Consider the following 126,642-nt stretch of genomic DNA (forward strand, 5'->3'; position numbering starts at 1 on the left):
ATGCAATTTGTCTGGGCTTCTCAGTTGGTCCAGCTCTTTGCCTTATGCTGTTTCACCTTAGTAAGCTCATTCCACTCTTACTTTTAGTCCATGGCAAGGTTTAAAAAAATTTCCAACACTTTATTATGGGAATTTTTAAACATACAGAACAGATAAAAGAAATCTACAGGGAACACGTGTATCTATCATCGGATTGTACAGTTAACATTTTACTATACTTGCTTTATTACAAATCTACTTATTTCTCTATGCATCCATTGATCCACTTCATTTTGGGGGATGCATTTCAAAGTAATTTGCTGACATCAATCAGTACATTTTCCCCTAAATGCTTCAGTATACATATGAACAACTATAGTTTAATATTTATTTATAGTTCATTTTCCTTCCCTGTGAGGTAAAATTTACACACACGAAACACACAAATCTTAGGTGAACCATTTGATGAGTTTTAACTAATGTGTGCATCTGCATAACTCAAACTTCTGTCCAGAGAGAACTTTACTGTACCTGCGTGTTCCCTCATGCCTCCGCCCTGGGGTACTTCCTTGCCTCCGCACCACTCCCCCACCAGACAATCACTGCTCTGATTTTTTTCCATCATAGATATCCATTTTAGAACTTCATGTAGATAGAATAATACAATATGTCTTCTGTGTAACAATGCTTTCACTCAGCATAACGTTTTTGTGATTCATCCATGTTATTGTACGTCCCCATTGTTTGTTAAGCATTTCCTTATTTTCTGGCATAAGATGATGTTTCAGGTTCAACTTGTACTTTCCCTGTTCTAGGCCTGGAATCAGCCATTTTCCCAAGGATCTCTGGTTTCCTTTAAAAAAGGGTATATTCAGAGACCAAGATTTGGGCACTCAATGTTTTAATTGCTACTGGAGTGTCATTGCTTTTGGGCTCATTCACTCTGTGGACAGACAGGAAATACACACACACACACACACACATACGTACACACACACATATATATGAGATATATATGTGCGTTAATATATGTATATATACATATGTAACTATTTCTGTATTTATCTGTGTGTATGTGTATATTTACACACACCAACACACATAATAAAAGCTAAGTTCATACTGATACTCTGGTTTCAATCCAAACCCTCATGGTTTTCTAGACTTCCTGTTTCAATGTTTGTAAATACCTTCTCTGGCAATGAGAATTTTGGCTCCTATTATCCTAGTATATTTACTTACTGGCTCAATCTCCCAACCACGCCCGCTGTCTCTTCTGCCCACCACCTCCACATCCCAGCTCTTTACCCTGTGTCTCACCCCCTCCTGCCCTGCATCCATGCCTCCGCATGGCTTCCTCAACCCTCTCACCATCCTGTGATTTCAGTCGCTGTGCTGAGTTCTCCATGCTGGGAAGGGAAGTAGAGGGAGCAGGCAACACATTTTGAAGGGATAAAACCCAAGTGAACAAAACCATTTGCTCCATTTGCAGTAGTTCTATTTCTTAATTCCTGTTCCTAAATTTTTTTTTTTTTTTGGCTGCGTTGGGTCTTCGTTGCTGTGCATGGGCTTTCTCTAGTTGTGGTGAGCAGGGGCTACTCTTCATTGCAGTGTGAGGGCTTCTCATTGCGGTGGCTTCTCTTGTTGTGGAGCACGGGCTCTATCATGTATCTATCAATGGTCAGACGGATAGTCTGCTCTAGGAACGTGGGCTTCAGTAGTTGCAACACGCGGGCTCAGTAGTTGTGGCTCGTGGGCCCTGGAGTGCGTGGGCTTCAGTAGTTGCAGCGCCCGGGCTTAGTTGCTCTGTAGCATGTGGGATCTTCCCGAACCAGGGATTGAACCTGTGTCCCTGCATTGGCAGGTGGATTCTTCACCACTGCGTCACCAGGGAAGTCCTGTTCCTAAATTTTTACAAAGAAAAGCACCGAGTCTTTAAAAAAAGAGAAAGGGAACGATGGAGTGGAGCAAGTTACAATTTTATTTAAAGTCCCAAGCAGAAGACTTTTTAAAAAGGATTTAATTAATTAATTAATTATAACATCTTTATTGGAGTATAATTGCTTTACAATGTTGTGTTAGTTTCTGCTGTATAGCAAAGTGAATCAGCTATATGTATACATATATCCCCATATCCCCTCCCTCTTGCATCTCCCACCCTCCCTATCCCACCCCTCTAGGTCATCACAAAGCACCAAGCTGATCTCCCTGTGCTATGCAGCCCAAGCAGAAGAATCTTCTGGAAAGATTTTAAAAACATTTGAAATTTTTGATGACTGCATCTTGTCAATTACATCAGAACCTCTGGGGTAGGGGAGACTCAGGCATAGGAATGGGTTAAAATTTTTCCAGTTGATTCTAATCTGCAGTCACTGGGCCAAGGAGTAGGGAGCAGGATAATTTATATTTATAGAATGCCCATTCTGAGCCTAGCTCCCTGCCCTGCCATATTCTATCTAATTTAATTCTCATGTAATTCCTCAAAGAAAAAACTGTTAGCCTCTTTTTATCTATGAGGAAAATGGAGGCTCATAAAACAAAGAAATTCCTGAAGATCTTGCAGTAGAGCTGGGATATGAATGCAAGTCTGTTTGCTTCCAAAGTACTTGCTCTTTCCATGGCACCATGCTTTATTTTGGTTGTTTCTGAACCAAGGCTCCACCCTTAACCTTAGTTTTGAGCAAATCTGGATTCTGCCTAGTTTCCATATCTGACCCCAACTTGTCATTCCCTTCCTTGACTTGGTTCCAGCTTCAGATGGAAGCACCATTCTGAGCATTTGGTTTCATGGTCGAGAAATGCAAGAGGCACTCCCTAAAGTTAACTACCACCTTCTATCCTGTGAGCTTTGGACAGCTCAGAGTAAGGCTGTTTCTAGAGCCAGGGATCGTGCACAGTGACCTCAACTGCAGGATCTCTGTGTCCAGTCCAGATAAGTGTGGAGTCCCTTCTTGGACACCAGGCAGTTCAAAGAGATACAGAAGAGTTGTGGCCTGAGGGCCTAACCCTGTTAATTGAGGGCACCTGTGTGCCTGCTTGGCCGTTTTAATGTCACATTGACTTCAGCTCCTTAGGTCAGAATCATGAGTCTCCATGAGATAGCTGAGTAAACAGGAGAACCTCAGAGCTGGATTGGACCTCCAGCTTGATTTAGTTCCACACCTGCCTAAGGCCAAAAAGCCCTGTCGAGCACCATTGTCAGAAACAACTGAGACTGTTTAAATATTTCCTGGGGAAGGAATGGCACAATTTCTCCCATTAATTGATACATTGTTAGGCAGCTCAGAAACACTTTTAAAATTAAGCCTGTATATTGCTCTCTATAATTTTCAAGTTCTTCAGCTGATTGATTTTCCTCAGTCTTATCAAAGACTAATTTCTATAAAGTTGATCCATCATCCAAGTAGTTGGTGCAAATTAGGTTGGACTAAGCAAGGTCAGTTCCAGGCCAAATTATGAATAAGGTTCTCCAGCGGAGTTTACTTTCATGTCCTTAATCATGTGTTTTCCTTTAGGGACAGCCCCTTCTCACCCTCTCCAGTCTAACTTTTCTTCCCCCATCAGAATTCCTGCTGTCAGAAAAAATTTGGAAACTTAGCCACCAGGGGTAAATGAATGATAAAACATGATTATCTCCTCCTAAGAACATTTATACTTTTTTTTTTTTTTTAAGGATGAAGGCTTGAAAGGTTTGGCATAAAGGAATAAAATGAATCTTAGTCATCAGGCAGTTTAAGGGAGGGTGGGGTAAGAGAACATAGCTTGCCAGCAATTCTGATATTGAAACAGCACGTAAAACATTGATCAGCTTCAGCTAGTTTTGCCTCCTTAAACAGAGCGTTGATTAATCAAATTGAAACAGCACCAGCTTAAACTGGTTTTGCCTCTGTAACTAGGTTGATTAATCAAACCTTGAGTTACTTTACAGAGGCAGCACTGTGCATGTGTAAGACGCGAACCCACCTCTCCAGGATGACCCCAGAACCAAGGATCTTCAGTCCACAGAACTCGAAGAATAGAAGTGTTGCCACCGGAGCCCTTTACGAAGCAAGAAGTCCTTCAATAAGGAAAATCTGGCCTCCTGCACCGTAAGTAGCTTATATGGACTAATTCAAGACTAGCCAATCAGCTTCCAAGTTTGAAATTCCCCTAACTCCTTAAATTTTGCCCTGAAGCCTGGATGGAGAGACAGATTGAGAACTTTGTCTCCAGTTTCCTTGCGGTCGATCTCACAACAAAGCTCTTCTTTTTCTCAAAAGCTAATGCCGTAGTATTGGCTTCTGCGCCTGGGGCAGCCAGCCCTTGCTCGGTAGCAATATTGCATCATGTAGGACACCTGACTCACCAACGTGAGCCTGGTCCTACGTCTCCATGCTGGGCTGCTGCCTGGTCAGATGACGATCTCCGCTCTGTGAACACCGGTGGTCTCATGGGAAGATGGAATAGACGAGCATAGGGAGGTCAGGGACCTGTGTTACTTGAGGTCTAAGTGAAATAGAAAGTGGCTGGTTGGCTCAAAGTAAAGCCCAGTAGGATTCGAATAGCCACCCTGGGTTTGGCTGATGATCTGTTTTCATTCCCTTCTCAAAGATGGCAACGCCCACAGTGCAGTCTCCACTCCACCCTTCCCGCTGCCAAAACAGGAGTCAGCGATCATTTGGAGAGGAGTTTTCCTCAGAAAAAACAGCCGTGTCTTTTGATGCAGGGCATACACATTTCTTGAAAGGTTTTCTGTCGAAACAGACAAGGTCCCAGCCTGCCTTCCTTTCAGAGAGATGAAAATATCACAGCCTGCGGTGGTTGAGGGCGCCGTGGAAACTAAACTCCTTAGCCTTGAGGTGTAGGGATGGGCGTGTGTGTTTTATTTATTATTTACTGAGAAGGCTGCCCAAACACTGCATTTTAGGAACTGGTAAGAAATACCGATGAAAATATGAGCACCCGGGGCATGAAAGAGCCTTTGAAACTAGGACAGACTTTCATTAGAGCCCTACCTGGAGTCTGTGGGCGAGGCAGTTTGTATGCACTACCCTCTCATCCTCACAAATCAAGCTTTTAAACTTGGTTTAGGCTCCGGGAAGCAGTGAAATTGGGAATTTCAAATGAGCCTCTCATTTCAGATGTGTCCATAATAGAAACCACTGGGCAGTGGGGCATAATTAACAATCTCTCCTTCACTGAGACCGCAGAATGGCATTCATTTCACCAACTGGGCTTGACAAGAATTGGCTAGAATGTCTGAGTAGCTTTCCAGCTGCTGCTCGTGTAGCTCTGGCTTCCAGCAGTATTTGCATTCCAAATAAAACGAGGCCTGAAATAGATGTGCAATACATGTTTAAAGCTATTTTTAATCAATGATCACTTGGTTCGCTGTGAAAGATTATCAGCAGGTCACAATCCATTTCGGATTTTGCTGTGTCCTGCAGAACTGATCTAAACACGCAGCGACTTCAGCTTCCTTGTGCTTCGTCAGCTCTGTGGATGAAGGGGAGGAGGGGCTTGAGTGGACGGGGGCGGCACAGACATGTTTACAGTTACAAGTACCAGAGCTGGAGGGCCGTTTACTTGAACTGTTTAAGTTTGTCCTGGTCCCACAGAGAAACTTTGGGGGGCAATCATAAGCCCGGAGGCTTCTGTCCTCTGAACCTCCTTCCTGAAACTCACCATGTTACTGTCCAGGAAGCCAGTCAATTTCAATTCAAGGGAGAACTCAAAAAGAAATGTTTCTCATTTCTAAGCCCCTTCTAGCTGTGGGGATGCTGTGAGCCCTGCATATTTCTTTATAGATAGTATCTTCCTGGAAGATTGAGCTTTCGGTAGGGACTGCTGCCAATATTATCCACTAGTTATTGTTGTTGTTGTTTTAAATAATAGCACCTTACATTTATTTAGCACGATTACTGTTTGCAAGCAAGTCTATAATCTCATTTGCAAAAAACATTTGCATAGTATGAATATTTAAATAGTTATAATTGCATATTAATTTTGTTTAACAGAATATGCTCCTATTACTTTCCCCACCCCTGTTTCTCTCTTTTCTTTTTCTATAATGTGTTTTCCTTTTTGATCCAGCTCTTCTGACTTTTTTTTTTTTTTGACTTTTTTTTTTTTACACATCCATTGGCAACTATATTTCAATTGATCCCCAGGACTATTAGTCTTAGTGGTTTATCTTACAACTTAAAAAAAACCCCTCTGTCTTTTACCCATAATATTCATTTTGCCCTCATTTTCCATCCTCCCCAAATGCTAGTTTATAGTTTCCAAAAACATTTTGCTGTGATTTACTTAAGAGTTTAGGTGTGGCTTTGTCTTTTTTCAAATTATAATAGTTGATACCAACTCATGCACATATGAACTCTGCACAAGGTTTCTAACCTCTCTGTGCCTCAGTTTCCTCATTAGTTAATTTGAGTTCATTAGCTATTGTGAGGGGTAAGTGAGTTATAACACGTAAAGTGCTCAGAGTGCATCTGGCACGTGGTCAGCATTCACTGAATGTTTGCTGTTACTATGTTGTTTGTCTTTCTCCACAAGAATGTGTGCTTTGTGAGGGCAAGCTCTGTGCTGAGCGGCTTCCATTTGGCCCTCCAGGTCCATGCTCTGCCTTCTCCACCCTGTGCATTGACCCAGCAGACAGGTGTTGTATGGACCACATCAACAGTCCTTACCTGTGGCTCCAGGTTGGGTTTTGCTCCTTGTGGAGCGCTGCCAGGAGACTGGAGGGAGCCGGGAGAGTGAGTTTGGGGAATTTGTTCCTCTAGATCCCTCCCTGGGGGAGTCACATCAGGATGGCTGTGTCCTTGACTGAAAGTCACAGGTCCTGTCGGATGGCCTCTCCGCAAGCTTTCTATCCAGGCGCCACTGACTACGTCCTCCCTTTGCCTGCTCAAGCCCGGTGCTGGCCACTGTGACCATCCTTTGTTATTCCCCTACACTCTGCTGACACCTTAAATTACCCCTGTTTAAAGTCCCCTCAAATTATTCAATGTGAACATGGCTTTCTTTGTCTTCCATGACTTTGATATTTTTGAAGAGTCTGATCAGATATTTTGTAGAATGTTGCTCAATTTGGTTTTGCCTGGTGTTTTTTCACGGTGAGCTTGCAATTTTGCGTTTTGGGAAGGATACTTTAGGGGTCATGTACCCTTCTCAGTGCATCGTATTGGTGGATACATGATTCAATATGTTTTATTACTAGTGATGTTAACCTTGATCACTTGGGTAAGGTGATGTCTGCTTTACTTTATTATACCGTTACTCTTTTCCTATTGTAATTAATAAGTAATTTTTGGACTATATATATATATATATTTTTTTTTTTTTTTGCGGTACGTGGGCCTCTCACTGTTGTGGCCTCTCCCGTTGCGGAGCATAGGCTCCGGACGCGCAGGCTCAGCGGCCATGGCTCATGGGTCCAGCCACTCTGCGGCATGTGGGATCTTCCTGGACCGGGGCACGAACCTGTGTCCCCTGCATCGGCAAGCAGACTCTCAACCACTGTGCCACCAGGGAAGCCCAAGGACAATATTTTGAGACTATGCAAATAGCCTGTTTCTCTTCAAGCTTTCACTCATTAGTTTGAGCATTCATCAGTAGATCTTGCCTGCAACAGTTAACACGGTAGTGTTCTAATGCCTATTTTCTATTCCCCTCATTCCTTCCATATTTCTTTTTTTTAAATTATTTTATTTATTTGTTTGTTTGTTTATTTATTTTTAGCTGCGTTGGGTCTTCATTGCTGTGCACGGGCTTTCTCTAGCTGCGGCGAGCAGGGGCTAGTCTTTGTTGCGGTGCGCGGGCTTCTCATTGTGGTGGCTTCTCTTGTTGCGGAGCACGGGCTTTAGGTGCGCCGGTTTCAGTAGATGTGGCTCGTGGGCTCTAGAGCGCAGGCTCAGTAGTTGTGGCACACAGACTGAGTTGTTCCGCGGCATGTGGGATCTTACCAGACCAGGGCTCGAACCCCTATCCCCTGCATTGGCAGGCAGATTCTTAACCACTGTGCCACCAGGGAAGTCCCCCATATTTCTTAATTGGAATTCATCTTCCATAAGGAAGAGTTGTATCTTTTTTATTTATTTCAGTATGGACTTGTGGATATTTATTTTATTATTAGGATTATATACAGCCGCATGCTGTCATTATTTATTTTGTTATGAAGTTGATCCAGCTTTGGCTACTGGGAGCTCTTTTAGATTGGATCCTATGTCCTTTTCACATACACACATTTCTGAGCACTTCCTTATTTCTGGCACCAAAAGATGCTTCTATTTGTATTTTTCTTTTTTTAAATGAGTAGACTTTATTTTTTAGAGCAGTTTTAGGTTTACAAAGAAAGTGAGCAAAAAGTACAGGGAGTTTCCATATACACCCCTCGGTTTCCCCTACTATTAATATCTTGCATTGATATGGTGTATTTATTACAATTGATGAACCAGTGTTGATATATTACTATTAACCAAAGTCCATAGTTTAAATTAGGGTTCACTCTTTGCGCTATCTAGTTCTGTGGGTTTTGACAAATGCATAATGTCATGTGTCCACAATAACAGTAGCATATAGAAGAGTTCCACTAGCCTAAAAATTCCCTGTGTTCCATCTATTCTTCCCTCCTTCCCCCCAACCCAAACTGCTGGAAACCACTGATCTTCTCACCATCTCTGTAGATTTGCCTTTTCCAGAATGTCATATAGTTGGAATCATACACTATGATGTGTCTTCTTTCACTTAGCAATAGGCATGTAAGTTTCTTCTATGTCTTTTCATGGCTTCATAGCTCATTTCTTATTATTACTGTATAATATTTCATTGTATGGATGTACCACCATTTATCCACTCACTGACTGAAGGACATCTTGGGTGCTTCCGAGTTTTGGCAATTATGAATAAAGCTTCTGTAAACATTTATGTGCAGGTTTTTGTAGGACATACGTTTTCAACTCATTGGCGTAAATACCTAGGAGTGTGATTGTTGCATCATATGGTGAGACTATGTTTAACTTTGTAAGAAACTGCCAAATTGTCTCCCAAAGTGGCTGTACCATTTTGCATTCTCATCAGCAATGAATTCTTGTTGTCTTACATCCTTCAGCATTTGGTGTTGTCAGTATTTTGGATGTTATCCATGCTAGTAGTTATGTACCAACTGTGTTGTTTAACTGGTTAAATCCAATAAAAGGTGCTGTCTGAAATGTTAGATGAAGGATGTGACTTGAGAATCAGATTTCTTGGAATTGGGAAAGGAGCCAAAGCAGAAGCTAAGTTGAAAACAAAAAAGAGGGACGAAGTCTCAGCCCAGTATGGCAACATCTACCTGAAAGCACAAATAAAACTTAATTCCCAAGTCTAGAGTCAAACTGAGGAAAGGAAGTACATTGGTACTTTTTAGTATGTGGACATCTCCTGTCTTAGTGTCTTAATTTTGGTTAGCTGGAATTTCTTCTTCAAGTACATTTATCAGAAAAGATAAATGGGTAATGTATTTTCTGACCCCATGAATCTTGGGAATGTTGGGAATGCCTTCAGGCATAGAAGACAAGTAAGTTGGAGTAGTGGAACATCTGTTGTGCTTTTCTGCTCAGCTTTTCCTGTTTGTCTTTTGTTGTTGTCGTTTTTGTTTTGTTTTGTTTTCAATTGAGGAACGTTTACTCCCTCAACCCATGTATTTTTGGTATAATTATCACTTCAGAGTCGGTATGTACCTAGACCTGGTTACCTGTGATAACCTGTCCTTAATGACTTATACAAGGGGTGGGGATATAATCCAAATAGGGCCAGTCAGGGCCTTTGAATTAAATTACATGCATGGCTTGTGAGCTGTATGGATGTAGAGCTGGGCTGCGAGGGGCCATCTTCTCTGCCATGTGAACAGAGTTCATCTGTGGCAAGAGAGAATGAGGCCAACATAAGCAAAATGAAACACACAGATCTTAGAGATGGAGAGAGAGAGAACGTGAGTCCTGAGATGGAGAGAGAGAGAACGCGAGTGCTGGAGGGAAGAGAATGAGACAATGAGAGTGGGGCTAGCTGAATTGTTTGAGATCTTTGATCAGCTGTGCTGGAAGTCTTACTCTTGGACTTTCCAGTCAGACAAGCCAATAAATTTCCTTTGTTTTTCTTAAGATAGTTTGAGTTGGTTTTCTGTCCTTTACAACTAAAAAAAAGTAAGTATAGAATTGCTATTAGGAAAAGGCCATTGCTAGGAATAAACTCTACAGTAAAGATTTGGTTGAGTCTAAGTGTATCACAGGATGGAGAGGACCCCCATACCAAGGGCAAGAAAATCGTCCATCTTTGTTATGCTGTTCCAAAACATATGGTTAAAGGGTGACCTCTTCTTTCTTTGGACTCAGACCATGTGCCTGCTGAGACTGGAGCTTTAGAGGAATTGTCAAGATTTCAGGATGTTGCCTGCTTCTTGCATGTCTTTCAAGAAAAGAAAAAGCTTCAGTATAAATTGGTCCCTGTGAAAGCAGGAAGGAAATAGTATATAACTTCGTTAAGAGGTGCCTTTCCTCCATTTGGATGTGGGCAGTTATCTAAGACTGCTGGGGATCAGATAATCATGCACCTCATGGAACTACAAAAGCCATAATCCCTGACCCAAGCTGAAGTTAGTGTTGGCAGAGGTTGGGAGGTGTGAGATGGAGAGGGGTTGTGATTGGGACTCAGGAGGAATTTGAGAGATCCGGAAACCTGATCCTTTAAGCCCCTCCCCAAACTATCCTGCTGAGCACTGGCTGGTGGGGAAGGTAACAATTCATTTCCTAGTAAACAGCCAACCAACCGGTTCAGGCTGGGCACAGCACTGATCAGTTCTGCCTCAATACCTCAGCCTGAGTCATTTAGGACTCTGCTGCTAAGAAACAGGTATGCACAAGAGTCTGGTCTATAATCAAGGACAAGACAAGATTTCGGATTTTCACCTACAGAAGTAGACCCAATCAGTAGATGACTAGGGGTTTAAAAGTATTGAACTTCCCGAGAAATATCAACCGGAAAGCACTTGGGATTGTTGGATTTCTAAGGCAATCCCCAGGTCCTTGTAATAACACCAAATGCAAGAGAGATGTTAAGGGGCAGGACCTCCAGAAGGATTTTTTCCTACATTCATTTTAGGCACAGCCTTGAAGAATAATGAATGTGGGCGATCTGTGCACAGGGAGAAGCCTGGGGTTGTCAGACTGGTTTCACTGTCAAGATGTAAATTCTTGCTGTGTTATTCTGTAGGGTCTGGTACATACTGTGGCATACATCATGGAACCCTTTCTGAATGGAGTTTTTGTTTTTTAATTTTTTTGGCCGCACCGCGAGGCATGTGGAATCTTAGTTCCCGGACCAGGGATTGAACTGCGCCCCCTGCAGTGGAAGCATGGAGTCTTAACCACTGGACCACCAGGAAAGTCCCCTGAATGGAGTTTTATTGGAAGATATGCTATTTTTCCTCCTCTACTGTGTAAGGGAGCTGTAAGGGATCATTACATTGATCATTTAAACTGCAGGTTATTTTTTTTTATTATAACTATTATTATTGTACCTTTATAGTGAAAAATTTCAAACAACCACTATAAATATCAATAGAATAATGAACCCTGATGTATCCAACCTCAACAATTGTGAACTTATAGTCAATCTGGTTTCATGCATATCTCCACTCACTAGATTATTTTGAAGCAAACCCTACACATCGTATCATTACATCTGTTAATAAGTCGTAAGTATTATTTTTAAAAACCCGTAATACAATAACACCCAAAAAATTAACAATGATGCATTATTATTATTAAATATCCAGTCAGTGTTCAAACTTCCAGTTGTTTCTTTTTTTTTTTTTTTTGCTGTACACAGGCCTCTCACTGTTGTGGTCTCTCCCGTTGCGGAGCACAGGCTCTGGACGCGCAGGCTCAGCAGCCATGGCTCACGGGCCCAGCCGCTCCACGGCATGTGGGATCTTCCCGGACCGGGGCACGAACCCGTATCCCCTGCATTGGCAGGCGGACTCTCAACCACTGCGCCACCAGGGAAGCCCCCAGTTGTTTCTTGAATGTAATTTTTAAAATATATATTGCAGGTTATTGAATCAGGAGAAACCATATATGGATATCAGAGATGTGTACATCACCCAGAGATCCTGGGCATGAAGATGGGGTAGTAACTGGTTGTGATTCTGTGTTGTCTCTCTTTGGAGTAAGTGTGACTTTAGTTATACATTAGTTGGACAAACATTAGGTGGAGGGACTTTTGAAATTGTTTGAGTTTGTGTTAAGTAGGCATGGGGGAAATGTAGTTGATATTTGCTCTTATTGTCTACCCACTCTTTATTTCTATGAAGGAACTGTCTCCCTCCCATCTCATTAGGTTCTTGTGAGACTGTTAATCACAGTGTATGCGCTGGCTGCAGGACCAGTGTGTGACTCAGGCCTGACCAATAATGGACCAACTTCTCATCCATGGTGATTAGACATGGTCTGAATACGAGCAACCAAAGTATTTTCATGAGATTGAAAATCTCACAGATGCAGGGAGTCTGTCATCCATTTGAATCATGAGCTAAAACAATGTGGGTATGGAATTGTTTCCTTGGCCACACCTCCTGGGATAGGGAAAGAATGTACATAACAGTGGGAGAGAATGAGGCCAATATAGAGAGAAAAGCAGAGAAAGGATGAAGCAAGAGTTGGCGGGGTTGATGGCAGGGAGGAAGAGAGAGAGGGGCAATGACAATATTTGAGCCCTTGAGTTTAGCTGTACCTAAAGTTACCTTGGAAGTTTTGTGAAACAATATATTCATTTATTTCCCCTTAAGCTAGTTAGAACTGGGTTTCCTCTCGGTTGCAACTAAAAGAGTCATAAAAGAGTCATAAAAACTGGGTATAAAAATCTTGAATTACAACTTTTGCCCCTCAAAATTCTATACACTCTGCTTAATTTCCTTCTAACATTTAATAATACAAAAGAGTGGAATTCCTCGTGGTCCAGTGGTTAGGATTCTGAGCTTCCAATGCCGGGGCGGGGGTTCCATCCCTGGTTGGGGAACTAAGATCCTGCAAGCCATGTGGCACAGCCAAAATAATAATAATAATAATAATAATACGAAGGAGAAGTTTGTGATCAGCCTGACTTCCCTCCCTTTATTATGCAATTCATTATTCCTGTCTGGATGCTTGGAGAGTTTTTTCTTTATATATATTTTCCCTCTGAAACATTATGGGCTCCTTACACCTGCATAATTGAGGCTTTTTCCAATTTGTGATTTTTTTTCAACTGTGTCTTTGATTATAATTTCTATTCCACTTGCTTTGGTTTCTTTTGCCTCTAATTCATAGGTTGGATGTTTATAAGATGGGGATGGTGGGAAATAACAATATTCTGACAGCCTCCAAAAGCAGCAGCTAGTCAGTAAAGGTCAGCTATCCAGTTTCTGGGTTGGGACAGGTCTTGCATTCTTATTCCAGGGAGCCAGACCATTTGGGAGAATTGAATGGACTTTGTACCTTTTTTTCAGATGGGTAGTCTTTCTATTAAGGCAGCATAACACAAGGATTTACCAACTGCACTCTTCAGCACAGTTCCATCATGGTTAATGAAAATGTTAGTTTTTAATTCCCTCCCTCCCTTCTGATTCATGGTTATTTTAAGGGAAATTTTAAAGAGACTGTGTCAGATGCCATTTAAAGTTGAAAGTCTTTTCTGTTGACTTAAGAGCCAGTTTCTATCATGTACTTTGTGTTTTCAGCATTTACTTAATTAATTCAATTCTCAAACCAGCATTATTGAGCAACTTTTATATGGCAGACTCTGTGGTTGGCTAGGCTATAAAATTGAATAAGATGCTATTCTAATTCTTAAGGACCTAGCAATCTAGTGGGTAGATAGATGTACAAAACAACCAACTACAAAGGACTGTTAAGCCTATGATATACACAGTGCTCTGGGAGCAAATTGGGAGGTGACAGACATTTGTATCCAGCTTTGTAGAATCAGTAGGAGCTTACCAAATAAATGGAGAAGAAGCATTGCTGTATTATTCTGCTATCATTGACCTGTATCCTTTGAATGGGATGTGATGGGGGCTCTGCCTGTATATGGATATTTCTTTTCAAAATTTCACTCCACTGCCTTTAAATTTCACCAGTGTTTTCTTACAACTGACCGATCTGCACGCCACACACAGTATATGGGATGAGACGGGCAGCTTTGCCTCTCTCCTTGTCAGTTTAATTTCGCATTTTCTCTACCCACTGGGTATGGAGGTGCTGGGTTCTTACACATTTTAATTGCTTATCTATTGCAAAATATATTTATGTAATTTTGAAGGGAAGCAGTGATTTATATTAGCAGAGAATGGGAGAGTTTAAAGGGATAATCTCATCTCACCTCCTCATTTCCAGTTCCATTTTCTAGTTGTTAAGGTCATACAGCTAAGTAGGATCAGAGCAGGAATTATAATCACGATGATGAAGATTGCACAGCACTGGCAATTTTCACAAACATTGTTGCATTTAATGTTCACAAAGATCCTCTGAGCCTTGTATTATTATTATACCCCATTTACCAGGGAGGAAATTAAACTTAGCAATACCAAGGTATTTGTTTTAAAATGTTGTATTAAATCTCTGGACTTCCAGTCTAGTACTTTCTTTGTTACTCAGTGAAACCTCATTGGTTTTTGTTTGTTTAATTGAATTCTAATTAAAAATACTTTTCAAACTAGGATCTAGGATTATCTTTTCTTTTTGTGTTTTTTTTTCTTTTAGGATTATCTTTAAAAAATAATAAAATGCATAAATGGTATCTAGCCCAATATCTGATTTCCTATATTTCTTATAGTCCATATCACAGGTAATATTTCCCATACTCTTTGATATTATACTGCTTTGTATTATTGTCTAGTTTGTGTTTATATGATTTGTGTTGTCTGAGCAAAAAGCCTTTTCCCTGTTCAAAATCTAGTAATTTTCTATTACACCCCCTCTTTGTGACTTCTCTTAAGTTCACCAACTGTCAGCTCTTTCCCGCCTCTCCATGGCAGATTGCCAGATTGTATAAATCATGCCTTTGGCTGTTCTTGTCAACAACTGAAGCAGAATTTTTGCAAAAATCTTGTAAACAGTGTGTTGCAATGTTAGTGGCCCCTGCTACTAATGCCTCCCTTTTCTTTCTTTTAATATGATACTCAGTCCCCTTGTTTTATGAAGTGGACCATTTCATCTTTCTTCCATGTGCAGCTAGCTAGGCTTTTCTCATGGATTTAGTAGAAGCTGATCTTGAAATTTTCACAAAGGTGCTTCTTCTCTTGCTCCTTTAGTTTCCATTAGGATCCCTAATGGGAGTGATGTTGAACACCCATCATCTCAGAGAGTCCTATTTTCGAATCCTGACCCTGCCACTTTCTGGTTGAGTCATCTGGGACAAACTTTTCCAACCTCGTCTGTAAAACGGGATCACATTGCACATACCTAATGGCAGAATTGAGAAGATGGAATTACCATTGTTTTTTTCGGCCACACCACATGGCATGTGGGATCTTAGTTCCCTGACCAGGGATCGAACCCACGCCCCCTGCATTGGAAGCGCAGAGTCTTAACCACCGGACTGCCAGGGAAGTCCCAAGAAGATGGAATTAGATGAGAATAGTTCCAGATACATAATGTTTACTAAAAAGAATGTTGATTGCCACTTTTATTATTCTTGTAAATAATTCTTTCTTTGGTTGAAGTTTCCCTTTGTTGTCAAGCTAACCATTCAGTCATATATCACAAACTTACCACTGCCTTCTCTCGTTTGAAACATTGTAAGTCAGTTGTTTTGTTTTTGCCTAAACTCTATTTCTTGAGCATCTTGACCCAACTCTCTTTTTAATTATTTTGCTTCATTCTTTTCCTATGAGTTTTAGGGCCTACTACTCTCTGGCATCTTTAGATTGGAGCAAATGGTCCCTTCGAGTCATTCCTCTGACATTTTTAGCCACTTTATATTCTCTCAGTAGTTTGCTAACTCCACATATAACGTGATAAACCCGTTCCCGAGAAGTCAGTTTTAAGATAGTGGAAAAATAGGTATCTATCACTTTACAGTGATATGCTGTGGTAGTTCTATTGGCTCATTTCCTCTTTCCCCCCCAAGCTTTTAGAAAGTGCATTCACATACATATTCAATTCTGTATTATTCATATTAATTTCATAGGCTGTGATTGATTATTTCCAATCCTGTCCCTTTTAGTTGAAGGGCAGTCAAGATCCTCTTCCAGTTCTTCTAGAATTGGAAGATATTTTTATATTCAGGAAGCTCACCATTTAACAGATATAACAACAACCATAAATGCTAGGATACAGGGACACAGAGGGATAAAAAACATGGTCCATCCTTCAAGGAACCCATAATAAGTAAGTTGTCCCTTCCTTATTTCTTTAAAAGACATTCATATCGTTTTATTCAGGAAACTCACCATTTAACAGATATAACAACAACCATAAATGTTAGGATACAGGGACACAGAGGGATAAAAAACATGGTCCATCCTTCAAGGAACCCATAATAAGTAAGTTGTCCCTTCCTTATTTCTTTAAAAGACATTCACATCGTTTTATTTTCATAATCGTTAAACTTGGCTTCTTACATAAATGAGTATCTAGTCCTACATCCTTGGAATAATTCTTACCATCAGGACTATCCTAAAGCTTATATTAAGGTGAAAAAAATATTAGATGGCTCCCAAAAGAAGTGGTTTGTGGTTTGGGTATAATTTGCTTAGTATTTGCATATGCCTATTTTGAAAAGACCTAGTGTTTCAAGTCAAAACACTAAGGCTATAAATGAGAGCAGATTTCTTGCTTCATGTTTGGCTGCCATAATTGATACCAATTCCAGAAACGTATAGCCAGAAGTGAGTCAACAGTTAAATGGAACAGAGAAGAGGAAAAAAAAAAAAGTCTCAAGAAATCTTCTAAGACAGTAATAGCCCCCATCTGGAATTTTCCTCTCCTCTGTAAGAGCTTTTGCAGTTGGAGTGCAGTGTGGCTGGATGGAGCTCTGGTTTGCATGCTGCCGGCTGAGGCTTACTCCAAGTCCACCCCATACTCAGCTATTTCCTTTACTGGCCTTTGAGTTAGAGCATGGAAGACCCCCTGTCAAAATAGAAATGTTTAGACACAGAATTTTATTGCTGAAAGGGATCTTACAGATCATTATACCACAGAGATTCCCAAGCCTTTTCAAGTGTGAGAACCCCTTTTCAATCTCAACGTTTTTTGGATTCCCATTTAGTAGGACTTAAACTTGTAGTATGCATGGATTGAGCAGGTATATAATGACAATATGCCACTATGAGTTCAATAATCATTTGCATGAATTTTAACTTCATTAATCAGAACAGCAATTACATATATTTGAAACAAATAGCTATACCTGTATGAGTGAGACATATCATTTATTTCATCTATAGCCTACTAGGTGTACACATGCATTTGGAGATCCCATGAATTTGGAGGGCCCCGGGGACCTGCACCTTGGAAACCATTGATCTAATCCAGTCTCCTATTTTAACAGATGAAGATAAATGTGGTTTATGGATATTAAGTGACTTTCTAAGGATACAGCTAGTTAGTGGCAGAGTCCAGTTCATTGACACCTTTTCCACTGTGCCTCAGCTGTCTTAAACTTATCTGAAATTATTATTCATCCAGATCAGCAGAGAGAGGTACTGTAAATGAACTAGCTCAGAGGAAACTATGATTGTGTACCACACACAGGAAAATAGGCTCCTGTATATAACAATAACAAAACAGATTAATTAGATTAATTAATTAGTTTGTATATAGAATTAATTAGATTGTATATAGAATTCTTGCATAACTTGTCTCACTTGACAATTACATATTTCTTGAGGATTGCAAGGAAGTAGAGACCTGTGTTAGGTACTTTATAAACTGTGGAGTAAATATGAAAAATGTTGACTTTCTGGCCACAAATAATAACCCCTCTCAAAAAAAATGCAGAGGAAGAATTAAAAACCTTAAATATTATGGGTTTTTGGCAATGAACGGGCACAAAAGTCAGCAAGAATGGACATCCTCAACTTCTGCCAAGTCAGGAGGAGCAGTTCTGGCTGCTGAGTTGAGAAGAGAAATGAGAAAAATCACCAGCCAAATAATACATTATAATATTGGCAGACACAGGAGGGGGAGTGTGTCAAAGATATTAAAAAGCCATTCAGTGTTAGAATGATGCGATTCAGCTGGGGAAAGAAGAAAAGAACAATTGATATTTCCTGGATATTTATTAATGTTTAGATACAAGAGGTTTATTGAGAGTAGCCAAGTCTTCAGCCCATTTTCTCTGAGTGCTTGATGTGACGTGAAAGATGCTGGACAGAGTGCTGTTCAGATCCGTGCTTTCCCTGGGTGACCCATTTCTGCCAGTACTGCACTGGGTTAGAAAACTTCAGGGGGTTCCTAGACTAGCTTTAGGTCTCTTTTGATCTGGATGACCCTTGGGAGTCTGAGTTGATTTTGATTCCTGTGAAAATTTGGGTCATTTGGGGGTAGATCTTGCCTGGTCCAATCATATCTTTTGTGTGGATATGGTAATAATGAGAGTCCATTCAGTTAGATCCAATAGTGTCTCAAGAAGGTCAAGGCTACTTATCTAGTTATGCTGTGTATCTATTTTCCATAGATAGAGGATCTATTTCATGAGCAAAGTTTGCCATCTTCATTCCAACCAAATGATTTGAAATTATGAGCTTCAAAAGGAATCTTAAGGGAAGATAGGGCTGAACGTGAGCAAATCCATTCTCACCACCGGAAGCTGTAACTCCACCTGCATTGTCTTTGGGGGACAGCCCATCTGACTGAGTCTTAGAGAAACAGAGTAGATATAACTGGTATTGACAGAAAAGTTGTACAAACAGATCGTGATTAATTCTGTAGTCCTTATATAACAAAACTGAATATAACAATATAACAAAACTGAATACAACAAGCTGAATATAACAAAACTGGGGTCCAGGGACTGTTGCTCTGCCTCCATGTTCTCTACCCGCTCGTTGCCGAGACTCTAGGTGTCAGAGGGAGGGAATGGCGTTTGCCATAGAGCAGAACCCTTCCTCTTCTGAGTAACTCGCCTGTTAGAGCTGCAGTGCTGGCAGCGGTCCTGAGAAGGGCTCTGCAACGTGGGCTGGTTAGCAGGAGCATTTTCACTGCAGGCAGGTTCGGTTGCCTTGGTGAAGTCCCCACGCATCTGAAGAGTGGCTCATCTGTTTCCGGCTGGGGATCGCTTGTGCTCACCCAGGCACCCATGAGAAACCTGGGAGACTGGTGAGCAGGTGCTGGCTGAACCGGGAACCTTTAAGAATCAGCCAACAAAACAGATAATTTTACTCAGTACAATTCCAGGAGGACTCAGTTTTGGAGGAAATGCTGTCAGAGAAGCGTTTTCAGTGTCAGGGGCCTAGGGCAGGAATGGTGAGTGGAGAAGGAGGAGGGAAGAGGAAGAACAGAACGAAGCAGTGAGGGGGTGAGTTGGGGGGTGAACGGGCTGAGAGATTCTTAGCAGTCGGGTGGAGAGAGTTGTCTAAGAAAGATTTTAAGGATGTAGCCTTTATGATATGCTTGTAAAACCTCTCACCCTGCTGCTTCGTGAAAATCACAGTAAACATCTACATTATGCTGTTTCCAGTGTAGGCGTCAGGACCCACCTTTGGCTGTTGAGCCGTCGAAGTGTGGCTGGTCCGAACTGAGATGCGCAGCGAGTGTAACATACGCACTGGATCTTGATGACTTAGCGTAGATAAAAGAATGTAAAATATCTATTGCATTGATAATTTTTTACATTGAATACTTGTTGAAACGATAATATTTTTAATATATTGGGTTAAAGTATATCATTAACGTTAATTTTACCTGTTTCTTTTTACTTTAAAAATATGTGTCTATTAGAACGTTTAAAACATAATGTGACGGATGTTATATTTCTACTGGATAGCACTAATCTACATGATTCTTCAAAGCTACTGGAGTTAGATTTGTGTTTATTTTGGGTTGGTATTGGTGGTGCTGCAGGGTTGTACAAGCAGACACTCACACCCATGTCTGTTGACGGCCAAAATGGAAGGGAGGGTCAGACTTGATAAATCTCAGGCTCCAGAAGGAGCATTGGTCAGCAGGCTTTGGTAAGAACGTCTGTGTGTGCCGAGACCTGCAGACATTTGGAAAGATTCAGAGTCAGAGAAATAGCTGGGAGAAATGGGACCTGACTTAAATATATCGAAAGGAGACCAAGTTTTCCTACAAGAACAGAACTGGTATTCACAGAGAAACCTCAGAGGGCAAAGATGGGGAACAGCGGGGATGGGAGAGAAGGTGCAGCCTTCTCTGCGAGTGTGTCATGCCTCAGTAAGACGGGAATAAAGACACAGACCTACTAGAGAATGGACTTGAGGACACGGGGAGGGGGAAGGGTAAGCTGGGACGAAGTGAGAGAGTGGCATGGACATATATACACTACCAAATGTAAAACAGATAGCTAGTGGGAAGCAGCCACGTAGCACAGGGAGATCAGCTCGGTGCTTTGTGACCACCTAGAGGGGTGGGATAGGGAGGGTGGGAGGGAGATGCAAGAGGGAGGAGATATGGGGATATATGTATATGTATAGCTGATTCACTTTGTTATACAGCAGAAACTAACACACCATTGTAAAGCAATTATACTCCAATAAATATGTTTTTAAAAAAAACAAACAAGAATGCCTGATGCCTGAGAGGGAGGAGAAAGAGGAAAAGAAGAAAGGATGGAGGGGGAGGGAGGAGAAGGAAGGAAATAGAACTGAATTGAGAAAAATAGCCACGCAAGGCTAGACATGGTTCATGTGGTCCCTAATAGATCTTGTGAGTTTGAAACAGCTTGAGAAATGACCACGGAGCAGAAATCCTCTGTAAAACCCCCACAAGTAAAGAAAAAACAGGTTTCCTGAATGTTCAGTAGCAGCAGTCGTGAATCTATTTATTTGAGAAACGGCTTTGAAGCTGCACCAATTCTTTGTTAAGACAAGACTGGGCAGAAAGGAGTATTTGCATAAGTGATGAGGTGAAAGGGCTCCTGGCATCCTCAAGGTTGAACGCTTCCCAGGGATATGTCCTTTAGCGCCCTCCATAGGAGGGCAGGGAGTCCCTGGCTGCCTCCCTGGCACAGTGTTATTCTGTAGCGGTGTGTATATATATATCGCTCAACTATTTGGAGCGCAACTGGACCCTTCAAGTAACCAGAATAGCATCCTTCATTTCACTTTACGGCCAGCGAAGACACTCATTCCAAAGAGTTAGTAGAAACACGTAAAACCCTTCAGTGGAGTACAGCCTATGCTCTGGGTCTGAACAAGTTCAGTCCAATTTCTTATCCCATAACTCCTGTGTCTGTGGAGCCAGGCAGTTAAAATGAATGACCCGAGGCGCTGCAAGGGTCTGAAGTGCCTCACAAATCATCAAAGAAAGACTAAATTATGTCCTGAACTTACCAAAACCAAAAAGTGAACTAATAATATATTTTAGAAACAGTTGCTCCAAGAGCTGAAACTGAAAACATGGTGATGTTTAACTCCAATTTAATGAGAACATCTAAGTAATTAAAAGGCCCCACTCTTAAAGCTTTCTGGTTGATTGAAGGTGCTTTGCATATTGGAAACAGGTATGAAAAGCTTTTATGTGTTAGGGGTTCTCTGAGGCAGAATTGTTAACACTACCCACCTGCATCGGTTTACCTAGAACTAGTTAGAAATGCAAATTCTCAGGGCCAACCCCAAAATCTGCATGTTATCAACATCTTTGGGGGATTCTAGGTGCGCTGAAGTTTGAGAAGCACAGGCCTAGGGGACTAGTGTGTCTCTTGGAAATAAAGGAACACCCTTTCCTTGAACAGGGCCTCTGGGGACCACAGCTAATCCTTATTTTATGTTCTAGGCACTGGGCTAAGAACTTTACACAACTTACCTCTTTTTAATCCTTCAGCAGTTCTAAGGAGGCAGTATTAGAATTAATGCCACTTTACAGATAAGGAAACTGAGATATAAAATCATTAAGCAATTTGCCCAAACCCACATGCCCTAAGTAGGAGAGCCAGGATTCACATCTAGGCTGCCACTCTTTGGCAGGATGTGATTCAGTCTTTTTCACTTGGGTTTTGAGCCATCTACAAGATGGGCAGATAGGGAGTTCTGTGGGTCCTACCCCCATGGGTTTGCTTTGTCCTTTCCAAAAAGCCTGGGATTTCCTGCTTAGAAGTCCCACAGAATCTAGATGGTGGAGTGACTTCCCCAAATCACATAGCTAATGGCATAATCCTGGCTGGAGTGCAGGCTTTCTGACCTTTCATCTCATATGTTACAATACAAAAAAATACCAAAAAGCAAAACTGAGACCATAAAATTGATCTGAAATACCATCTTTTAGGAATAATGTCTGTTAAATTTGGAGGTTTACTCTTATATGACTCAAGATAGCTCAAGGAAAGGGGACTTATTTAAAAGTGGGGGGGAGGGAGTCAGTGACACCCCTCCTTTCACCCATCGCAGTCTCTTGAAGCACACGTTCTGTTTCTCTGTTCTCTTCCTCTCCCTTCTGCAGGCAAGGCTGTCTCCACTACTCCTCTGCTTGTGGGTGAATGAAAATGGCCACCCCAGCCCTGATTGGACAACATCCTTCATTTCACACATCAGCAATCATGTGAGCATGGTTTTGTGTCTCTTATTTCTAATTCTCCAGTCAGAGAATTCTAGGCTGTTCACTGATCTCTCATATTAATCAGCCAAAGTCAAGTTGTTATTAAAACAAAGGCAAGAAGGCTAGCCCTTTCAGTAGGGGCATGGGGGTAATTCCAAACAATGGATTATAGAGTAGGCAACCCTGCCCAAATGTTCTACTACATTTTTTAAAAAATAAAAATGAGATCATATCTCTTGTAGCTTTTTTTTTTTTTTTTACTATTTTGCAAAAATACTTTCCTGCCTATAAATAATATTGTACCTCCTCAGTTTTTGTGATGCTGATACAATCAGCATATCCATTGGATGGCTCTGCCTAGGTTTGCTCAACCAGTTTCTGTTGGGGGGTTTTCTTTCCTCCAGGTATTTGCCAATATAATCAATGTTGTAATGAACAACTTTGTCATAAATCTTTGTGCCCAGTCTTAGTTCTTTTTTTAGGATAAATTCTTAAAAGGCAAAACTGCTATGTTAAGAAGTGTGGCCATTTTTAAGGCTTTAGAAATACATACCCCAATTACCTTCTGGAAAAGCTGTCCCAGTTGAGACTCCTACCGGCAAGGGAGTAAACCTTCCCACAGCCTCACCAGCACTGGGGATCATTCTTTTTTACCTTTGCCAATTTTATAGGTAAAAATTGAGCTCATTGTTCTTTTAATTTGTGTTCTGGCTGAGGTGGAGCAATTTTTTCACATGTTCACTGGCCTTTTGTATTTCTGGTTTTGCAACATATGTCTTTTGAAAACCTCAACTGTGCTTTACACAGGAAAAAGATTTTGGCAGTTGTCATTAAATGTCTGCTTGTTCCTTATTCTAGTAGCATCCTTTAGTTGATTACCCCAACCTGAAGGTAAACCAGCATCGCATTATTAGGATAATAGTATTTGAGTCTTCAAACAACATGTAAAGCTAAGCCTTTAGTTTGTTATACTGTCCTTTATGAAGATGTTCTAGGAGAGGCGAATCAGTCTTCCAAGCTATGTGATGAAATGTCTGAGACCAGAATACCTAGTTGGCTGAAATGGTGGGATAGGGGTGAAGTGAGAATATGAAAGATGTCAAAGCAGGTGGAGTTCTTAAGGGAAGAGAGTTTTCATACTATCCTGATCTCTAAGGAGGGGGAGAGGAATCTGTATGGGAAGTTGACTTTCTTTTTAATCCTTGCTTTACATCCAGCATTGAAAGGATGGACCCCTATCTCCTGTTCAAGTTGAAGTGTGGGTAGTTTTGAGTCTCCTCACAGTTACTTCCTGGGACTTTGAAAATGATTCAGGATAGAAGACTCCCAAGAGATCAGATTGAGGTGACAGTAGGCTCATTGAGAATCACAGGTCAAGACATTCTGAGGAATGCAGGATGGTGGAGCTTGGCTACACGGGTCAGAGATGTCCTACTGTGTAGGCAGTCGCCTCTGGTTTGATTCCACAGGTTTCCCAAGCTTCCCTCATGATAATGATCACCTGATGTATTCACTAAAAACAAACATTCCAGGCCCACTGATTCAGACTCTTCAGGCAAGGGCCTGATGATTCTACCATCAGAGAAATTTGGAAAACACAGATTCAGAGGTTCTGCGGGAAGGCCTTTTATAGCAGATAGCTTTTAGGATGTCCAGTCAGCCTATACGATAGCCACCAATACAATACAATACAATTCCCTACCCCTAGGTCGGACCTTAGTATTCATGGTTAGGCTTTGTCATACCCATGTCCCTGGCTGCAAAGGAAACCAGGCTGTGCCAGTCAGATTTTCTCTCTGTAAATTAAAAATGGTACTTAGAGGTAGCCAGTCTGTCTCTAGAATTGCAATATGGAATCTCAAGAGCATGGGGCAGCTATATTCTGCCATGTGGATGAAGAAGCTGTTAAAATGGTATACAGGAAGACAGAAGAATGAAACACAGATTTCCTCTTGGTTTGCAGTAGTTTGACTTGCTTTCAATAACTTGTGTCTCTACTAAAACACTCTAATATAAAAAAACTCATCTGCATGTAACTAAAACCTTTACCTTAAACATCAAGTGAAGTTAATGGGTCTTCTATTTTATTTATTTTATTTTCTAAATTAATTAATTAATTAATTTTTAAAATTTTGCATTTTATTTTATTTATTTGTTTATACAGCAGGTTCTTATTAGTCATCAATTTTATACACATCAGTGTATACATGTCAATCCCAATCGCCCAATTCATCAAACCCCCACCCCCACCCCACTGCCGCTTCCCCCCTTGGTGTCCATACGTTTGTTCTCTACATCTGTGTCTCTATTTCTGCCTTGCAAACCGGTTCATCTGTACCATTTTTCTAGGTTCCACATATATGCGTTAATATACGATATTTGTTTTTCTCTCTCTGACTTACTTCACTCTGTATGACAGTCTCTAGATCCATCCACGTCTCTACACATGACCCAATTTCGTGCCTTTTTATGGCTGAGTAATATTCCATTGTATATAAGTACCACATCTTCTTTATCCATTCGTCTGTCGATGGGTGTTTGGGTTGCTTCCATGACCTGGCTATTGCAAATAGTGCTGCAGTGAACACTGGGGTGCATGTGTCTTTTTGAATTACAGTTTTCTCTGGGTATATTCCCAGTAGTGGGATTGCTGGATCATATGGTAATTCTATTTTTAGTTTTTTAAGGAACCTCCACACTGTTCTCTGTAGTGGCTGTATCAATTTACGTTCCCACCAACAGTGCAAGAGGGTTCCCTTTTCTCCACACCCTGTCCAGCATTTGTTGTTTGTAGATTTTCTGATGATGCCCATTCTAACTGGTGTGAGGTGATACCTCATTGTAGTTTTGATTTGCATTTCTCTAATAATTAGTGATGTTGAGCATCTTTTCATGTGCTTCTTAGCCATCTGTATGTCTTCTTTGGAGAAATATCTATTTAGGTCTTCTGCCCATTTTTGGATTGGGTTGTTTGTTTTCTAAATATTGACCTGCATGAGCTGTTTATATATTTTGGAGATTAATCCTTTGTCCGTGGATTCGTTTGCAAATATTTTCTCCCATTCTGAGGGTTGTCTTTTCGTCTTGTTTATGGTTTCCTTTGCTGTGCAAAAGCTTTTAAGTTTCATTAGGTCCCATTTGTTTATTTTTGTTTTTATTTCCATTACTCTAAGAGGTGGATCAAAAAAGATCTTGCTGTGATTTATGTCAAAGAGTGTTCTTCCTATGTTTTCCTCTAAGAGTTTTATAGTGTCCGGTCTTACATTTAGGCCTCTAATCCATTTTGAGTTTATTTTTGTGTATGGTGTTAGAGAGTGTTCTAATTTCATTCTTTTACATGTAGCTGTCCGGTTTTCCCAGCGCCACTTATTGAAGAGACTATCTTTTCTCCATTGTATATCCTTGCCTCCTTTGTCATAGATTAGTTGACAGTGGGTGCGTGGGTTTACCTCTGGGCTTTCTATCTTGTTCCATTGATCTATGTTTCTGTTTTTGTTCCAGTACCATATTGTCTTGATTACTGTAGCTTTGTAGTGTAGTCTGAAGTCAGGGAGTCTGATTCCTCCAGCTCCGTTTTTTTCCCTCAAGACTGCTTTGGCTATTCGGGGTCTTTTGTGTCTCTATACAGATTTTAAGATTTTTTGTTCTAGTTCTGTAAAAAATGCCATTGATAGTTTGATAGGGATTGCATTGAATCTGTAGATTGCTTTGGGTAGTATAGTCATTTTCACAATATTGATTCTTCCAATCCAAGAATATGGTATATCTCTCCATCTGCTGGTGTCATCTTTAATTTCTTTCCTCAGTGTCTTATAGTTTTCTGCATACAGGTCTTTTGTCTCCCTAGGTAGGTTTATTCCTAGGTATTTTATTCTTTTTGTTGCAGTGGTAAATGGGAGTGTTTCCTTAATTTCTCTTTCAGATTTTTCATCATTAGTCTATAGGAATGCAAGAGATTTCTGTGCATTCATTTTGTATCCAGCAACTTTACCAAATTCATTGATTAACTCTAGTAGTTTTCTGGTGGCATCTTTAGGATTCTCTATGTATCCTAAATATATGTATGTATGTATTCTCTATGTATCTATGTCATCTGCAAACAGTGACAGTTTTACTTGTTCTTTTCCAATTTGTATTCCTTTGATTTCTTTTTCTTTGATTGCCATGGCTAGACTTCTAAAACTATGTTGAATAATAGTGGTGAGAGTGGACATCCTTGTCTTGTTCCTGATCTTAGAGGAAATGCTTTCAGTTTTTCACCATTGAGAATGATGTTTGCTGTGGGTTTGTCATATATGGCCTTTATTATGTTGAGGTAGGTTCCCTCTATGCCCACTTTCTGGAGAGTTTTTATCATAAATGGGTGTTGAATTTTGTCAGAAGCTTTTTCTGCATCTATTACGATGATCATATGGTTTTTATTCTTCAATTTGTTAATAATGGTGTATCACATTGATTGATTTGCATATGTTGAAGAATCCTTGCATCCCTGGGATAAATCCCACTTGATCACGGCGTATGATCCTTTTAATGTGTCGTTGGATTCTGTTTGCTAGTATCTTGTTGAGGATTTTTGCATCTATATTCATCAGTGATATTGGTCTGTAATTTTCTCTTTTTGTAGTATCTTTGTCTGGTTTAGGTATCAGGGTGATGGTGGCCTCATAGAATGAGTTTGGGAGTGTTCCTTCCTCTGCAATTTTTTGGAAGAGTTTGAGAAGGATGGGTGTTAGCTCTTCTGTAAATATTTGATAGAATCCACCTGTGAAGCCATCTGGTCCTGGACTTTTGTTTGTTGGAAGATTTCTAATCACAGTTTCAATATCATGACTTGTGATTGGTCTGTTCATATTTTCTATTTCTTCCTGGTTCAGTCTTGGAAGGTTATACCTTTCTAAGAATTTGTCCATTTCTTCCAGGTTGTCCATTTTATTGGCATAGAGTTGCTTGTAGTAGTCTCTTAGGATGCTTTTTATTTCTGTGGTGTCTGTTGTAACTTCTCCTTTTTCATTTTTAATTTTATTGATTTGAGTCCTCTCCCTCTTTTTCTTGATGAGTCTGGCTAATGGTTTATCAATTTTGTTTATCTTCTCAAAGAACTAGTTTTTAGTTTTATTGATCTTTGCTATTGTTTTCTTTATTTCCATTTCATTTATTTCCGCTCTGATCTTTATGATTTCTTTCCTTCTGCTAATTTTGGGGGTTTTTTGTTCTTCTTTCTCTAGATCCTTTAGGTGTAAGGTTAGATTGTTTATTTGAGATTTTTCTTGTTTCTTGATGTAGGCTTGTATAGCTATAAACTTCCCTCTTAGAACTGCTTTTCCTGCATCCCATAGGTTTTGGATTGTCGTGTTTTCATTTGTCTCTAGGTATTTTTTGATTTCCTCTTTGATTTCTTCAGTGATCTCTTGGTTATTTAGTAACGTATTGTTTAGCCTCCATGTGTTTGTGTTATTTACGTTTTTTCCCCTCTAATTCATTTCTAATCTCATAGCGTGTGGTCAGAAAAGATGCTTGATATGATTTCAATTTTCTTAAATTTACTGAGGCTTGATTTGTGACCCAAGATATGATCTATCCTGGAGAATGTTCCATGCGCACTTGAGAAGAAAGTGTAAACTGCTGTTTTGGGATGGAATGTCCTATAAATACCAATTAAATCTGTCTGGTCTATTGTGTCATTTAAAGCTTCTGTTTCCTTATTTATTTTCATTTTGGATGATCTGTCCATTGGTGTAAGTGAGGTGTTAAAGTCCCCCACTATTATTGTGTTACTGTCGATTTCCTCTTTTATAGCTGTTAGCAGTTGCTTTATGTTGAGGTGCTCCTATGTTGGGCGCATATATATTTATAATTGTTATATCTTCTTCTTGGATTGATCCCTTGATCATTATGGAGTGTCCTTCCTTGTCTCTTGTAACATTCTTTATTTTAAAGTCTATTTTATCTGATATGAGTATTGCTACTCCAGTTTTCTTTTGATTTCCATTTGCATGTAATATCTTTTTCCATCCTGTCACTTTCAGTCTGTATGTGTCCCTAGGTCTGAAGTGGGTCTCTTGTAGACAGCATATATATGGGTCTTGTTTTTGTATCCATTCATCAAGCCTGTGTCTTTTGTTTGGAGCATTTAATCCATTCAAGTTTAAGGTGATTATCGATATGTATGTTCCTATGACCATTTTCTTAATTGTTTTGGGTTTGTTTTTGTAGGTCCTTTTCTTCTCTTGTGTTTCCCACTTAGAGAAGTTCCTTTAGCATTTGTTTAGAGCTGGTTTGGTGGTGCTGAATTCTCTTAGCTTTTGCTTGTCTGTAAAGCTTTTGATTTCTCCATCTAATCTGAATGAGATCCTTGCTGGGTAGAGTAATCTTGGTTGTAGGTTCTTCCCTTTCATCACTTTAAGTATATCATGCTACTCCCTTCTGGCTTGTAGAGTTTCTACTGAGAAATTAGCTGTTAACCTTATGGGAGTTCCCTTGTATGTTATTTGTCATTTTTCCCTTGCTGCTTTCAATAATTTTTCTTTGTCTTTAATTTTTGCCAATTTGATTACTATGCACCTCAGCGTGTTTCTCCTTGGGTTTATCCTGAATGGGACTCTCTGTGCTTCCTGGACTTGGGTGGCTATTTCCTTTCCCATGTTAGGGAAGTTTTCGACTATAATCTCTTCAAATATTTTCTCAGGTCCTTTCTCTCTCTCCTCTCCTTCTGGGACCCCTATAATGCGAATGTTGTTGCGTTTAACGTTGTCCCAGAGGTCTCTTAGGCTGTCTTCATTTCTTTTCATTCTTTTTTCTTTATTCTCTTCCACAGCAGTGAATTCCACCATTCTGTCTTCCAGGTCACTTATCTGTTCTTCTGCCTCAGTTATTCTGCTATTGATTCCTTCTAGTGTAGTTTTCATTTCAGTTATTGTGTTGTACATCTCTGTTTGCTTGTTCTTTAATTCTTCTAGGTCTTTGTTAAACATTTCTTGAATCTTCTCGATCTTTGCCTCCATTCTTTTTCTGAGGTCCTGGATCATCTTCACTATCATTATTCTGTATTCTTTTTCTGGAAGGTTGCCTATCTCCACTTCATTTAATTGTTTTTCTTGGGTTTTATCTTGTTCCTTCATCTGGTACATAGCCCTTTACCTTTTCATCTTGTCTGTCTTTCTGTGAATATGGTTTTTGTCCCACAGGCTGCAGGATTGTAGTTCTTCTTGCTTCTGCTATCTTCCCTCTGGTGGATGAGGCTGTCTAAGAGGCTTGTGCAAGTTTCCTGATGGGACGGACTCTGGGTCTTCTATTTTAAAAATGAAAATTATTCTGGAAAGATGAGGGCTATCAAAAATACATAATTTAATGTAAGTTACTTTAACCAGATTACTGCAAACTCTGGGAACAGGAGTGTTATTTGTAGGGAAGAGGGTGGGGAGTGGGCCATGAAGGTGATGTGAGGAGAGGCAAAATAGGTGAAGAGTCACAGCAACGGTTTTAGAGATGAACAAGGGAGCATGGAGCCAGGATATGGTCATTTCTATGTGGTGTTTACACATTTTCTCCTTGTGCTGGAGAGTGTGCACGTATTTCCAATCTAGGCCGATCTAACCACCAGTGTGAATGTCAGGTGGCATTTAGGATCTGTCAGTTTCAGTTTTTGCTGTTGTAAATAATACCTGGTTAGGATTCTCGAACTGAAGATTAAAAACATGAGTGGGTGGGCTTCCCTGGTGGCGCAGTGGTTGAGAGTCCGCCTGCCGATGCAGGGGACACGGGTTCGGCCCCGGTCTGGGAGGATCCCACATGCTGCAGAGCGGCTTGGCCCGTGAGCCATGGCCGCTGAGCCTGCGCGTCCGGAGCCTGTGCTCCGCAAAGGGAGAGGCCACAGCGGTGAGAGGCCCGCGTACCGCAAAAAAAAAAAAACAAAAAAAAAAAACAAAAAAAAAAACATGAGTGGGTTATTTGAAGACAACACAGTGTGCTTAGCAGAATTGATCTAGTGTTCATTCAACTAGTCAACTCATTACACAAGTAGTTATGTTTAGCTCTTGCTCATCACACAAGGGCAAGACAAATTTTTCCTCCCAACTCTCAGGGCTGGGTGCATATCTCTTCCGGGTGTCTTGATCCATTTTCCCCTTTTGTTCATGATTAAAGGGCTATGGACTCTTTCAGGAAGTTGTCTCAGAATTCCATTAGCATCACAGTTTCTAGACTTTCCTACCATGTCAGTAACTTGTTAAAAGCTCACCTTCTGGTTCCTGAGATTTCTCTTTTGCTTTCTGCACATTTGGTCCTCATCCATTCTACTATCTCCTGTTTTTCCCACTATTTTCCTATTTTTATTGCATGTGTGTAGCTGGAAGGGGAGCTCCATATCTCCCAGGAAGGCTTGCTGTTGAAGAGGGAAATATCTGACTTCCCAGGAGCTTAAGGTTCTTCATATTCTTTTAAAACCAGCCCCAACATGGGACTTCCCGTGTGGTCCAGTGGTTAAGACTATGCGCTTCCACTGCGGGGGCTGGGGGGGTGGGGTGTGGGTTCAATCCCTGGTCAGGGAATTAAGATCCTGCATGCCGACGGTGCGGCTGAAAAGAAAAGGAAAAAAACAAAAAACAAAAAAACGCAACCCATGGAAGGAGGTAAAGCCACTGAGCTTTGAAGACATTGGCAAACCTTTCAGGATCTGAGGCACTGCTGCCTTTAACCCTTTATTGCCACATCAATGATTCATTTTGTTATTTTAAGAACCTCCCTTCCTTTGCTAGGGAGGTAATTTTGAATTTCACTCTAAGTTCCCCAGAAAGCTACAAATGTGAGCTTAATCTAGGTTGTTTGATGCAATTATAATTTTATCTGATGGTCTGGGTGATACGTTTAGAAAAGGAGTATCTGAGGGCTGGTCCTGGAAGTCCAGTTCTAGGTCCTTGGCTGAGTTCACAAGGAAAACACATCGCAAGGAGGACGTATCTGATCTCTGGGAGCCATAAGGACCCTAAGGTTACATTCTGCCTGAGAATGGCTGGCTGTGGCTCCCTGATGCTCTTCAGCTGTGGGCTGGGAAGGCATACTAGAATGAAGCTAAGAAAATCTGTGCTTTCTTGAGAGCTTCTTTTTGAAAAAATTTTTTTTAATTAAAAAAAATTTTTTAATTGAAGTATAGCTGGTTTACAATGTTGTGTTAGTTTCTGGTGTACAGTAAGGTGATTCAGTTTTATATATGTGTGTGTGTGTGTGTGTGTATGTATATATATATATATATATATATATATATATATATATATATATTCCCTGTGCTATACAGTAGGACCTTTTTGTTTATCTTTTTTATATACAGTAATGTGTATCTGTTAATCCCAAGCTCCTAATTTATCCCTCCCCCACTTCCCCTTTGGTAACCATAAGCTTGTTTTCTATGTCTGTGAGTCTGTTTCTGTTTTGTAAATAAGGTCATTTGTATCTTTTTTAGATTCCACATATAAGAGATATCATATGACCTATGTCTTGACACCTTCTTAAGGAAGGGGTGTAACAATATGGAGATTTGCATGTGTAATAAATTTTTATGAACTCTTATGTCGGTTTTCAGAGTACTTTGCAAATGCAAACTCCCAACTCTCACTGTGCATGATTTTTCTCATTTATGGCTGGGCAAACAGAAGCATAAAGAACAGCAATGACTGGTCTGAGATCACCAAGTTAGTGAAATAGGCAGAGCTCACAGACTGATTATCTCTTACTGCACCTCTTGCCCAGCCAGTCACCCTCACCTTTAGTCTTCCCTGACAGCTGCCATCCACAGCTCCTTAGGAAAAGGGAAATTCAAGCACAGATGAAGGAAAAGGAAATTGTTTCAGTCCAGTGTTCTCTTAACATTTCATTCAAACCTGTGCTGTTGGACTAGCAGCCCCCATGTGATTTAATATAGTAATGGTTAAATCTAAAGAGAAAAGTATATGTACAGTAAACTAACACTAATGCATTTTGGGGGAGAGAACTGCTGACTCAAGCGAAATATACATTTATTTCCACCATGTGAACTATAGTGACTGCTATTTGTTTCTCTCTGTTCACTCAGGGATTAAATTGAGTTTAAGCAGCCTGGAACAGTTTGATGCCTCCTCCTTTCAGCCATGGAAAGTGCCAGGTGGCTTGCCTCTAGAATCTGACATCCTGTTGGCAAGGATAACAATCCACAACTGAGATCCTTTGGCTTTCTTTAGGCCCATCTATGAGAAATAAATCAGAATGATGCAGAGCTAAGAGCATGAACTTTGGCCACAAATGGTCTTAGGTTCGAATTCTGTCACTTAGTAATGGTGTGACTGGGTCCTCTGTGAGAATTGTCTTTCAGGTCATGATTAAATAGCATATGATAGGTGGGTAATAATAATGATAGTAGTAATAATAATTGTTATTAAAGCAGCCACCATTAAATGAGTACTCACTACACACCAACCACTGTGCTAAGTGGTCTCAGTCTTGACAACAACAATAGGAAATGTGTACTGCTAATAAATGTATACTTAATGTCAGTTGCTCTTTTCCTTGACTGAGTAGGTATTTACTGAGCATTGGATACATGCAGACGTCATACTGGGTGTTGGTGATTTAGCATTAAATGGGTCATGATACCACCTCTCAAAGAGTTCTTGTACTCCTGGGGGAATGGGGAAGAAGACAAAGGAAATACGAAATGATAAGGACTATCGGGGGTATGATGGGAGCAAATGGAGGGGAGAATATGAAACAAAGTAGGAGTTAGGGAAGGTTGAACCCTCAGGGTTCTGTGGCTCAGGAGATTGCTGGACTGCTAAGGTCATGGACTTCTGAGTTCAAGTCCAGTGCCCTCTACTAATCCTTCCCTCCTAGATGAGTGTCATCACTAAGACAAGACTCTGGGAAGCTTCTTCCCAAGGAAAGGATTACTTTAAGGAAAAAAACCTTTATTGTGAAAGTTTTCAAATTCACAAAAACAGAACAGAATAATAGACTCTTTTACTCATCCTCCACATTCAGTAATCATCAACATTTTGCCACATAAGCTACATGCAGAGGACACTTTTACTGGGGGGCTCTGCGGGTGATTCCGAAGAGACTGTATAAATCCCTTGTCCATTTCCCCTTGTCCTATATCCATAAACTGGATCTTCTCTCCTCCCTCCGTTGTGAAGACACCCCTTGATTCTAACAGGAGAGTGAGCGTCGGGCCTGTGATCCAACCTCCATCACTGCTGGAGTAGAACAGCCCCACATATATGCTGGAATAGCATCTCCTTTTAAACAAAGACAGGATTATTATTGCGGTAGTCACATTTGCATTTTGCACATACGCACTTTTTTTTTAAACATCGGTCATAATGCCTGGTTTGGTGAACAATGCCTTAATCATCACATGGTCGGTGTAGTAAGACCATCTTTAGCAAATGGATTGGACACAATAGACATCTTGGTTAAGATGCTAGACCTCACTGGGTGACTATTGTCACCCACATCTATTATGTGGCAATCATCTGGTGAATGCTAGGTCTGACTGTGAAAATAGATTTTCACTTTGTCTTTTTTTTTTCCTCCTTTTTCTCCATCAGTCCCAGCCCCTGGAAAGGAGTCTGTCTCAGGCAGCATGCTCTGAGTGGCGATTTTGAAGGCAGGGGAAAGACAAAACCAAAAACCAAAAACGAGTGCTTAGACTACTAACCCATGGAATTTATTTTGTGGTGCATATTTTCGATTACAAAAGAACTGATTGAGCTTATGAAACAAGAGTAAGTCATTTCTGGAAGGGAAATTCTCTCTAGCATTCAGTAAAGAGATTGATTGGGTTTACCAAAGTTAGAATAAGGCTGCTTTTGTTAAAAAGGAAGTGATTAGGTACAGGGGAAATCATTTTGGATTGTCAGATAAGAGTCTTAAGTTCAACTCCTAGGCTCTGCTTTGATGAACCAGGCTATATTTGGCAAGGCACCTCACACCTCTGGTCTCAGTTTCCTTACCTGTAAAATACATAAGATCCTCTTAGTCTCTGATATTTTGTGACTTTAAGGGGATTTAATGCAATGCAGTGGTTAAAAGCAGGTCTTTAGGAGTTGGATAAAGCTGGGTTTCAGGCCTATGTCAACTGCCTGTTAGCTGTGTGATCTTAAAAAATTCACTTAACCTTTCTGTTCTCCATCTTCACAGTTTGTAAACCTAGTACAGTAGTAATAGTTCAGCCAAGAACTATTAGATCAAATGTATTGTGCTTCACATAGTTCCTGGCACATTTAAACTCAATAAATGGGATTTCTTCCTATTATGTGCTCTTGTTGCCTAAATAATCAGAGATCCAGGAAGAAAAACAAAGCCCTCAACAAAATTTTACTGGAAAACGAAGCAAGATCCCTGTCCCCAGCTAGCAATATTTTCACAAGTACTTTGCTCTGATCCAGTGCTAGCATGCATGAAGATGCATTATGAGCTCAGTGCCATGTCTGTGGTTCATTTCTAATTTCATTCATTTAAACAACCAGCCAGCATTCACCCAGGACCTTCTAGGTTCTTGAGATTCTACTGGCCTTGAGGACGAAAAGGGAAATGTGCCATCTTTCCTGCTATCACGGGGCTTACAGTAGAGAGGGCAGAGGTAGACCTAAGCAATATTATCGCATTACTTTCTTCACCAGCTCTTTCTTTCTCTGTGCTTTCTGGAAATTCTTTCAGATTTGGAACTCAGAGGCCGATGCCCATTTTTAAGTTTGCCTTAAAGTCAGATTTCTCTGTGATCTGAGGTTCAGATGCCTCACTGGGTACCTTCTCAAACCACATAACTTCAGATTCTCTGTGTTGAAGTCTGTTATCGGTTCAATTCTTCTCTTTCTAAAAAGAGTTAAGAATATTTGACACAAACTGGGAAAGTGAGCAGATGTTTGTACAGCTATTTGAAACAAACAAGCAAACAAACAAAACGAGAAGAGTGAATAGCCTGGTTCCACTTTAAAAAATTATAACCTTAGTTAACTTCTGCTGAGTCCTCTTTATAATATAAACAGGCAGTGCTCGAAGCAATTTGTATATAATCATTTCTTAATCCTCACAACATCCGTGGTAAATAGATTCGAGGATAATTCCTGTTTTGCTGGTGAGAAAAACTGAGGTACAGACAGGTTGAGTCAGTTGCTAGTCAGACAACTAGTATGTGGCTAAATTGGGATTTAATCTCTTACCGTCTGACCCCAGAACGAGGCTCATATCCAGTGGTTTCTGAATGGCACAAGATACTTGTAATAATTTTCTATTGTTTTATTAAATGTTGAGCTCAAGAAAATTAAATCACAGGGGACTGCAAATATAATTCAAACTTTTATTAAATGTCAGAATATCAGATATTTGGATGCACTTTACTTCTGGGCAATGATCCAAGTTTGAAGCATATATTTAAGTATTTGCTGCTGTGATTATTGTATTGACTTATAGTGGCAAATCAGATTACACAGTGAGGAGGATTAAGTTACTGACACACACTTTGGGGAGGACACCTTTTGATCTTGGTTTGGGAGTTCAGATGTTCCCTTACAAGGAGCAGGCCTTCTCCTTGTCTCTTTCCTTTGAACTACCTGCTCTATGGAGAGAGTTGTCATTTAACTTGAACTTGTGAGTTCTGAAAGGGACCTTTATTCTTTTTCCTTCTGCAAGATGCATGCCACCAGAAATAAAAGCTCTTGGTTTGTAAGTTTAGAGCTGCTATCATAACCATTTTTTGTTTAGTTTGGAAAACTCCGAACTGCTACCTACTCCATCTTTTTTTTTTCTTCCTAGAAGTTCTTTCAAACATAATTCTTTTAGTGGAATAAAAGATTTTTTCTGTCTTAATATACTATAAATAGTCATCTTTTTTTTTAAATTGGGGTATAGTTGCTTTACAATGTTGTATTTCTGCTGTACAATGAGGTGAATCAGCTCTATGTATATATATATCCCCTCCCTCTTGGACCTCCCTCCCCACCCCCCATCCCACCCATCTAGGTCACCACAGAGCACCGAGCTGAGCTCCCTGTGCTATACAGCAGGTTCCCACCAGCTATCTATTTTACACATGGTAATGTATATATGTCAGTCCCAATCTCCCAATTCATCTCCCCCCCTCCTCCCCACCACCCGTGTCCACATGTCTGTTCTCTACATCTGTGTCTCTATTCCTGTAAATAGGTTCATCTGTACCATTTTTCTAGATTCCACATATATGCGTTAATATACGATATTTGTTTTTCTCTTTCTGACTCACTTCACTCTGTATGACAGACTTTAGGTCCATCGTCTCTACAAATGACCCAGTTTCGTTCCTTTTTATGGCTAATATTCCATTTTATATATATGTACCACATCTTCTTTATCCATTCATCTGTCAGAGGACACTTAGTTTGCTTTCATGTCCTGGCTATTGTAAAGCCAGTGCTGCCGTGAACATTGGGGTGCATGTGTCTTTTTTTTTTGCTGATTCACTTTTTTTTTAACCTCTTTATTGGAGTATAATTGCTTTACAATGGTGTGTTAGTTTCTGCTTTATAAGAAAGTGAATCACCTATACATATACATATATCCCCATATCTCTTCCCTCTTGCGACTCCCTCCCTCCCACCCTCCCTATCCCACCCCTCTAGGTGGTCACAAAGCACCGAGCTGATCTCCCTGTGTTATGCGGCTGCTTCCCACTAGCTATTGATTTTACATTTGGTAGCGTATATATGTCCATGGCACTCTCTTACTTTGTCCCAGCTTACCCTTCTCCCTCTCCATGTCCTTAAGTCCATTCTCTATGTCTGCATCTTTATTCCTGTCCTGCTCCTAGGTTCATCAGAACCATTTTTTTGTTAGATTCCATATATATGTGTTAGCATACTGTATTTGTCTTTCTCTTTCTGACTTACTTCACTCTGTATGACACACTCTCGGTTCATCCACCTCACTACAAATAACTCAATTTCATTTCTTTCTATGGCTGAGTAATATTCCACTGTATATATGTGCCACATCTTCTTTATCCATTCATCTGTTGATGGACACTTAGGTTGCTTCCATGACCTGGCTATTGTAAATAGAGCTGCAATGAACATTGTGGTACATGACTCTTTTTGAATTATGGTTTTCTCAGGGTATATGCCCAGTAGTGGGATTGCTGGGTCGTATGGTAGTTCTACTTTTAGTTTTTTAAGGAACCTCCATACTGTTCTCCATAGTGGCTGTATCAATTTCCATTCCCACCAACAGTGCAAGAGGGTTCCCTTTTCTCCTCACCCTCTCCAGCATTTATTGTTTGTAGATTTTTTGATGATGGCCATTCTGACCGGTATGAGGTGATACTTCGTTGTAGTTTTGATTTGCATTTCTCTAATAATTAGTGATGTTGAGCATCTTTTCATGTGCCTCTTGGTCATCTGTATGTCTTCTTTGGAGAAATGTCTATTTAGGTCTTCTGCCCATTTTTTGATTGGGCTGTTGGGGTTTTTTTGATACTGAGCTGCATGAGCTGTTTGTATATTTTGGAGATTAATCCTTTGTCAGTTACTTCGTTTGCAAATATTTTCTCCCATTCTGAGGGTTGTCTTTTACAGCTACATGTAAAAGAATGAAATTAGAACACTCCCTAACCCCATACACAAAAATAAACTCAAAATGGATTAAAGACCTAAATGTAAGGCCAGACACTATAAAACTCTTAGAGGAAAACATAGGAAGAACACTCTTTGACATAAATCCCAGCAAGATCTTTTTTGACCCACCTCCTAGAGTAATGGAAATAAAAACAAAAATAAACAAATGGGACCTAATGAAACTTAAATAGTCATCTTTTAAGTCTGCTCTCCTCCACGAGGCATCTAGATCACTTGCTTCTTGGACCATCTTTATTCTTCTGACTTTACCCTCCATAACTCCTGAAAGCTGGACTTAAAAATGGCCCTAATTCCAACTTCCTTTCCACCTCAGTTCCAGAATCAATCCTGGCAGGAAGTGCATCAGTCTCACCTCTGGAATTAGTTCACATTCCCGGCCTGGGCGCCCAGTGACATGGCCACAAATGCTGGGCCGCATGCTCTTCCTCATCACCCAATCCTGATAGCAGCCTCTTACCTGACATTGCAGTTGAGCCTGCCCTAAGACTCTCTTGCTACTCTGTTCCTCCCTTTGGACTGAAACTCTGCATATCCACAAACTCTGAACTGCACCTGACCTCATTATGCCCTTGAGTGATTATGCCTCGAGACGGAGTCTGACTCTCTCCGCCCAGAGCCAAGGGCAAAGCAGAAGCTGGAAATGCTGGGCTGAATGCTCTGGTTGCCTATGGGGGCAGTTATAGGAGTGAGTGCCAAGGATAGGCTCAAGGGGCCGTGATGCCTGAGATTCTAGAAAAGGAGTTCAAGCATCACTGAACGAGGAAGGAGAAATGTCATGAGCTTAGAGGTGAAGGGGTACATTATTGTACTAAAGAACAGGTGGGGCTTCCCTGGTGGCACAGTAGTTGAGAGTCCGCCTGCCGATGCAGGGGACGCGGGTTTGTGCCCCGGTACGGGAAGATCCCACATGCCATGGAGCGGCTGGACCCGTGAGCCATGGCCGCTGAGCCTGCGCATCCGGAGCCTGTGCTCCGGAACGGGAGAGGCCACAAAAGTGAGAGGCCCGCTTACCACACACAAAAAAAAACAGGTGGACAGAGGTGCCCAGACTGAAACTGGGGCTGAAATGAATGGTTGGCTAGCACAGAGGCCAGGCAGGGCACTAGGTGAGGGATGGTGGCAGAAAGGACAAGTCCTGTGGGCCCTGTGACCCTTTTGTATGCCAGGGAGTGTCCCTGTCAGGATGGGCTCAGGACCTTCCATTTTGCAGCTGGCCCGGCTTGTACTCTGGTTCAGGATGCCCATTCCTGCCTGCTCTTGGCTGCCAAGGCCTCAGCAAGCCTCCTGCCTGCCCGAGTCTGGGCTCTGTCCCATTTTCAGTTTAATAGAATTGATGTGACTCAGCGCTCCCAGGACACATGGCATTGCCCTGTTTGGCTCTGGTCCTGATTTCAACAGAAGGGAAAAAGAAAAGAGGGCTGCCAACAAGGCCATTTCCTTCAACTCGTAAGTCCCACTGTGCCCCCGGCTTCTTATGAGTGACAAACCTGAAGGATTCTGAGTAGCATTTTTCAATGAAAGTGTTTCATTTTATGTTTGTCTATCATAGAACATAAATAGTGGAGGGAAGAGATCATCTCTAATTAAAGTCAGCAAGTGTTTATCAAATGTCTATTATTTATTGGTTTTACTTATATCCCTAACCTTGTTATAAAAGTCACAGAGGCAAAAATGATATAAAATGTGGTTCCAGACTTCAGGGGCTTACCCAGAAATCATTATGAATTAAAGTCTTTAATGTATATTGAAATATAACTACTATCACCATATGATTTATGGGTTTAGCTATACCATGACTCAGATTATACCAACCAAAAAGAAACCAGACAGAGAAACTTTGTTGTAATCTTGCTTTCCAGCACCAGTCTAAAGGAATTCTAACTTTAAGCCCCAAAGTTTCAAGAGTCCTTTTGTTATAACTAGTAATAAAATCTCTCCCCCCTCTCTTTCACACACACACACACACACACACACACACAGACACACACAGACACACACACTTCTACCTTGCAATGTTACTAGCAAGTCAGATCAGCCATAAAGCTGGCCAATGAGTAGCTCCTGACTGGCTGGATGATCAGCCCATACATTGTTTGGCAAATTGGATCAAGCCACAGAAAAGTAGCCTCAGATAAAGTGAGCGATTTAACATACTTTACTTTCTCATAGTGAGAGGCTCTATTTAATTTTCACACCCCTGTGTCTGATGTCTTTTCATGAAATATAGTAGTCTACTTCTCAAAACTTCCCTGCTGGTGAAAAAGCATGCATTTATTTTTAAAATACGTTCTTAATTTCTGGTCCATAGGAATAAACCATGCCTCTGGGAAAGAAATGCGTTGTATGGATACACTTTGTGAAGGTAAACACACAGAGGCATCCTACTTTCTGTTAATTAATGATAGTGATGCCAAGTTTTTATAGGAAACTAATTTTGCTTTTAAACACCAGGGAGATCTTTGAGCGTAAGAAACATTTCAATTTAGGAAAACTGTAGCATGGCCAAAAGTCCAAATGTAGCAGATGAATTACAGTTGGTATAGAAAATAAGTGCATCAGGAATTGTTCCATGAATGTTCAGTAAATACAACTGGACCACTGAAGGCATTTTCTCAAAGCTGAAGACAACTCCAAAAGTTGGGATTTGTTCCAGCATTTTCCCAAGAGTTGGAGTTCACATGCATGGACTGGGATTGTGGGAGGTGAGAAAGGCCATAGTAGTGAACAGCCCACTGGGTAGAACCATGCCTTGGGCAGGCCAGGGCTTTGCCAGATTGATGAAGGGTGGATATTCCTTGTCTACAAATGGAGACCAAGTCTGACCTTTTCGGAGGATGGGAGTTTCAGCTTCCTCTTGTTTCTATTCATTAGGAAGTTATTTATGAATGTTCACTAACTGTGACATGACCTCCTTGGTGTATTTAAAGCAACCCTAGGCTGGTGTTGTCAAAAGTTTCATTGTACGCACAGATGCTACAAGTCAGCAGGAACGCAGAGTTTGACAGGGTGAGTGGCAAACGATGCGAGGGCTGAGTCACTGCAGAGCACGCCACACAACCCCTCTTGTGTAACGGGTTCTATTCTCGTGCCCTTACTGACTCTGCCCCATCTAGACTCGTCTGCCTTGGACTCTGCACCATTGTCTGCCTGGAAGCATAGCTGGTGATAAAGAATGATGAAAGTGAGGACAGTTACTTAAAGTGGAAACCCCCAAGTCTAGGTCCTCTGAGCCCCCATAAAGGTGTCTGCGCTTTGATTTCCAGGAGTCAGTTCTACAGAAATACTCAAACAAGTGTCTACAAGTCCATCCGCAATGAAGACACGTACAAGAATGACAAATTGGAAACAACCTAAATGGGAGAGGGGCCATCAATTATGGTATTATTTATGCAATGGAATATTATGTAGCTGTGAAAACAGCCAAGCAGCTTTATGTGAATAAAGCTGCCCACTGTAGATTGCTGAGGGAAAAAACTATCTGTCTAATCTATCTATCTATCTATCTATCTATCTATCTATCTATCATGATCCCATTTCTGTGTTTAAAAAATTATGTGTGTGTAGCAGTGCTGCCCTGGGGGACTGGAATTGGGAAAGCTGAGGGAAGGATCATCACTTTGTCTTTCTACATTTCTGTTTTACTGGGAATTTTGCAGTTCACATGTATTACTTTTGTAACTAAATATATATTTGCAAAAAGGAGATAAAATAATTTAAAAGCTTTTCAGTCAAGATGCCCATAGTAATCCTGGGATTACACAGTAGCCAAAAAGAATAAATCCATAATTACAAACAGAGGTGCCATCATTGCTCCAGGCTCTTGAATGAAGCATTTCATCCGAGTGTATTTCTAGGAATATGTGTTCTGTCTTTTAAGAGAAGGTGCAACTATGAGTCCAAGTTGTTGATTGGCCTGACCCCTTTGTTCTAACAGCTTAGTGATACTATTAATAACATTCGTTATTCATTTCCTATTTTATGGTTTACAAAGCACTTTTCACATCTTGAATAATACAACAAAGCTGTGAAGGGGTACTAGTATCCTTGTTTTCAGAAAAAGTAATTGGGGTTCAGGGAAGTTTGGAGATATGCTCTAAATCACACAATTAAGGCAGAACTGCAGTAGGAGTCAAATAGGGATTCTATCCCCAGTTAGCCATTAATTCTAGAAAAGTCACTGTTTTTCTAGGTCTCAGATCCCTCAACTATGCAACTGGGATGGTGAAGTTCTCCAAGTATAAAAGTATACAATTGTTTAAGTGAAACCAAGTAGATCTCCCTATCTAACACCCTGCAATTAACTTTGGGACAATTCTATGGATGTGTTTAAAGATACATTGTAAAGACAGGGCAGTCATTCTTTCTATTAGCATATTTAAGTGTGAAGTTAAAGCCTGTATATTTGTGAAGTGATTCAAAGGACAAATTATTGCAGATTGGTTGGAAGGAACCCAAGGTGATATGGTCACATCCCTGCTATGGCCTTCCCTCCATCCCAGGTGGCACAGATGGTCATGGCCCACCGGAGGTGAATTGTGGTTCTTCTTTCCTGGCCTTGGTAATTCCAGCTACTTATATAAGCATTCCACGTGAATTAGAGTCAAGAGATGGTTTTATACAGGTCTAGTTGGTACATGGTAGTTCTAAATAAATGTTTGCTAATAACTGGATTTGCAGTGTAAATATTTGGCAATGGGTCGTAAAAGAAATGGACTTTTCCTATGACTGAACTATTGGTCTTATTAGTACCGTCTCCCAAGCAACCGATGCCTAATCTTTTCACTAATCAACACAATTTTCATGAACCTACCCCTGTAGGGCTGTGTTTTTTGGTTTTTTGTGTTTTGTGTTTTTTGCAGTACGCGAGCCTTTCACTGTTGTGGCCTCTCCTGTTGTGGAGCACAGGCTCCGGACGCGCAGGCTCAGCGGCCATGGCTCACGGGCCCAGTGCTCCGCGGCATGTGAGATCTTCCCGAACCAGGACACGAACCCGAGTGCCCTGCATCGGCAGGCAGACTCTCAACCACTGCGCCACCAGGGAAGCCTGGGCTGTATTTTAAGACATAGCTTTTTGTTTTTATTCAGGAATGGTGAGGACAATAGATCAAGAGTTGACTGTCACTGAAAAATTAGTTTGTTACTCACAGTTCCCAAGGGGAGGGGCTCCGCCATGCCTGGGGGAGGGGGAGGAGAACGCAAGGAAGCGGCAAAATCAGTCAGGAGGCGGAAGGACCAAGGGGAAAATAAGGGCAAGAGCCCTCTTTGTGGTTTCTGCGGGGAGAAACAGGTGAGGCAGGGTAAACAAGTTTAGCATTGACTAGTTTGAATAATTCCAGTGGGTTCTGGGATATAAGGGCTGTCTCTGGCTCTTTGGTACCCTGGCCCTGGCGTGATTAGGGCAGGAGGACAGTGGCTCAGCGTGCAGAAGCCCAATAAAGGAGGTGGTTAGGCTCCCATGGCTCTGAGTGGGTTGGTTTGCATATGAAAGGCGTGCTCCTGGCCCGGTCCTTCATTCTCTCTGGAATTGGCTGGCCCTGGGAGAGGCAGTGTCTCCAGGGTCAACAAGACCCCAGGTGTCCAAGCTTCAGAATAAAAAGGCATGCTACAGGCTGATCTAAATTAGGGTGGCCTTAGAAGGTAGCAAAGAATTGTCAAGCAGCGGTGCTAATAAAAATTGGGTATATAACCTATCATTCTGTATAATATTATGTGTACTGAGATAGCACACTTTCATCGTGGATCACTGGTTTGGCATTAGTAAGTCTGGGAAAGGCTTGTACGTGTTTTGTTCCAAGACCACTAGATCACTTCGTCCTTTGAGATAGTTTATTTGTTCAGTTCTCCTGCAATGAAGCTATACAATTAACAGGTGGCAGTGGGTTCTTAGTGGTGGGGTTTTCTAGCCCCTCCCACCTCACCCCCCTATACATACACACATTATTAACTTATATATATTGAGAGGTAGTACATACTTACAAATATGTGTGAGTGCAAGCTGATATATACACATACCTTTAATCAAGGTATAGGAAGACAAAACATAAACCTTAATTTAAGTATCATGGACTTGCAACAAAAATGCATCTTAAAGTTGAACAGGATTTAACACATTATCGCCCCCCCACTCCCAACACCTGTCCCTTCCCTTGTCTAGTTTGAGATCTCTGAACAACGTACAAATGAGCACACATCCTTCACTTTTTCAGGAATGACTTATGTAAAGACATCATCAGGATCAATAGATTTGTGTGCTGTAATGTATGATACCCTTAAGCAAGTCTACTTAAAAAATTAGCCCACATGTATTACTGAACACTGGTCTTATTTTTACAGTGAATGATGAGTGCCACTTGACTCTATCCTCTTCTGCACACACCCACGGGGCGGGCACACCCTCTTGAACACCAGTGAGACGGGGCGAGCCACTGGCTTCTACAGAGCACCCCCGGCCTGTGTTCTGAGAATTTTCTCCCCTGTAGGTCTGGCAAGACAATGCTTATACACAAACATGTTTTATACCCATTTGCTGGTCCAGCCAGAGAAGTGACGGGGCCGGGGTGGGGTGGTTTCTGAGCCAGAAGCTTTCTCTATTGGAAGAGTCCAGCTTATTAACCTCTTAGAGGTAACTAATTCCTTTCTTTCATGACCTCGCTCATGGCTGCACAGCCACCTTCCTCTAAACCCTTGCTCAAATCTCAAGATGGTTCCAATTAGACACATGTAACCCAGTTTCTAATAACCAACCTAATGCGCTTTTCCTCTTGTCATAACATCATTAACAAGGGAAATAAGCCCCAATGCAGCAGTGACTGGGGCAGACCTTCTGTGCTTTATGTCTACACCCCAACTGTATTCGTCACACCCTTCACTGTTACGGTGCTAAGAATAGAAACATTCTTCAGTGTCTCCTTCCTTTTCTTTTGTTTGTTTGCTTATCGCTGTTTCTCCATGAAGTATTCATGACCTGTCCACATTCCCCTGGATTTATTAACTTAGCTCCTTTTACATCTACTAGTTAACCTTGATGTCTTTCCTTCCTCCTGTACAATAAATTCCTCCTCTGGATCAACACTCCTCATTCAGTACACGCCTGCCTTATAAGTAACTCTCAAGATACTTGGGTCCTTTTTCAGAGTCCATGTTCACAGTTCAAAGCAACCTCTAGGGCTTTGATAACTTCGTTCAGGTAATCAGGGCAATAGCTACATATGCTCCATTCTTTTAAATTCTTTTCAGGTGGAAATCCATTCTGACTGCTTTCAAAGTGAAGGTGAAAAAAAAATCTTTCCAGCTGTTTGATACAGGAAAGAGCTCATTGCTCTGCACAAATCTGAAGAGCTCACCCTATGCATCTTTCCTGTGACTGTAGTGGACACATCGTTGGCGCTCAGGCTTCTCTGTTGCTTCCTGGAGTGTCCACCCACAGTCATCCTCCAGCCTTTCCCATTCCTGGATGGCAGGCAGAGTAGCACCTTGGGTGAAGGAATGAGTGCTCAGCTGAAATAAATGCCTGGAGAAGACGGATGCCTGCGGTGCAGGAGGATTGGCCAAGGCATTCACTCTCCAGCTGTTAGGAACTTTAATTGTCGTGTCTGCTGGAATTCAGTAGAACCTTGGAGCATGATCGAAGGGGGAACAGGGTCAAGGAGGAGGAGAAATAGTGGAGAACTGTGGGCTACCGTCCTACAAAGAAAGCAATTTAACTAAAGTATTAGTTTCCAATTGCTGTTATAACGAATTACCACCACCTTAAGGACTTAAGACAATTTATTACCTAACAGTTCTGTAGGTCAGAAGTCCAAAGTTAGTCTCACCTGGCTAAAGCCAAGGCATCAGTGGGGCTGCATTCCTATCTAAAAGCTCTAGGGGAGAATCTGTTTCCTTGCCTTTTCCAACTTCAAGAGGTTTCCTGCATTCCTTGACTTGCAGTCTACTTCCTCTATCTTCCAAGGCGGCAACAATGCATCTCTCTAACACTTTTTCCATTTTACACGTCTCTCTGATGGTACCCAGGAAATGTTCTCTGGTTTTAGGAATGCATGTGATTAGAGTGGACCCACTGGAGTAATCCAAGATAAACTCCCCATTTCAAGACGCTTAATCACATCTGCCAAGTCCCTTTTGCCACGTAAGGTAACACATTCATAGGTCCCAGGGGTGGAGTGGGCAGATTATTCTATCCTACCACACCACAAAGTCGATATCCTCACTGAGACACAAAAAAGAAGTTTCTACCTTTAGACCTACCTTTTTTGTCTCCCTCGATCTAATGGGACAGGCATAGATCTTTAAAAATGCTCTATTTGACATCAAATCAGTCTGTGATAAGTGAAATTTTATTATAGGCAAGCAATAATAATATTATCAGTTCCATCACAATTTTTCTTTATTCAAATTACCACTTTAAGGTTTAGGAGTAACTTTCTTTTCTCCTTCTCCACGTCTCTCCTTCAAACATCCAGGAGCTTCCTCTGCCTTCAAGAAACTTTATTCTTCCTGACCTCCCTAGCTGTAGAATGATTCCCTCCTGCCTTTGACTGCCAGAGTTCTCTGAAAATTAATCAACGTGTTACCGTTTTTTCCTTCACCTTCTATCCATCCCTCAGACCTCAGAAGTGTGGCTCCTGCCTTAACTCCTCTATTGATGATGACCTGCTGAAGGCCCCAGGTATTATGTCACTGAGACACTTTCTCACTTTTCTATCTGCTATTGGATATTCCCATGATTCTCAACACCGTTGACCAGGCCTTTCTTGAAACTCCCCATCCCTGGCTTGTGTGGCTCTCCTGAGTCACTCACACCATGCTGCCAGACCCTGGTCCCTCGTCCTCCACCCAGCCCCCACCTCCAGACACGACCTCTGCTCTTCTTTTCTACCCAGACTCCCACAGACTTCTGAACATGTTTGCCTCTGCATAGATACCCGCCGAATCTACTTTTCTACCTATTTGGTGGACATTTCTACACAGGTATCCTTCTGTCCTCTCAAACCCAAATGGCCAGAGCTTAAATCTCCAAATCTCTTCTCCTTCCTGATTTATGTACCAACTTGCTTCTATAAAGGTTTTTTATTCATTTTAGCCAACAGATCCATCATGATCCTAATCGTCTTGGCCTGAATTCCAGCATTGGTGTCTGACTTCTTTTATCCCGTTTGGTTGACTTATTCACTATTTTCACTGTTGTGGCCTCTCCCGTTGTGGAGCACAGGCTCTGGACACGCAGGCTCAGCGGCCGTGGCTCACGGGCCCAGCCGCTCCGCGGCATGTGGGATCTTCCCGGACCGGGGCACGAACCCGTGTCCCCTGCATCGGCAGGCGGACTCTCAACCACTGCGCCACCAGGAAAGCCCAGACTTATTCACTATTTGTATTCATAATGTTTCTGGCATCTCTTCCTTTGCTTCCAATGCTGCCCTCGTGATTCTCATCACCCTGGCCTGGGTGATCTGAAGTCCTTCTCAGCACTTACTTTACCACCACTGCTAGATTAATTCCTAATCTCTCTTCTTCCATCATGTCATTCTTCCTTTCTTCATTTCCTAAGATCTTAGTGTTGTTTAAACCCTCTGCTGTCTGAATCTAATCAATATTTCAAAGTTTATCAAACTTTTCCTGACAAAAATTCTAGGAGGACCAGGGTGTTCACTATCCCATGAACATACCTTGTTCATTACTATCTCTGGGTTCACATGGTTTTCCATTCCCGACACACTATCTCCTTCGCCACCTATTTACTCTCATAGATCTTTTGAAGCTCAAGTCCCAATCTCCCCATCAGTACTTCTTTGGCCGTCTCCATTTTTAAGATTTCTCCTTCCTCTGAACACATTAACATTTGCAGAGCACATGGCAAATCAGCAGAGAACTTCCATAAGGTTCAATCATCCACCCACTCATCTTCCTGCACCTGTCACCATGTCCTTCTTTCTTTCCACTGTTACTATGGATGAACTCTGCAGGCACCTACCTAAGACAACCTCTCCATTTATCTACCAGATCCCACTCCAGCATTTCTGCTTCTCTTTTCTGTATCAATTTCTCCATCCCTCCTGGATCATTTCCATCAGTACATAAGCATGCTGTTATCTTCTTATCTTCAAACAAACAAACAAACCTCTCTTAATCCCACTCCTGCCTCTAGCTATTCATTTTTTCTCCTTCCCTTTACAGCAAAACTCCTTTGAAGAAGTGATCTATCTGCACTGCTCTAACTTCTCTCTTCCTATTCTGTCTTGAACGCATTCCAGTTGAGCTTACATCCCCAACAGTCTGCTGAAAATGCTCTTATTAAGGTCACCAAGGACCTCCTCTTTGCTAAATCCAGTGGTCAGTTCTCACTTCTCATCTTGCTTGACCAATCAGAAACGTTGTGACCTTGACGACTCTCTTCTATTTGAAGCACCTTCTTCACTTGGTGTCCCAGACCCCACCCTCTCCTGTCTCTGTGTCCATGCCCCCCCAGTCTCCTTTGCTAGTTCCTACTCAACTCGTCATGCTTCTCAACTTGTAGCAGATTTCCATGTCTCAGTCCTTGGCCCTTTTTTCTTTTCTATCAACACTCACTCCCTGGGTGACATCATCCAGTCTCATGGTTTAAAGTCCCATCTATATGTGGCTTCTGTTGGCCCTCAAATTTATCTCTTTGCCTGAACCCCTTCCCCAAGCCCTAGATGTGTGTTTCCAATTGCTCACTCAGCATCTCCACTTAGAGATCTAATCGGCATCTCAATTTAGTGCATCCCAAACCTAGCTCTTGAGAGTGTCACTGCTCCAACCTGCACGTCCCATAGTCTCCCCGTGTCCACTGATGACAACTCCACCCAGTCCCTTTCTTTCTCTCTCACCATCAGCAAATCCTGTGGGCACTACTTTCAATATCTATCTGGAATCCAACCACTCATTGTCATTCTACTATTATCAGCTGGTCTAAAACACTGTCCTCTCTCTGTAATGATACAAATAACAGGTAAGAGTGCAGGCCCTGGAGTCATAGCATGCAGGGTTCAGTCCTGGCTCTGCCACTTACTAAGGGTATGGCCTTGGGCAAGTTATTTACCCTTTCTGTACTTCAGTTTCCTCATTTAGAAAATAAGGATGATGAGGATGATGATGATGATGATGATGATAACTGTTACAAGGATTAAGTGCAAAACCATATAAAGTGCTTAGAACAATGCCTGGTATGTGATCAACAAATGTCAGCTCCATACTATTATTCTATAAATCCATAAAAGCTCCATGACTGTAGGTGGGAAGTAGTAGGCAGGAAGATCAGGGAAACCGTGGAAGCCGCCATTCTCCTAAGCATAAGCCATCTAGATCTTTAAATACCCAAACCCATGCTGAACCAGGCTGGGGGATAATTGTTCCCACCAACTCTGACCTGTGCCTACCACTTGATATGCTGCTTATTTTGTGCAGTTTTTACCTACTGATTTATAGAATAATAGTACACAGCTAGCATTTCTTTTTTATTTAATTTATGCTAACCATCTTTTTTAAAATTAATTAATTTATTTTTGACTGTCGGGTCTTTGTTGCTGTGTGTGGGCTTTCTCTAGTTGTGGCGAGTGGGGGCTTCTCATTGCCATGGCTTCTCTTGTTGCGGAGCATGGGCTCTAGGCACACGGGCTTCAGTAGTTGTGGCACACGGGCTCAGTAGTTGTGGCTCGTGAGCTCTAGAGCACAGGCTCAGTAGTTGTGGCGCACGGGCTTAGTTGCTCCGCGGTGTGTGGGATCTTCCTGGACCAGGGCTCAAACCAGTGTCCCCTACATTGGCAGGCAGATTCTTAACCACTGCACCACCAGGAAAGTCCCTCTAAAATTTCTTTCTTTTTTAAAAAAATTTATTTATTTTTGGCTGCGTTGGGTCTTCGTTGCAGTGTGTGGGCTTTCTCTAGTTGTGACAAGCGGGGTCTACTCTTCATTGTGGTGCCTGGGCTTCTCCTTGTGGTGGCTTCTCTTGTTGTGGAGCACGGGCTCTAGGCGTGTGGGCTTCAGTGGTTGTGGCTCATGGATGCTAGAGCACAGGCTCCAGTAGTTTTGGCAAATGGGCTTAGTTGCTCCGCGGCATGTGGGATCTTCCTGGATCAGGGCTCAAACCCGTGTCCCCTGCGTTGGCAGGCGGATTCTTAACCACTGCGCCACCAGGGCAGCCCCCTCTAACGTTTCTTGATCACACACTGTTTGTATTGTCACCTCTTTTCCTTTGTCTCTAGAGTACTTCCGATAGCTCCTCCTCTCCAAAGCTCCTTAGTCCTGATCCTGGCTCTAGTCTGTGTTGACCTCCCCCTTTCAGGATTCTGGGTCTAGAGTGTGCTGTCATTGCTACCAAATATAACATTTAAAAGAGTGTTCTATAAACCCAGTTAACAATACTGCCGTGAGAGCCATTTTCAATTGTCATTTTATTGACACAAAGAACCTGGTCTTCTTTGCAAAAGTGGTTGATATGGAAAAGGGTAAACTGCTGAGTGAGGATGGAAAAAGGAAGTAATTCAAACTATGTCCACATTATTCAGGACCAAAAAAGCCAGGCAGCGTTCAGAAAAGGAAACTGAGAAATGGAAGCATTTCCCTAAATATTCAGAAAGTCCTGAAGTGGGGATTAAACTTCACTGTGAAACTTCAGGGATTTCTTTTGGCTAAATTCCATGATTCTTTGGAGAGAATCCCTTTCTGTTGTGTTTTTGTCTCAGCGGGGCTCATAAGGGCACATGGTGGCCTGGCTGGAAAACACTAAGTGACATCTCCCCCACTGTCAGCCCCCTCCCTGACTTGCCACTCACCTAGTCCAGGGCTCTTGATCACATGCAGACTACAGACACCAAATAAATTAGGCAGATGGAACTCATACATCAAAGCCACCTACTTGGACTCCTTTTTGGCCATTGGTACATTTTCTCTCTTTTTTAATCGGCCTCATAAATCTGACCCTGACAAGGTCCTGCCTCTCTATACCAGTAGTCAGAGGTGAGATAGTAATTTGTCCTCAAGCTTTCATCTGCTTCTCCACTTGAGTGACCATCAGTGCCATGTGGCACCCATTCATTACAGGGGCTCAGGTGTGGCTGTGGGGAGGTGTGTACCAAGTCCTGCCAAACTGGTGACTCCTTCCAAAAGAACAGGATGGTTCTCCAAGCACTGTGCACAGCAGATGATTACACGCCACAGTGCCTGATAAAATACTGGCATGCCGAGAGCTGTAAAGAACACGACACATTGTTCTGTGTTCTTCGGAGTATCTGATTCATAATAGCTGTTCACATACTGGCTAATGATTACCTGGACTCAAATAATTTTTCAAGAGGCTTATCCAAATCGAGAACTGAAGAAAAAAACAGAGTTGTCCGGGGTGGTGATGTTGCTCTCTGAAGTGGGGGGAAACGCCTCCAGACCTGGGTTGAATTCACATATTCAGGGTCATTTGACTCAATCTTCATCCCCTGGTGACATTCCAGATGTGAATGTTGACTTCAGTCACGTGGGCAAAGTTTGGATCTCTCATCACTTGTGGAGAGCTGCCTTCTGGCTTCTAGGAGCCGCATCTTGGCTGGGTCTTGGGTCCTTCCTGAGTCTGCCTTTTTCTGCCTGCCCCTTTTTAGAGGAGGCTGTCTCTTTTTCTCCTCTCATCCAGATGCTGTTTACAGCTGGCTTAATGTCCCCCTGTCCTCTCTGGGCTTTCCCAGCCCCTTGCACGGGGAGGGGACATCCAGGTTCTACCTAGGTTCCCCTAACGTGTTTTGTTTTCATAAAAATGGGCAGTCATTTTCTACAGAGGCCTTTCTCTCTAGTCCATTTAGAGACCTTGAGGACTGGAGATACCTTGTCGTACTCTAGCAGTTCATTTTGGTTATTTACAAAACACCATTGAACCCCTTTATGGGCTCATAACAATATAGCCTATTGAAAGAGCATAATGGTTTCTTGCACTTTTGAACGCCCATCATTCCACCAATGCTATAGATGACTTATGTTTGCAGGAGCCTTATGGTAAGCCTCCAGGCTTTTCACTGGGGTACAACCCTTGGGAGAGTAACGTTCTGTACCTCATGAGGATCATGACCTGCAGATGTGAGCAGCCACCAGATATTATTGTTGGAGATGATAAGTAACAACAATCACAACAGCTGCCATATACACAGGGCCCTTATTACATGTCAGCCTTTACACTCACTATGTTGCTAATGCTTTATTTTCATTGTGTGTTTGATTCTCATAGCAGCTCTATTATTACTCTGGTCCCCATTTTATAGATGAGGAAACAGAGGCTTGGAGAGGCTAGGCAAATCCTGCTCCCCACAACATAATCACATAGAATTTGAGCCCAAGTCCCTCCGACCCCACAGCCCAGACTCTATTGTCTTGTTGCTGTGTCATCAAAGCATATTGTTAGACTCCCCTGCCTTGGCTTTGAGGACATGCATTTTCTTGGCTTCCTACCTACCTTCCTTCCTGGTCTTCTTTGTGGCTCTTCCTCCCCCCATGGAGGTTTTAATGCTCCAGTGTCTTCGAGCCTGCCTTGACCCGAACCTACTAGCTTTTCTAGCCACACTCTCCCCTAAGCAATCTCACCTAGTCCTGTGAATTTAAATATCAACATGCATTTAACACCTATCTGCTAACATTCTACAATCGAAATCTTCCCTTCCAGACTGCTGCCCTTACTCTCAGATTCATACATCCAGTTGAGATTTCTAAATGGCATCTCAAACTTAACAGGCCCCAAACAGATTTTTTTTTTTTTTTTTTTTTTTGCAGTACGTGGGCCTCTCACTGCTGTGGCCTCTCCTGTTGCGGAGCACAGGCTCCGGACGCGCAGGCTCAGCAGCCATGGCTCACGGGCCCAGCCGCTCCGCGGCACGTGGGATCTTCCCGGACCAGGACATGAACCCGCGTCCCCTGCATCAGCAGGCGGACTCTCAACCACTGCGCCACCAGGGAAGCCCGCAAACAGAATTTTTTACTTTGTTCTCAAGAATGTTCCACGCCTCACTTCGTGATACCGCCATTCAAACACTCAAACCAGACATGTGGGTCTGGTTCTTGATTTTTCCTTTTCCTCGTCTGGACTCCCAGTAATTCCATGAGTTCCACCTCGACCCACCTCCCTTCCTCCACTGCTGTGTCTTTAGTCTGAGCTACTCGCATCCCCTGTCTGAACTGTTGCAACAGCCTCCCGACTGGTTTCCCTGCTTTCATACTTCCCATCCCCAGCCCCAGTTCATTTTTCACTTAGTCGTCTGTGACGTTTAATATATGGATCAACTCGTGCCCCTCCCCTCCTTAAAACTCTGCAAGGGTTTTCTTATGACCGAAGTCCAAACGTCATAGGATGCCCTTCTAGGCCATGTGTGAACTGGCTACTGACCAACTTTGCAACTGAATCTCATACTGCTCACTGGCTCATCCACTACTCTGTAGCTACAGTGGTGTCCTTCCAGTTCCTCAGTGATACAAAGCTCTTTCATGCCTCAGGACCTTTGCACTGGCAGTTCCCTCTGCTGGGAATGTGCTCCCCCTGGCCCACAGGTGCTCACTACATGTTAACAAACAAGAATAGTAGGTTGCCTCTCCTACAAGAATAAGATGAATAATAAGTCACATGAAAAAAATCATGTCATCAATAACTTATTTAGCTATTTGTATTTATGACATTTAAATGACGTGGGCTTAATATGATTAGGCTGTGGGTTTTCTGAAGCATGTTTCTGTGTTTACGTGGATGGAGTAGGGAAGGGTGGGAGGAAACATATTTAGCATGTGGTAATGATGACTCATTAATCCTGAGAGGTAGATGTTGATATCCCTGTTTTTCAGAACTTGCTCAGAGAGGTTAGGTAACTAGCTAAGGATGAGCAGGTAAGAAGTATTAGGTCTGGAATTTATAGGTGGTCTGACTCCAATGCACGTGTATCCCCCAGATCCTGGTGCCTCTGAGTAGATACAACTCAGAGATGAGGTTCAAGGGTAAGAAAAAGGAGAGATACCTGGAAACAATAGATTTTGTTCACCTGGGCAGCGTCATAGGCTGCTGTGAATCAGAGAGAGTAGGTACCTATCTTACTTATGTCCAGCTCTGCCTTGGTTGTCAAACATGGCCTGAAAGAGCTGAACTAGCCCTCAACTTAGAAAGCCAGTATCCAGACACACAGATAAGGCGGGGAATACAGTTAGGTATGGCAATTAATGAGCCACCATCTGCTAAAACATCACACTCTGAGTGGGACTTAACATGGTTTTGGGTGAACGTGTTTTTTTTTTTTTTTTTTTTTTCACCATATGTGCTTAAAGACTCCAAAAAGGAAACAGCTTAATCCAGGAATGTGAAAAAGAATGGTGACATTCCGTGGTGTGTCAGTGAAATGAGAAACTTATCAGGCACCATCTATTTCAGGGCTTTGTGGTATTTTCTGGTTCCAGGCTTCCAGTTAGTGACAAAATGGCAAGATGAATTACCACATGTGTGGGGTAGAGAGGAGGACCATGGTAGGTGCTACTTCTAAAATTTACTTTTGGCTTTGCCCCGGACTAAATTGACACATATACAGAAAATGCCTTGTTTCCTCCAAGGCCTCCCTGAGATAGCGTCTATCTACTTGGCTTAACCATATTCTTCCCACTGGAAATTGATCTCCCTGCACTAGGTTTCCCTGTTGAATGTTGTCTGCACCTCTGCGACAGCACTCAGTCCAGGCATCCCTCTTTATAGCCTCTTGCATTTCTATCTTTCTCCTCCACTAACCTAAAGCTCCCTGAGGGCACAGGCCATGGGTTTTGTTTCATCTTTGTATAATGCAGTGGGACCCAGCACAATAACTTACCCTGGAGGTGCTCAATAAATGTTATTGAATTAAAATAAAATTGTTACAGGGGAACAGTTTAGAATGATCATGTTAAAATAAGATATCTCAATTATTTGCAGAAATGACATACTGTAGATCAATAACATAATTGACTCTATCCTTACATTAAATGCTGGAAAAATGTCTGATAGTACTATGAATAAACCCCTCCTCTTTTTGAAAGCCAGTGTGTGGTTTTGTTTTGTTTTTTAAATTAATTAATTAATTAAGTTTATTTATGGTTGCGTTGGGTCTTCGTTGCTGTGGGCGGACTTTCTCTAGTTGCAGCCAGCAGGGCTACTCTCTCATTGTGGTGTGCGGGCTTCTCATTGCGGTGGCTTCTCTTGTTGCAGAGCACGGGCTCTAGGCGCATGGGCTTCAGTAGTTGTGGCACGCAGGCTCAGTAGTTGTGGTTCGCGGGCCCTAGAGTGCAGGCTCAGTAGTTGTGGCGCACGGGCTTAGTTGTTCCACGGCATGTGGGATCTTCCTGGACCAGGGCTTGAACCTATGTCCCCTGCACTGGCAGGTGGATTCTTTTTTTTTTTTTTTTTCTTTTTGCGGTATGCGGGCCTCTCACTGTTGTGGCCTCCCCCGTTGCGGAGCACAGGCTCCGGATGCGCAGGCCCAGCGGCCATGGCTCACGGGCCCAGCCGCTCCGCGGCATATGGGATCCTCCCAGACCGGGGCACGAACCCGTATCCCCTGCATCGGCAGGCGGACTCTCAACCACTGCGCCACCAGGGAGGCCCTGGCAGGTGGATTCTTAACCACTGAGGCACCAGGGAAGTCCAGTGTGTGGTTTTGGTTAAACTTCGTAATCTAAATTCTATGGAATCTAAATGTTTGAGATGAGGAAAGATATTGATTTTGGTCTCAGCACTGGGGCAAAAGGGTGAAAGCCTTTTAGAATATTCATGGGTAGCATGGTTAGCTTAGCATAGGTATGTCAATAAATCATTGCCATAGCTCTGTGATAATTGGAGATCTTTCTCTCTCTCTCTCCCTGTGTGTGTGTGTACCTTTTTGTAAGAAAATATTTATTTAAGAACTTTCTGTGTAGAGAAATACAATGAATGTCATAAAGCATCTAGATATTATGATAAGTGTGTTTGGAGAAGGCAAAAGTGTTTTGTTTTCTCAATATTTAAACATGGCCAACACATAAATTGGGATGTTTAAATGCTGCGGGAATACTGACAGTAACAAAGAGGGACTGTAGTGTAATATAGAGGATAATTCTCTCTAACCTAGAAAGGACAGTTGGGTGCTGAAGGATGACATCATCAAAACAACATTGGAGGAAGATGCATTTGGCATCAGTGTCCAGGATAACTTCAGGATGACCTGCCCATGAACCCAGCTGTCCTGGAATCACTGGGGCCAAGGAGGGAGCTGGAATAATAATCCAGATGTGAGGTGATAGAGGCATAGTGATAGCAAGTGGTAGAAATGAAGAGGAAAGATTGGCTATAAAGACATTTAAAAGGAAGAATCCCTACCACTTTGTGAATGCGATAGAAAATTCTAAAATATTGGGTCTGAGTGTCTTGACTGACATGTCAACACCAGAAAGAGAGAGAAGTGAGGAGGGGCAGTTGGACCACAGGGAAATATGAGTTGACCTTTAGACATACTGAGTTCTACAACACAGTGAAATGCCCAGGTGGGAATTCTCCAGCTCTATCCCTGTCGTTTTAGGACACTGTTATTCTCCAAGGGAGATATTGGTGATATCAGATCTGGAGATGGCAAAGGGAAATTTAAGACAAGTGAAGAACAAGCTAAGTTTGAAAACGTTGAGGGCACGGCACCGCCCTCAGCACTGCTGAGACATGCCTCCGTGTTCTGCTTGGATATGTGATCTCCCATCATCTTGACTACCTGCCAGGCTAAATGCCCTCATACATCGACTGTGCTCTGGCTTAGACTCCTGCTTCTCCTCGCCTGCAAGTATTTAGCTTGTGGTCAGGGATCAGAAGATGTCAAGTTTATGACTTAAAAACACAGAAGAGCATTCTTCTTTTATAGTGGGCTCAAATATGGAAGCCTCCAAATCTGTCTGGTAGATACGTAAGTCAGACTTATATTGAGTGGAATGCCAGTGTCTCTGATCTAGTCCTCTTGGTAAAGTTTAACTCATCCTTTGAGAGTTAACTCAAAAGTTACTGTCTCTAAGTAGCCTTCCTGACTTCCCCAGGTGGTTAGTCTTTTCATTGTCCACATTGCCACACACTTTGTTCTGCTTTGTGCACTAGAGTGCACAGAAATATCTATGTGTCTGTCTTTCACCACTAGACTGGGAGCATCCAGAAGATGGGAACCATTGATTCATCTTATTTATTTATTTTTGGCTGTGTTGGGTCTTCGTTTCTGTGCGAGAGCTTTCTCCAGTTGCGGCGAGCGGGGACCACTCTTCATCGCGGTGTGCAGGCCTCTCACTGTCGTGGCCTCTTCCATTGCGGAGCACAGGCCCCAGACGCGCAGGCTCAGTAGTTGTGGCTCACGGGCTTAGTTGCTCCGCAGCATGTGGGATCCTCCCAGACCAGGGCTCGAACCCGTGTCCCCTGCATTGGCAGGCAGATTCCCAACCACCGCGCCACCAGGGAAGCCCCGATTCATGTTTATATTTCCCACTCCCTTAACAGAGTGGGGCTCGGGGGTGATAGTTCATTGTTGGAAATATCCAAAGAGAAAATTTAAGAACGTGGATGGAACGATACGCAGTTGCTGTAGCAAAACCTGTGTACACATCATATGTCACGTCCCCGCTGATGCTGTTAATGCTGAACCAGCAGAGGCAGCGCTCTCATTACATGCTGCTGGCCCATATTTGTAACGTGTGACATTTTTTACGAAATACTGTCAAGGGTAATCCATCACATAGTAACCTTTGGATTATATGCTGAGACGGGTCTTCAACATAGACATAAATGAACTTCAAGGATAGTGCTGTTTTCTGAGAAGGGTATGATCAAGGGTTCTGGCTAGGAAAATGAAGCAGAACATTATTTTCTTTTAAGTTAAACATGAGTGCCTGAAAAAGAGGTTTCCTTCTGTCAGCCCCAGTCGGGGCATGGTTATTGTGTGAAGATAATTGGATGACTCTGAAATGTGGCAGAATATTTTTTTCTTTTCTTTTTTTTAAAGCATTGACTAATTTAATCCTCACATCCACAGTGGCATTGGTACTTTTGTTTTGTTTTTTTTTAAATTTATTTATTTTTGCTGTGTTGGGTCTTCGTTTCTGTGCGAGGGCTTTCTCTAGTTGTGGCAAACAAGGGCCACTCTTCATCGTGGTGCGCGGGCCTCTCACTATCGCGGCTATCGTGGCCTCTCTTGTTGCGGAGCACAGGCTCCAGACGCGCAGGCTCAGTAGTTGTGGCTCACGGGCCTAGTTGCTCCGCGGCATGTGGGATCCTCCCAGACCAGGGCTCGAACCTGTGTCCCCTGCATTAGCAGGCAGATTCTCAACCACTGCACCACCAGGGAAGCCCCAGAATATTTTTTTCTTAGAGTACATCAGGGTTTGAAAAGGGGGTGAAGAGTTGCTAAAGGTTGGACCACCCTTGGAACTTGCAAGGTTTGTAATATCTTTATCTAATATCTTTATCTCAAGAGGTGTTTTAAAAAATAACAGGACACATGACAACTTGAGCGAATTTCAGATATCAGCCATGGGCTCACAGTTAAAGATATTCTCTCTATATCCGTAAAGATTTAGGAATTTACACATAGTATAGAGAGAGTATAAATAAAAGAGAGCTTCTAAGTCTCATCATTTTTGTGTAAATCCAGATAAGGCTCCTTTGATGAGCTTAGCGGTTCCTGTTAAGGAAAAGCTTATAGGTGAGAGGAACACTAAAATTATAATTCTTTGTCTTCCTTAATTAGGCTGAAGCTCACCATAGATCTTGCTGAAGCTGTGATAAAATTCAAGCAATAATTCACATTGTCAGGTCAGCAGAAATGCGCACGGGGCATCTAGTATGACTGAAGGATTTGCTTAGGTGATCTATCTGTGAACGGCAGTGCTCAGGAGAGGTCCACAGTCTTCATGGGAAATAAACCCTCTGAAGATGCTGAGTACAAACAGCAATGAAAATAAATCCCAGCAAGTTTCTTATATCACCCTTACAGATGTCATTTCAGAGGAAATATATAAATCACATTCATACCAATTGATGTGGGGCACTAATTAGTAAGTCCCATTAAATCGTGGAGTAATGACACTCAGCATCTAATGAATGCCTCATCATCTTTTGATCATTAATATTTCACAGCATAAGAACACAAGAATTGGCATCCCTGGGCTCACGCAGCATGGTTTTCTGTCTGTGATGTGGCCCCAGGGGCATTAAGTGGCACGAGGGTATTGCTCCTTTGTCGTGAGGCTGCACAACACAATTAACTCAGGACCCTGAGTCCTAACGTTTCCTCATCTTAGAAAATGTGAATCTGCCTGCCATTCTCCGAATTAACATCTGTGACTGCCCAGTGCCCTGGAAAACAGAAGCAAGCTGAGATGTTGACTTTGGTGTGTAGTATTGCTTCGCTTCTGACCCTCACAGTCCACGCAAGAAACTTGCACAGGAGAAAAAAAAATCATTCCTCTGATTTATTACTAAGGGCTTTCTTTATTCAAAGGCAGTAAATCACCTCACAGAGCAGGTGCCATTGCAAGGGCTTATTGATCCTGTGCGCTTCTAGAAATGCCAGGAGGCCGTCACTCCGGCGGGAGATGGAGGTGGTCAACGAAAAAGAAGTCCATCTCCGAGCAGGCCGGAGTGGGAGAAAATCTCTGGCCCTAGAGACCTATGGCTCCAGTGATGCTCGGTGCCTTTCTTTCAGAAGAGGGGCTGGAGCGGAGAGAGCGCGGAGAGGCTGCCGTGGGCAAGTGAGAGAGAAAGGGAGGATGGCAGGGAGACAGAGCTGCCGAGGGGTCTCCGAGGCTGCATCCTTCAGGAGGAGGGAGAAAGGGTCTTCGTCTCCAGATCGAGATTCCTAAGAGTTAAATATCTCCACGCAGCCCGACCCGGATGGGATTTGCTTCTGGGTAGAAAACGCGACACTGATCAACATCAACTTGGACAAGTGACAAGACTAGGTCTGATGTTGGTGGATGTCTTTTCAGGTCGTTGGAGGGGAGAGGACGGCCGGCAGTGTGCTCGGGGGTAGCTGGAGAGAAACATCGCGTCCAGGGCAGCAATAGAAAGCGACAAGGAGGGGGCCAACAGAGGGACGAAAAGAGAGGGAGGAAGAGTTGAAGAAAACTAGGGGGAAAGTAGGGACAGGGTGAAGAGGAGAGAGGAAGGGACGAGGGAGAAGTGAGGGCGGCGAGGAGGGATCCACAAGGGAAGGGGGATCGCGGGAGAGCAGGGAGGACGGGTTGGTCGCGAGGTGCGGAGCGGGCGCAGGGGTGCGCGGGGGTGGCGGCGCCGGGAGGGAGGCGAGGGGGCTGCGGGAGAGGCGGGGGGCGAGGGAGCGCTCGAGGCTCGGGGAGGCGCGGAGCGGCGGACCGGGGAGGGGGCGGGCGCGCGGTCGAAAGGGAGCCGAGGAGGGAGCGCGCCGGGCCGGGAGCCGAGGGCGGGCGGGAGGTGGGGGGCAGGTGGGGGAGCGCGGAGCGAGCGGAGGCCAAGTGCATTGTGTCTGGCGGCGGCGCGCGAGCCCACCGGCGGCCGCGGCGGGGCGGGCAGCCATGGAGCCGCGGGCGCTCGTCACGGCGCTCAGCCTCGGCCTCAGCCTCTGCTCCCTGGGGCTGCTGGTCACGGCCATCTTCACCGACCACTGGTACGAGACCGACCCCCGGCGCCACAAGGAGAGCTGCGAGCGCAGCCGCGTGGGCGCCGACCCCCCTGACCAGAAGAACCGCCTGATGCCGCTGTCTCACCTGCCGCTGCGGGACTCGCCCCCCCTCGGGCGCCGGCTGCTCCCGGGCGGCCCCGGGCGCGCCGACCCCGAGTCCTGGCGCTCGCTGCTGGGGCTCGGCGGGCTGGACGCCGAGTGCGGCCGGCCGCTCTTCGCCACCTATTCGGGCCTCTGGAGGAAGTGCTACTTCCTGGGCATCGACCGGGACATCGACACCCTCATCCTGAAAGGTGAGCGGCGGGCGGGCGCCGGCGCGTGGAGCGCAGCCCGCGGCTCCCCAGGGGCGCGCCGGTCCCCGCGGCCGCCTCCCCGCCGCGTCCTCGGCACATTCTTTCGTCTCCCCCGCCGCCTCCTTTCTTTACCCCTCCCCGCTCTCTTTCTTTCCCCGACTCTCTTCTTTCCTCTCCATTCTCTTTTTCCTTTTCCCCTCTTCCCTCCAGTCTGGGCTTCAGCCCCCCGCCTCTATCTCCTTTGCTTCCTTGGCCTCCTTTCCCCCCTCTTCTCCTCGCCTCTCGTCCTTCGCTGTCTTTGTACACGTGCCTGACCTGGAACGCACGGGTCTGTTTTCTGGACGCTGCTCCCCGGGAAGGTAAACATCAAAAAGACCCGACCTTTCCCAGTTGGGCTCCTTCCCTTAAGTTGTACTTTCCTTTTAGAAATACCTTTGGAGGAGAAGTGGTGCAAACCTCAGAAGAGGAGGGAAAGGGCTTTTTCTTGTATTGTGCTGATGTTGGTAGCAGACGGGACTGATGTGGTATGCCAGCCTGGCAGGCTAGTGGGGAGCTCAGGAGGCCGGAGGAACCTTCCTCTAAACCCCCGAAGTGCAGGGTTCCTTTGGGTTAGACCTCAGATAACATGAATGCATTGGTGGAGGCAGCCGAATGCCGATAGGACATCTACTTTTTTCCAACCTTCTGATGACTGGGCACACCATCCTTAGGCTAGTCACACCAGGGCGAGGAGAGTGGAAAACCGGTCCAAGCCTTTGAAAGAAGAGCTTTCCGTATTTGCACATGGAGTCTCTACAGAATCACTCTCTCTTAAATTTGTGATACCTTGTAAGGCTGTTTTTGTTGTTGTTTTGTTATTTGACACTGAGTTGTAGAGCATCAAGTTGCTCTTCTGAGGCCTAGGTGACACCTGCCTCCCATGCGTGTAATCGGATCGTTTGAATTTTTTTGGTAATGTCATTCATGTAAAAATATTCAATGTGACAGTCCTACTGCTGAGGCTTCCTTCTAACTTTCTGAGCCTGACCCTTATTACAAATTCTTTTTCTCTGAGATGGAAAAAATAAAACAACCCACCTTCTTCCCTTGGACTCATTATCGCAAAAAAAAGAAGACGTCTAAAATCAGTACATTTAAAGATTTAGTAGCCATTCAGGAAAGCAAAGAAACAGATTTGTGTTGAATTCCGGTTTGGATTGGAATTACATGGAAAGGAGGGGGTTAATAACATGTTGGCCTCAGAGTCTTGTTCGTTGGCGTATTCCTCATTTCTCAAACATGTCAACTTCTTCCTTCCCATGGCTAGCTCAGCTGGGGACTGCCATCTGAAATCTGTCTGTGTGGAAGGACTCCAGTGCTTTTGGGGGGAAGCAGATACAGTAACCTTCCTTTGGGAAGGGTGCTATATTCTTTCCTCTCCTAACTCACATCCAAATCTGATTTCTTCTCATGAAGATGCTGCATAATTAATTTTGATAGTAGCATAGTACATGAACAAACTGTAAAAGCTGAATTTGGAGGTTCGGTTATGGAATGCTCGTTTAGGCAAGGCAATTTTGAAAGCTAAGTAGTGTAGTCTGTCTTTGGAAATGACAGAGCTGCATTTCCTTACGCTCTTCCTCTGCCGAGAGTATTTGATTGCATGTAAACTGGATATAGAATAATGCCTGAAACAGCAGGGTAGAGCTCATTCAATCCAATGGCAGGCAGGAGAGGGTGTCCCACAGGGCACTTGCACATTCCCCACCTCCCCACCTGGGCCGGCTAGCTGAGGTGCCGAGCTCCAGGGAAGTTAAGAATCGAATAATCCTAGAGGCTGAAGGGACTTCAGCGGTCATTCAGTCCAACCTCCCCCCCATTGTTCAGACTCCCTTCTTCTACATCTTTCTGACAAACGGTTGTCCAGCCTAGCACTTCCCTAAGACAGAACTTGGGTGCTAAATGCAAATTTGGATTAAAACGATCTCAGATTTGTAATACTGATGGTGTTTAACTAATCCTTTTTGTAGGACACTAAAGAGTTCTAGGTTGTCATCAGAAGACCTGGGCTCCATTGCTGGCTCTACTGCTAAATCGCAGGGCTTCCTCCAACAAGTGTCCAGGCCTCCTTGGCCTTCAGTTTTCTAGTTCATAGTAGGAAGACTCACTGTTCTTTAGGGGATTTTCTAGTTCTAAAATCTGTCATTGTTGTACTAATAGCAATGTAAATTTAGCTTCCTGGGAAGTTAATGCGCTGACATTATTGACATGAGGAGTTTGGAGGAAATGAAAGATGTTCAGTACGTTATAGGATCATAATTTGTTGTTTGGGAGATGGCCAAAAGGGCCTCAAATACTTTCAATATTGCTACTCATCTACCTTGGGCTACCTACATAACTCTTCTGGATCTCAGTTTCATCATCTGTGAGATGAATGGGTGAAATGAACAGCTTTAAAATTCTGTGATTCTAAGAATAATTTCAACAGATGATTTTGACACCCATGTTAGGTAAACATTATTACCTTTGTTTTGGCATCTGTGATATGAATTTGGCATTTGTGGTGTGTTTTCACATCTGTGGCTGTGGTATGAATTTCTTAAATGAGCCCTGTATAACTAGAAATCAACATGACATCTAATTTAAAAATTTGGACAACTAGGGTCCCACATTTCATTCTTACTTTCTTCTCTGAACTACCTTATGAGTCCTAAGATTTAGAAATGCTAACGCTAGGAAATGAAGAAAAGTAGACTCAGGTGGGAGAGTGGGGAGGGGTAGAAAGGGCCACAAGAAGTGCCTGACATACTTAATGAGCTTTTGAGGGAAAAAGAGGTCAGCCTTTCTTCGTGTGGACTTAGAGCACAAAGCCAGGAGGTGGGTGAAAGTTACAGAGGGGAAAATGTAGAGTTGATAATATGGAAGACCTCTCACAATTGGAGTTGCTTGCATTTCCTGGGGGCTGGGAAAATATTTCTGAGAGATGTAGAGGAAAAAGAAACAGACAATGTGGGGAATAAGAGATTGGCTTAGAAGTGCAACACATAGGCTCTGTAGTGTTCATCTACTTAAGAGAAATCACATGAGCCAGAAGAGCAGCGGTCTCATTGGGACAAGTATTTGGGAAAATCATCAAACTCTGATTGTCACCCTTTCGTTACGATTCTGTTTACTTCTGGCCCACAGTGACCGTAGAAGGTCTCCCCTAGATTGGACCTCCAAGCAGGACCTTCAGTAAGAATGGAGGTAAAGTTATAGATAAATCCATTAAGGACCAAGACTAGAACTCGATGCTACTCTCCCAGGCTAACGAAAGACCAGTCACCAGCACAGTTTGCATACTGTTGTTTTTCCTCTTACTGTATTGACTAATCCACATTTCACTATCTTGCCCACTGGGATAACATGGGAACTTACAAATGCTGCAGAGATATTAAGTTCACACTATATTATCATAGTTTACTATCCAATAAAACAAATGCCCATCGAAAGGCTGTTATGTGCAAGGTCATATCAGGGAGATTTCGGCTACACATGTGGGGATTCTTTTGTGTTTGAGCTGGTCAATTGACTAACTTATTCTTCCATACATAGACCCTTCTTGCAGTTAACTTTTTTTTTTTTTTTTGCGGTAAACGGGCCTCTCTCTGTTGTGGCCTCTCCCGTTGCGAAGCACAGGCTCCGGACGCGCAGGCTCAGCGGTCATGGCTCACGGGCCCAGCCGCTCCGCGGCATGTGGGATCTTCCCGGACTGGGGCACGAACCTGTGTCCCCTGCATCGGCAGACGGACTCTCAACCACTGCGCCACCAGGGAAGCCCTGCAGTTAACTTTTGTTGCTAAGGAAGCTTTGCTTGTCACAGTAAAGACAGTCTCTGGATAAGTATGCAAATGAAGTCATCCTCCACCCAGCAACAGGGGGGCTAGAATAGTTGAAGGAGCCTTGTGGTAGGAACTTAAGAGAATGGGTTTAAAGAGTAGGTTCTTTATTCCTTCATTCATCCAGTTTATTCCCTCAATAAATATATGTTGAAAACCAGGTATTGTTTTAGGTATAGAAGATACAGGATTGAACAAAATGGATAAAAACGCCTGCCCTAATAGAGTTTATATCAAGTGGTGGAGTTATTTTCTAGTGGATTGTACAGTCATTACTCATAGTAGGCTGTGGGAAGAACACTGTGCAAGCTGCCAGAGCTGGTAAGTTCGTGACAGAAAATACGGTGCAGAGTGATGGAGAGCTGTACCCTTTGGGGGACGCCCGGCCATTCTGTTCCAAGTGCAGTTCTTATGTTTAAACTACTGGTTGAAGAGTAAAATAGGAGGACAGATGGAAGGAGACTCAGTTGGAAACATTCTATAATGCTTCTTTCAGTTACTGAAAACACTGAGTTTAATAAATAAACATTGATGAGTCTTGTGAATACATTATGTAGAACTTTGGAGAAATTAATTTTGAATAGGAGTTAGTCATTGAAATGATATCAAAAGTGCCAACTGTTCTTACTAGCCTTAACTTTAATTGAAAAAAAATTTTTAATTAAAAATTTTCATTAAAAACAATTAACACTATTTTTCAAATATATGTACTTTGTGTATGTAAACCAAATCCTAATATTATATATTGCCTGCAATAAACAAAAGGAAAATGAATGTTATAGTGTTTCATTTTTATGAAATTAAAAGTGATAGAATTTCAGCAATGTGAAGATTATAATTCTGTAGGCATACTGTTAACTTGGATAAGTCATTTGGGATTGAATTCTGGAAACTTGAAATAACAGCGTGTCCTTGTGGTTTCAGAAGCATTTTTCCTTTAATGAGATAAACAGAGATATCAAAGACAGTAGGACATAAATACTTTGTCATTTTGCTCTCTGCAAGTGAAAGAAAGTAGGAGGATTGGTAGGAATTCACTGGGTCTCTTCTCCACTCTGCTAATGATATATCTGTTTCCCCTGTTGGCTTATTTTCCATGAAATTAATAGTCTGTACAGGACCCACTACGTTCTACCTGACACAGAAATAGATTGATGATTTTCTCCAGCCCATTTGTAGACCAAAGTATCATTTGTGTTAGAATAATTATCTCCCAAGAGCAGATGTATCTGGGAAATCTGAGAAGCAAGCACTGTTTCTCTTCCCTGACCCATTTGTTCACATACTGTTCTCAGACCTTCCCTTGCACCAGAAGATGCTGCTGGCGAAGGGATTCCTCAGTTTTGGGGGTGCTGGGGATATCATTAAGACTTCCTTTTTCTTTCTTTACTTCTCAAGGCAGTGGTCTCCAAACTTGTCTTCAGCCTCACTCTGTGTAATTTATATTTATTCATTTTAAAATTAGGTGCATGGACTGTCCTGACATATACATCATGAAACACAGACAAAAGCAAACCTTGAAGGGATGGGGCAATAAACAGAAAAAGAAGTTCAACTATCTTCACCCACACTTTCCAAAGGACTGCTTGTGTACCCCCTGGCATGTATACTCTCCCCTTGGAAGACTGCTGTTCTCACGGCCCATCAGCAAAGCTGAGTTTCTCATCTGGGCAGAAGAAGAAGGATTGTTTGTTTACTATCATGGCTGACCTCTGTGGTGGGTTTCCCAGGCCACCGTTGTATCACACATATTCATCTTGCACAGGGGAGAGAAGAAGATGCATTTTATTGCTGTATCATTTCTGACATTAGGCACAGCATTCCCCAAGTGTGATACCCCGTGTTTCAACACATCCTGTTACTAACACTCCTGAAGGTTATCTCGCATAGCAATTAGATTCTTACTCGCCTCTCTGCTATCAAAAAAAAAAAGATACTTGCTTCCATTCTTTCCATCTGCACAGGGAAGTCACCTTTGAAAAGTGATTCATAAACACAGAAGTGATTGGTGCTTTAAGTGGTTTGTGATCAAAATTGCCAGAGTCAGTGACATTTGTATCCACCATGTCTCATGGATAACATTTAGCAGTGGCCTTGAGGGGAAAAACAGAAGAGTTTTTTGCTATGCCATAGAAAGTTCACATCCAGTTATACCCGAGTGGCTGTGATTTTTTCCTTAGCTCCTGATTTTTCTTTATCAAAGCTCAAAAAGAGCCGTTAAACCCCATCAGGCAAACTGCTCATAATTGCAAGTGTTCTTGATTACCATAGAAGATATGCTTTTGTTTGGGGAGCATCTGGAAGTTACATTCCACTGAGGGAGTAACCGAGTCTCCCAGTGTCAATGCTAAATGGGAGACCATGGGGAGTGGCCACATTGAAGGAATTTAGGCAGGTCCTAGGGTTTTCCCAGGAGTTACCAAGGGTGAACGCTCCTTTCCTCTTGGAGCCCACCTGCAGTGTGGTATACCCCAGGTTACTGACCTGTGACCTCTGCCAAGCAAACTGTGACCTCGGGTTGACTGTGTCCTTATTCCTGAGCCCATCTTTCTTGTGTCCGTCCACCTTGTCTTTCAGAGAGATTCCACTGTCCTTCTTTGACACTCAATTGTGTGACCATCTGAGGCCCATTTTCCTGTATTATTTGCTGGTTAAAAGAATAAAAATAATCAGATTTGGCCATCCCCTTCACTTCCCTCTCCCTTGCAAAAGCAACTGGTGAAATGAAGGAAAAAGTTGAAAACAACCAAACTGGAGGTTTGGCAAATAATACAAATAGAAAAATGTATCTCCTTTGGTGTAAAATATGAGTTCAGTAGTTTGGGGCAATTCAGATAAGATCATTCTAACCCTGTAGACTCACTTTAAGTTTAACAAATTAGTTTTTTCTACAATTAATATTTTTTTAAAAACACTACACTAGGGCTTCCCTGGTGGCGCAGTGGTTGCGAGTCTGCCTGCTGATGCAGGGAACACGGGTTCGTGCCCAGGTCCGGGAAGACCCCACATGCCGTGGAGTGGCTGGGCCCATGAGCCATGGCTGCTGAGCCTGTGCGTCCGGAGCCTGTGCTCCGCAACGGGAGAGGCCACAACAGTGAGAGGCCCGCGTACCGCAACCCCCACCCCAAAAAAAACCATTAAAAAACCCCACTACACCATTGCTATTGTCTAAAGCTTTGCACAACTGGTTGTAAAGATTTTTATCAAAATAAAGGCGTTTGTCAGTAGAAAATGGACTTGATCTTCAAAACCTGGTAAAATGTATGATGGTTTATTTTTTCACTTTCTTACAGTGTTTCCCTGTGGTTAAAAGTGATTGCAGTGATTAATCTGTTTTATTGCAAGTTTTAACTAAAAGGATGTAGCTGAACTTCTTGGAGCCTGAGAGGGCCCGCATCGGCCCTCATGAAGCTGGCAGCCTTTGTTTGCTTCAGAGTACGGGGAAACTACAGGCTGCACTCCATCTTTCTTGTAACTCAGCCAGATAAGCTGATTGCAGACCAAATAATAATGTCATGGGGACACCCATCAGGGAATGCATTAGCAAGTGAAAAAAGGGGAACAATACAAACCATATTTCAGTTTCCGTTATCTTGACTGACTGAGGACACACTGAATTATTTTCTGTAATTTGCTGGATGTCCCCCAGTGTTCAGACTTTTAAGTATTTTGTTCATGGGAAAAAATCAATCAACTCATTTCTCCTTCAAGGACCAAAAGGTTGTAATATGTTCCCTTTTGGTTTCTCCAGGTTATTTGATACCATATAGGTAGACAGGGAAGCGATTCCAGAAGTATGTGGGAAATTCTGGATGTATAGATAATTCCAGAAGGCTTCATTGTCCCTTTATGACAGGTACCTCAACTGTAAATCAACATTGATGCCTCCATCTGCCATGCCAGTAAGCACTGACTTGTATCCGTAGTGTCTATAGCAGGCAAGATTGGGAGAGTGGGGCGTGAGGGTAGGGGTGGGAGGCTGTATGTGACTTGGATCTCTCTTGTCTACATTTTAAGGAGTTTTTGTGTGGTGCGGGGGATGTAAACATTTGCTTCACTCAGAAATCAGTCAACAAATGTTACTAATGAGTGTTGAAATGTAATTGCTTTTGCAAAGAAGAGGCTGCTCAGTGAAAAACTCGGGTGCGGTATCCTCCTTGCCCTGTGAGGTTGTGCTTTCTCTAAGGACCCCCAGAGTAGTGAGGAAGAGGGTCTGAGCAGGCGGATGGGGCAGTTGGTTAATTTGAGTTCGAATGCCATTTCTTATGTTCTCACAATTTTGAAAACTGCTTATAGTCATGTTTACAGTTGTCATGGAATTTTTCAGCATGGGCATCCTGTTAAATGGTACTCAAGGAGGTTAGCCTGAAAAGCAACAGAATCGATCACTTGTCATGGGTTTGAAAAATTACGGAACTCATCATCAGAGAGACAGTTTGACCTAGCGGAAGACAAACTGTAGGGGGGGAAGAGACTAAAAATACAATGGTCAATGATAATAATTGAGTCTGGGCCAATTGAAGCTCAGTATGTTTGTTTTATGCCGCTGATACTTAATCACTTATTCCAGGTGATTTAATCCTTAGCATCTAGCATATTTTAGGGAGAGCTTGTTTGGTGTTCAGACAATGGAAGTGTTGGTTGAAAGAAGCTAAAATGAACAAATACTAGACAAATAAAGAGCTAGGCTGAACTAGAGTGGCAGGAGAAGCGACAGTGACTGCTGACAGGAATGTTTCTGAAAAATACTGTCTTTCTGTTCAGGTATTTGAAACAAACAAAACAAAAAGGGCACAAGGAAACTGTTTACTATTCAGCAGTAAAAGATAAAATCCAGCCAGAAGATGTCTGCTGAAGAAGCCTCAAAGTCATGTATTTCTTTCCTTTTTTCCTCAAGTGTTACCTTTTCTTTTTGATAGAAACTCAAATTGGTTGGAGGAAAATGGGTAAGCACATGTAGAATCAAAGATTCACAGAGTTGAAAGGAACTTTGAGCCATGATCCTCACCTAATTTTTTTTTACTGTGATGCCGTAATAGAGGATTTTAGTGTGCCCTACAGACTTCTGTCAATTACATGCAATTCCTAGCATACCAGCTCTGACTCCCTCTTCTCTCTGAGCGTGTGTTTTCAGAATGCCTGTGATGGAGGGCATGTTGTTATCAGCATAATCTCGATCAGTTTTAATTTATAAAACGGAGTCTAGCTTTTGGATAGGGGAGGCCCTTTGATCTTGTATAGAGGAGGCTTAGAGACAGCCATCTGATTGGCTGTGGGAGTGGGGGCTTTATCCAGGTTGTGTCTTTTTCAGGGGTGAGGCTGGTACAGGGAGCTGGTGGACACTGTGAGCATGCGTACTTCAGTCTCCCAAAGCCGTCCCCAGGCACCACCACTGATTTGGAAATTGGGAGCTGTATTAATAACTCATTACCTGTTAGCCTTATGAACAGGTCCCAACATACTTGATTTGAGAAAGTTAAAAAAAATGACAGGAGAAATCATGAAAGGTCACAGTTTTGTTTGCCCTCCAAGTGTGACAGAGTTCTTGAAATAAATCTGTCTGAGAGCCCCTGAAAGGCATTAAACAGAGTAGCTCACTATTCAGTAAACCACACATACAAGATGATTCTGCAGTCATATTTGATTATGCCATGGGAGAAATTGATGCTTCTTACTAATATGCCCCAGATTTTCATTTCAGAAATTTGTGGCATAGGTATTTTCGACAGCATGTTTTTATTTCCTAAATTATCACACAGTTCTTATTTTAGCACTCTTCCAGTTCTATTTGCAGGTTAAAATGGCAGACCTAATTTCCCCCCCCCCCCGCCCCCCGGCTAAGTATTCTCCCATATATCTAGCTTTCCGGAGTTGTCTTTATTCCTGAAAAGGTCAGGTATGAAACATTATAATTTGGGTTGTCAGTCTAATTTTTTTAAATGCAATTAATAAAGTGCTTGATAAACATTCATCCACTCACATACGTGGGTTTATCAGTTAAGGATCTTTTAGTGCCGAATAGTAGAAATCCCAAATAAAAATAGCTTAACCTACAAGGAAAGTGCATCATCTCCCATAACAAGAACTCTGGAGGAAGCCTGTACCTAGGCAGGTTAATTAAAGATTGAATTCTGTTGGGCTTTAGTTGTCACAACAGGGGCGATTTTGCCTTCAGGCTTGTCTCTTGCTGGTCGTCAGCAGGAGTGTCGGTCACTTCATCACATAGCAATAGTTCAAAGGCTAATAAAGCAGGAGAGAGAGGCCATGCCCCTTTTTCCTAAACCATTCCTAAAATGAGTGTAGAGCTTCCCTGGTGGCGCAGTGGTTGAGAGTCTGCCTGCCGATGCAGGGGACACGGGTTCGTGCCCCGGTCCGGGAAGATCCCACATGCCGCAGAGCGGCTGGGCCCGTGAGCCATGGCCGCTGAGCCTGCGCATCCGGAGCCTGTACACCGCAACGGGAGAGGCCACAACAGCGAGAGGCCCGCGAACCGCAAAAAAAAAAAAAAAAAAAAAAAAGGGGGGTAATGTCCCAGAAGTCTCCCAGATTTCCCACAGGCCTCATTGGTTAGAATTATGTCACATGACCATTCCTAAACCAATCCTTGGCGAGTAGAATGGGATTATGGTGATTCCCTTAGACCGATGAAGCTTCCCCTGACAGTGGCTAAGGGTTCAGTCTTCCCAGGAAGCACTTGCCTGCCTGACACCTGAACAAAGGCTGGCTACTGTTAGCTCAGGAGACGTGGCTGTTGTGTCCACAGCCATAGTGCCTGCCACAGCAGGAAAGTCCAAATGGCAGTCCCGTCCTACCTGTGATCATGCCATAGGGAGAAAAGGACTGAGAGGAGAACCCCGATTTCTTGCTAGCTCTTCCAGATTTACCGTATTCTCTCTCCACATCCTGCCCTCATGGGCATAGGGGAGGAAAAACCTCTTTTTCCACTATATTCCTAAATTCTCAAGTTGGGTCCTATAAATTGACTGATAAAAGACAGATTAACAGGAGAAAAACAGAAGTTATTAACGTGCGTCATGCATATGGAGCCCTCAGAGATGGGTAACTCAAAGTGGTGGTTAGAACTTGGGTTTATATGGCATCTTAACGAAAGAACAATACATTTTCTTAAAATTTATTTTTTATTTATTTATTTTTAAGAACAGTACATTTTTAGGGAAGTGATAAGACAAAGGAAAAGGACCTTGAGTTTCTAGGGCTGACAAATTGTGGGAAGGCAAATATAAGGAGAAACTAATGGTAGATCAGGGCTAGTATTAGCAAGGATCGTTATGTGGATTCCTCTGGTACCAGCTCTGGCTGATAAAGGTCTAGACTTATCTCCGGTAATTCACTTCTATCCTTCCTGGTACAGAGAAGAAGGAGGGGGCACCTTTATAAATTTATGTCCTGCTTTTAGGAGCAGGGCAGAAAGTTTTTCTTGTATCTGCTTCTTCTCGATTGCTTCAGCTCAAAATAATTCTTATGTCAAAGGGGCATATTTGGGGGCAGCATATTTTGCTCTTCTTCATGGGCATATCGGAGCACCCCGAAAGCCCTGTGCTTTGCTTGCCAAAGAGCTGTTTGGGACTCTTTAATCTCTGGTAACCCAGGGACTGCATGGTTGTTTTTAAGGAGGCTTATTCATAATTGCACTTTAAAAAATGGGATGTAAAATGTTCAAAACTGTGCATTTTAGGGGATTTTGATGTACTCCAAGATCTGATAGTGCAGTTGTTATTAATTTAATACACACTGTATTGATGAGGTCGGTGTTGTTACACAGCTGGAAGGCCACCTGAGGAAGTGGTTATTTAGCAACATATGATTCTGTGTTTGGAGGAGTGGGTTGGAGGGAGAGTGTGTTCTGATGAAGCTCAGGCATCTCGGCAGGAATGTTCAAGTCAGACCACTCCAGGGCCCTTCGCCTTTCCTGATGGAATTTCTATGCTCTTCTTGGACCTCTCATTTGAAACTGAGAGGCCTATTTATTAAAGCTTGATACCTCTTTAGAGCAGGAATTACAAAGCAAGAAAACAATCTGAACTACTGCAGATGGGCTGAGCTAGCAGGGTGTTAGCATAGAAGACTCAAAAGATGGTGAAGAGCCACAAGGTATGTGGGAGGACATATATTTGGACCACCAGATTGCATGCCAATTTGTAGGTTCAAAAAGAAAAAAAGCAAGTGAGGAGGAAGGAAAGAGAGGAAAGCAGGAAGGAGCAAATGAACAACTATTTGGTGGATCTTTGGGGAACCAGCTCTCTGGGATCTTGTTTCTTTAAATATCTATCAGGTTTATCTTTCTAAAATAAAATCTTATCACGTCTTTCCTTTGATTAAAAATCACGGTCTGATGGATTCCCCAATAAGTTAAAAATAGACTGACTCAATGATCCAGCAGTTCCACTCCTAGGAATATACCCTAGAATGGAATATACCCTAGAATGGAAAATAGGGACTCACAGAAAAACTTATACATGAATGTTCATAGCAGCATTGTTCATAATAGCCAAAAGGTGGATACAACCCAAATGTCCATGAGTTGAAGAATGGATAAACAAAATGTGCTATGTCTATATAATGGAACATTACTCAGCTATAAAAAGGAACGATGTACTGATACATGCCACAACACGGATGAACCGTGAAAACACTGTGCTCAGTGAAACAAGCCAGACACAAAAGGCAAAGTATTGTATGATTCCATTTATATGAAATACCCAGAATAAGCCAATCCATAGAGACAGAAAACAAGGAAGGAGGAATGTGGAGTGACCGCTTCATGGGTATAGCATTTTCTTTTGGGTTGATACCTATGTTCTGGAGATAGAGAGTAGGGATGGTTGTACAACGTACTAAAGGACAAGGAATTACACACTTTGAAAAATGATCAAAACAAAACCCAAACCCAAACCAAAATCTCTCATGGTTTTGCACTGTCCACATCTACAAGTCTATAAACTTCTTCAAAGGTCATAAAATAGCCTTTGCCATGTGGCTCCAATTCCCTTTCTGGTTGTGTAGCCAGACACTCCTCCATGAAATCTAGGGTCAGGCTCCACCAGACCATTTGCTTTTCCCTCAATACATGTTCCCTTCACTCTGTGTCATGGTGGAACTTGCTTCCTCTGCCTGAAATGCCACCTTCTCTTGTCCATCTGGTCGCTCTTCCTTGAAAGCTTCCTAGTGCCATTGTTATTTCCTCTCTGGACTTCCTTGACTCTCCCCTTGGCCTCTCATTACCTGCAGAATTAATGGCTTTATTAGTTGGGACCCCAGTGTGCTTTGTACTATTATAGTGCTTTCTACATTGTATTGTGGTTTATTTCCTTGTCCACTTTACCCCCTACCTTAAGGTTGGCGATGGATGCCACCCAGCTCAGTATCTGGCACATGGCGATCTTCCCATAGAATAGCTGTTGAAAAAATTCCACTGGATTGATTCAAATCACCGTCATATCTGGTCCATTCTTTTTCACCCACTCCAGAGTTTCTCATTCAATTCAAGGACAAGGAGAAGAGAGACTTATTCTAATCTTTCAGAGACTAGGACACTAATAATTAACTCAAAAAAGATGAAATAATTGGCATTAAAAAAAAGCAGTAGTAGTATATGTAAAAAAAGAAGCATTTATGGTGGCTTTTATATTGAAAGTATTCCAGAAATCAGCATAAGACTAACAGGGTGCTTTTTATGGAGGATTTGCCTCATAAAATGTTCTTAATCCTTAACAAAAGGATTACATTATTATTGCAATTTTCTTGTCTTTCTGCTTATACCCCATTGGAAGTCCCTACCTTCAAGGAACTGTTCCTTTGTTCTCTCACAGGACCTAGCTGGGTGGTTTTCAGATACTAGGAACTCAATAGATGGGTAGTGTTTTCCTAGGTTTATTCTAAGTATTTTCTTGTACAGTTTTGACTTATTAAATATTCTGTTTTTCAGTAAAACTATTGCAAGTCCAGTTACATACATGCTTTCACCAGAAAGCACAATAGCTAGAATGAATCTCTGAAAAACTCTTGGTGGCTGCGCTTCATCAGGCTCTTTACTGAGCTATTCTGCTGCTGTGTCAGACGTCTTAAGAGGGAGGCTCCTGTATGCTGAAAGAAAGCCTGGAGGAGCATCTGGGGTTCAAGTGTGCTCTTCGGACTCTTTAAGCTGAGATCGCTCTCCAAGAGACTGGTGGCTTTTCTGGTGTGCTGAAATGATCTCCCTCTCAGCAAGTTTATTTTGAAGGTTATTGAGGTGACAGCAGGCAGAGATTTGGGGCATCTTCTTCCCTCTGCTATTAACTAGCTATGTGACCTTGAGCAAGTCACCTCACCTCTGCAGATCTTCATTTTCTCATTTGTACATACAGAGGTTGGATCAGTGTAACCTGCTGGGTCTCTTGGAGCATTAACTGGCTTTCATTATAGGATGCCCAGCAAACAGCAGCTTAATTAACTCCACAAAGTGTAAGGGTAGAAAAAGGTCGGTTCTCCCTAGAAGCAGGTAAGTGTTAGGACAATCCAAATCTAAGAGCCTTTCTCTCTTTTCAGTTGTTCACCCACATGCCTCTCCTTTGCTCCTTTGAATGTGACATGCTTTCTTACTGCTAATTTTCTTTTTCATTTCCTGAGGGTTTCAAAGGAGAAAACAGGACTTTCTATATTGTTCCAGGAATTCTCTTCTGTAGGAGCAGTGTTTGCCATTTGGTTGGAAGGACTGAACTGTATAATTTTTTCCTTGTTAGATGATTTCACAGGGAATTGGTAATAATAAGCTATATCTGGTTTTAGGAACTGAAGTTAGAGTTCATAATAGAGAACAAAAAAGGAGTGCCCTTTAGAAAATTGCATTGTATAATTTAAATTTTGCCTTACTTGCTCATTTTTAATTTTTTTGAAGAAGTTTGAGAAATTTTGATGGAAGAAAAATCATATACTTTCTTTTTGTTACTACAGGTAAAAAATCCTAGGTTTATTCCTTTTTTGCTTCTTGAGAGTATTTAATACTCATAAGCCACGTGAAGTTAAATAGAAATCCCCAATTATCTATTACGATTCATTTTGTTCAAAAGTTTTAGAGATGTGCTTTCTGAATTTAATAATCTGCTGTGTTAAATACCTGGAAGTTATATTTGACCACTTTAATTCATACTATGAATCTTGATTATTCGCTTGTTTCTTTTTTCCTCTCAGATGATATTTTAGGTGGCTTGCCACACATTGTAATTGGCATAATAGTTAATTGCACTGAAAGCCCTATTCAAAAAATTTGAACATGATATGACTTTCCTTGACCCCCCATTTTTTCCTTTATGTAGATGAAAGGATATGCCCAGGTAAACCTCTTTAGGCATCCATGGCAATGATTATAATGGAAGATCTGCTGCTCCACTTCTGATGCTTGGTTGGACCAGTTTTTACTTAAATCCTTCCACACAGAGCAGAGATGAGGTAGACGAGACAATCATCTGTATCATCCCCATCACAGTCAGGCTGATTGTTATTGAGAGAGAGTGTGAGTTCCAGAAGACAAGAGTGGATATGGTCCAAGGTAGCAAGCATACTACCTCACCTTTGCCCCATCATAAGCATTTTGGTCATTTGGAAGACTTAGAAGTTTATCTAAGAGGAACAAAAAAAGAACCTGTTTGGGCTTCCCTGGTGGTGCAGTGGTTGAGAGTCCGCCTGCCGATGCAGGGGACACGGGTTCGTGCCCCAGTCCGGGAAGATCCTACATGCCGCAGAGCGGCTGGGCCTGTGAGCCACGGCCGCTGAGCCTACGCGTCCGGAGCCTGTGCTCCGCAACGGGAGAGGCCACAACAGTGAGAGGCCCGCGTACCGCAAAAAAAAAAAAAAAAAAGAACCTGTTCAAAACAGGTTAACAACACTGCACTGAATGGTGATGGGGAAGATAGGGGAAGAGGCAACCCCATGGAGAATGAGAGTCATCACATAACCATCTTAACTTTGGTCTCTTGATTCTTAGAAAATCTCTTCATTCTTTTGGAATTTTGTTTGTTTGTTTCCTTTTACAAACAGTAACACTAGAAAGAGTCTTACAAAGTCTGTGGGAGATTATGAACTAGGGAACTGAAATTACTCTGTAGAAGCCATATGACGAGGAGTGTGATATTCATGGAATTCATGAGAAAAAGCACTTTAAATTTACACAGCAGATTCCTTCCTCATAACCCAAAGCAGTTTTTACAAAGAGAAAAAGGAGACACGTTCTCTGACTAAGCATATGTGATTGAGGAGAATAACATTGGGAGTGCTGTTAATTACTGCTTGTATACGGAGGGGAATGTGGCCCCGTGGAGGGGGCGGGGGGATGAGCAACCCTGGGAACTGGGAGCTGTGGCCCTGATCCTGGCTTTTCTGCCACCCGTGGGACCTTGGCAAGTCATTTAAACCTCTCTAGATCTCAGCTTCTCATTTTTAAAGTTGAACTTCATGATTTCAAAGAGTTTTCCAGGTTATTACCTTTTATGATTTATTTAGAGCATCAGGAAGGAAAGGGTGAGTTTTCCAGAGAGCCAAAACCTACCTTTCTGTGCCTCAAAAACTTGTTTTTATCTGACTGGATGGATATATTATTCAATGCATTATGCACATCTCTGCTTTCTGAAACAGAGAGCACTAAATTTAACTTTTGCTGAATGACTCAAGGTTGTTGCTATGAACTATGATGTAATAGCCAGGTCCCCTTGGGGACTATAGAGGTGTGTAGAACTGTGTGCCTCAGAACCAAATGACGCAGCACACTGTCCTTTACACAAAAATGATTGTGAGGTTCTGATTTTTTGTGTGTGTGTGCTTGCTGCTTTTCTAAATATCACTCCTTTCTGTTTCCATTGTTTGTCTTGAGCTGTCCCTTTTTGTATTCCACTTTGCTGCTTCTAGTGGGCTAGGAACAGGGGGTCATAGATGAAGCAAGCTGGAATTAGGTCTGAAGTTAGGGCAAATGGTCACCAGGTGAGGTTTCAGGAGGCACCCCTGAGTGTGGAGATTTGGTGACTTCCTCAGGTCACTGCCTGAGGCCTTTGGGGTGTTCTGTGTCGCAGTAAGCGGCCCTTGGATAATTACAGTATCGAGGTGCCTGGCTCTTCCTATTTATGGAATGATGTAATGTTTGTGACCATCCTTCCTAGAGGAGAAAATAAGAACGAGAGCTGGGCAGGAATGACATAGCCCAAGGGACTACAAGAGGGCTCAGAAATAGAAGAGTGGCAACAAGAGAGCAGGTGTGCAGATCTGTGACAGTGTCCAGGTGATTGACAGGCAGGGCCAAGTCTCATTTGTAGGGCGTCCCACAAGGTCATCCTGTTCACAGCCTTGGCTTGCAGCCATTCTCCACCATGACAGCCCATTACTGCCTTCTTTAGATGAAGCAGATACAGGGGGATTGGCAGTGGCAATGTTGAATTAGGACCCATGGATGCTGAACTTCTGGTTAATTGTTATTCTTTTGATCCTCCGGACAGTAGCTTAAGAAAATGTAAATTGGTTATTCATTTCTGTGTATTTACATGTACATGCCGCTTTATTAGCTTGCAAACTACAGTGTCATCCATTTCAGCATAAACTTGGACACTGACTAATTTGCACTTCTTTAATCTGCAAGCTTGGCAATTTGGGGCAGCCTCCTCCCTCCTCCATCCTCCCTCCCCACGATCTCCCCTCTCCCACCCAGCAAAGCCAAGAATGTTATTTTAGGCTGTAGGGGCCATATTAAAAAAATACCACTGGGTTTCTCTAAGCTTTTCTGAAGTTTATAAATAAATAAAAAATGAATGAATGAATGAATGAATGAATGAATGTCACATGGGCCAGTCTCCCGTGGGCCTCTCTTTGCTGTGTTTTCTGGGCACTCATGGGAGAAAAGCAGTCAGGCCTGGTGCTATCCTGGGGCTACAGCTCCCCTGCCCAAGAGGGGGATAGGAGCTCATCCTGGGCAGGAGGAAGCCAGGAGGGTCCAATATATGTAGCTGTGGCTTCATCCAGGATTGTGTTTATGTAACTCCTGGGGGTGTGGGGAAAAGCCAGAAGATGATCGGTAATTAGAGAAACAGGACTCTGCCACCCATTTTGGCATGGGAGTTAAGTGAGCCACCGTTGTGTCCCACTGATGCTAGAATTTTCCTCTCTTTTAACACCATCAGGAAGGATGAGGATGGGTACAGTGTGGAAGCAACATCTGCTTTCTTCCCTTCTAACCCTGGCCCCTCCTGACTTGTAGAAAATTACTGTCGTAATCGCTCTCAGGATTCTGGAATTACAATCCTTGTAGCAGTGCCGCCTGAGGCCTTATTTATCCGGCTTTGACGTCTTCTTTATTGATTTGGGCTGATAATCATGCGGTCTGTTGGGCTGGTTCTAATTATTTTGGCTATCTTAATTATTGGATTGCGCATGACCTGTTCTGTTAAAATAATTTCTCAGCAAAAAAGAGTTGAACCAGGTCAAGAGTACATGCATCTACCTAGTTCCTATCTGCTTCTGCCTCTAGCCCTTTGTGTCATGTTAAATGAATCATTTTGCTTCCTTGTTTTTCACTTTTCTCTCTGTGAACACAGAGAGAATGATGTTTATCTTGTGGCTTAAGATTTAGGGTCACTAAATATCACACACTCTTGAAATGTAACTTGTTGCTCTCGGTTTGATAGGACCATTCATGCTGTCTCCATGTAGTTTACATCTTTCTTTCTAATTATGAACTTTCATAAACACACACTCATTATAGAAACTGTGGAAAATGGCAAAGAAGAAAACAAAAATCAACTGTAGCCCTCCAACTTAGTTATATAATTGTGTTCAAAGTTTGATTTCTTTTCATCCAGTCTTCATGCAAATATATATACAAAGACATGTTTCTATAATATGATATATACTGCTTTGTATCCAGCATTGAACCATAAGAATTTTCCAATTTTAATCATTTTTAATATCTGCAAAGTATTTTAATATGTGGGTGCATCACCTTCTAGCTAACTAATCTCTCCTACTCGAGTCTCTCCTATATCCTTTTTTGTCTACCTGACGGAATCATCTCCCAGAAATAAAACTTGATCCTATCACTTCCCTGCTTAAATCCTTCTGCAGCTCCTGATGACTTGCTGGATGAGGTCTCGCTGTGTGGGGGAAGGAGCTTTTCCTGCCTGGTCTCTGCCAACCTCTCCTCTTACCTCTTTACTGCGCGTCACGCTCTATCTCACACAGCACCGAACCTCCTGTCCGTCAGCTCCTCTCAACACTCCTTACCTCTGCACCGTCCCTTTTGCTCTTCTTCCACCTGGGATGCCCACTCCTGCCTCTGATGCCACCACCCCTGTGACCTGGCTGTCTCTGGCTCCTTTTTAAGGTTCCCTGCAGGAGGCCTTCTCTGCCTTTCCCTCGTCGGGAACCTGTTTCTCTGGACAGTTCGGTAGTGACCTGCTTGGATCTCCATCACTCAAATGACTCTGGGCCCCCTCCAGTGCATTCTCCATGCTAGGGCAAGAGGGAAGTGTTTTCTGGCCGGTTTGTTTTCAAAAATCAATTCTGATCATCGATTCTGGTCAGTTACAATCTGGGGTGGCTTCCACTGAGGCTCACAATGGAGGCCAAGTCTTGATCCACGTTCAGGCTCTCCGCGATCCAGCCCCCGTCCTCTTCTCCAGCTCCATCTTCCCTGATATCTCCTCAGCCCAGTCTCGCAGGCCTTCCTCTTCAAAACCCTCATACGTGCCCTTCCTTCTGTTCCACGAGGATAATCCTGCTGATCCTTGGGACCTCAGCCTTCTTGGACGGCCTCCACCTTTCCCTCAGCACTCAGCCGCCCTCTTCTGTGCTCTCCGAGCACTGTGTGCTTCTCCCTTATGTCGGAGTTGTGGTTTGGCATCTGTCTGTGCTATTATTTCAATAATGCCACTGTCCTTCACTAGACTTTAAACTCTCTGAGGGTGAGGCTTGTGTTCGTTTTCATTTATAGGTAGGATTGGCTTTGGGGAAAATCACAAGGTCCAGTAGCTGACGTTAGAAAAGCTACCAATAAATCAAGCTAGATGAGACCAGGTCCGTCCCCAGTCACCAAGTGGGGCAATGCCAGACGCATGGATTAGAGGTGATCTCCTATAGTTCTTGGAATAGCCTATGAAATCAACATTATCAGCCTCATTTTAACTCAGACTCAGAGATTTTCATGAAGGTAGCAGGGGGTAGGGCCATAATTTAATGTTAAATTAACCCCGAGGAGAGGGGGCTGTGTGGAATGAAGAACATGCTGGTCCAGGCTGTCTATTCGGAGGTGACAGACCTCCTCGTGTGCGGTGGTGGAGCCCCAGGTGTTCGTTTGCGTGTCTCAGGATGCAGATGCATTTGGGCAGCTGGCTGGCTCGTTGTAGGGCCTTAAACCAGCCAGGCAGAGAGAAGCGTTGGGGCCAGAAGCAGGGAGCCCTGCAGGGGCTGATTTTATCTCTGCACATTGGTGCTCCTGGGAATTCGTGGTGTTCTCTGAGTCCTTTTGCATTTGCCTGATAGAAGTGGGGGCAGCTGTTGGCCAGGGTATCAGGGTCCTCGGAAGGCACAGTGCTAAATCCCGAGGAAGAAGTCACCAGGTGCTCAGACCTGAGCAAGCTCGGGTGCTTCTGAGCCCTGCAGGGCAACGGAGGTGGCCTTTCTGCTTCTAGTCCCGGGCTTTTAAAGTTACCCCAGAGGGCTTCCCTGGTGGCGCAGTGGTTGAGAGTCCACCTGCCGATGCAGGGAACTCGGGTTCGTGCCCCGGTCCGGGAAGATCCCACGTGCCGTGGAGCGGCTGGGCCCGTGAGCCATGGCCGCTGAGCCTACGCGTCCGGAGCCTGTGCTCCACAACAGGAGAGGCCACAGCAGTGAGAGGCCCGCGTACCGCAAAAAAAAAAAAAAAAAAAGTTACCCCCAGAAGAGGCTGGGGGTTGTGGATGCCCTGGAACACCGGTGATCTAGCCTCAGGCTTTGAAAACCAGACAAAGGCAAAACAGAAGTCTCTGTAAAAGAGAATAATCCATAAAGGATGCTGCCAGAGAGTTTTAAAACATTTCTTCCGTATTTTCTTAAATTAGGTTTTTCTTTTAATTACGTAGTTATCCTTCAGAAGCTTGGAACAGTCCCACTCCTTATCAACATATTCCTTGTCAATTATGCACAGGCTCAGGCTTATGGTGCTGAGGGTGATGCTTAAGTACGAGGCAGCTGGAAGTTTTTCCCCTTGGGTTGAGGGGAGTGATAGGAATGCTAATGGGCTATAGCTCTGGGCTGAGCTGGCAGCTGAAGGAGAGGCCTCCCTGAGCACAGGGCTGGGGGACCGCGTGGGGAGCAGAGAGGCTCATTGCCTGGCTGCTGACCCAGCTGGAGGAATGGGGGCTGGGGGTTAACCTGTAATTTTTGTGATTCTGATCAACTCTGCCTGCTTCCTGGGTTCTTAGCACGGTATTCTCAAATAGCTGATTGAAGTGATGCTTAGCAAAACTGCCTATTGGCACTTTTTTTTTTTCCTGCCCAGTTGTCTATGCCATTCACGCTGCTTGATATAAAATTAGGGTCGGAAACATTTTGTGGGCATGTTTGGATGAGATGTGGGCTGAAATGTGGTGTGTGTGTATATGTGTGTGTGTGTGGGGGTGTATGGGCACGAGCACCCGCGTGTGCATTATAAGGTGCGTGAGCACTGAAGTAAATAAGGTACAGCTCTGGACTGTATGCAAGTTATCTCGTCCTGTCCTCATCCTCGGACAAGGACTCGTGACGACTAGATGTGATAAGCACAGGTGGAAAACAGAAGGAGAATTAAAGCTCTCCTTCACGCTGTCACTGGAACTGGACCAGAGGTACATTTGTGTTTCAGGCTCAAGCACCTGACGGTTTTCTTGGCTGCTTGAACTATGTGGGTAGGTGGGTAGTTCTGGTAGGAGAAAGGATGGGGACTTCAGTTTGGAGTGTGCATCTGTGGGCTGGGCTCTCTCTGCCTTCCCTCCAACAGAGATTCCCTTCGGAGGTGGGTTCCACTTGGCCAAGGAGGAGGTTCACCCCTCCAATCCTCGCTTTAGGTATTGAATCCCAACACCGCTCCCCCAATTTGGGACCCATGTGGGTCCGGGGCTCTGGGGTGGAATCTGTGCCCCAAATGGCCCTCCTTCCCGCCGCATGATTCCCACACCTTCCTCTGTCTTCCCAGCCACTCCCGGTGCCCCTTTTGTTTTTCCTCTGCCTCGGTCAGGGGTTTAGGCACCTGAAAACCTGCTCGGCAAGCAGGGAAAGAAGTCTTTGCCTGCAGCGCTTTGGACAGTGGTTTCCTCCAGTCTTTGTGCTTCCTTGTGGGTAGAGGGCAGTGTGAGAGCAAAGGGGATGGAAATACACAAATTAATATTATGAGAAATGCAATGCCACGCGTCAATCCGTGCCTGCCTGCTCTGTCCTTGTTCACTTAAGAGGACTAATTAGGCATGATCAGATGTAGTCATAGTGACTCTCATCTGACAAAGTCTGTTAAGATATCTAAGAACTGGTTTTGGAAGCAGATGCAAATTCAGTGCCAGCTCTTGTCACTTGTTAGCTGTGGGATTTCAGGCAGATTATTTAACCTCTCTCAGCCTCCGTTTCCTCTTCTGTAAAATAGAACCTATCTCATGGGGGAAATGTGGGTAAAGCTCTCGGCATAGAACCTGGCACATAACAAGCCCTCAGTAAATTATCATTGTCACTATTTAGCTGTGTGCCTTAGTTAGTGCCTTATTTGTGAGAGGGACAGGATATCTGCCTTATGTAACTAACAAGGATGTGTAAGAAGGCACTTTCAATACAGCATCACAGGCTGTATAATAAATAAGAGCATGATTATCATTTTCCTATAACTACACTAAAGCAATTCTGGGGGTCTCAAAAGTGTGCTTATCTGGCTGCAGATTTATGTCCTGATTTAGAGATGCCTGGAGCTGTTGCAGGAGCCGGAACACATGGGAAATAGTGTAAAAGCTGCTAGAAACAATGGTCCTGTCCTGACTGTCATCTTCCTGCTGCTGCTGCAAATGGCTTTAAGATTTGGCTTCTTCTGCTGTAAGGTTCTTGCACTGGAAGGTGGTGAGTGCCATCCTCAGCTCTTGTTGGAGTGAATCCTTGATAATTCATCCAATCTGGAGATTTTATTGCTCCTTTGCTTCTTGTCTCTGGCACCCACCAGGCCACCTAGCTCTGAGAGGGTGGACTGAAGTATCGATAGTAAAAAAGGGAGTGAAGTTCAAACTTGTCAGTTTTGCTTAATCATTGCTTAGCCTTGATCATGACTTAGAAAAAGTTGAAAATATAGTTTAAAAACAGTTTGTACTGTTTTTGGAAATTGATTTCAATCATCTGTCAAAGCCCAGGAGTACAATTCTATTAGTGATCCAGCAATAGAATAGGCTTTCCCTTTAGGTCCTGAAGGCTGGCTTTAAAGGGGCTCCTACTTTCCATTTATCTTGATGTGTATCTGTGACACCTCCCAGCATAAATCCAGCAGCTCATCTGGTGAAGAGGATACAAGAACATTGTTCACGGCAGCAAATATGTTTAAATTTTTTCACAGTCTGAGCAAAGCTATTGCCCTTGTCTATATTTTCATAAATGAGCTCCACCAGACGTTGCTTTCTTCATCTCCAGGTACAGTAGCAATTAGTCAATTCAGTTCTATCCAGGACTTATCTTCATGAAGGAAACAAACTTTTGAAAGTGTAAATCAATTTGAAGGATTCCACCAAGGCACCTGGAAGGGGCCAAGAGTGCATTGGTTTAAAAAAAATTTTTTTTGCGGTACGCGGGCCTCTCACTATCGCAGCCTCTCCCGTTGCGGAGCACAGGCTCCGGACGCGCAGGCTCAGCGGCTGTGGCTCATGGGCCCAGCCGCTCCGCGGGTTGTGGGATCTTCCCGGACCGGGGCACGAACCTGTGTCCCCTGCATCAGCAGGCGGACTCTCAACCACTGCGCCACTACGGAAGCCCCGAGTGCATTGTTTTTAAGGACCATTTGCCCTGGGACACTGCCAACACCCTCTAAAGTGGGCAGCCTTTCTCCAGTAAGCTGCTCTTTTCTGAGTACTTGGGAAATTGCTAAAGGCATCAGTATTTATAGGTCATTGTGTGGCAGGTGGCAGATAGCTTTCTCCCTCCCTCTCTCTCTCTCTCCCTCCCTCCCCCTCTCCCCATTTCAGAGTTGTTGTTTAGTTGCACTTTGCTACTTTTCAGTTTTAGTGGAACCATATTCTAGATTCAGAAAGTAGGTCCTCCGTCTAAAAGGCACTTGCTGAGTAAATGTTTGTTGGGCAGATGAGTAAGTGAAAGAAAGAATGGTGAGATGATTGACTGTTGTTGGCAAAAGGCAGTGACTGACCCTTGGCCACTAATTTTTTTTCGCCAGTGCTGAAGATGAGGAGAAAATTACTGCCATCCTTCAGGTCAGGACTCATGCTTCACTGGTCCTGCTTATGAAGGGGGCTGGGAGGGGAAGGGGCGGATAGACACTGTCCTTTATTAAGCATCAACTATGGACTTGGCAGTGTTAGGACAGTCTATGTATGTTACCTCATTTGATCCTCATGACAATTCTGTGAGGTTTTATTACCTCTATGTTACAGATGAGGAAACGGAGGCTCAGAGTGGTCCAGTGTATTGTTCTAAATCACACAGCTGGTTCCAAAGCCAACATTCTAGTTTGCACTCTTGCATGCTGCTTCTTATACGCACATGTTAAATGCACAAAAAGCCCCATATTCCCAAGTTTCTCCCAATATTTAGAGTGTAAATGTTTAACCTTCCGATTAAAAAATATATACATTCATTCATATTCACACGAATTGAAAAAGTCATGGGGACGGGAGAGGGAAGACAGCTTAGGTTTGCTTCCCACACTGACTATTTGGATGTCTCCCGGAATCCAGGAGATATTAACTTCAAGTGTGTATTAACAACAGCTTGAGACCCAGGTGCTATTAAGACAGCTTTTGTCCAGACTTTATTGATCTCTCTGAGGTCAGCATGTTGTGACCAGAGCAAGAGTAACTAGAAGTGACTGTTGGCCTGTCCCTGTAACACAGTATCCCCTGTGGGAGGGAAGATACCACAGTGTGTGAGACTTCTGCATCCACTGAGTCGATGGCTGTATTTGGTTTCACATGAGATGGGGCTCAGGGCACAAGGCATGGGATGGGGTGTCGGTGACTGATGTGTCTGCCTTCTCTCCAGTGGCATGATCATGTCCCCCTTTCCCACATTGGCAACTCTGAGATGGAAAAAAGAGGCCAGGGCCTGTCTCCACATTTCGATTCTCTGGTCTCCTGCTAGAGAGAGAAGGTGCCGGGGAGGATAAGAGAATGGGGAGGGAGAGAGAGGCAGGCAGTACCCAGCTGGGCTGAGATCCCCCATTAAGCCACATAGAATCACATCCTCTCTTCAGCCTCTAGTTGTAAATCCCCAGCCCACCAGATACATCACTGACTCTATGCCATGATGGTTCTGAGAAACTGAGAATCCCTGGCTTGAAAGTTTTAAATATTGTATTAGCTTTTATTGTAGACACAGCAACATAACTAAATTAAAGGACATTTAAATTTTAATTCAGCAAACCAGTCATCATCCACTAATTGTAACCCAGTGAGAATTTCCACCTTTGTACAGGTTCAGGCCTGCTTGAACAGTTATTTCTGGTTTTCTCCACTGTTACTTTTTTAAAAAAAAACTTCCTGTGATGATATTCACTCTTTCTGCAATAGGTTGAATCCCTCAGACTTGGCATTGAAACTTCCCTCTTTGGCCCCTAGAGATCATGTGTTTACAGTTCAAGGAACTCACTTCAGTCTTGCCTTTAAGGAATAGTCCAGTTGTCTGGGTTTGTTCAGGTAAATAAAGTAGCAGCAGCAGAAAGAGTGACAGTAATAGTCGTAGTCGTAGTCGTAGTAATAATAAGAATAATGGAAGCTCACACTAATAGTATTATATAAGTATTATATCATGTAAGTATTGTATATTGACTCCTCCTATGAGATAGACGGACTATCACTGTCTATATATTACAACTGAGGAAACTGATGCCCAGAGAGGTTAAAGAACTAGCCAAAAGGCACACAGCTAGTGAGCGGTGGAACCAGAATGCAAATCCATGCTGTCTTGCTCCAAAGAGAGTACAGAGTGAACACAGATATAATCATATGCTTCTGAGAAGTTGATTCTCCATGAGTAATAAGAAGTAATTATAGCAGAACATGCTAGTGTGTTGTGGAGAAAGAAGCTAAGCAAAGAATAACATTCACACCTTTCAGACACTTGCAGTATCAAAGCCTCTTGCTCTTAGTTGCTTTTACTTTAATTGGAGTCTTATTCACCTTCATCTGGAAATCTCCTCTCTCCAGTACAGAAGCCACCAGCCACATGAGACTACTGAGAGCTTGACATGAGACTCATCCAAGGGGAGATGTGCCGTAAGGGGAAAACCAACACTGGGTTTCAAAGACTTGGTGTGAAAAAAAGCGTGTCAGATACCTCATTAATAATTTTCAAAATCTTGATTGCATGTTAAAATATATTAAAATTAATATCACCTGTTTATTTTTGTAGCGTGACTAAAAGAAAATTTAAAATTGTATATGTGACTTGCATTCTATTTCTACTGGACGTCAACACTCTAGATTTACTGATTTTATATCTTTCTCCTTTCAATTCTGGAGACTTCATGATGGGTTTGCCCTTCAGGACTGGTTTTGGTCATCTGGGGCTTAAAAGTCAGCTTTAAGCTACTAAGCTTACTGTACTTAGTTTATTTATCTAAGTGAGGGCTGTTCATACTCATTCAAGGAGGTGATGAGGAAAACCTTTCCTTTTGTCTGTTTAGCACCTGATTCCCTCAGAAATTAAGTCTCATGGACAAGAACATGGTAGCCACCCTGCCCTGTGAGCCCACAGTTGATCTTTCCTTTTATTATTTATTTATTTGTTTGTTTATTTATTTTGCAGTACACGGGCCTCTCACTGTTGTGGCCTCTCCCGTTGCGGAGCACAGGCTCCAGACGCGCAGGCTCAGTAGTTGTGGCTCACGGGCCCAGCCACTCCGCGGCATGTGGGATCTTCCCGGTCCGGGGCACGAACCCGTGTCCCCTGCATCGGCAGGTGGACTCTCAACCACTGCGCCACCAAGGAAGCTCCCAGGCACCTTATTTTTAAATAAACACATAATTCTAAAATAAATACAACGTTACATGATGGCAAGTAAAGCTGTGTCCCACTTATACTTATCAATTTAAAGAAACATATTAAACTCATGATACTGTGAAAGGCAGTTGGATATAACAAAAATCTTAAAGGTTTTCATGTTCTGCATTACAGATGGGCAACTGAGGCTCCAGAGGCCCCAGGTCTTCACCCAGCAGGTTTATCTAAGAGTGGTGTGCAGGGTAGGATGGAAAATGGGGAGAGAGTGGCAAAGAGGCCAGTTAGCCAGCTGTTTAGGAGTGAAGACTCTTCAGGAGTCTTGAGAAGTGGTGAGAATGGAGAGGAAACATGAGAGCCACTGGTTAGACCGTTGTTCAGGCAGCTGTTTCATGTGTCTGTTTATCTCTCTGTGTACTTGGTTGACCTGTGATGCTCATTTAGGGTTCAGACTCCTAGTGCATCTGATTGTTCTGTTGGTGAGCATCAGCAGATGCCGAGAGGTAACTCATAATCCAGTGCTGACATTTATTGAGCCTTAGAGCGGGCTACATCCTGTGCGATGTCTCTTTATTTCCTCACAATAACTCCATAATATATCTGCTGTTATTCCCCCTCTTTTACAGATGAGGGAACCAAGGCTCAGAGAGGTAAAGGTAATTTACCATAAGTCACACAGCTGGGAGTCAAATCCGAGTCTGGCTGACCTCAAAGCCTTTAGCCACTGCATATACTGCCTCATCATTGATTGACTAATGACTTTTTTTTTTTTTTTTTTGTGGTACACGGGCCTCTCACTGTTGTGGTCTCTCCCGTTGCGGAGCACAGGCTCCGGACGCGCAGGCTCAGCGGCCATGGCTCACGGGCCCAGCCGCTCCGCGGCATGTGGGATCTTCCCGGACCGGGGCACGAACCTGTGTCCCCTGCATTGGCAGGCGGACTGTCAACCACTGCACCACCAGGGAAGCCCTCTAATGACTTTTAACAGCATCTTCTGCTGTTTCTCACTTTTCTCCCTCATTTAACCTAGAGTGTGAGTTTCTGTACATTAGCTTAGAATTTGATTCCTTTCTCTAAGCATCAGAAACAACAGAAATTCACCAGCCCCTAAGCCCCATTTTTAAGCCCTGTGCAGCATATTTTATATATCTTATTCTATGGTTTATATCATCATTAAAGTGGCTCTACTTGGCCCTTTAAAAAGCTAATTAATCACTAAATATAGACCATAAGTTGTTCTTTTCAACCCCCTGCGTGTCTCTTTCCCCCCATTGTGAGATGCCATCTGGTGCTCTGAGCTCATGCTTTTTATGTTCCTTTTCAGAGAGCCAGATTCATGGCTCCCTAAACCCGGAAAGCCAGTTCATTTCAAAGTTCGCATGCATGGCTTTGAAAAAATTTGCATCTAATGCCTCCTTGTGGATTTTCACAGTATCACTCTTCAACATATCGCATGGCATTTCTGTCTTTACCACCGTCTATGTATATATGTATACTGGTCTTTTTACCAAAAGGACTAAATTTGTCTTTGGCAAATTAAGCAACTAGAGGTCTTTTCTGGTGTGATTTTTGTCAAGTTTCATTTTGTCAGTTTTACATGTGTGCTGTAGGAAGCCAAAACTTAATAGTATACTTTACTCTTCGAATCTATTTGACTTTCTGCTTTAACAGTGGAACAAGTGTTTAAGAATAAGGAAATAAAAGAGCTAATCGCAGGCCTCTGACACTACTGCTGATCTGTCCTTTCCTCCGTCTTTCTCTGAAGTCTCTAATCATCTTCCAAGGGAGTACAGCACCAGGGCTGCAGAGCATTTTCTTGCAAACTCAAGAGAGACGCTCTGGGTTCCCCACCACACTCCCAGTCTTTGGGACCTTTGGGTTACCGCTTGTTACTCTCCAGTCCAGACCGTGTCACTCTTCCCACTTCCTTTTTCTTCTCATTTCAAGTTCTTGGCAGTTTAAATTTAACCTGGGAGCCTACTGGGGAAGGAAAGATCATTTGGTGATGTGTGCACTGCTTACCTCATTCCTGGCACACGTGTGGCGCTCTCCTGGGGGAACCGGAGAGCACTGGGCTGGCCGGCTGCCCGCCTCCTTTCTGCTACTCTCTCTGTCCACTGGATTCACGCCTGTTCCCAGCAAGGGGCGGAGGAGGAGATGGGCTCTGAGAGTATTAGCAATGATGTCAAGGGACCACATATTTCCCTAGCACAGGAGTTGGTGGAAGGCCAGCCCCGCTGAGTCCGAGAGGAGAATTTCTCCCCAATCCAAACCCTGTCTGTAGCATTAAGTAGCTTCCGTGAGATGCAGGAAGGATGGAGCCACTAAGTCAGCCACGAGCCAGTCCAGTCTCCAAATAATGTGTGTTGAAAGGTATGGATAATATACACACAGAAGGCTCAGTTAGGTATCAGCTTTGTTTCCAAAAGAGCATATGTTTGTACTAAACTGAAAAAATTTGTTTTTCACTTCAAACTGACAGTTCATTTACTAACTGCGGTTCTCAAACTTATGGTTACCGGGGGGGAAGGGCGGGGGGAGAGGGATAGATGGGGAGTTTGGGACTGACATGTACACCCTGCTATGTTTAAAATAAAATGCCTTTCCATGAAAAAAAAAAAAGCTGCAGTTCTCACTACCCACAGAAGTAAGATGCATTTCTAAAAGCGTAAGGATTTCTAACTTTCCTGAGGGAGCAGTATACAAAGTTTGGGTAACACCATATATGTTAAAAGCTTGGTTATTGCTTTGCACTGTGGCCTTGGGCTAGTTACTTAACCTCTCTGAGCTTCAGATTTTTCTACCTGCCTAATGGAGCTAATAATACCTATTTCATATTTAGCTCATAGGGGATTTTGGTGAGTATCAAATGGATTTTGTCAATGCTTTTTTTTTTTTTGCATCTATGAGGTAATTTCTGTGCTTTATTCTATCGATAAGGTATATTACATTAATTCATCTTCATATGTTGAACCAACCTTACATTCCTGGCATAAATCCCATTTGGTCGTGATGTACAATCCTTTTTATATGTTGCTGAATTCACTTTGCTAGTACCTTGTTGAGGACTTCTGAATACATATTCATAAGAAATATTTTGTAATATTCTTTCCTTGTGATACCTTTGTTTTTTGTATCAGGGCAATACTGGCCTCATACAATGATTTGGGAATTGTTCCCTCCTTTTCTGTTTTTGTTTTTGTTTTTGGTTTTTTTGAAGAGTTTATGAAACATTGTTAACTTGTCTCTAAACATTTGGTAAAATTCACCAGTGAAGCTCTCTGGTCCTGGACTTTTCTTTGTGGGAATTTTTTTACAAAGTTAATTACTAACTCGTTCTCTTTACTTGATATAGATTTGTTTAAATATTCTATTTCTTCTTGAGTCAGTCTTGATAATTTGTGTCTTTCTAGGAAGTTGTCATTTAATCTGTATTATCTAATTTGTTGGCATATAATTTTTTCACAGTATTCTCTTATACCACTTTTTATTTCTGTAAGACGGTTAGTAATGTCTTCCGTTTCATTCCTGATTTTAGTAACTTGAGTCTTCTCTCTTTATCTTAAATGGTCTAGGTAAAGATTTGTCAATTTTATTAATGTTTTCAAAGAACCAAGTTTTGTTTTTTTAATTTTCCTTATTTTTCTAGTCCCTACTTCATTTATTTCCACTCTAATTATGTAATCTCTCTCCTTCTGCTTTGGGTTTAGTTTGTTCTTCTCTTTTTAATTTCTTCAGGTGGAAAGTTAGGCAATTGATTTGAGACTTTCTCTTTTAATGTACGCATTTGCAGGTATAAATTTCCCCGTAAGCACTTCTTTAGCTGCATCCTATAAATTTTCATATATTGTGATTTTTTTTTCATTAATCTCAAAGTGTTTTTAAATTTCCCTTTTGATTTGTTTTTGATGCATTGTTTGTTTAGAAGTGTGTTACTTAATTTCCACAAATTTCTGAATTTCCAAAATTTCCTTCTGTTATTGATTTCTAATTTCATTGTATTGTGGTCAGAGAACATACTTTGTATGACTTTCTTTTAAATTTATTGAGATTTGTTTTATTGCCTAAAATATGGGGTATGCTGGGGAGTGTTCTATTTGCACTTGAAAATTATGTATAATGCTGTTTGGTGGAGTGGTCTATAGATGTGTGTTTTGTCTAGTTGGTTTATAGTGTTGTTCAAATCTTCTGTTTCCTTGTTGACCTTCTGTCTAGTTGTTCCACCATTATTGAAAGTGGAGTACTGAAGTCTCCAACTATTATTGTTGAATTGTCTATTTCTTCCTTTAATTCTGTCAGTTTTTTCAAGCATTTTGGGGCTTTGTTGGTAAGCGGATAAAATATGTTTATAGTTGTAATATCTTCTTAATGGATTGACCTTTATATCACTATAAAATGTCTTTCTTTGTCTCTAATAACACTTTTGGTCTTAAAGTCTATTTTGCCTGATGTTGGTATAGCTATTCCGTCTCTCTTTTGGTGACTGTTTTCATGGTATATCTTTTTCCATCCTTTTGCTTCCAACCTACTTGTGTCTTTGAATCTAAAGTGTGTCTCTAGTGGACATCACATAGTTGGATCATGTTGTGTTGTCTATAACGCCAATCTCTGCTTTTGGTTGGAGTGTTTGGTCTATTTATATTTTAGTCCATTTATGTTTACCTGTGTTGTAACATTACAAATGTTCTTTGTTTCTTCATGTGGATTCAGTTACTGTCCTTTCATTCAGCCTGAAGGACTCCCTTTAGTATTTCTTGTAGGGTAGGTCTACTAGTGACACATTCTCTCAGTTTTTGTTTAACTGGAAATGTCTTCATTTTCCCTTCATTTCTGAAGGATAGCTTTGCTGAATATAGAATTCTTGGTTGATAATCTTTCTTTCAGTGCTTTGAATGTGTCATTCCACTCCCTTTGACCTCCATGTTTTCTGATGAGAAATCAGTTTCTAATCTTCTGAGGAGCTCTTATACATGATACATTACTTTTTTTCTTGCCGTTTTCAAGATTCTCTGTCTTTGGCTTTCAACAGTCTGGGTATGGATCCCTTTGAGTTTATTCTATTTGTACTTCATCAGACTTCTTAGATGTGTAGATTCATGTTTTTCATCAGATTTGGGAAGTTTTTGATGACTATTTCTTTAAATATTCTTTTTGTCCCCTTTTCCCTCTCCTCCTTTTTGGGACTTCCATTATACTCCTCAGACTGGATAATCTCAATTGATCTATCTTCAAATTTGCTGATTCTTTTTTCTACCTGCTCAAAATTTTGTTGAGCCCCTCTAGTAAATTTTTTTTTTTTTTTTTTTTTTGCTGTACGCGGGCCTCTCACTGCTGTGGCCTCTCCCGCTGCGGAGCACAGGCTCCGGACGCACAGGCTCAGCGGCCATGGCTCACGGGCCCAGCCGCTCCGCGGCATATGGGATCCTCCCAGACCGGGGCACGAACCCGTATCCCCTGCATCGGCAGGCGGACTCTCAACCACCGCGCCACCAGGGAGGCCCCCTCTAGTAAATTTTAAAATTTCCATTATTATACTTTTCAACTTCAGAATTTCCATTTGGTTTTTTTTCTGTCTCTTTTCATACTTTCTATCACTTTACTGATATTCTCTATTTGGTGAGACATCATTCTCACACTTGTCTTTAGTTCCTTGGACATGGTTTCCTTTAGTTCTTTGAACATATTTAAAACAGTTGATATAAAGTCTTGGGTCGGGACTTCTCTGGTGGTCTGTAGTTGAGACTCCATGCTTCCACTGCAGGGGGTGCAGGTTCGATCCCTGGTCGGGGAACTAAGATTCCACATGCCACACGGAAAGTCTTGGTTAGGTAAATCCAATGTCTGGGCTTCTTCAGTGACAGTTTCTATGGACTGACATTTTTCTTCTATGTAGGAGCCTTTTTCTGTATATGTTTTATACTTTTTAACTGAAACTGGACATTTAAAATAATATAGCAACTCTGGATATTAGATTCTCCCTCCTCCTCAGGGTTTGTTATTGTTTTTGTGTTGTTGTTTGTTCCTTTAGTGACTCTACTGAACTAATTCTGTAAAGTCTGTATCCTTTGTCATATGTGGGCCCTGAAGTCTCTGCTTGGCTAGCTTAGTGGGATGCTAATGATTGGACAGAAGTGTTCTTAACTGCCTGGAACCAATAAGTCCCCCAGTCCTTGCCAATGGGCTCTGTGTGCGTGTTGGGGCATGTGTTCAACTCTACTTTAGCCTTCACTTCCTGCTTACACAGAGCCTCAAGGTTAGCCCGAGGATGAGTATCAAGTGGAATGACAGTTTTGAAAAACACAAATGAGAGCTATTAATGCAGTCTGTTATCTTTTATTATTCTCAGACCAGATAATTTGCTCTTTGTAAGCACAGGCACTTTCTGACTTATAAACACATAACTTATATGTAAACACGGAACTTATATGCCTTAGACCTCACAACCACTGCCAGGGGCCTATGTTGAAACAACAAAGAGAAAAATAAAAAGAGCTGTGAGCTTTTAGAGAATCTGTGGTTTCATAAGGGAAAAAAAAAAGCTTCCAAAAAAGCAGAGATAGTCTTGGGTAGTGTTTCTCAGCTGCCTGCATCAGCATTACTTGGGATATTTTGTTAAAAATCAGGTTCCTGGCTCCATCCCAAATCTTTTGAGTCAGAATATCTTGGGTTGGGTCCAGGAGTCTACATTTTAAACTAGCTCCCCAGGTGATTCTTATGCATACTGATGATTGAGAAACAAGGGAGATGATCCTGTAGGTGCCTTCACATCAGGGACTAAGTGGCTCATGATGTTAACTGTGCTCAAATACTAATCTCCCCTTTCAATGCCTGATTTTTAAAAAATTTCACTTTATTAATTACATTTACTCAAATTCCACCAATTACAGATTTATTTGCATCTATGAGAATGTTTTTTAACAGCTGTTGGAGTTAAAAGATTAACATTTACTCACAGCTCTTTTAAAATTAATCTAATCAGATTGCATTTATCCAAACAGTGGGCCAAGGTGATTTACAAGGAAAGAAGGAAGTTTTGTTTCATTTTAATTTGACAGGAAGATAGATACTTTCATGGGATTCAGAAGACTTTAGGGGAAAAATAGGCGTGTGCTAATTTATGCAATAAAAGCATGGATTGAGAGGGAAGGTAGGAGAAGATACTAGATAAAGCGGTGGGTACTTGCCCATTTCAAAATATTGTGCATACAACCAGAAAAGGGAGGAAAAAATTTCTTTCTCCTTTCTACTTTTAATATTACCCATTGTCTTAGAACCTAGAATTCAGATCAGTAAAATGTGTATTAAGGAATTATATCAGCTGCTGTAGGGCTACTTAGGCTCTCGTGGGCTGTCTAGAGACCTAATCACTATTTAAACCACCATGTAGAAGGCTCTTTATTGAAAAATGTCTTCCAGTTTCCAAATAACACACTTCCTGATATACTTTTTGATTTAGCCCATTTGAGAGTTTGAGGTTGGATCAAATTTGGATGCGTGAAATTTATCTGTGTTCAAATTCCAAGCTGATTTCTCCCAATCATCTGTATACTTTTAGGCCATTTCTCCTTGAGGAGTTTTGTGTTTAGTTAATACAGATTCAACATTGAAAAAACAATTAGGGGAGTTTAGATTCTTATCAAATTCAATACATTCAAAAATGAAACATGATTTAAAAAATTATTTCATGTTTTGGGTCTTACTACTCTGACTTGTCTCTATTAATGAGAATAATCAAGAGATTCCTATCCCCTGCCCCTTCAACCCAGTTTAGGATGCATTATCCTGCCTTCAGTTTCCAGAATTCTATTACAAGTGCACAGACTAGTAAATCACATTTCTTATTTCCTTCAAGGTATTGCACAGCGATGTACAGCTATCAAGTACCACTTTTCTCAGCCGATTCGCTTACGAAACATTCCTTTCAATTTGACCAAGACAATCCAGCAAGATGAATGGCACCTGCTTCGTGAGTATTTCTGGGAAAGGGTCAGAGAGGGTCAGAGAGGAAATGGTGTCTTTCTGAACAAAAAGCATTCCCACCAGCCCCTTCAGATTTGGACTGAAAGATGCTGTGCTATCCTACGTGGGCCTCTGGACCCCATCCAACTTGGTCAGAGACTCAGAGAGTCATTTCACTGTGCCATGGTCACAACTTGTTTGCCGATCAGATGTGTGAGAGTCAGGTGTGGGGCTTTGTGAGACAGTGCAGTGAGTGTGTCTGTCCTTGTGGCATCGGTATACAAGCCACCTTCCGAGTGCATTCTTTACCAAGCCGTGTGGTACAAGGCCCTGATCTGGCGCTTGTCTTAGTAAACCAAGGAGACTATACCTTAGGTGTGTTATTTTAGTTTTCTTTATCCAATATTCATTTTAGTTACTGTGTCTATCTCAGACCTTGGTATTTCTGCTAAAATATCTTTATGAGTGTATGCTGTAATTTTCTCAGAAGGTGTCTGTTATCTCCACATCCCGAAGGCAGGAGCTATCTTTTTTTACTGTCAGGAAAATGTGAAACTGTAGAAAGGATTGTGCAGTGTGACACCAAAGAGGACTGATATTTACCTGAAAACTGTCAATTCATGTTGCCTAGGGATAGATAATTCAGGAAAGAAAAAAACTAGGCCTAATCCTTTTTAGTGTTTACCCTAATCAGAGGTTGACATTGTCATTTCCAGTACAATCAACGCAAGGACTTCAGTGATCTTGTTTGGTGAGCAAAGTCATTACAGGAAGCCAAATAGAGTTTCCTTTTGTAAAGTCAAGTCTCTCTACACATCAAAGGGCTCTATTTTGAATCTCAAACATGTAAATGGAAGCTCTTAAGATATTGCCCACAGCAGTGGTATAATATTATAAATATTATGGTTGGCAAATTTGGGACTTGGAAGTCATTGGCTAAAATGTGGTTTATTTCTGAGTAGTATGACTTCCTGAAAATTATTTCTTGCTGGCTGATCTTAATGGTCATTTCTCAGCAGATCTTAGTTAGAGCCTTATCTAAGTGTTCTTACATCTTAATTCTTTATGAGCGTGTTTGGAGTTCTTTGCCTTAATCATCTATGCAGAAAGCCACATAGTCACTGGTTTTAGGCAAGAAAAGATCATCACAGGGTCCTGAAAAAGAACCTTATCTCTTTACTCTAAGAGTTTGTACCCTGTTACTGCCCAGCGAGACAGTACTGAGCATTCACCTCTTAATCCTTTCTCAGGTTCTCATGGAAAGATGCTTTCAGCAGCCTCAGGCATGGCTTTTTCCAAGAAAGTCACACTTGGTGATCTGTACCATGTTTACCAGATAAGCTTAGCATATCCGGTACTAAGGCAAATTCCATGTGGATTATATCTGAACCTTGTGCCTTTTAATGGCCATAGAAAATAAAACTCGAACCACAGGGAGTTTAGGAGGTTGTGAGAGAATGGTGACTGAGCTGTGATCACACTGGATGTCTCAAAACGACTTACACCTTAATATTAAATAGCCCCTTTAAATGATCAGTGCCCGTGACCCCTAGCTCTGTGGTGGTCTACACTGCCCCTTCTAGGCTGCAATGCCCTGCTTCAGTGTAGATGCTCTGAGCTAGAAATGAGAAATCCCTTTAAAAGAAAGGGAAGGACCACGTGTGACAAGGGCAAGACTGAAAGCTGCCATGATCCACCCTGTATACATCATCCTGAGTTGCCAGAGGCCACAGGAACACACAGTGAGGTGGTGGCTGCCTGGGCACCTTCGCAGAGCAGCCCACGCTCACAGAGCGGGGTGTGCCTCTGGTCTTGGCTCTATGTGTGTGCGGGTGTGCACAGTCCACCTTGCCTAGGCCTGTTCACTGGCTTCAGCAGCAGACTTATGTTTGGAATCTGTTGCTCTAAGAAGGATCAGAGAAATTTAGTTCACGAGTTTTAAAATTAGCTTCATTCAAAAAAAAAAAAAAAAAAGAGGGAGGGAAAAGTCAAAATAGCAGGAGGGTGGGCAACTGGAGTGGAAGTGTACCCATACGTCCAGCCAGTCCACCTCTTGGTTTGGCCTAGAAGGTGGGCGAGGGCCTGGGTTCCTGGCCCAGTGATCACAGTCGTGTTTTTGTGATAGACAAAACTTCTTGTGTGTACAGTGGCGCTTGGCCCACGGGAACAGCCTTTTCTTAACCTGGGTACTTGGGAGCTTGGGTTGTAGGGCCTTTGTTTAAGGGAAGAGGGCCTTAATGAGTAGGTGTCCTATATGTGCATCTTGGGCCCTATTTCAGTTACAATTGCCTTCACTTTCTCAAATCCTTTTTGAAAATAGGCAGGAGGAAGTATAACTTAAAAATAAAGTAATTGGCATCCTTGGTGCGCAGGTAAAACCATATTTCACTATATCTCAGTTTTTAGGCTCTTTCCCCAAAGTCAGATTAATTACAGCCACTACAGTGGTGGTGACCTATGATTCTGTTGCTCCTTGGAGGATAATACAGACCTTTTGCAAACCTTCCTCACTCTCAGTTTACTAAGTAACTTGTTACCTATTACCCTTGTTTACCCTGGTGTCCGCTGGTCTATTTTCTACTTGATACGGACTTCTCCATGGACTCAGGGAGGGTAGATGCTGACCCCTCAACTTGTTACACCCCATCTGTCCTCTTATGAAATACCTAGGAAGTTTATTTCCTAAATCACCGTGGCCCTGAAGACCCTACACCTGTCCATGTAACGTATTAGTTTTCACAATATATACAAAGCTCTTCTCTCTCGAATTTTCAATAACTCTCCTTCTTCTGCTTATTATTTTGAATGTTTGTGTTTTGAGATTAGATTTAAGAAGAATCACTGCTGGCTTCCTGGGCATGGCTGTGGCCGTCCTGCTCTGTGGCTGCATTGTGGCCATGGTCAGCTTCTTCTGGGAGGAAAGCCTGACCCAGCATGTGGCCGGACTCCTTTTCCTCATGACAGGTACGCAGAACACCTCTGACACCTCTCCCAGCAAAAGCAAAGGCCTCTCTGCAGGCAACTAGCTTCACTTTGTTATCTCTCCATTAATTTTGTTTTTACTTGTGAGAAAAGCAACCAGAAGGTCATTTGGCTTTGGTGGGCAATATAGAATTTAAAGAAAACAACAGTGTTAAAAACGCAGCCCTGATTTCCCCATTGTGGCCCATTACAAGGTTAGATGGAAATGTCTTGGGTTTAATCTCCATATGAGGCAGGTCTGATTTTTCTGTCCCATTCTTTCCTATTGTGCCCCTAACCCTGGCGTGGACCCTTGGCAAACATGGGCCATTGCTTCTCAGGAGCCCTCCAGGAGAGGGTGGTAACTTAGCACAGCCCACACCTCTGGGCTGAAGGTTAACTCAAAGTCTATTTCTTAGTGATGGAGTCATTGGTGTCATTTTTACACAAAAACATTCATTCATTTCACTCCATAGATATTTTGTGAGGACTTACTATGGACCAGGCACTTCTCTACATACTAAAGACACATAATGATTAAGGCAGACAAAATCCTTCTCCCTTTCTGTTGTGGGGAGACACAAATAATAATCTGTGATAGAGATAAAAGCTGTGAGGAAGATAAACGAGGTGGCTAGGGGACCCTCTTCCACATAGGGAGTGCGCTGCGGGCAGAGGAAGGAACAGTGCCAAGGCCTAAGGCAGGGATGGCTTGACGTATGTGTTTCGAGCCACAGAGAGACCAGTGTGGCCGGAGGGCAGGGAAGGAGAGGACAGCATACCATGAGGTGGAGAAGCAGGCAGGGGCTTGGATTTTAATCTAAGGGTGGTGGAAGCCACCAGAAGGTTTTATGCCGAGGAGTGACTTGCTGTTAAATCAGGAGATTGGAAGGGGGTGTGTGGAGACACGACTATGGTCTTTTCGATTGTCGGGTGAAGAACATTTTTGTCTAAGAAGGAGTCAGCAGCTGAGTTGATGGCTGAAATTGACTGAAGGTGGCTGCAGGGAAGAAATCTTTACTCCTGCTTTTCCCAGAAAATTGTGTCTGATTAGTGAATGCCAAGTTAACAGTTTCACAGAGTACGCTGAGCATCAGAGTAATAGTACTCTAGATGTGTAGCCTTTTTTTTTTTTTTTTTTTTTCGGTACGCGGGTCTCTCACTGTTGTGGCCTCTCCCGTTGCGGAGCACAGGCTCCGGACGTGCAGGCTCAGCGGCCATGGCTCACGGGCCTAGCCGCTCTGCGGCACGTGGGATCTTCCCAGACCGGGGCACGAACCCGTGTCCCCTGCATCGGCAGGCGGACTCTCAATCACTGCGCCACCAGGGAAGCCCATGTGTAGCCGTTTTGAATAAGCTTATTTCTGCTTCTCTGGAGTTCTGTTACTCAAGTGACCATGACTGGGGTTTCTAGCACTGCTCGCTGTCATGGTCACTCACTCAAGCCCGTGTTCCCCGGAGGCTGCAGCGCCCCTCGGTGCCTGGCACCATTTCTCTGTCTTTCAGGGCTGACAGGTAGGTGGTGCTTTGCCTTCTGGTTGGTCAACCAGTCAGCTTCTGTAACCCAGTTCACAGACAGAGGTCCTTCCTTCCTTCTAAGTCCTGTCGGCCCCTTTCCGACCCCATGAGATGGCGCTGTAACCAGCAGTGACCTGGAATAACGGATGATCATTGTAAGCATCCCGATAGAGCATTCAAAAGTCACTGGGCCTTTGAATAATTCTTAGCAGAAAAACAACTGAAGTTTTCCGGACTTGGGTGAATACAGAGAGGCTGCAGGACTGTGGCCCAGGGAGGCTAAAATTCTAGTTTCTGAGGTTTTGGAGGAGGATTTGAACCTTCAAGACCAGCCATTGGGAGGGTGCCTGCCTAAAGGATTCATTAAAATCCTAAGTGTAGGGCTTCCCTGGTGGCGCAGTGGTTGGGAGTCCGCCTGCCGATGCAGGGGACACGGGTTCATGCCCCGGTCCGGGAGGATCCCACATGCCGCGGAGCGGCTGGGCCCGTGAACCATGGCCGCAGGGGGTCCAGGTTCGATCTCTGGTCAGGGAACTAGATCCTGCATGCCGCAAGCAACTAAGAGCCTGGATGCAGCAGCGAAGACCCGGCACAGCCAAATAAATAAATGAATAAATATTAAAAAAAAAAAATCCAGGGTGTAGAATGAACAGGTGAGGGTGTCAAAGAATCAGAGAGGCCTGTGCTGCCCAGGGGATTTCTTTAAGCTTAATGGTCATGAAATCTCTCTCCCCATTTTCTTCCCTTCCTTTATTAGTTGGGCCCCCATTTTTCTAACTCTTGTCCTCATATACATCAAAGAAGTATTCACGGGCTTCCCTGGCGGCGCAGTGGTTGAGAGTCCGCCTGCCGATGCAGGGGACACGGGTTCATGCCCCGGTCCGGGAAGATTCCACGTGCCGCAGAGCGGCTGGGCCCGTGAGCCATGGCCTCTAAGCCTGTGCGTCCGGAGCCTGTGCTCTGCAACGGGAGAGGCCACAACAGTGAGAGGCCCGCGTACCGCAAAAAAAAAAAAAAAAAAAAAGAAGTATTCACGACCCCCCAGCCCTGGAAAGGCCCCACATAGCATCCTCAGGAAAATGAAAGGAGCTGAGGGCCAGACAAAAGCCTCAGTAGCAGTAGTTTTTAAAGGACCCTTGTAATGGGCGTAATGCATGAATAATTTAGGATGCTCTTAGATATCAAACAATTGTTGGCACGAAAATAAATCACAGGACCATAAAAGTCAGGCTCAGTGAGCATTTCTTGGGAGGCAGAGGGACTAGTTTGGTTTTAAATGAAAGGAGGGTGGGAGTTCAGTCTTGCACTGGCTCAGAGGAGAGCTAGGAGCTGAGTTTCCTAAGCCAGCCCCACCTTCCCCTGCTCAGCCCTCATTCCTGAGCCATCTGTGTAACTCTGGGCCAGACTGGCTCAGGGCTCAGCAGGATTTATCATCAAAAGCCCCTGTGCAACTGTTAAAAACAAAACAAGCAGAACAATAGCCGTAGTAGCAAAAACCCATTGCAACCCCAAAACACCCTAAACTTATAAACTTGAAGTTTGATGACCAGTCCGGAAGGGTGGACAGACCTACCACAGAACACTGGCTTTTTTTTTTTTTTTTTTTTTTTAACTTTTGATTGCCCAAACAACATTTTTTTTTTTTTGGAATAAAGGGAAAACTCACTTATAGATCTCACCATCTGAAAAATTAGTTGTTAAACTATTTTCCTTATCCTGGACCAAATCTTGCCCAAGCCTTTGTCTCACTAAAAACAACAACAAAAGGGAGAGAAGTGGCTGTGGTTCTAAAAGGGTAGCTCAGGGCATCCTTGTGATGGAAATGGTCCGTGTCTGGACTGTGATGGTGGCCACATAATCTGCACACGTGGTGACATTCCGTGGAACTAAGTACACACACAAGTGAGTGAGTGCTTGTAAAAGTGGTGAAATCGGAGTAAGGTGGATGGATTGTATCATCGTAAGTTTCCTGGTTGTGCTATTATACTAGAGTTGTGCAGGACGTTACTATTCGGGGAAATTGGGTGAAGGGTATACAGGATCTCACTGTGTTATCTCTTTCAACTGCGTGTGAGTCTACAATTATTTCAAAATAAAAATAACAACAAAAAAAGGAAAGTAAAAATGTTTGCCACCATCATCACATGGAAAGTATTGAATATTGTGTTTTCTGGGCTTCCATTTATCATCATACCGTAAGCATTCCCAGTGGCCTTATATTGTTCTGTGTTCGGTTTTTAATAGCTTTTAATAGCTGCATGTTCTTCCATGGAGTAGATTTGCCGCGTTGTGTTCCCTTACTGTGGGATTTAGGGAGGTTTGTTTCATTTTTGCTACTACAAATAATCCCTTTCCATTTCCTTTGTAAACACCGAGATAATGATGTTAATCCATTGCATGAGATAAATTAGCTGTAGGACCTTCCCACGCAGCAGCAGGAGATGAGAGCAAATAAGGGTTAAAAGAATTGATTTTAATGAAGCAGAAGTGTCTTCAGCAGTCTTAGTCGGCATCACCCCACAGATTTCTGTTGCTAAACTTGGCCTCTTCTGAGGCGCTGGCATCTTCATTCTCTACCTGAATTTATTAGCCAAACCTTCAATGAAGATCATCAGTGATGTGACAGTTTGAGATGTTAAAATGGAAACTTGGAAACAATCTCTCTCCTTATGCCTTATTGCATACTGACAGCTCTTGATTACCCACACGTGGAGCAGCAGGGCTGCTGACTGTCACTTCCCATCCCTAATTCCCTGGGGCCTCTCAAGGGGGTTCTCCAGCAGGGCCAGAGGCACAGAGCCTCAAATGTAGCCTTTTGACCTCATGTCCTCTGAAGTTACACACACACCGTCACGGAGGCATATCCAGAGGACTAAGACTCATGATCCAACAGTGAGGGGCTGCCCTTTACCAGACCACACTGCCTCCAGGCACTGCGAGTATTTCCATCAGCTTTAAATGATGCATTCTATTAGACTGCTGTTGTGCCAGTATGATGATTATCATTTGTTAGAAATATAAATATTTTAAAAGGTTAATTTATTCAGTGCAAATGTTTTTAAATACAATTTTTATGTCTCTGTAGTAGGGTTTTAATTACCTTTTAATATACTGGGAGTCTCAAAAATTGGATAAAGCTTGGTCCTCCCTTGATGGGGGCCTCCATTCCCCTTCATAGGCTGTGCCCGGAGTGGCCACTGCCGACGAGGCAGGGCCTTCGGGTCAGTAGAGAAAGAAGAGACAGCCCAGGCTGCCCCAGCAAAGCTCAGGGACCAGTAACACGCTAGGCCACCCATTGTTTTGCTTCAATACATTCAAATTAAAACAAAGACTCCTCTGTAGGTGTATTGAATTCTCTAGGGTATCCACTGATTATGACCTAAAACTACAGGTCCTTGATGCCGTATCTGAAGCCCTTGGGACCAGGTGCATTTTGGAATTCAGGATTTTTTTTTTTAATTTATTTATTTTTGGCTGCCTTGGGTCTTTGTTGTTGAGTGCGGGCTTTCTCTAGTTGTGGCGAGCGGGGGCTACTCTTTGTTGTGGTGCGTGGGCTTCTCATTGCGGTGGCTTCTCTTGTTGCAGAGCACGGGCCCTAGGCGCATGGGCTCAGTAGTTGTGGCTCACGGGCTCTAGAGCACAGGCTCAGTAGTTGTGGCGCACGGGCCTAGTTGCTCCACAGCATGTGGGATCTTCCCGGACCAGGGCTTGAACCCCAGTCCCCTGCACTGGTAGGTGGACTCTTAACCACGGCACCACCAGGGAAGTCCCTGGAATTCAGGATTTTTAAGTTTTATTTTAGAAAGGTAATATAGTGCATATATTCTATATTATCTAACACCCTGAGCAGGGTCTGAAATCAAGTATACATTAACATTTCTGCAGCCAAACACATGAATATTCACACTAGGTGGGGTCAATAAGGACTATAAATAGCCTATGTCACGTCAGGCCAGATTTGCCGGTCAGTGAGATTGCTGCTATCTTTCGGAAAAAGATCAGATGTTTTTCGGATTTAATTAATTGCAGATTGTGGGTCTTGTATTTGATTTTTTAAAAAAGTGTTGTCTGTCTCTATTAGTCCTGCCCAGGCATTTAGTTAAGGCAACGTAGCAATGGCTTTTTGAGCAATCTGTGTGAAAAGTAGCTTGAGGCGGTTTTTTTCTGGAATTGCAAAGAGGCCAGAATGATGGGCAGGCCATCTTTTTGAAGGAGTGGAAAAAAAAATCAATGTTTATGTCTTTGGGTGTTGCAGCTATGTTATTTATCAAGCAGCTAACCAGGGTGAAGCAACTTCCACTCCTTTCCACCTTTCAAGCACATCAAAAGAGGATGGTCAAAAGAGTGGGCCGTTACCCTAACTACACCATACCAGCTGGCCACAGGCACCATGAGGTTTAGGGAAGGAAATTAGGTTGATGATCGGGGATGGCAGCATAAATTTATTTCTCTTCTGATCCAAAAATATCCTTTCCGGTCTTGTAATTCTGTGATATCACTGTATCTTCTAATGAAGAACTTTGGCGGAACACCTTTTAATATTTTATAAGAAAAGTTGCTGCATACAGCACTCTTCAGAACAAGTAATTACTCACCCTTTTGAAGATGCTACCAGCAGTAGCCAGGACTGAGCTTGGGACATAAACCCCTCTCTCCTGGTGCCACCAGCTGAGCTGAAGAGTATCAGTGGTGGTAGCCCAAGGGAACTCCTGGCTGGTCAGGGGAGAAGGGAAAGGGAAGGAAATGTCTAAGAGAAGAAGGGAGGAGAGGTGACCTCTCTCCTCGTGGCTTTTCAGGAATGACCATTAGATTTTGAACTTTTGAAATGCAAGGCTGGTACCTTATCTTTCCATGCCCTCATCCCATGTCTTGCATTAACTAGATTGCTACTGACAAGAAAGCAACATTCTCTGAAATAACTTGCCATCTAGGTAAATCCTACAGGAGGTAATTTAGGATGAGCTGGTTCTTAGGTGTGTAGAACTCACTGTATTGCAGAACTCAGTTTTCTTTTCTTTTTTTTTTTTTTTTTGCGGTACGCGGGCCTCTCACTGTTGTGGCCTCTCCCGTTGCGGAGCACAGGCTCCGGACGTGCAGGCTCAGCGGCCATGGCTCACGGGCCCAGCCGCTCCGCGGCATGTGGGATCCTCCCGGACCGGGGCACGAACCCACGTCCCCTGCATCAGCAGGCGGACTCTCAACCACTGAGCCACCAGGGCAGCCCAGAACTCAGTTTTCTTAAGCAGATTTTGCACACTCCATGTCCTCGGTGCTATTAGGCTCCGTGTGGAACTTATAGGAAGTCCAGGGGTCTCTACTCCTTTTCCCTGATATGCATGCTGGGAAGTGAGTGGAAAGAACACTTGGGGCTCCTGATCACATCAGCGTCAAAGCAATGACGGCTGTGACCGTCAAGAGCTCATTCAACTTAACTACCTCTAAGGTAATCAGAACTGGGTCTGGAACATAGTAGATGCTTATAAATAATTCTTGAATCACTGATTAAATAACACTTAATATAGTAAAATCTTGCTTAGGCCTGTAAAAGGGATGGAAACATACTTCATACATTGACCATACACACAAACTCTCTCTCTCTCTCTCTCTCTCTCTCTCTCTCTCACACACACACACACACACAATGTTATCGGCTGAATTGTGTGCCCGCCCTGCCCTGCCATTCATATGTTGAAGTTCTAGCCCCGAGAACCTCAGAATGTGACTGTATTTGGAGACAGGGTCTTTAAAGAGGTGATTAAACTAAATAAGGTCATTAGGGTGGGCCATAATCCAGTATGATTGGTGTCCTTATAAAGAAGAGGAAACTTGGGCACAGATAATTACAGAGGGAAGACTGTGAAGGGAGGCCTTGGAAGAAACCAACCCTGCTAGGACCTTGATCTCAGAGTTTTAGCCTCCAGAATTGTGATAAAGTAAATTTCTGTTGTTTCAGCCTCCAGTCTGCTGCTACTTTGTTAAGGCAGCCCGAGCAAACTAATGCACGAGGACTGTAAGACATGCATATGGAACTAAAATAGAATTCCGCAGGATCAAAATTGACCTATGACTGCTAATCTAGTTACAACAAAGATGTCTTCATCCTTTAGACACTTTTCCTTAGTGTCTTCAAAGTTAGAAGGGTTTTTCTTTCCCCTTATTAAGAGATCTTGAATGGGTTAGGCCTCTTTTACAAAAGCTAGTTGTATACATTGGAAACACTGCTTTGTCTCCTCTCCCTACATTTCTCTGTAATAATCAAACAGTCCTGCCCATCCCACAGATAACAGCTATGGCAGCTATGTATTTGCAAACTTCCTTAGATATGTGAGGGTCCAGAAAGGGGAAATTCTTAGATATGCTCTTTGGTTCATCTTGGCTTTTGTCTCACTCAGAACTACTTCAAGAGCATCTTGGAGGGAGAAAAAATGTCCTTAGAGAGCAGTCTCTGGGGACATTTGTGGGACGGGGAGGGGCAGACATCAGGCATATTTATGGTCTCCCGTAACCTCCCCCCACCTCCATCTCAGCTGAGTAAAGGCAGAAGGAAATAAAGCAGGTTTTCATCAAAGTTTGGCGATGCCCTAGCCTTAAAAGAACTTAAGTGGCACAGAGATGTATATAATATTTCAAGATAAAATAAATACAAATAAGGGATACAAATAAGACAAAGGAGCCATCAGGTTTGCAGGGCAAGATGGATCCAAGGGTGAGATTGGTAGCCAAAAAGCATGCCATGAAGTCCCCAATTTTTGCCCCTGGGGGGCCACTAATTTAGCTTTAGGGGAGTTTCAGCTCTCTGGCAACTCAGTCAAAAAAAGACATTCTATTAGTGACATCATTCACAGTGTCCATGAGGTAAGCACAACCTAAGTGCCCTGGGAAAGCACAACTACTCATGACACTCAGGGCATAGAAAGTCATCCTGAAGTTAAATCCTCAGGTTAGGTTTTTCTTATCTTTTTCTATTCCGTATGAACTGGTGTTGTTATGCTAAAATTCATTTCACCAAAAGCAACTTTATGGAGTTGGCAGGGAAGAGGTGCTAATAAAATCAATGTTTAGTATAAAATCAAAAAGAGTACGTGCAGAAAGAAAAATCCGACATTCAGTTTTTTATTTAGCTGCATAATACCAAGTACTAGATTCACTAGGAAAATTGGGGAAATGTCCTTGCTCAATGCCATATTATGGAATAACAGAGTCACAGAAATTTGACACTGCAAGGGACTTGAGGAACCAAATCCCCCATTTTTTTTCCCCTAGATGAAGCTCAGAGAGATTAGGTAATTTCAAGGTCACACAGTGATTAGATGTAGTGCTGGGGACCGGAATACATATTCCCTGCATCCCAGCCCAAGGCATTTGGACACGAAAATATGCTTAAGAGTCTTAGTTTGAATTCAAGCTTTCAGAGGTCATTAAAACTACGTTACTTGTAAAACAGCTTCACTTTTAGGTATTCAGCTGTGTGCAGACAGTTAAATACAGAAGAGTTGTTTTTCCTGTGAACAGGTTATTGTTCTATTTTACCTCTTGATGCTCCAGAGATCAGATTTTTCTAACTGCCTTATTGTGCTATTACCAGCATTCATTATAAGGACCTTGTTATATATAAACACCGTCTTTGTTTTGGCCAGTGAAAGCATTCATGTAAATGTAAGAACATTTGCTGTTCACAAGGTTTGAAAAAAGCAGAGTATTCTGTTTTTGACTGTGCTATTCCTTTATGAAAGAATTATTTCCATCATGATCTTCCTTTGGAGAACTCAAAAAATGATGTGTTTACCATAACAATTTGGAGCAAGAAGTCAGAAAACAAGATTTTATCCTTTTTAGAAAAACAGAATCACTTTAGAGTCTAAAAGTAGAATTCGGCAAAGAGTAGGAGAGATCAAATCACCTCAGACCAAGTGTCCTTTTAATTTAAAACATTTCTAAATGCACACTTGGAAAAGGATTCAGGCAATGTGTTCTTAGGTGATTTGAGTGCAGGCAGAATTCTAGCACTTAAAAATGACGTTAAGGAAAAAAACATGGCATTAAGGTGATCTTTATTTCCTCTCAATTGCTGCCCGCTCTCAGTTTGTTTTTCTGCTAGTGTTTCTGATCCCCAAAGCTCTATTAAAAAGGGGTGTGGACCTAGAGGGGTGGGATAGGGAGGGTGGGAGGGAGGGAGATGCAGGAGGGAAGAGATATGGGAACATATGTATATGTATAACTGATTCACTTTGTTATAAAGCAGAAACTAACACACCATTGTAAAGCAATTATACTCCAATAAAGATGTAAAAAAAATTAAAAAAAACAAAACAAAACGGGGGGTGTGGAGATCTGTTACTTTAGCCCTCTCCTTTCAGTTCCCAATTCTGTGTCTCTGTTTCCTATGGAGATGCTGCATAGGTCCCTAAGGCTACCAAAGCAATTTTTCAGCAAATGGTTGCAACCTCCATTGTACACAGGGATGAACCAAAGTATGAAAAAGACATGTGTAGAACTCGGAACCGACTGGAACATTCTGATACTTGACTGGGTGCCAGTTTTTGTATTTATTACCCACCTTCAGCTCAGCAACTGCCTCATTGTGATCCCATGTCCCCCCAAAAGGAGCAGCCTTGGGGGTCGTGATGAAATAGAAGCATCTACATCCTTGAGTAGTAAAAATCCTGTGTTTTGGGCTTTTGAAGCATTTTTATCAGAATGCTGATTTTAGTGTTCTGAAAGGACAATTATATATAACGTGTTGGTATAAAAAAGTAAAATTTTGGGTCTGTTCATTTTCCTTAGGCTACCTAAATTACCTGCATTCTGAGTGGTTGAATTATAGATCCCCTATATATGATGTCAGCTATTTTACAACAATTCCAACATCCTGGATTTAATTTATATTATTTAAAATCTTTTTATCCATTCATTAAAAAAATTTTTTTTGAGGCCCAAGAATGTGCCAGGCTCTGTGCCTTAAAAAAAACTTGTAAAATTTCATTTAAGATATTATCAGGCAACATGATAAATACTAATGATAATGGTAATTGAAAAAGAAAGACTTGGTATGATGATTGCAACTATCTAAAACTGTGTCAACTCAGGTATAGAACAAAGGGAAATGAAAATTGTTTGTATTAGGTTTGAGTGATTATAGATTTTTTTCCTTAAAAATAATTAAAATTTCTACTATGTTGTTTTTAAGAATAAAAAAATAAATTCAAATATACATATGAATTTAATTGAGATAATTCTCAATAATTCAAGTTATCAGAACTTTTCCATCTTTTTCACTCCTGTATCTCCAGAACCTAGCATACAGTCTGGCACATAAAGGTTTTGCCAATGTTTGTTGAATGAAGTAACTCAAGTGAAAGAATTGTCAGTCCTTTATTAATTTGGATTCATCATCTCATCTGTTGATCTGATGTTTACGAAGGCCTGTCTGGCATTTGCCTTGTAGCAGGCAAAACTGTAACCCATCACCCTGCTCTCTTTGTATTATTTATAGGAATATTTTGCACCATTTCCCTCTGCACTTATGCCGCCAGCATCTCCTATGATTTGAACCGGCTCCCGAAGCTAATTTATAGCCTGCCTGATGATGTGGAACACGGCTACAGCTGGTCTATCTTTTGTGCCTGGTGCAGTTTAGGCTTTATTGTGGCAGCAGGAGGTCTCTGCATCGCTTACCCATTTATTAGCCGGACCAAGATTGCACATCTAAAGTCTGGCAGGGACTCCACGGTATGACTGTCCACACTCAAATCCACTGCTTGGTGGCCCGTCCACAGTGCGGACGAACCTTGAAGGGGACGGAGCAGAGTTTGAGTCAGGATCCCAAGCACAAAATCGGTCTTGTACATTCCAGCCTGTTGCCTGCCAGCCCCTTCTGGATGACTGATGTCAAATCATGCAGAACCTCCATACCTTTCTAAGGACAAGACTACTGTGGATTCAAGTGCTTTAATGACTATTTATGCTTTGACGGCGAGGAGTAGGGAGCAGAACCGTGGAACATTTCTGGGTTCAGAAAAAGAGGAAACCGCAATGGAAAAATTTGTATGATTGCCATTTATTTCAGAACGTTTGTACATAAGAATTACCCGAGAGTCATTTCTATTTGCAAAAGGATTCATGACAAAGCGAGTATAATTTTCTTGTCATTGTACCATGCTTGTTAAATTTAATGCAGCACCTTCAGAACTTGTCCTAATGGTGTCTTGTTGTGTCAGCACCAAACATTTGTGCATTATTTGTGGATGTTTTTTGTCACAGGGAGATTCTTCTGTTGCCTTATTTATTTTTAATTGAAGTCTCTTCTTCATCTTTGTACTGGAATCAAAATCATAAGAGAAACAGATCAACCATGGAAGAGCTAACCTGTAATGCTATGCAGTATTGTTAGAAGTCCTATCTGTCGTTTGACCTGTCTCTTTACGTAAACTGGATTTCTGCATTAAATGACTGCCCCCTTGTTAATCTGGGTGTGTTTTCCTGTCTTTCAGCCGCGGCAGTAGGTCTCCCTAGCCATTCGGACAGGTGAGAACTCTTTGTTTTTAAGAGACTTGCTTCATCTCAGTTAGGTTGGTCATTTTTATTTATCTTTTGTAGCAATCACACACATGCTCTTGACAATAGAGGTCATTTTCCAAGCTTCTTTTAAAACCTTACCATAGTATTTTGAGTTTTCTTCTCTCCCTCTTCGTCTCTGTTTACCACCTGCCTGGTATTTAGCCACTGATAAGGATTCACAGTCTCTGGCCTTATCCTTGGACCTCCTACCCCAGTGGGTTTCAGCCTTGGCTGCACATCCAATCACCTGGTTAATCATCTTCAACTGTACCTGAACTGGGCCCCACCCCAGACCAATTGACTTAGAGTGTCTGCAGCTGGGCCTGGGCTTGAGTATTTTTCAAAAAACAATCTCATAATTCTGATGTTCATTTGGGATTTAGAGCCACTGTACTGGGTCAGAGCTACAGTTATCTCCTTGGTAGCTAATATTTATTTAGCACTTACTGTGTGCCAGTAACTGGGCTCTGATTTTTCCAGGTATAATTTCATTTAATCCTCTCAAAAGCTCTATGAGGTAGTGTTGGGCTGCACCCTGCAGGCCTGCAAGCCTTGTGGATGCCCGGCCTCAAGACCAAAGAAAGAGCCCAGAGACAGCGACAGAGACATCAGTTGTTTACTGGATAGGGGATCTTACACATCTGAAGCAAAAGGTCCTGGAGGGACACCCCACCATAGATAGCAGGCAGGACATGGCAGCAGTCTGCTACTTGGGGGAGAAGGAGGAATTCCCCCATTTATAGGGGGAATTGATGTCAGGTGGGCTCATCAGTTACCAAGGAAACCAGCAGCCTAGGCAAGTCCCTCACAGCCCCTCACGTTAAGACTATCACGAGGGCATTTGTTTCCCTTTAATAAACTAGCAGGTGGAGCCCTTCTGGCCTAAGGGTCAGGAGGCGAGCACATTCCTGTGAAAAGCGTGTAGGTGAAGCAGGGACTGGTTGAGTTGAGCGGAGAACGTACAAAGAGCAAGAGAAGAACCATCCGGGCTGGCCTGACCATACAGGTAGGTAACCCGTATTCCATTTTACTGATAATGAAGCTGAAGGGCGGACTCAGAACATTTGCTTCATTTTTTTCTATGCGTGGGTATAGGACAAAATTAAAACCCTTCCATGGTATTTATCTTTAAATGGAAGGGTGGGCACTAGCTAACTTCTACGCTTTTCTTTTTAACTCCATCATTATCCTGTATTCTACGCACAACGTGTGAGAAAGATGGTCTGTAAAAGAGGGAAGGTGGGGCTTCCCTGGTGGCACAGTGGTTGAGAGTCCGCCTGCTGATGCAGGGGACGTGGGTTCGTGCCCCGGTCCAGGAAGATCCCACATGCCGCGGAGAGGCTGGGCCCGTGAGCCATGGCCGCTGAGCCTGCGCGTCCGGAGCCTGTGCTCCGCAACGGGAGAAGCCACAACAGTGAGAGGCCCACGTACCGCAAAAAAAAAAAAAAAAGAGGGAAGGTGCTATACCAGAAGTACAACAGTGCTTCAGACTTTTCCCCCCTTCATTATAAAACCTGATTTGGTACTTGTAAAAGGATAATGATAATCTACCTACCCCCACCCAAAAATCAAGCCTGATTTCCAAGTGACGGTGTCCACATATTGTTACGTAAGCCTTTTGGAAGAGGTTAGGCGATCCCGGTGACCACACAAGCTCTCACCAAGGCCTGTGGCTGAATTCCCTGGCAATCTCACAGGCCTGTTTAATAAACCCATCCCTCTGGATGAGATCAGAGGCATATAGAAAGGAGCAATTATTTTCATTTATTACTTTCATTTATTACTTACGTTTCAAAGCAGGAGAGCTGTTTCTTTGAAGTTTTTTTTAAAGATTCCCCATAGAAGATGTCAAGACTCTTGAGCATTTATATTCCAACCACCAAAGCAGCGTCTGAGTGAGTGACTTTTGAAGTTTCTGAGAAGCTTCCCAGGGGTTTGAGGTGTGAGTGGAAGAGAGCCTCGGAATGACAGAAGGTTGAAGGGTTCACACACCAGAAAGATTTGCCCAGGAGCCAGGGGAGTTCACTTCAGATTCAAGTGTGTGTTGGCAAGACAGAGCTTCCCTGCCTTTCAGCCAAAGTGAGCTCAGAGCAAGTTTCCTTGCTTTCTATTTACATTTCACAGAGTGTAAATGTTGCCAGTCTCGCATTTGGTTCCCAGTCCTTAGGCTTCTCTTAGGGGTGTTTTCTTAATTGGCTTGCAAATGAGGAGTGATTGAAATGGCTGCACAGTACTGCATGAGCAGATGAATTAGTTGAGATAATTTGTTTGTTCTTCCTATGTTTTCTCTGTCCCAATTCTAGTTGCATGCCTGTAGCCAGGCTGTGGTTTTTTTTTCTTGTTTGTTTTTGTTTTTTTGCCTTGGGCATTCTTTGCAGGGCAGAAGGCAGAGGTAGCTGATCTCCTTGAAGTGAGGATGCAGTGGGTCCAGAAGGGAGGATAGGCCAGAGGGCTGACTTTGTGGGCTAGAAGTGCTTAAGGGCATCCTGGAGACTGGAAAGAGAAAAAGGATGGCAGTCCTGTGATTAGCTGGGTCCATGCATTTCTTGAGGTTATTAGGACCTCGGCAAGGATGGCTATATGGGGTGTCCAGAGATACTGGGGCCCTTGGTACAGTGGCTCTCATGACCCAACCATGGTTTCAGAGCAACAGAATCAATGGGCTTGGAAGGACCAAGCCTTGGAATAATGGGCTTCTCAGTGGCAGCCAGTCTGACCCTTGGAAGGTCCAGGGACATTGGTACAGCTGTGTGTGTGTCCGCAGTAATGAATGAGGGCTAATTCCCCCTAAACCTACAAGAAAGGACTTTGAATAGAAAGTAAATGGATTTACAGGACACCTGAGATTATAGACTAAGACTCATGTCCATCTGCCATATATAGACAACATTTACCAAAAAAGAGAGCTCTACCCAAATCCTTGATGAGGCAACCATAGGCCCCATAGGCCCCTCCTTTTACCAATGTCATTTTTGGTTTATTTGCAATGTTAGAACATTGCTGCCCACTCCAAGGGAACCCTACCCCCTCCTTCTTTACAGCACCATGGACCCTTGATAATCAAGGGTCCAGGATGTAGGAAACTTACCCAGAATGTAATTTCTCCATAAAAGTCCTTGTATCTTTCAACAAATATTTATTGAATTCCTACTGTGTGCCAAGTGGTATTCTAGGCACTTGGGAAACATCCATGAAGCAAAACAGACCAAGGTTCTTGCCCCTGTGAAGCTTATTCTAGTAAAATTCAGTACAATACAAGTAAAAAATTCAAGTCACCCTTTCAAGCCCCACATGGTTTCATAAATCCCAGATTAAAGTAGTTCAACCCAGTTATTAAAATAAGTTTCGGGCTTCCCTGGTGGCACAGTGGTTGGGAGTCCGCCTGCCGATGCAGGGGATATGAGTTCGTGCCCTGGTCTGGGGAGATCCCACATGCCGCGGAGAGGCTGGTCCCGTGAGCCATGGCTGCTGAGCCTGCACATCCAGAGCCTGTGCTCCGCAATGGGAGAGGCCACAACAGTGAGAGGCCCGCGTACCGCAAAAAAAAAAAAAAAAAAAAAGTTTCTTTTGAATTATGTTTTCATTGGCTGTATATTTCACTTCATATCATTTTATTTGAATCTATCCTCAGTAACATAAAAAGTACATTATTAACTTTTTTTGTGATGGTGGGGGATGAGTTTGCCTCTTGAAGATTTCCCAGTTGAAACTGAAATCTGAGAACACAAAGGTGTACTGCACAAGTACGCCTCAGTCACCCGAGCTAAGGAACCTGGTTCCTAAGGTTACCTGAGCTAAGAATGAAGAGGGACCTGGGATCCTGGAGACTCAGGCCACAAGGTCAAGGTAACCTACCCAGTGGAGGCCAGTGCGTGTGGGATGCTAATGCCGCCAGGTCTTTCTCAGGCTGTTTCCTCTGAGCTGGGACATGTGCTCTTACTCTTCCTGGCTCCTGCTGACTTTTCCTTGTGTCTCAGCTTCAACACAACACTCTTAGAAGCCAGGCTTGAGCATACTACCCTGCTCTAGCCCCTTTCCTGCCCAGTTACACTCTGCATGCTAATCACCTGCTCACCCCTAACTGGATCATAGACTCTGGCAAGGTGTAAACTGTGTCTTGTTTGAGTTTTGTCTCCAGGGTTTAGTTCTGGAACCCAACAGGTGCTCATAAACTTTTGTGGAAGAAATGTGTGAATTCAGAGTCACAGAGACAAACTATCCGCTGCCCTGGACAGAACTGACTCCCTTACCACCAATTTTAGGGAACCCATGAAAAAATAAATGGTAGCATAACAGGCTAAATGGAATGAGAATCTAGCTTGGCAAGCAAGGAAGTCTCATTAGAATCATTAAAAGGACTATTAGCACACACTGACACAGATATAACTTGAAATGTGTTATGAACTAAATACTGTGGAACGTTTATTTGATGGCTCAAACAGTATTGTGTTAGTAACCTCAATATTGTTCTACAATTTAAAGCTCCTCCATTTATGCTCCGATATGTCTCAAGTCTCTAATTGGAATTCTGAAAGGAGTGCTTCAAAAAGGATTTCCTTTGAAAGCAAATAGCTTTACTGACCAAGAACCCTTTTATTTTATTATTTTTAAAAATTAATTTATGTTTTAATTTTTGGCTGCATTGGGTCTTTGTTGCTACGCGTGGGCTTTAGTTGCAGTGAGCAGGGGCTGCTCTTCGTTTAGGTGTGTGGGCTTCTCTTGTTGCGGAGCACCTGCTCTAGGCATGCGGGCTTCAGTAGCTGTGGTGCACGGGCTCAGTAGTTGTGGCTCACGGGCTCTAGAGTGCAGACTCAGTAGTTGTAGCTCACGGTCTTAGTTGCTCCGTGGCATGTGGGGTCTTCCCGGACCAGGGCTCGAACCTGTGTCCCCTGCATTGGCAGGCGGATTCTTAACCACTGCGCCACCAGGGAAGTCCTAACCCTTTGAAATTGCATTATTTGAATTTCCCCAGGGCCCTGTCCTTTGACCGGAAGTTCTCCTTGCTGTAGGACAACCACAAATGCTTGAAGACAGGGCACCCCACTGCATACTGGGAACATGGCTATGCAACATATTTCCTCTTTGTATACAACCTATATTTTGTCATGCTTCAAAGCAAGATTCCTAATTGTTCTAAAACCTCATAGAACATGTCTTCTTATAGCAACCTTAAGAGGAAAACAAATTGGTTGGCTAAAAAGTAAGATACTTTTCTGTCTTTATTTCCTATTTTATTCTCTTGTCAGCATGTACTGTAACATATTGCCTGCTATGTGTAAGACCTTGGGCTACACATGGACTTTTGTCAGGGCCTCTCTGCAGACAGGAAATGAGAGAAGCCATGGGCTGGAGTGGCAAAAGCCAAGGCGGGCAGTGGTGTAGGCAAGATTTCCAAGATAGCCAGAGCCTTGCTGGCCTCCATAAGGAGACTGGGTTTTATTCTGGCAATGGAAAGCAATGAGAGTCTTTAAAGAAGGACAACAGTGGGATCTGATTTCTACTTTAACGATGTCAGTGTTGTCGCTGGATGGAGAACAGATTAGAAGAAGGCAAGACCGGAGGTGGAGAAGCCCGTTGAGGAGGGGGTTGTTGCTGGAGTTCAGGAGACGTGATGGTGGCCACGACTGTGGCGAGGAAGATAGAAGCGGGCGGATATATTTGAGAGATGGAATTGATGAGGTGTGCTGGTAAAGTGGACGGAGCGGGGAAAGAAGGGATATTATCAAGGATGACAACTAAATAATTTTGAGAGTTAGGTTATTTACTAAGGAAGTTATGTCTCTTGTATCAAAAAGGGGATACCATAATTTGAAAAAAGAAAAAAACAAAGTTTTATGGCAAACCCAGTGTCACCTAGGATGGCACCTAGGTTAGGATAAATCCTTAACTGAGTGGAGCCCAGGATTGAAAAGCCATAGTTGAGAATATGGTCCAGTGACCCCAATGTGCCTTTTCTCTAACTGATCCAATGGCCAGCCTCTTCCTCTTTGGTTTCTAGTTGTTCTCCAGAAGCTGCCTATACCAGGGTTGGCAAATAGGATTCAGTCTGAGTGTGAACTTGATCCATTAGTGGTGATTGGGAAGATTTCAGTCCAGCCACAGAGGAAAGGATATAGTGATTGTGAGTGAACGGTAAGGCAGATGTCACGCCCTGGCCACCCCCAGGTTAAATCCTACCTCAGAGACTATTGGCCTGCTTTCGTTAAGTTTCCATCATGTCTTAGGGCTGGCATTACTGACATTCACCACAATCACAGACGGATGTCACGCTCAGGATGTTTAGTTCTTGAATTATAAAACACCATTTATTTATTTATTTATTTATTTACTTATTTTGGTACGCGGGCCTCTCACTGTTGTGGCCTCTCCCGTTGCGGAGCACAGGCTCCGGATGCCAGGCTCAGTGGCCATGGCCCACGGGCCGAGCCGCTCCGCGGCATGTGGGATCTTCCTGGACCGGGACACGAACCCGTGTCCCCTGCACCGGCAGGCGGACTCTCAACCACTGCGCCAGCAGGGAAGCCCAACACCATTTATTTTTATCCTCCTGGCTTTGCCTGTCAATCAAGTTGACTGTGATGAGCACGTCAATACTTGCTTTAGGGATTTGGCCACACCAGAACTGAAATTCACCCAGCTGTGGCATCAGTGGGCTTCAAGCTCTTTCCCCACACGTGAAACACGTCACAGCTCATCACACTGATTGCAGCTGTTAAGCATAGGAGGACAAAAGGGACCCAGACACCTGCATAGATTGTTGAGGTTTTCTCCTCTCTCCCTAAGCCCTGGTTTCCATTTGTTAGTTCTGGACTCTCTCAGGTGCTCAAAAAACCACTTCCCACTTTCAAAGCACTTGATTCTAAGAGGCTGGTGCTGGAGTCCCGTTCCTATCAATTCCTAGGTCTCCTTCAGTCTTGTAAATGTTAGATATAAATGAGAAGTGGAAAAGAAAGCTCCGATTCTCAAGTCCTCTCCAGTCCTTTCTCTCAACATTGATGAGATGCTGAAGGGACGGACTGAGTTTCCTCAGGGACTGTTCCAGGCCATGTTCCTTACAAACCTTATCTTGGTTTTATAGCCTCTACTTTATAGATGGAGAAACTAAGGCTCCTAGAGGTTAAATCACCTTCCCTAAGTTACCAGGTAGCCGAGCCAAGGTTTGGATTCTGGCCTGTTCCCTCCAAAGTCATCTCTCTTTCCACTCTTCCACATGACATCCACATCACCTACCCGAAACCCAGCACAAACACCTATAGTGCACTTTTAACCACATCTGAGCTTATTTTTCAAAATTTTATACGTCTAGATAAGTTCACCGGCCCCCACATTTTTCATGGTTCCCTTGGAAATTATTGCTCTGCAGTTTTTAATCAAGCTGCTGCATTTCTTTTTTCTTTTTTTTTTTTGTGGTACGCGGGCCTCTCACTGTTGTGGCCTCTCCCGTTGTGGAGCACAGGCTCTGGATGCTCAGGCCCAGCGGCCATGGCTCACGGGCCCAGCCGCTCCGCAGCATGTGGGATCCTCCCGGACCGGGGCACGAACCCGTGTCCCCTGCATCGGCAGGCAGACTCTCAACCAGTACGCCACCAGGGAAGCCCTCAAGCTGCTGCATTTCTAAACCGGAGCACACACTGCCCTTTGTAATTCTGTAAAGAATGTCAGACTTTTATAAGCATGGAACCTCTCCTTACATGAGTGACCTTCAGCAGACCCTGTCCCCTGCAGTAGCCTAAAGGTATGACAGCAATTTTAATTACCTTCTTGGCACTCCCCCGACAGAACATTTTGAGAAATTCCCATATCAGGGTGGCTCAAGGATTAATATTTAAGTGGGCAGGTCCTCCTTCCTTTGTCCTGTGAAAGCATTCCTGAGAACAGGGCTTCCCTGGTGGTGCAGTGGTTGAGAGTCCTCATGCCAATGCAGGGGACACGGATTCGTGCACCGGTCCGGGAAGATCCCACATGCCGCAGAGCGGCTGGGCCTGTGAGCCATGGCCGCTGAGCCTGCATGTCTGGAGCCTGTGCTCTGCAACGGGAGAGGCCACAACAGTGAGAGGCCCCCATACTGCAGTAAATAAATAAATAAATAAATAAAAGCAACTACTCAAAAAGGAGGCTATATGGTTAGAGATAGTATAGGAACTCAGAGACTCTTGAACCTTAGTCCTTGTTTTGTGACTGTCTTCATGTGCCAGAGGAGTGAAGAATGTCATGGGTTAAGGTGAAATATAGTACAATTTCATTATTTTTAAAAGCAATCCGCCTGTGGGGCTGTGATACGCCTACATAATCAAGAAGGGTATCACAGAAAATGTCAGGCTTTTACCTAGTAACGATTGAGGAGCTTGTTCTGTGCTGCATGATTCCAGACATTCGAATGTCACAAAGGAAAAATGGGGAAAAAAATTTCCCCACAGGGAATAACAGTTGAACATTTCTTTCTTTTTTGGAGGGCATGGATTTGGTTAGAGTGAGGGGGAACTTGCTCTAGCATCCGGGGCCTTTCTGGCTCTGTTCATCTGGTTGGCAGATGACTATGGAAGGGAATCTTCACGTGGGCCTTCATTTACCAAATCTATACTGAGTGCCTAGTATGTGTCAGAGACTGACTTCAGTACAGGGGATAAACTGTGAGCAAATCAAAGAGGCCACTGCCTTTATGGAGTGGCCATTGTAATGGCTGAGAGACAGCCAACAGGTAAGCATGTCAGCCACATGAAGAGAACTGGAGGAGTGGCTATGAGACTAGGCGTGAAGGGTGCCGTGGTGGCTGGCTTAGGTTGGGAGGCCAGGGGTGGCCATGCTCATAAGCGGGCATTTGAGCAGAGAGCCTGAGCAGTGTAGGCGTACGGGGAAATCTCCAGGGAGAGGGCCAGCAAGTCCAAAGGCCTGAAATGGGACAGAGCTTTGCAACATTCCAGCGTCAGCAAGGGGCCAGAATGAAAGGGGGTGTGTTAGAGATGAAGTTAGAGGGGTGCCAGGGGCCAGGTCAAAACTTTGGGTTTTATTCTGAGGAAAATGGAAAATCACTGGACGGTTTTGAGCAAGAGAGTGATATCATCTGACTTACATAAAAACAAAACCAAAAAACCTCTGGCCCAGTGAATCATGTTAGTACCCAGAGGCCAGGACTGGGCATTTGGGGACCCCTGGCAGAATACGTGGTTAATATGCGCACTCTTCCAAGGTGTCCAACCTCAAATAGTGTAGACATATCAAGGGCAGGAGCCACAGAGGGCAGCTAGAAGGATGGCCACTCAATGGCAGGAAAAAATGTGTAAGAGGAGGAGGATGGGCAGGGGGTGGACCCGTTGTAATTGCTCTCATTTGTTACACAGTTGAGAAGGCAGTTACTTGCTGAAGGAACTTGATGAAAACTGACAATATGAAATGATTGTGGCATTCAGGTGGCAAAATGACACTTCAAATTCTTGATTTTCTTGAACATGTTAAATTCATAGGATGTAACTAAAAGACGAAGCTAACCACACCTAGGCATGTTTTCAGTTTTTTTTTTTTTTTTTTTTTTTTTTTTTGCAGTACGTGGGCCTCTCACTGTCGTGGCCTCTCCCGTTGCGGAGCACAGGCTCCGGATGTGCAGGCTCAGCGGCCATGGCTCACGGGCCCAGCCGCTCTGCGGCATGTGGGATCTTCCCAGACCAGGGCACGAACCCGTGTCCCCTGCATCGGCAGGCGGACTCTCAACCACTGCGCCACCAGGGAAGCCCTTCAGTTTTTTTTTTTTTTTAACTCTCCACAAATCCATTCTTCTTCACTCTCAAATACTTTCCTGGACTCTGTTCATCTTTCTCTCCTTGTTGAGCTTTTTCAGAGAGTGCTTTCATCCCTCTATTTCCAGAGGTCGGGGATAACCCTATCTGTCATACACTGGGACCTCTGGCAATCACTCTTCTGCTCGCTGCCTGCCTCTCTACCTAGAGAGCTGTCACAGCAGCATTTCAGACAAGGCCGCTTTACCATCGAGCATCCCCAGAGCCTGACATGCAGCAAGTTCCCAGAGATGCTTGGCAGTCGAATGAATGAAGGAGCAAATGAATGATTGAAAGAATAAGAGAATTGAAAAGGCTATAAACACTCTGAAAATATGTAGTGTTTGTATAACATGCATGAAAATACTCAAGATTTATTACCAAGATTTTTCTGTGAAGACCTTGCATCTCACCTAATTTTTGCCCAAAAGCTTTCTTGCATAGCTCCTTGCAAATCATATTTACCTAATATCCAAGTGAGTGTTTCCTCTTGAAAAATCAATATATTTTGAATCTCTGATGAGGCTTAGTTTTCCAGGTTATGTAGAGAGTAGGTGTCTCCCCTGACAGCTGTCTGTCTCTCGCATGGCTTTCTGGGCGTCCCTTTGGTTCACTGTCCTCAGATCCACAGGCATCTATTTGTTATCTTCTAATAGGAGCCAGTTTAATTTAGTCCAAGAAATACTAACTGTTCTTGGTGGCCACACCCTGTGCCAAAGGGGAAAAAGTCCTGTAGAATACTCCAACTAGAAGATATCCTCAAACTTTGGAAAATTCTCAAAAAGCTTTATCGTCTTGTGCATTTGATATTAAAGCTATTTTAGCAGACACTGAAACCATGATTTAATTCTGCCAAGTACGCAAAGGTAATTAGAACCACCGCCTTTAATATGTCTACCAGTGTCATTCAAGTCCACGAAGAAACACATTTTCTACCTGCCATTTGCTGCATCTTGGTTACACACACAAAGATGTCCACCTTCACACGTTTTTTTCTCCTAAAGATTCAAGTAAGGCTTAGGCACAGAATGAAAAAGACTGTATCGTTCAACATCTTTGAGAGGCCAAAACATTAAAAGCAATTTTGGGTGGGAGGTGGCAAAGAATATAAAACAGACCTGGAAAATTCGGCAAAAGGATAAATGCAAAACAGATGTGAACATCCTACTGAGAATGAGATGGGCAGTGCCTGGAGGACAGGAGTGGGCTTTAGTAACCCAGGTGTGTGGGGCAGGGTCTCCAGCTGCGATCGACAGAATATACTCTAGGTAGTTTAGCAGAAAAGGAGTTCATTGAAAAAATATATTAAGGTGTTCAAGAGGGCAGGAAGCTAGTCTAGGTGGCCACTCAACCAGGAACACCATCCAACTGACATGACAGGGCTGTTGTCACAATGACCCACTGCAGCCTCTGCTGGGTACCCAGAGCACAGCTTGTACCATTGCTTTTGGGCCCTGGATGCTGTGCTCTGTCCCTGCTGACTCCTGAGGCTAGATGCTTCTGACACCCTTCCAGAAAGTAGATTCCATCATGGTGCCTGCTTCTTTAGAAGGGACATGGTAACAGGCGTCCCTCCCACTTTCACCCCTTGGTCCCTTTTTTTCTGACTTTTGGAGAAAGATCGCCATCTACTGGTCGCTGGGTCATAGCACACACAGCATCCTGCAGGGAGGCGGCTCAGCCTCTCAAGGACATCTCTGCTGGCACAGTTAACTGAGTGTTGAGTAGCCCATTCCACCCTGCCCTCAGGCCTTACGTTTCAGGTGATGGGTAGATGTTATAAGACTAGAAATTCTGTGAGCCTAGGTCTATTGCCTCACACACACCACTGTAATTGAACTCTGGTGAAAAGCATTGTTGCCGGGAAACAAATGATAGTGAATTAAGGCAATTTGGGAAGTTCATGAAAGGTGTGTCGCGTCTGGAGAATCCAAGTCCAGAGTGAGCAGTTAGTCCGGTGAGGACAAATCACTGCCCTCTCTGCAAGGGAAGGGTCTCCACTCTAACCCCCCTCCTCGATGGGGTATTATAACAAGTCTCGGGGTTGGTCACTGCTGCTGAAAATTCATCAGCAGGGGCAGTAGGCAGTTAGCCTTGATGAGAAGCCCTTGTTGGGCCAACGCATTATCTCTGTCCCTGAAACCATGGCCACTTTGTCCGTGAGGCCTTTGAGCGAGGGTGGCTGAGGAAAGGGGCACAAGGCGCAGGGCAGGCCATCTGCCGCTTGAACACTTAGCACCTCATGCATGGTGGGAATTCTTGACTTTTCCAGTGGTTAAGACCCAAAGACTCTCCCACACTGGGGCCCACTGAGATGTCCAGCCACACTCCTCTTCCCCAGACCTCCTTTCATGTCGCCGACCATCCTTTCGAAGCGGTAGCCACTGCCCATGACATGGTGGGTTATCTCCCTCCCAGGTCACCTCTCCTTCTAGGTAAAGTGTACAATGCAGACCACTCCAAGTTCTGGTCCCTGAGACCATCTCCTTTCCCCATTGTCCCTCGGCCCCAAGTGGGGCTGAAATGCCTCAGCAGGTGCCAGCAAAACTGGCAGAGCCATGTCCAAACCAGATTTGACTTTTTTCTCCTCTGGCAAACTGCTCATTGGGAATTCCCCACTGGACCATGGTTGTGAGGAAGGGGAGGGGCAGGCAGGAGGCGCCTCGCAGGATAAGGTCCCTGCAGCTCCCGGGCACCATCCGCCACGTGGCCCCCAGTGCTGATATATACCACTCCCACCTGACGAGGGCGTGCTGCCGGGCTGGGCCCACTGAACTCTTGGCTTGGTGGATCAAATTGCAAGATGGGCAGTGTAGGTCACGTGGTCACCTAGTCTCCTGTGGTGAAGCCCTCCATAGCAAGAGTTATTTCTAAGAGGAAAATAATTACTGGCATAAGAAAGCCTGGCTTTGCTCCAAAAGCTAAGAGGCTGCAGCTGCCCTTTCCCTATTGGGATCTGCTGCTGGCTCCACGCAGCATCCAGGCCGGTCACAGACACTCTGAGCGTAATTAGATCTCCTGGGTCCTCCTGGCAAAATGCAGAGCTGCTTACAGTGTGCCTGGACCAGCTAGAGAGCCCTCCCCTGCTCAGGCCTCCATTAAAAGTAAATGGGTCAAAGCAGCAGACCCCAGGCTGACATAGCTTGCCTTCAGATGCCAAAGGACTCCACTGAGCATCTGTGCCTCTTTCTTCTTGGTGGCACTAAGAGCTGTGGTTCATACAAAGAGACAGTATTGCTTTTGTCTGTCCATTTTGGTAGGAAGGAGGAGCCTAGGGAGTATGTGACCTTGGTCCTCCAATAATAGACACCCTTGGCCCATGGTTCGGAAGCCATTGCGCAGATTCTTTCATTGCTGAGGGGAACCGTTCCAACTACAGGCTCAGGAACTGGGGAAATTACCACATACTTTTTCACTGACAAAATTAAAACAGTCAGAAGTGAACTTCCACAGTCTTCCACCACCACATCCGCCTACCTTCCAGCATCTGCTCCCACTTACAGTCTGTTCTACACTGCGTGTTTCTGTAATGGACATTAAATATTATTGCTAAGTAGGGGGATGATGTCACTGTAATGTGGAAATTGGGTTGGATCACAAGTGATTTTTTCCCCCACCGCATTATTTTATTCCACCAGATAAAAGCAGCCGAACGTGAAGGACACCAACAGGATGAGCTGAATGGAGGAGCTGCAGAAGAACAAGGTACTTTACATAACGCGTGCTCACTGCTCCTTCCAGGTCTTGGTGGTTTGGCCACAGATTCTGTCTTGGAAGTTCTTGTTGTGTAACTCAGCAGCTTCTACCCTCCTACCAAATTCTAGCAAGCTGTCTTTGCCCTTTTCTTGGAAAGGTGGAATCCTTTATTTTCTGATGCATTTATTTGTTAGGTGTATAAAGTTTTTAAAAACTGTGTTGGTTGGTGCTTTTGCTAGTGTGCAGTTTGCAAAGTTGGATAGGTTTGGAATGGTCTGCCCCAATCCTATTTTTTCCATAAATTGTCATTTTTAGTGCATGAGTTTGGGAATGAAAATATGTTCAGGGGCACATTTATCCTGTTATGGCAGAAATGACTGCATGCTTCTTCCCACTTGTAAACATGGAGAAATTATTCACGCTGTTATCAAAAGCTAATTCCTCCTTCTGTGGACTCATCCCCTTTTTCAAGGACATGGCTCTGGCGTTTATCTCCCTTTTCCTAGCTCATCAGCTTTTTGCTTTCCCTGCAACGTTCTCTTCAACATAAAAAAAACATGCTGCTACTTCTCCCATCTTAAAAAAAAGTCATTCCCTCGACTCCATGTCCCCTGCCACAACCTACTACCTCCCTTTTCAGCAAAACTAGTTGAAAGAGTTGCCTATACTCACTAGCTCTGGCTCTTTTCCCATTTTCTCTGAAGCCCAACCCAGTGTGGTTTTGCTTCTTCTCCGCGCCATCAAACTTCCCGTTGTCAAGATCACTCATGACCTCCTCATTGCTAAATCCAACGGTCAATTTCCAGTCCTTCTCTTACTAGGCTGGTTAGCAGCGTTTAACAGTTGGTCACTCCCTCCACCATATTCTTTGTTCATTTGCCTCCCAGGCCACCGCTCTTGTTTTCCTCCTGCCTCACTGGTTGTTCCTTCTCAGTCTCCCTTGCAGATCCCTCTTCTGTTGGAGGAGCCTAGGGCTTGGCCCGGCTCCTCTTCCTTTCTTTCCTCCACTCCATCCTTTGGTGATCCCATCCAGATTCATGGCACCTTTATGCTGCAAATTCCCAAATTCCTGTCTCCAGAACAGACGTCTGGCTTAAACTGCAGACTATATATTCAACTGCCTACTCAGCACCTCCACTTGGATGTTTAATGCCCATCTCAAAGCGAGCAAGTCTGAAGCTAAACTTCTGGTATTTCCCACCAAGCCTGGCCCTCCGGTAGTCTTTCCTTTATCAGTTGACTAGGAAACTCCACTGTTTCAGGTGCTCGGCCAAAAATCTTATAGTCATTCCCGCCTCTTCTCCACTGATCACGCCACACATGGAACACATCAGCAGATCCTGCTGGTTCTACTTGCAAAATATACCCAGAATCCAGCTGCCTCTTACCACCTCTACTGCTACTGCCCTGGGGCAAGATTATTGCAAAAAACTGGATTATTGCAAAACACTCCCAACTGGCCTCTCTGCTTCCCACCTTGCCTCCCTCCAATTGATTCACATCACAGTGGTCACAGTGTTCCTGTAAAATGTATGTTAGATTGTGACTTGTTCAAAACTCTACAGTGGTTTTGAGTCAAAGCCTTCTAACAGTCTTCAAGGCCCTATGCGATCTAACCTGCCCCCCTTCCCCCCACCACTCACTTCCTCTTTAACCCCCTCTTTCTCCCCTCCACTCACTCTACTCCAGCCACTGGTGCTTCTCTGCTGTTCCTCGAACACATCAGCCACCCTCTTGCCACAGGGCCTTTGCAATGGCTGTTCCATATGCCTGGACACTCTTCCATGCCCTTCACATATTTCCTCAAATCTCACATTCTCTATTAAGAATGCAAGGGAGCTTCCCTGGTGGCGCAGTGGTTGAGAGTCCGCCTGCCGATGCAGG

At 43.2% G+C, this 126,642-nt stretch overlaps 1 protein-coding gene and 1 long non-coding RNA gene across 3 annotated transcripts; both read left to right on the plus strand.

The window, feature by feature from the left end:
* The first annotated feature begins 3,921 nt into the window (after nucleotides 1-3,921).
* LOC309815294 lies at nucleotides 3,922-24,012 on the plus strand. The gene is made up of 3 exons (XR_014295839.1): nucleotides 3,922-4,067; nucleotides 22,596-22,694; nucleotides 23,909-24,012. It is a non-coding gene; the product is annotated as an uncharacterized lncRNA (long non-coding RNA).
* A 36,653-nt stretch (nucleotides 24,013-60,665) lies between these two features.
* Nucleotides 60,666-111,175, plus strand: TMEM178A (transmembrane protein 178A). 2 transcript variants are annotated; one of them, XM_082641993.1, is made up of 4 exons: nucleotides 60,666-61,265; nucleotides 96,150-96,263; nucleotides 99,083-99,220; nucleotides 110,229-111,175. In XM_082641993.1, exons 1-4 carry the CDS (start codon nucleotides 60,866-60,868, stop codon nucleotides 110,468-110,470), a joined length of 894 nt encoding a protein of 297 aa, XP_082498119.1. In that variant the 5' UTR covers nucleotides 60,666-60,865; the 3' UTR covers nucleotides 110,471-111,175. The 2 variants fall into 2 exon arrangements, with proteins under 2 accessions (XP_082498119.1, XP_082498120.1); XM_082641994.1 differs by lacking the exon at nucleotides 60,666-61,265 and having other exon boundaries at nucleotides 96,223-96,263; nucleotides 99,078-99,220.
* Nucleotides 111,176-126,642: the final 15,467 nt, after the last annotated feature.

Source organism: Mesoplodon mirus (genome assembly GCF_964341445.2).
Source record: "Mesoplodon mirus genome assembly, chromosome: 14".
NCBI classification, from domain to species: Eukaryota; Metazoa; Chordata; class Mammalia; order Artiodactyla; family Ziphiidae; genus Mesoplodon; species Mesoplodon mirus.

Excerpts from the sequence above, each read along its gene's own strand:
- TMEM178A (XM_082641993.1), top strand. The coding sequence starts at position 60,866 with ATGGAGCCGCGGGCGCTCGTCACGGCGCTCAGCCTCGGCCTCAGCCTC. Across the intron at positions 61,266-96,149 it reads CGACACCCTCATCCTGAAAG|GTATTGCACAGCGATGTACA; the intron begins GTGAGCGGCGGG and ends ATTTCCTTCAAG. Across the intron at positions 96,264-99,082 it reads AGATGAATGGCACCTGCTTC|ATTTAAGAAGAATCACTGCT; the intron begins GTGAGTATTTCT and ends TTTTGAGATTAG.